Below are 144,179 nucleotides of genomic sequence, written 5' to 3' on the forward strand. Positions count from 1 at the left end.
GCTGCATGTGCAGGGTGTTGCTACCAACACTTGCAAAGGGTGGTTCTTTGTTTGTGGACAGAACAAGGCCTTTGGATACGGAGTGGGTAAGGCACATTGCAGCAGTTGGGAGTGGTTGTGCGTGGCTTTGCATGGTGTTAAGCACTGCTCACCTCTGGTTACAGCTCCTTATACTTGTTTAGACTCCACATTTCTTTAATAGTGCAATACTCGCATACTGGTAGACAAACACGCTTACACCCGCTCGCTCCCTCACGTGCACATGCACCATTGGTGCTTGCATTTGTCACTCACGCTGGGTGGGCGTGATCCCTTGTGATGCCTATTACATCGGACTACATGATTACAGTATCGGGTATGGCTGACCATTATGCTACGGCAGGCGTTCAACTGTATGGAATCGGCGGCCTGTCCAGTGACATAATCATATTCTATGTGTGTTCCTCATACAATCTGCTCCCATCTGGCTGATACATGGGAACCGATACTCTGCAATGCAGACATGTAAATGTGTTTTGGGAAACACATCTTTCTGCCAGGTCATGCTACCCCATACCTATTGTAGGTTTTCCACCTTTTAAATTGGCCAAAGTGAGACTTTAGGAGTAACACCTTTCCCACTTTGCATGGGACAGTCCCTCATTAGGCATATGTGTCATGCGAGAATAATCTAGCCATAGCAAATGTCCTGATTAGAGGACAATGTTATATTCTACGTTTCTCTAATAGTTGCATGTAATGATTATTGTATAAATGACACTTCGATATGTTATGTGAAGTAGCATAAGCAACTTGACTGCTGCTAGACTAAGCTTTGATTTGTGCTAATATGTATATTTCTGTACTATGCATGGCTGTCGGTATGTTCTGACCTGGTACATCTGAAATTTCTACGGAGCAGGTCCCACTTTGGCCATTTGGAAAGGTGGCAGCCCTATAGGACCTATATGTAGAGATGTCAGATTTGGTAAGGCAACACATACCCACAGCCAGTAGAAAATTGACTACTTCACTGGTTTGCATTACTTAAGGTTATTCTTGTAGCATTATAGTTGCTAATACTGTTTCCTATAACAACTAGGTGTTTCAGATACAACAAAATCATTTTATGCAACCACTACAAACAATATATGAACTCTTTTCCAAAAATCACAGGCCATGTGCCATAACATTCATTTTGCAGGACACAACTGACCAGAGTGGAGTGTCCCTCACAAAGGCAAACAGGTGGTAACCCCAAACTATTAGGTGGTAACCCCAAACTATTATGCTATCATCTACCTAACGTGGTCAGCGGAATATGCGCTTTCCGTCACTAGCAGACCTCACATACGAATGGGGGAGAATGAGCACTGTATCAGGGACATTGCATAACACCCTCAGGGACACATTTAGATGATTGGTTCTATTAACCTGACACACTGACAGTCACAGGGCATATGTGTTCATTCACATTTGTTGAGGTACATGCTGTTTATGACTCATACATGTTGTCATTAGTCATTACGTGTATTCCGCCACCTGTCCACCTAATATCAGTAGTTCTGGAAGGGTTTAGTTAGGACTATGTTAGATTCTGATTCGTAATCACGGACGTCCATGATAATCGGGTACTGAGCACTGATATATTCCTTATGTGTTCCCCCAATGGTTTACGGACTATCCAGTAGATATGCTCTTCAGGTTTGGGAGGTATGAGCATCAGCAGTGCCCACATAGGAATATTAATTACTTCCAGTGGGCAGGCCTAATACATCTCTGCCAACCAACACCTGCACACTTAGACCCATTATTGCATACCCATGATTCACCTACCTGACACCCCTCTACAGCACTCATGACAAATACTTACTGTGAGCGCAGCTGGGGTATGAACACACCCCTACACACTGCCCACTCTCCCCCTCTCAGAACACATGTCGTACGTTTTGTCAACCCATGTGTTATTACACTTGCACAACCTACTGTTCCGTGTACAGCTACATCCTGCTCGCATCGATAATCACAGGTTCGCCTGTATGTTGAATTTTTGTTGTCCCGCAAGGGACCCCGTTATCCATGTTTAAAGCGTAGACCTTGCAGATCTCTCCCACTGGTACTTTCCTGCCAGTGGTTTGGAAAGCAGTGGTGTATTTACCTTTATTGCGTGTCTCTATGTCTGACCGGCCTAGCTGGGCGGTGTGGGAGGTAAACGTTTGTTTATTGGATCTCCCAGTAACATATGCCCGGTCTGAACATATGTTACCCGTAACTGCTGTAACGTAACTTAGTTATGTACATGTGTATATCTACAATCACACACACACACACACACACACACACACACACATATATATATATATATATATATATATATATATATATATATATATATATATATATATATATATATATATATATATATATATATATACATCCACAAATCCAAGTACATGAAACACTTTCAACTGTTATTATACTTCCTTACAACGAACAAAAAAGTTCACATTACTTTTAGGAACAGGGACAATTTGAGAAACGCTCTCCCTGTCTTGCGTGCATTGCAGATGCACGCTTGAGTTATAATGGCTGATATCGTCCTGTTGGTTGGGTTCTTAAGTGTGTCTAATATGAGTTCATACGAGTGTCTAATATCACAGTTTGGATGGTGAATTGAATACATTTTCAGATGCTGTTTCTCTCCAGTGTATATGCACCCACTGCAGGAATTTGATTGTTGGGGGAAACGGCTGCATGAAAACTCGAACAAAATTGTTTCCCCAAACAGCAAAGTGAAGATGAACAGGCAATTACTGATATCCTTGTCTAAAAGAAATGCCAACTATGAGTAATGATAGGGCAGACCTGATTACTATTCAAAATGTTATTCTAATTCCTTATAACTGGCCAGAAACTTTACATTACTTTTAGGAACAGGAACAATTTATAATGTAAAGTTATTGGGCAGTTCTAAGGGATTAGAATAACAGTTGTCTATGTTTTTCTTCTCAGAATTCCTTCCTCCCAGTTAAACTACTCTTTTCCTTAGTGAGACAGCAGTGCTGCAAATTGAAGCGTGCATGTGTAATGCAAGCAAAACAGGAAGACTTGCACGATTGTTTCATTTAATGACTGTAAGCCAAACTGATTTCATCAGTAAGGACGTAAAATAGCACTTTACGGTGTTTTCCCAAAATTCTGGTTGCGATAATACGTAAGTACTATATATATATATATATATATATATATATATATATATATATATATATATATATATATATATATATATATATATATATGTATATAAGTTACACCCGCGCAGGCATATGCTTATTGTGAGTTAAATATGTTTACTGCCACTTCTTTGTGCTTACGTGTGCCTTATTCATTATGACAGTACCACTTTGAGTGAAGGAATCCGGTTAATGGCCCCATGCAAAACACACATTCAACTTTACATGTACAACTTTACAAATACAGAGGCATTCATTACACAAGAAAATTATATGTGCTATAGTCGTACTTGAACCGGGAATGCCTTTACGTTAGGTGGATGCTCTACCACTACACTATTGGTGTTCTGCTTCATTTATATGTATACCCATGGTTCATAGCTACCCTAACATACTCCTCATCGCTTCACTTACACAGCAGGCATCCATTCTCCTGCTGGGAAAACCGCAGTACTACACATGCGACATTCCCTATTCCCTACTGCTCTGGACCCCTGCCGCATGTTTACTCACTCCAAGGATATTCAGAACTGCAAAGCTTATAGTTCTGGCACATACATGTGTTTGATTGTCAGGGTGTTCATGTGGTGATCTGGGTTTAGGCTTGCCCGACTGGTGACCAGAACTGCTCTGTACTTGTTCAAATGTTAGAAGTAGCACATGGACAGAGTTTGTCCCAATTTTAACATTCTACCTGTGTTTATAGATGCAGGGGTTTGGGCACCTCTGACCAGATTATTATGTTGGCACTACATAATATAGGGTGGGGGTTGTTTCCAGTGGTGTTTCCCTTCACATTCATTACGAATGCTTTATTGTGACCATGTTCATTCATTATATATATATATATATATATATATATATATATATATATATATATATATATATATATATATATATATATATGTACATACACCTACATACCTATTTACATTTCTCATACAGTTAAATGCACACTGCGTATCCCTGCTGCCGTTATCTCCCTATATCCGAAGGATATTATTCTGGCCATCACTTATGACTTCACTACAGGTATTCAATAGTACTGTTAACAAATATGACAGTTGCTTGGTGTACATATGTGTACGGACCTCTCAAACACTCAGGGACTAATTTCAACAGTGACAGGGTCAAGGCAATGACAAATCAGGGACAATCACGGACACTTCTACAATATTAGTACTATTAACTTGAAACGTGTTGACAGATTTAGAGCATATGTATTAATACTTATTTTCTGAAGTTAAAAGTGTCTATTACTCTTAATTATTGTCATTATTAATTCAAGTGTCATTCAACACCTTTCCTCCAAAGGTCACTGGTTTTATGAGTGATTAAGAGGCTGGCCAGTTATTGTGCGAATGCTCTGATCATTATAGGTTCATAGGTTCATAGGTTCATACTAGGCTATCTGCCCGAGGGCATTTACAAGCCTAGCCCATAGTTTTTCTGTGGCTTCGCCCACCTTTAGTAGAGGATACCCATTATTTTGCTGTGTGTGCCTACTGAGCAGTGACACTGGGGGTAATCCCTGTATATCTGCTATCTCCTCCCCCATTTAGTCGTTTCTTTGAACAAGGCCCAATGCCTGCCTGCCTGCATATACGGGATTTGGTTATTCCACAGCATCTTTGGTCTTTGGGATCCTCAATGGCGATCCTATTAATAGCAGTGTCGAGGTTAATGTCTCCCTTTGCAGAATCTCCGACATTGGTAGGGTTGCCACATTTTCATATGTCCAGGATGGGATATATTCTGGACACACCAGATTGTTTAGTCCAGCACATACCCACAGTCAGTACAGGGTTTATAACATTCATTATTTTCCTAGATGAGAGCCTATTCCTGTAGCACTTTAGTTGCTTATTCTGTTTCTTCTATGATTTATGTATTTTACATCCAGAAATAACTGTTTTAGGCAACTGTTACATGAAATATGGTACATAGTTATTTCCTACAATCACAGGACATTTTCCATTGTATCATTCTTGGTCAGGACACACCTACCCAAACAGGGACTGTCCCTCACAAAGTGGGACTGGAGGTACCCTGCTTACGTCAGCGCCTTATTCACCCTATTTCCAAATGCCACTATGCGACTGTGTACAGTATATTTTCTCGATAATTCATATGGGAAGACGTGCATCACAGGAAGGTGTTTGATCCCGGGTAGTAGGTTCTGCATGACCGGCAGGAGGCTGAGCAGTCTCATGAACCACTACTGCACATACAACTTGTGTCCAGATGTCTACAGGACTGGACATTGTGTCGTGATACCAAGTCTGATGTTTACTCAGGATACTTATCCCATGAGGGATATCCAAAAATTGAACAAGAAAACAACCTTCGATTTTTTGGGGCGTACGAACATGTGATGGGGTTTTACATGCAAGGGATACATAATTTGCAGTCCTGACACTGCCTAGGGTGACACTGCCTACTACATATGAGTAGTGGTCATTATGTGTAGATATGGCTGTGCCAAGCTAGTAGCCTGAGTATGGCTGGATTTGGTGGACGTTCAGGAATGGGGGCGGGTTGTGTGCTGCAGAGGGGATGATGGGTATTCAATTATGCATCCAGGTGTGTTGCAGTTGGATGGCTCAGTTCCATCCAGACCACTCTGTGGGTATGTGTCAGTGACGTTTCTGTACATGCAGAATATTTTAATATTCATATGTTTGTGTGATTGTGTTCTACAGTATGGCCTGTCAGGTTGTATTCCAGATGTGTATGTTTCTTCTTTGTGTTTCTTTCTGATTCACCCGCTGCTCCCTCATACACCTACAGTTCACCTATTGTGCATCCAACACAGTCTCGCCTTTGTGGATTATTGCATTACCCATCCCCCCCACACACATATTCCAAACACTCCATCCCTCCCTTCTTTGGTTGATGGCCTATGGCACGGTCAAGGGTACACATTGCATACACTACATATGTCGGGTACCTGTATGGTTGTGAGGACTACCCTGGCATTTTTCACCTTCCACATGCTGTACATCAAGCACATAGGTACACGCAAATACTTATCTTTCATGACATGGTAGGTACACCCGGGTAATACCCGTTCAGCTTTGACACATCCTGACAAGAACGGCTTGGACCACAGATGGGCAGATTTTGGCCGAATGCTCTGACCATTGGTAGGGTTGCCACCTTTTCATATGGCCAGGATGGGATATATTCTGGACACAGATCAGATTCTACAGGACAACACATACCCATGGTCAGTACAACGGATAATACTTTTGTTTTATGCCTACATGCTAGCTTATTGTTGTAGCAGTTTATATGCTCCTTCTGTTTCGTTTACTTGCTCATTCTATTTCTTGTAACATGTGGTATGTTACATACAGAAATAACTATTGTATGTGACTATTACATGCGATGTGGGACATAATTATGTCATATGGTCGCTGGATATTTTACATTTATAATGGTTTTGGTATGGAAACAACTGCCCAGCTGTGTACTATCCCTCACAATGTGGAACAGGTGGTAACCCTGACCACTGGCATAGACTTAGCTATTGGCGGCACGTTAACATGATGCGTTTCACTTCCACTTGGTATAGCTATCAACACTGCATTAGAATACGGGCACATGGTTTTAAATGTCATTTGTTCGAGGGATGGAGACTCGGTATTCGTTAACATGCATTTGTGTTTGCTTCTTAATTTTGTGTTTGCAAGAACTGTCTTGCATGCTTTGCATACGTTTCAGTATCCACGGACACTGACAGGTGTGATTACTATTGCAGGCAGATTGTAATTAATATTCAAGCATTCTAGGTTGCACGTCAACAGCCAACATTTCCACGCCTCCGTGCGGCACTTCGACACGCCCCATGCACTCGCGCTCATTTCCTATGCACGTGGCTGTGGTGGCAGCGCGCCTTCATTAATATGCATATGGCGCTACTGCACCATCTACACGCCACACGGTCGGTACAAGCCTAACTCTGGCTTCATGAATCACCGGGGATAGTTAGGTAGCTGGGAACCTATATCAGCAATGAACACCTTTGATTATCACGTATCCACTATTATAAGGAAGTCCATTTTCACTGTACAGCTTATATCTAAGGGTATTGCGTCCAGATCCAGGGATATAATTATTCCATTGTACTTAGATCTCATTAGGCTGATCATTGAGTATAATACCCCTTTCAATATTTACCTCTCCAAACACTTGCCACAACTGGAATGACCACAACACTTCTCAATAAAAATTCAATGGCTTAAATCATAAAAACTATGCAGACCATCTGAAAGCCTTGTCCCCTTTTCTTAGTGTCATGCAGGCTACTGAGAGGTAACCTCTTCCTTACATATAAAGCTTCAACAGACTTTGTTGTGTCATAACTGTTACACATTTGCAAGTCCGGTGGTATCACTCAAGGGATCTCAATCTCTTTCAAAAAATAAACAGAGCATGTTGGAGGGATAAGTTTGCATCACAGAGAATACCTCTTCTGTGAAACTGTCTTCCACTGCACATAAAGGAAAGTACTTCTCTTACTCTGTTCAAATGCAGTTTGGATGAATGGTTGGGTAACTGTAAATTCAACCCCAATTTGACACCCCATAGACTAGGGAAAATATATAAATGTCCCAACATATCCTTGTTCGGTCCATCTCTGGGTTATTCATTTGCAAAATTTAAGGGTTAAAAATTACCATGGGAATATAAGGCTAGGCTTCTTATGAGCCTCATAATGTCAATAGACTAGTAAGTACCTATGATCCCCTGAACTGATTCTATCAGTTACTTCTGATACTGTTTCCCCAAAGTAGGAAATACTAAACAAGATCTGAAATTCCTCAAAGTGGGTCTTCCACTTCCCACTGATGTTCCCAAAGATGCCATACTTTTCCCTGTTGAGTTATTATAGCAATAACCCACGCCTGGGTGTGGGTAATGCTGGATTTACCCATGGTTGGTGTGGTTGGTCAGGAGGGTGAAGCCCGAGTGGCCAAACAAAGACAACCGTGGGTAAATCCAGCATTACCCACACCCAGAAGTGGGTTATTGCTATTATACAATGACATTATTTAAGAAAAAAAATTGCTGCCCTTTCGCAGCTGTCTGGTATTCTGCGGCAGTTCTGATGTACTGCGCATGTGTATGCCTACACAGTACATCAGAGCTGTGGGCAAAAGTAATGGAGAAAGCAAGATCTCTGTTGCTTTTTACAAACTGTTTTGCTATGTTAAATGGGTTTAACATAGTGAGACAGCTTTAAAAAAAGCAACGGAAAATCTCCATTGCTTTTTTAAAAGCTGTCTCGCTATGTTAAACCCATTTAACATAGCGAGACAGTTTTGAAAAAAGCAACGGAGAAAGGAAGATCTCCATTGCTTTTTACACACTGTCTCGCTATATTAAAGGAGTTTAACATAGCGAGACAGCTTTAAAAAAGCAACGGAAAATCTCCATTGCTTTTTTAAAAGCTGTCTCGCTATGTTAAACCCATTTAACATAGCGAGACAGTTTTGAAAGCAACGGAGAAAGGAAGATCTCCGTTGCTTTTTACACACTGTCTCGCTATATTAAAGGAGTTTAACATAGCGAGACAGCTTTAAAAAAATCAACGGAGAATCTCTGTTGCTTTTTTTAAAGCTGTCTCGCTATGTTAAACTCCTTTAACATAGTGAGACAGTGTGAAGCAATGGAGATCTTGTGTTCTCCGTTGCTGTAAAAAAAGAGTTATAGCAATGGAAAAAGTCTGGGCGACCGGACATTTTTCCATTACTATAACTCTGATTTACAACGTGCACGCTGAACAATCAGCGTGCACGTTTTTGAATATTAATGGGGGGTCGTTGTATAATATGTCTGTACTAACGCATATTATTTATTCGTGATATGATCCCCAAAATGACACATTTTGAATTATTTATGGCCAACATCAACTACTTGTTCAGTTTTTCTTACAATGTTATCTTCATTAGTAAGATATGGAGATCTTGCAGCTTTGGAAATGTAAAACAACTCAATACTATTGAATCATCATTACATTTACAATTTATAAACATTAACAAATGAAACAATCTTACCAAAGTAGCATTTCAGAACTGCCAAGTCTGTTTCATGTAAGTAAGTGAAAACTTAACATAATTACTTATTTTTTTAAAAACAAACATGCTGTTAAAATCGGTTTAAAAATGCAAGTCATGCCTTCAAGAGGCCACAAAAGAATACAGGATGTGATTCTCAGCATGCCCTGTCTTGAATTATGCATCAAACATTTTAAATCAAATGTCTGGATTTAGGATTCTTAAGGACTATTTGTTTGTATTTATTTTGCAATTCATTAACTGGGTAGGTGAGATGGTTTGCTGACATTCTTTCACTTGTAACCCAGGTCCAAGAATACAGTGACAATAATTAGAAAACAAGTACAGAAGAAATCAGGCAACTAGCAAAGGCACAAGAGTACAAAAACAATAAATAGCAAATGCAGTAGAGAAAGTAATAACACTGATAGTAAAATTAGATAGTACAAGAATGTAAAATGCACAAGCTGAATAATTAAAATGAGTTTAAATGCCCTCAGGATTCTATTTACAAAATATACAGGTAAAATGCTTATATTACGAGCAAGCACCTGCTGTTAAAAGCTGCAAAGATTAGCTAGTGTCTTTAAATAGGTGCACTCAAATTCTTTCTGCAGGTGCAGTCTGAGATGCTTTTTGAATGTCTCTAGAGTTTCCAGAGTTCTTAAGCCTCTAGGTAATTAATTCCATTAGGTAGCTCTTACTCTTGAGGTTTTTTTCTATTATGGAAAATTCAAATATAGCTCTGATCAAAGTGAGAGCACTTTCTTGATTGATTCTAAGGAAATCATTGTGTTCCCTGATTTGGAGTAATTGTTTTAGGGATTGTCAGTAACCTACTTACTTTTGCATTGAGAAGTTCCAGGATAATCCATCTTGTGGCAGAAGGTGTTTGCCTGGTTGCTGTCAGTTGGTGAAGCACTCCACGAAGTTCAAAGTGTAGTTATTTATTGATCAAGAGGCACAGGAGTTAGTTTTCAATTTTTTTCTATCAGTTATAAATTAAGTGCAATTGTACCACTCTGTGCTCACTTCTACAGAGCTCAGCAATACTTTACAAGTGTTTCCACTGAATCCAAAGCCATTCAGGCTAAAATAAGCATATTTTCTGGAATTTTATACTTGCACTTGCCGTATTAATAGCTACTGTTTGCACTTCAAAAGTAGTGTCCTGTACAGCAGCAAATGTTTAGATCATATACTTTACATATAAAGTAAGGTTTAGGAATGAAACCTGCTATATAGTGAGGCATTGCATGAAGTTAAGCTTAGAGCAACTAGTTTGCACATCAAATGTCAGTAATACTATATCTTAACACTATCTAACATCTTGCCCTTATCCCTCTAAACCACCCTAGGAGACCCCTGTGGAAACTCAATCCTTAAACAATAACAGTCCACTCTAATACAGGACAGGACAAAATGTCTCTGTGGCCAGCTTGGTATATATGAGACAATGTATCAATTGTTTTATGTTTTCAGACAACCAGTTAATCCTTAAAGAAACTAACACGGTATGTAAGAGATGTAAATCCACAACTTCCTTGGAGGCAGAAATCTTGCTTACAAATGAGATTGTCAAGAACACACACATTACACCCCTTACATATACTGCTTATCACACACCTAGCTTTTTTATGTTGATGAACTTAAAATAAACCTTCCCAAACTTCAAAGATCTCCTAAGCCATCTAATGGCAACACCTTTCCTCAACAATAACTAAAGCACACACCAAAAGTAACAACAAACTAAAACAAACCTAGCATTAGAAAGAGTAAAACTGAACTATTATCCATTGTCTCTGGAACATATGCATAATCTCCCTAGAAGAGTCAAGGTTCAATCAAAATTAAACAATATTCTAGAGATCAGAAATGAAAAAATTAAAAAAGTACCACTGATAAAGCAGATACAAATATTTATACATCTATTTCTGAATTTAATTCTGACAATCTTAATATTAAGAAAATATCTTCAAAATTAAAAGACAATATAAACAAAAAATCATCACTTATAAGGAAGTAGTAGATAAAATTAAACAATTAAAATCTAATAAAGCTCCAAAATAGATATGACAATCTCAGAAATATATAAACTTTTTCCTTCTCAGACCCTGTACTTCTTTCATAAAACACTTATTGAAATTCAATCCAATGAAAAGATTCCTCCCTCATGGAAACACTCTTTAATAACACCAGTATTACAAGATAACAACAATTCATTAACCTATTCATCTTATAGACTTATTTCACTTTTGAATAACGATTATAAGATTTTCATGACAATCATTACTGCTAGACTAAAACAATTCATAGTACAGATAATTAATTTGGATCAAATGGGTTTAATATATCAAAGACAAACACATGATAATATTAGATGTATTTGAATTCTTATAAATTTTCTAAATATGAAGAATAAAGAAGCCTTATTAATTAGTCTTGATATTGAAAAAGCTTTTCATTCTCTAACTTGGGATTACTTATTTAAAATTCTAGGATTATTTGATTTTCCTTTAAATTTTATTTCACTATTAAAGAATATTTATAAAAACAATCTAGCATATGTAAAAAGAGGTCCTTTTATTTATAAATATATTTCTTTGTCTAAAGGCACCAAACAAGGTTGTCTTCTTTCTCCAATTTTATTTGCATTGGCTATTGAAGTTCTTGCCATTTTAATTTAGCAAAATCAAAATATTAAAGGTATAGAAATACCTATTACCTATTCTCCTAAATCATGCTGTTTGCTGATGATATTTTATTAACTCTTTCCAATACAGAAACAACTCTTCTTGAACTTGAGTCTACAATAGAAACCTTTCAAGTAATTTCTGGACTTAATTTTAATCAAACTAAATCTAAATTTATAATAAATAAAAAGAAGAAATCATCTATTTATATAAATCATATTTTTAGTTCATAGGTTACCTCAATCAAATATCTAGGCATCAATTTATTATCTTTCATAGATGGAATAAGAACTGTTAATAATGATAATATTATAAATATAATAAAAATGTTATTTCTAAATGGAATAAACTTATCATTTCACTTGAGGATAGACTTCAATAAATAAAAATGATTATTTTTCATAAAATATTACACATTATTCAAGTCTTGTCTGTTTTCCCAAATAAACACCGCATTAGAGTAATAAATAATCAACTCAAGTTTTCTTTGGTTCCCCTCAAATCTAGAATTACTTTTTCATATCACATACGACCTTGGAATCTAGGGAGAATTAAATTTCCATATATATATTCTTAGGTAAAATCTTCAGTATTTAAGATTATATTAAATTGGATCGATCCTAATTACATTTCAAACTGGAAAACCTTACATTTAACTATTCTTGATAATATGAATAATATTTTGCGCAAATATATTCCATCTAATTCAAATAATTTATTCTGGCATGATCTTTATAATCTGATACCATATAAAGCATTATATCATATGGATTCAGGATACCTAAATCTTATACTAAAATCTTTTAAAAGTATGATTTTCTCTAATATTCATATAAAAGTGTGGTTTGAGTCTCTTATTCCATTCAGTATTACATTTTTTTCAATAAAATTAATAGTCGTACACTGGAATTTGGGGAAACTAAGAGGTTTGGATATTGGTACCATTGTATGAAAGATTTAAAACCTAAAGATATGCAACAACTTATTTTGGAATTTAATTTAAACTCTCAAGATTGGTTATTTTTACATACTCTGAAAACTCATGCAAATGATTTATGTATAACCATCTCCACTTCACATTTTAAATAAGAACCTAATTTTTTATTTAATATAGGAAACTACACATAAGAACAAAAATGTTATAATTTAACTTAAAAACTTTATAAAATGTTTATTGAATATAAATAAAATTTAAATCTAAAATTGTGGAATCATATTACATTAGGTCATGCATCTCAATTTACTTATCATAATAAATTTCAATTGTTATCATCTATTAGACACACTTTTTGGTCTCATTTCTAGAATTTTAATTGGAAATTTCAGCAGAGTTTTTTTAACCCCAAATAGAGTTGTCAAAATAAATGGAAACACTACCCCATTGCGTTGGAGATGTTTACAAGGATGCAAAGCTGACTGAATTCATATATTTTATGAATGTTCCTCCTTGACATTATTTTAGGCTAAGATAGAAGAATTTCCACAAGCTTTATTTTCAAATATTTTTTATCAGAGTTTATAATATTATTTAATGTAAATGATAAAAATAATGTTATGAATGTTAACTATAATTTTCTTTGGTCCATCCTGGCAGTAATTAGGAAAAGCATTACAAAGAAATGGAAAATATCTACTCCTCCATTATTTGAAGACTTTCTTCTGTTCTTAAAGGAGACAGCACTCAGGGAGACTATAGTCAAAGAACTAAGATTTCATCCTAACTTATTCATCTACAGCTCTTGGATTAAAGAGATTTCACTTATTGATTTGTACTTGAAGAATCATTTCAATAATGACTGAAACTGATAATGAAAAATGGGAAAATTTTGGAGCTTTACTTTCAACATTCTGTTTTCAGGCCTTTGCAAATATTGTACATAGTTTATTTTGTTTGTTTTTTTTATAAGAATTTGTTAATTTATAATTATATTATATTGTATTTATGTTACTTATTTATTGGAAAATAAAAATAAAAAAGGAGAGGTACCTAGTACTCTTGTCACTCTTGTCATAGGGATTCTATTGCATGACACACAGATCCTCCATTTACCAGGTAAGACATGGAGAAGATAATGGTTAATTGCCCATCTGGAGCTAGGATCTGCAATATCATGTATGCACTCATGTTACTGCACCTCATGTACCAATATGACTCTATTATAGTTTATGCATGTGCAAATGAGATCTATATTACATCACTGAATGCTTAAAAAAGTGAACAATGATTAATTGATGCCATATAAGTGAAAGCTTACAATGTCGAAACCTTAGAATACCGATTTTCTTCCAAGGGCAAAAAAATCACTGTTCCAAAAAAAAAACTTTAAAACATTACATAAAGTGGGTGGCTTAGCCCCCCACACCCCCCAATGTGGGTAGCTTAGCCCCCCACACCCCCATACCCCTCTGCTTAAATATACCAACTTTGAGATCGCACTTCAGTGCCAAAAACTGCAAAGTAATGGAAGTGGCCAAGCGGATTCTTTCCCAGAGAAAGAATTCCCTTAAAAGCCACTTTGCTATTTTGCCTTTTTGTTCTTTTACATTCAGTCAAGATGCATTCAAAAGAATGCGTCTTCGATCATGTAATAGAAACCTGTGCAAATGACGTGAGCTGTACCTCTGTGGACTATATGAAAAGAGGCATTATGGATCTCTTTGATATATGTATCACAGACAGGTAAGAGCCTTGCAACACCTTCACCGAGGATGATACCCAGTATGAACATAAAATTATTGATTTTAATAATTGGCTTAGTTTCTAGTGTCAGTCCAGAGGGGATCAAATATCAGTCTGCATGGGAAGACATGATTAACATGCCACTTTACTTTACCAAGGATGATCTGTACCTGTCCCCACTAAGCTTTTGGATACTGACTAAAACTTTTTCCACCCCCTTAGACCCTCTTTTAGGCAATGCCAGAATGACAAAACTGCAAACATAGCAAACAAAGACTCAAAGCAACCTTAAGGTGTTATTGTTCAATGCTCAAAGACTAAACAAAAAACTTTATACCCTACAAACTGTTCTCAGTCTGGAGAATGTAGACATCTGTACCATTACTGACACTTTGTTTAAAGCTGTAGAAAATATTCTGTCATTTCCGTGTTACAATGCCTTCCACACATTTAGACCAACAACAGCACAGACAGGGACTAAAGGTGGAGGTGTCTTTATCTATGTTACCAGCAAATATACCTCCAGGTTGGTTAAACAGGATCATGCCATGTAGTTCTTCCACATGCAGATAGCTGTAGGTCATCATCTATGCCACAAGAGTGTCAGAACTCTTACCTAGACCTATTAGAGGTGCTTGCCATCCAAACTAAATATCCTATTCATGGGTGACTTCATCTAGCCTTCTGTAGACTGGGAAACATACACTGCCTCATTATTAATACAAACAAATTAGACAAGATAATGTGCTCTCCAACCAGTGGATCAAACATATTGGATCTAATACTCATCATCAACACGGGAGACCATTGCGCTGCCCCCTCCTCACCCTGTGTCATGTCCTTACCTGTGAGGTCAATTCACAAAGTTGCCTCCTTCAAAATAAAAATCAGCTTGGTTAACCCAACTAAACCTGTAACAGGAAATATTCTAAGGCAAACTACATCCTATTACATGACATTTGTCAAAATTCAAGGCGCCCCTTAACCCAGAGACCCCAGCTACCTATGCAAAATTATTTAGAAAAAAATGGCAATAAGTGAATACATGCAAATCTCCAAAACGGACAGACCCCTTCACAAACCAGGCACAGTCCAGAAGTAATCCAAAGGAAAAACAAGTTTTCCTTTCACAAAGAAGGCACAGTCCTGAAGTAATCCAATATTATTTTATCTGTTATTTTTTAAGTCCAGCCAACCATTATAATTTATACTACTAACCCGGGTGCAATATTTTTCTTCAGCTCGTACTGTTATGTGCTTGTTCACCCATAATGTTGTACATGGTTCATGCCCAATACTGTTACCTGAACTTTTCTGCTAGATGTGTGTTTTTAGTATCTTAACAAGTGTGTGTTTCTGGGAATATATCTAGCTATATACTTAAGTGTAGAGTTGATTTATAAGACGGTGGTAGTATTATTATTTGTTATGTTAAATTATGTCTTTCTATGTATGTGATTTCTTTTTTATCTGTCCCCATGATGAGCTGATTGCATGGTATCTCATTTAATCTATACTTACGTAGATCTAAATGACAATAAAGTTACTTCTGACTTTGACTTTTGACTTTTGATTTCTGTGAGAGGGTCATCAGTGCAATGGATGACAGTAAAACCATGCATAACATATACATTGACCTGGTCAAGGCATTTGATACAATACTCCACACAGACATTGTCAACAAACACTGTGAACTAGGCATAAACCCTACATTACTATATGGATTGCCAGCTTGCTCATAGGTAGGACCCAAGAAGTCAGGATTGGTGAGAGCACCTCCACCAAGAAACCAGTCATCAGCGGAGTATCTCAGTGCTCCATGCTAAGCTCATTCCTGTTTGGCATCTACTTCTTGGAGGTCAAGGTTAATGTCAAAGGCCTTTGGCTCACCAAGTTCACAGATGACTGTAAACTAGGACCTATCATATATTCCCCCCACAGCACCAACATCTTGCAAGAGGATCTAACAGAAACAAATAACTGGTGCAAAACCATGGCTTAAAACTCAACACCAAAAATGCATTATAATGCCCTTTGGGAAATTGCTAACCCAAGTTAATTACTCCATCAATAAAACACCCCTAAGAGTCGACCTGGTAGTTAGGGATCTAGGAACATATGTAGACAGTAATCTGCTAGCCATTGACCAACACATAGCAAAGATAGTAAGAAAATCTTTTCATGTCACCCAACCTATAGGTAAGGGTATGGCATCCAAGTCCAAAGAAGTCATATTACTTCTCTACTCGGCCCTTATCAGATTCATCATTGAATAAAATGCCCCCTTTGGCATGTACCTAACCAAACATGTTAGAACACCCACAACCTTTCCTCACCAGAAGAATCCAGGGCATGAATACCATGTCCTGCACAGATTGCCTGAAGGCCTTAACCCTATACTCAGCCTCCTACAGGCTGCTAAGAGGTGATCTATGCCTGGCTTATAAGGCATCCTCAGATCCAGCCCTGATGGATGTTTTGCACATCTACAAAACAAACAGCACCAGAAACACTAGATCCAAGGATTTGAACTTCACTTGTGATGTAAACAGAAAATGTTGGAGAGACAGATATGTGTCTCAAAGGGTCCCTGCATTATGGAATAGTCTCCCCACCCATGTGAACCAGAGTTCATCCTTGACCCTATTCAAAAGAAACCTTGACCATTGGATGGGAAATCACAAAAAACTCTTGGTCTGGCACCCATATCTCTGATGGACAGAGGCCATCAGTAAGTAAAAGGTTTTCCAATTAATATTGCCCCTAACAAAACCCTTAGCTGCCTCCTTATTAACATAGCTCCCTCATAATAGATACTCAAGATACTCAGGAACAAATTGGGTTGGTGTGCATGGCTAGGCTTATAAAGGTCCTAATGGTCATTAACCTAGTAGCAACTTATGAACCTATTAAATACCATTGAATTCAGTGGCAAATTATAATAAAAGGTGAAACAGGCAGCAGCATGGGGTTCACAGCTTCAGGTGGGCCCATGACCAGGCAAACAAATAATTTAATTAAAAAAAAACTTTGTTTAACACTGCTAACTATTTTAGTTAGTTTCATAGGTTCATAGGTTCATACTAGGCTATCTGCCCGAGGGCATTTATAAGCCTAGCCATAGTTTTGTGGCTTACGCCACCCCTTAGTTTGGAGAAACTATGCCCATTATTTAGCTGTGCCTCTGTCGAGCAGTGACACTGAGGTAACCCCTGGGGTGTATCTGCGATCTCCCATCCATTGGTCAAGATTCCTCTTGAACAAGGCCAGCGAGGTGCTCTGCCTCACATAAACCGGGATTTTGTTCCACAGCATAGGGAGTCTTTGGGTGATGAATCTATCCCTCCAGCACGTCCTATTAATAACCGTGTCGAGGTTTAACTCACCCGCCTTGTGGCTCTGAGGGATCTAGATTTTTGAGATGAAGCATATTCATCAAATCTGGGTTTGACATGGCCTTGTATGTCAGGCATAGGTCACCTCTGAGTAAGCGATGCAACTGGATACAACTGGAGCACTCTCAGTCGTGCAGCTTAAGACAGATTTTGAGACCCTTTATCCTTTTGGTGAGGAACTTTGTGGCCTCTCCAGCTGCTGCAAGTGTCGGGTCAGATACATTCGAATGGGGCATTGTACTCGATCATTGGTCTGATGAGTGATGAGTATAGGGAGACTATGACTTCCCTTGATCTAGATGTGAATCCCTTCATGATAAGGTGGGCAATGTAGAAGGTCTTCCTAACTACTTTAGCAATATGAGTGTCGAATGAAAGGCTACTGTCAACCTGGGTTCCCAGGTCCCTAATAACTTCTTCTGTGTTCAGGGGATTGCCACCTATATGGTAGCTAGGGGTAACCTTATTTTTCCCGAAGGGTATGACTATGCATTTCTTGGCATTTAACTTGAGGCCATGGCTCTGGCACCAGTTATCTGTTTCTGTGAGACCCTTCTGAAGGATATCTGTGTCGGATGTGTTCTCAACTACGGCACCCAGTTTACAGTCATCTGCGAACTTTGTCAGCCATAACCCTCCTGTGTTTGCTTGTACTTCAGAAAAGTAGATGCCAAACAAGAGTGGGCCCAGGACTGAGCTCTGTGGGACACCACTTGTGACAGGCTTAGAGTCTGACATGGCGCCAGCAACTCTGACCCTGTGGGTTCTATCACTCAGCCAGTTTGCAACCCATCTTGTAATGTATGGGTTTACATTTAAGTTGATGAGTTTTTCAATGATACCCGAGTGGGGTATTGTATCGAAAGCCTTCGCCAGGTCTAGGTAGGCTGTATGGACTGCCTTTCCCTCATCAATGGCCTTGGTGACTGTTTCAAAAAAGTCAACCAAGTTTAAAAGGCATGATCTGCCTTTGACAAAGCCAAACTGGGTCGGATCCATAGTCTGCAAATTCCCTATGTCTTTATTTATGAGATCCATTATGATCCTTTCCATGGCTTTGCAGATCAGGCTTGTCAAGCTAATGGGACGGTAATTTCCAGGGTCGGTGGAGGCACCGCCTTTGTGGAGTGGGACCACAGTCGCTGTGCGCCACTCCCTGGGTACGTATCCGGAGGTGAGACTAAGATTAAACAGCTGTCCTAACTGTGGGTTTAATTCCTCATTGAGTTCATGGAGCACACAGCCGGGGACACCATCAGGTCCCATGGATGCTGTGTTCTTTGCCTTGGAGAGAGCAGTTCTCACCTGAGCGTTGGAGATGTTTGGGGGGCTACAATCATTTGGTATAGATATCTCTTTTTTAGGGGGGAGGGGGGGAGAAGTTTGCACTGAACCTGTCAGCCAGTATGTTGGCAATGTCTGTAGGATCAGTAATCTTCACATCATTTTGAACTAATTCTGAGCATATCTGGGAGTTTCTTCCTAGGTTTCTGACATAGCTAAAGAATGCTTTATGGTTGTCTTTAGAGTCCTTAGCTATTTTTTTCTCAAAATTAGCTTTGGATGATTTTATGAGAGCTCTTAGCTTTTTACTTATAGTGATCAGCGGTTTCTTACTTTTTAAGGATTTTGCTCTATCTTGTAGTAGCTTTCTCCTTTTATTGTAGAGTTTGTTTATGGCTGGGGTCCACCAGACTGGACGCTTGCCTTTGGTACAAAGAGTCTTTGTTTTGCTTGGGATTGCCTGATCCATGCAGCCCTGCAGGTGCTGGTAGAAGGCATTTGTAAGTGATTCAGTGGTTTGAGTAATGTTAACCGCCGGCTCAGGGGCCTTAAAGGAGACCACACTAGTCTTTAGAAGTGTGAAGTCGGCTTTCGAGAAGTTCTTTACTGTGGTCTTTTCATTTCGGTGGGGCGGGATGAGGACCTCCAGCGAGATTAGTTTGTGATCAGATCTCACCAGTGAGGGGTATACTTCTGGCGTTGAACATTGTGCTCCCATGTTCGTGATGATGAGATCAAGTATGTTCTCTCCTCTTGTGGGAATGGTGACTAGTTGTTCCATGGCATTTGAGTTTATGAATTCCAGGAACTTTTGGGCTAGAGTGTTTGGGCTTGAGTAGTGTTCCCAGTCTATATTAGGGTAGTTGAAGTCACCTAGTATGATGGTGTTCGGAGATACATTTATCCCCTCCAGTGTTTTCAGGAAGGCCATGTGAGGTTCCTGAGTGTGCGAGGGTGGCCTGTAACATGCTACAATTTGCATAGCAGTCTTGCCTATGGTTAATTGCACCTGGATGGTTTCCGATGCATCGTGCGATGCCACCAATCTTGAGGTGTGGGTGTCCTTGATGAATATGGATACCCCTCCTCCTTTCTTGGTATTGTCCGGGTTTTGTGGCCGGAACGCATGATATGAGGTAAAACCTGATAGTGCTCTCAGGAGCCTTGAACCAGGTTTCTGTCACAGCACAGACATCGATGTTCTCCATACTGAGAAGGGCCTCGAGTGCGTGCATCTTGAGGTTGAGACTTCTGGCATTGAGCAGCATTACCCTTAGTTTTTTTTCTTTGTTTTGTTCTAGGGTGGTAGGTTTAGAATTTGAGCTTTGCCTAAAAAAGGCACTATGGGGGTGGCAAGAGCCTTTGCCAAAATCCGGAATCCCAGGGGTGACAAGTGCAAGCCGTCCTCATGAGCAGCATGGCTTGTCCAGCATGTCATCCCAGGCAGACAGACATTGGATCCCCTTTGAATGACACCAGAGTTTAAGCCAATTGTTAAAACTGATCATCTTATCTCTGTATTGTGGCATCATTCTTGGTGAAGGTAGGATACTGCTCAAGGTCAGGGTCATACCTGCCTGGGCTACATAATCAAAGAGCTCCTCTATGTCTCTTTTCATGTAGTCCAGGGAGGTACATCTCAGGTCGTTTACACCAGCGTGGACAATGATTGAGTCGTACTTGTACCTGCTGTTGAGAGACCTGAGTGCATGCGTTATGTGGCGGATTCTAGCACCCGACAGGCAGCTTACTGTGACCTTCTCCTTACTCAGTCTGGTGAGCGGGACGTCAGTGTGTCTGACTATGGAGTCACCAATGACTAATGTGTCTGGCATAGTGTTTGGCCTTAAGGGCTGTGACTGCTTGACACTCTGACTGTGTGGTCTATGTGATGCAGGTGTTGTGTTCTGAGGTGGTAGTTGTTTGGGTGTCTGCTTTGGTGGCCTCTGCAGTTTTGGTAGATTTTTGATCAGAGCCTCTGAGTATGTCTTTGTGTGTTTATGTGTATGATTTGAGGTTGTGATGGTATTATGTGAGACTGGGTCTATAGTGTGTGTGGTTACCTTCTCCTCCTGTCTGGTCTTGCCAGTCCTATGTTGAGAGAGCTCAGCCTCCAGTTTGGCCGTATAGTTGCATCTCTCGCATGTATTTGTGTTTTGTGGGAGGAGGAGAGGGTTGTCTGTGTACATGAGGCAATTGTAACATTGCCTCAATAATCCCAGGTTCACCAGCTGAGCAGGAGAGGATATTAGCAACAGATCCCTCGACATGCTAGAAGGAATAGACAGAAAAACTTAAAAAAAGCTTTTGGGGATGTGGGTGACCGAGAAATGGGGTTTGCTTTTTTTGGGGTACTTTCTATAACAAGAGTGCTGTATCGAGGTGATAAGTACTGTAGGAGCAAGTGCTTAGCTATACGGATAGAGAATAGTCTACTTGGGTGTCAAGTAGAGATAATTTATAGTTGGAGGATACACTAAATAGAACAGTAGTACACTTTGAGGAAGGTAGTTTTAAGGGAAAATTTGAAGAGTGAACTTTAGGTAGCCCTAATAGTTTAAATCTGCTTAACCGGCGCTGCCCTAGTGTGCAACGGTAGCAGCTCATTAACAGGCTAAAGACGCTAACGCCTGCTTTATAGCAGGCGCCTGGAAAAACCAGGAAATGACCCAAAATGGCCAACAAATTACAAGTTGCTGCTTCTAACCACTCCTCTGAGGACAAACAAGCAGCTCAGTACTCCCCACTCCCACTGGTGAGTAAAGAAACTACCTCTGGCCACACAAGAAAATGGAGGAACACAGAAACCAAATACAAAGCCCAGGGATCAGCAAAATCTGATCACTGGAACAACTAGCAAGTAAAGTTTAGGAAAGGAGAAATATTTTTTTGTTTTTTTTTGTTTTTTTCAAACAGACAGGAAAAATGCAGTAAATGCTTTGTTTTCGACTAAATTGCTATCAAAGGCTGGTACACTAGAGTGTATTAGCCTGTTAGTTACTTTTAAGCAATACTTTAGCCCACAAGTGCAATCAACAATATAAGCTCACAAACACAGGAAAATAAGGCAATAAAACAGTAATAAAGGCACAAACAGTAGTCGAAAAGCTTAAAAGATCGAAAAATGCAAACAAAAAGTTTTAAAAAATACTTATGATCAAGAAAGTTGCTTTTCTGCTCTCTGCTGGCTTAGGAACTCTGCAGGGGACCACGAGGAGCTATGCCAAGTTCTCTAATGCCAGAAAAGCCCACCAAAGCGTGCTTTATAGCAGGGGGCTGGAAAAACAGGAAATGACCCAAAATGGCCAACAAATTACAAGTTGCTGCTTCTAACCACTCCTCTGAGGACAAACAAGCAGCTCAGTACTCCCCACCCCACTGGTGAGTAAAGAAACTACCTCTGGCCACACAAGAAAATGGAGGAACACAGAAACCAAATACAAAGCCCAGGGATCAGCAAAATCTGATCACTGGAACAACTAGCAAGTAAAGTTTAGGAAAGGAGAAATATTTTTTTTTTTTTGTTTTTTTTTCAAACAGACAGGAAAAAATGCAGTAAATGCTTTGTTTTCGACTAAATTGCTATCAAAGGCTGGTACACTTGAGTGTATTAGCCTGTTAGTTACTTTTAAGCAATACTTTAGCCCACAAGTGCAATCAACAATATAAGCTCACAAACACAGGAAACTAAGGCAATAAAACAGTAATAAAGGCACAAACAGTAGTCGAAAAGCTTAAAAGATCGAAAAATGCAAACATAATAATCACTCACTTTGCTTGCTTATTTTTTGTATTAAAAAGAAGAGTCTGGTGGGGACCTGCTTGACTAAAGACTCATTTCTGCAATTAGCAATTGTACAGTTAAGTCTGGGTGTGGATGTTGGAAGCCATACACAGGACAGCAGTGCTTATTTCCTTTATGACCTTGGGGCCAGGATGCATTTTGTGAATTAATTATTGAAAACTTGTGTGCTCTTTTTTGCTATTACTTGGCAGTGATGGTATTCAAACCTTATCTGTGTCAGTCATTTTGATGTCATAGTGTGAGGCATCCTGCCATCTGGGGGTCTCACTGGTGGCAGTGGTGGCATAACTCCTATAACATTGGTGGCCAGTGTTGAGGACACTGGAAGTGCAGTTATTCAACCTAAAACAATTTTTGATACCAAAGGTGTATACGTTAATCCTTGCAGCCACAAGGAAAATATACAGAGGTTTGGTTGTGTACAGCAGTTATTTTTTCAGTCTATTTAGTTTAGAAACAGGCAAAAATGAGCTCTTCTGACAACTATGATGAAATGTCAGTGGCACAGATAGCATCTGGTAGTCACATTGGTGGCTGAAATGCCACAACTCCATCACAGTGGTGCCACCCCTTCATAACATCACACTCCACTTTGATGCAGGACAGACTAGATATGCGTGGAAGTTATATACCGCGACTTGATCATATGAAGGAGTAGTAAAGTTATGTATCGTTATACATCATTTTTTGGTCCTCAGTCAGTTGAGAGAGTGGACACCAGATGAGGGCCTCATCCCAGGTGCAAACTGCACTAGCAACAACCCTGGCATGTTGAAATAAAACCTGTTGCTTAGTGAACTTTATAAGTGAATTACTATAAAACACAGCTTGCTGTCTGCTCACTTGAAAGTCTTCAGTAGTTTCTGGCTAATGATGGTGTACAAAAAAACTTTTCTGATTTTGCAGACTATCCCTGACTCTGCCTCATGTTGTTGTCTATATCTTTATTTGCAAATCATTGAGAACTGCAGTCACTAAATGAGGGAAAGGTGGCCAAGGATAAAGGCAACTTACCCTCTTGTAATTTCATCTGTTATCCTCTTGACTATAGTCACTAAATTGGGGGGGGGTGTAGTGAAAACAACATACCATCTTGTTGTTTGCATATTTTAAAATATGGATTCAGAAGAGTAGTGTACATTTGTATTAAATAAGCTGGAATATTTTTTTCACAGTGTGAAAGAAAGTTGAAACTGTCTCTGATATCACAGAATGTTCCTGACCTAGCAATATGTTTTGATCTGTGCCTCATAAAATGTGTGGTTTTATGGCAAATCATTGAGGATTACAGTCAGTATATGGAAACTTGATGTGGATGAAAACAAACAATTTACTGTCTTTTTGTTTACTTACTTTAAAATCTTGCTTTATAAGGCTAGTGTGCATTTGTATATAATACATTTGGGTGTTAGTTAACACAGAGAGCAAACGCTCTAAGCTATTAATGAGCTGCTGCCTGTAGTCAGGGTACAGGGTTTGATTCCTTTCACCTTCATTTGCCTAGTATGTGACTCTAAAGTCATTTAAACCAAAAGTGCTCCAAGGTTGCCCCAGAAAAGGTACAACTTATCCAGTGGGCTTATCCAATCAACAAACAGGTAAAAAAGAAAATAAGTATTTATTCGCTGCTATGTCTTTGAAGCAAAGTAGAGACTGTCCCTGATTTTGTAAAATATATTTGATTTTGTCTCATGTTGGTGGTCTGTGCCTCATTAAGATCTTTATTTTTTTCTGGCAAATAATTGAGGACTGCATTCACTAAATGATTCTGGACATTTGACTTTTCAGAGTTCATATCCTACAGAAAATGAAAGATGGCACAAAAAAATGATTCTAGCAGCTTTGTAAGTATATTACTGCAGTATATTAAAGACCATCTCTGATTTGTGGCTTTATCTTTCATTATGCTGTGGTTTTGCCCCTGATTCTTGCACTATGAAATTGAAGATACCATGCTATATCAGCCAGATGAGGTTTAGTCAACAACGTGTCTGTAACTGTGCTGGGTGGGGTTGGGGGCTGTTTGTGGTTGAAAGCAGTTTACCTCCTGGTTATTTGTTCAGTTAACCATCTGACTTTGCACAGCTACTGTGCATTTGTGCAAAATAGGTTGGAATACTTGTGTGGCTATTTATTTATTTTATTTTTTTATATTTGTTTACCAGGGTAGTGCACTGATCTCAATGGACCATTTGCACGCACAGCCTGGGTGAATAAGATCACACAAGAAATTAATAAAACATGTTTACAGATACAAGGATATACTAAAAAACAAATCAATATACATATTTACAGATGCAATAATATGATACATTTAGTTTAAGAAGCAGATAATGTCAAAACATGGATGGAAGAAATGGAATTATGGTTAGCAGAGCTTTATGAATAAGATGTACATACATACAAATGTTTTAAGCACGGGCATTAAAGCCGTTCTAGCTTGCCAATATGCCAAAACACTTGTTCCCATAATAAATGTCCAGGCTGTTCTTAAAAATATCTAAACTAATACTTGCTTTAATGTAATTTGGTAGTCTGTTCCAAGCATCCGCTACTCTGTTAGAGAACCAATTAGTACCCTTCTCATTCCTATAGAATCTTCTACATAGGTTATCTGACGATTCTGTAGTACTTTTTGATAACCCCAAACATTCCCAGAGGTAGTTGTCCCTAAATGCCCTATATACCTGAATAAGATCTCTTCTTAAATATCTGTAAGAGACACTGTACAAGTTCAGATATTTTAGTATTTCAAAATAACTTCGATTTTCACATCCATGGATGCCCTTAGTATATTTCCACTGTACTCTTTCCAGTTTATTCATGTTTGTTTTCCTATAGGGTTTCCATAGTGTTATTCCATACTCAAGTTTGGGTCTAATGTAACTAACAAACAATGACTTAATTATGTTTGATTTCCTAGACAACCTATAGTTCTATAATTATCATTAGCCAATTGGTTGATATAATTAGAAAAACTCATAACAGAATCTACCCATATACCCAGGTCCTTAAATGAGTCTACAGTTTCAATCGCTGTGTGCTGTATTAAATATTCATCTTTCAGTTTATGTCTCTCAAACCTCATATGCTTAGTTTTTGATGTATTTATCAACATGTTATTCTCCTGTGCCCAAATGGTCAATTTAGTCAAATTATTTTGCAGACATAAACAAACAAAATGTGGAGGACACAGACCATAAAACTGCTAACTAGTAATTGAGAAAAATGGTCTGGATGCACCGGAAAGCAATAAATAATTTATTCCACAGATAATTACAAGCACTTTCACCCGGCCGTAGTGCTGGGCTTTTTCAAGTAAAAACAAACACATACAAACACAGACCAATATAAATACTCTTTCCCTTAAAACAAGGTGCCAAAAATCCCTTAAAGGGACATTTACATTCATTGCTCTAAAAATAAAACTGCATAGCAAAGTGCAAAACACAAGAAGAAAGGGAAAGTATAACAGTTGATGAAGACAGAGTAACGTTAACTTATAAGGGCTTTAAGATTTTCAACCTATGTGGGATTGAAATTAAACCAGAACATTTCCATCTGTTCATAAAAGGTTTTAAATTTGTCCCTACTAGGGGCTTAAATATTAGTGATGCTATCCTTGAACTAAAACATTTTGTTAGAAAAATCAACTTTTGCCTTATCTTTGAACAACCATCTACTGCTAAGGATGAGAATTTCAAACAGACAAGTACATATAATCCACCTTTGCACCCAGCCTTACAGGTATTTGAAGCTGCATGTACTTCTGACATTTACCAACTGAGTATGGACAAAAAAAGAAAGAAAAAATTCATCAAATTTTAGATGTATTGTGTCGGGATAAAGGAATTCGAATTATGAAACCAGACAAAGGGGGAGGGGTCGTACTAGTGAATGCCTTAGATTATTCAAGTAAAATACTAGAGATGCTGTACAATAACAGTACCTATGTTCCAGTTTCTATTAACGAGATCAATATTTCCTACGGGAAAATTGACATGATCATTGAAGATCTTTTATTAGATAATAGTTTAGCTCCCAAGGTAGGTGGGATCTTGCAGAACAAAAAACCTAGAATAGAATCTTTTTTCAGCATTCCTAAAATTCACCAAAACACTACAGACCCCCCTTATAGGCCCATAGTAGCTGGTGAGGAATCTATAACTTACCCTATAGCTACTTTCTTGGACTTTTCCTTAAAACATTTAACAAAAGACTATGAACATTTATTGAAAGACTCCTGGGATTTTTTGGATAGTTTGACTTCTACCAGTTAACTGTGAGGATAATTTTTTGACCATTGACGTAGTTGACCTTTTCTCCTGTATCCCAGTGGAAGAAGGGTTAGACATGTTTATGGAACTTTTGGGTGAGAAACGGTCCACCTGTAAGGTTGATGTAGACACTCTGGTGGAACTTATGAGAGTAGTATTGGAACATAATTTTATTTATTTTGAAGGGGAGACATTTAAACAGATCAAGGGTGTAGCTATGGGGGCAGCATGTGCCCCCATCTATGCCAATTTGATACTGTTGAAATGGGAAACTAGTTATGTTTTTAGTTCGGAATTTTGAAAATAAATCAAACTTTACAGACGTTTTCTGGATGACATTTTTGTCATATGGGAAGGTCCTGTGGAACTTGTGGTTCCCTTCATAAATTACTTAAATTCTACCAAAGAATTTCTGAGGTTCACTTACAAAATGGATTCCAATAAAATGGATTATTTGGATGTTAGGATAGAGAAATTTGAGGGCAAGTTAAAATCTAAAATATACCGTAAGGATACCTTTAGTAATTCATATCTTCCATACTCAAGTGCACACCCATGGAAGCAAAAAAGAAATATATTAAAGGGTCAGATGGTCAGAGCGGCCAGAATAACCTCAGAAAGATGTGACTTTTTATCTGAGATTAGATTGATTTCAGATTTTGTTTAGGGACAGAGGTTATCCAGAAGAATTGATTGTTGAAACAGGCTTGGAAATTATTAATGGATGGGGTGATAACTATGTCCCTTTGTTAGGTAAAACCCAACATCTTTCAAAAACAAAAATAAAAACAAAAATAAAAAATGATGCTGAAAACAACTTTGGGAGTGCACTGGTGGTTCAGTACAACAGTTTCTCTGGTGAAGTTAAAAGGATTGTATAATCTAACTGGAATATGTTAAAAGACAATCAAGAAATTGTGGACAGAGTAGGTAGTTCGCCTTGCTTTGTTTACAAAATGGGGGGGGGGGTCAATTTGAAGAAATTGTCTGAAACAAACAAAAAGGTAGTTACTAAAGATTCAGGGGGTAGGGACCAAGAAATGCGGTAGGTGCCCTTATTGTAGATACATCATCGACAAAGAGCAAATTATTTTAGAAAATAGTATGAAGAGTAGAATCACTTTTGTGAGGGGTAATTGTCAGACTAGGGGTATTTTTACTTAACTGTTTACAGGGACTGCCCCAGTTTTTATGTAGGTAAATTTGAGAGCGCACTATGTAAAAGAATATATGAACACACCTACAGTATTAGAAAGAAAAATGTGAACAATGCACTTTACAGGCACCTGCAAGCTGAGCCAACACACAATGGTTTTAGGTTTGGAATTTTGGAACATGTAGTAATTGACCCTAGGGGAGGGGACTGAGAAAACTGGTTGTGTTGCAGGGAGACCTACTGGCAGATTAAATTGAACATAACCAGTTACCCAGGGATCAATGATCATATTTCAATTAAACCTTATCTAATTAAAAAAGCAAAAAGATTTTAGCCACCCATATAAACTTACATTGTTCTTTTTTTGGGCAACCACAATATGGATTTAAACAACCTTGGGTACTCTGTATTAATGTACTTTATGAATGGAAAATAGTGCAATATTTTAAACACATGTATTTATATGTTTTATACACGTTTCACATATATTTTGGGTTTTGCACTTTGCTATGCAGTTTTATTTCTAGAGCAATGAATGTAAATGTCCATTTAAGGGATTTTTGGCGCCTTTTTTTAAGGGAAAGTATATTTATATTGGTCTGTGTTTGTATGTGTTTGTTTTTACTTGAAAAAGCCCAGCACTACGGCCGGGTGAAAGCGCTTGTATTTATCTGTGGAAAAAATTATTTATTGCTTTCCGGTGCATCCAGACCATTTTTTTTCAGTTACTATTTTGCAGACATGCCTTATCTGTAACACTTGTAATCAGTTTACCCGATTTCAGGTCATCAGCATATAGACTGTAGAATACCTCAGGTGAAAAGGTAAGGTTCGAAAGATACAACCTAAACAAGTAAGGGCCTAGTACAGAGCCCTGTGGGACACCTTGACTGTAACCAAGGATTTCACCTGTCCAGTTGGTGTGTGATACTTGCCATGTCCGATTTGTAAGCCATGCAGCTATCCATCTTATCAACAGTACATCAATACCTAGTTGTACTAATTTATTGATCAGTGTTTTGTGCATGACCCTGTCAAATGCTGAAGTTAAATCTATATAAATCACACCACAGCACAATTTTTCATTCATAGCTGTCATTATATTGTTATAGAACATCATGTTACAGGTGGTAATAGATCTATTTTCAACATATGCATGCTGATACATGGTTTCAAGTCCCAACCTATCCAGTTCTGACAATAATTTATCAAGTATTACCTTCTCCATTATTTTTCCACAACATGAAAGTAGATTTAAGGATCTGTTTTATTCTGCATTTGTCCTACTCCCCTTTCCCTTAAAGACAGGTTTAATAAGTGCATGTCTCCAATCTTGAGGAATCTCCCCATATTTATATGACCTAGTGAATAATAGATGTAATGGCAGTGTAAGTTGTAGCCATAATGACTGAGATGGCTTATGCTATGAAGACATTAGAAGAGACAAATAAGAATAGTTGCAAGAAAGGATAACACGGACCAAAGACAGAGAAAAGGTGAGAGAGACATGCAAAAGGAAGAGGAGATAAAGCTTTTGTGTGAAACCAAGTTTTCAGCTACCCTGATTTCTCAGAATGTCCCTGATTTTGCACTTATTTTTGGTCTATCTCTCATAAAATCTGTAATTTCTGTCAAATTGTTGAGCATCGTATTAACTAAATAATGACAGAGATTTTGAGTTTCAAACTTTATATTATTAACAAAATGCATGTTGTTCTTGCCCCCTTGTTTTGTTTATGGCTTTGTCCCTGATTCACATGTTAAGAAGTTGAGAAGGTTCATGTTTTATCAAAGTTAGAAGAAGTGTACAGAAAACAGAAACTATAACTGCTGAGTGGAAACTGGAAATGTCTGTAGGTAAAAGTAACTTATTGACTTGTTTGTACAGCCTGTTTTTGCAGGACCACTGCGCATTTGGTGAAATTAGTTTTATTTTTACCACCATCAGACATCTGATGTATACACAGTGAACAATGGCTTGTATTTCCTGGGCAAAGGGGCTGTCTGTGGGTCAGAATGGTTGACTCTGTGGTTGTCATTAGTCTGGCTTTGCAGGACTAGTGTGCATTTTTATAAAGCAAGTTAAGATACTTTATTGTGGTAGTTTTCTTTATCACAATCAGACATGTAGGATATATACAATCCCAAGCTGCAATTAATCTATCACTGACTGTATTTAGGAGATAGGTGTCTTGTTTTGGTAATATGGAACTAGTGTGCATTGTCATATAAAACAGAAGAGTAGTAGGTCATGTCTCCAAGGAGAGCAAATCTAAAGATTCTTTTCAGCTATTTGTATTTAATGCATGTTATGAGTTAAGTGAAGGTCAATAATTGGTTGTGCATATTCACTCATGGGAACTAGGACATTTTGGCTTGTACCATATGTGATATAAGAGAAAGAAGCTGTGAACTCCAATAGAGCAGTTCAAGATAGTTGTGTTAAACTTTGGCAATTATGTTGTCTGTATGAATACTGAGATTTAGAGAGGTGTCAAGTGTTATACCAAGATATTTTCTTTGTTTGAGACTTGGTTTAATGTTTGTTTGAATGTCTGTTAAGATTATAGGTGGTAGCACTGCTAGTTTCTTTGTGGTGGAGAAGAGTATGGCATTTGCCTTGGTACTGTTAATCTGTAGTTTATTATCATGGCCCCAGTTGCAAACGTCAGTGAACTGAGACTGTATAGCTTGTTGTAGTATTTGCTGGGATTTGTGATCTACAAATAGCAGAATATCATCTGCACAGATAACTATTTGATGGCTTATGGTTTATGGTTACAGAGATATAATGCTTCTTTACCTGAACATTACTTTAAATTATTTGTATAAACTTCTGTTGCACAAAAACTTATATTAAATATTTTTGAATTAATCAATTTCCCCTTTTTAAATTGTGGTGTGTGTGTGTGTGTGTGTGTGTGTGTGTGTGTGTGTGTGTGTGTGTGTGTGTGTGTGTGTGTGTGTGCGTGTGCGTGTGCGTGTGTGTGTGTGTGTGTGTGTGTGTGTGTTGGAGAAGTTCTCACTTTTTTTACACTTTTAGGATACTGTTGCCTTGTAACTACATATGAAGCTGCACAATTAGCTTTTGAGTAAGTTTAAAGAATCACATTAAAAAAGAAGAAAACAGGCACACTGAAAGCTGAGAAATTACTGTTTTTATTTGAATAATAATTGGTTCAGAGCTGTCGAGGCTGTCCATGGCATGTCAGCAATTTCTTTGGCAACTTTATGTTTGGCTGATTAGAACTGAGCCATTTATGACAGTTAATCTTCCAGCTGTGGCCTAACACAAGGCAGATGTTCATTTTGTTTTAAAACATTTTGCTCTTTTCCAGCAGGGTGCGCTGTGGTTACATTTTTAAAGCTCAGCACATAACACACAGGTTACTTACATTTGTAGACAAGCCTATTGATCGTATAAATATTTACAATGACATAGAATTATTTACAAAATTCTAGCTAGCTGGGCTGGCAGCCTTCACATCAATATTCATCGATCATATGCTAAGTTATTCAGTTATGTAATGATAATATACAACTGTTTGTTGTTGTCTGCCATTAAACTCTTAATATTTTTGTCTAATTTCAATCATAACTCTGAAAAACATGTTGAAATGCGTCAACATATTTATACCCAGTATAGCCCTAATACATCTTTCAAAACTGTATCTCTTCCTGGATATATTTTATCAGAAAGCAAAATGTGCCACACTTGCTACTAAATATTTATAGAGGTATTTCTTTTCATGATATCATAGATCTCAGCTGTCCCTGATTTTCCATAATGTTCATGATTTTGCCTCATATTTTTGCTTTGTCCCTTGTAAAAAACTTTCATTTTCTGGTAAATAACTGGCTATTATAATCAGTCAGTAATGCCAGAAATCAGAATCTCATACTTCTTTTTGTTCAGAAAAAAAATGCAGGTTTATGAAAAAATCTGGTGCTCTATTAACTTTCAAGTGAGTTACAGTAATATTTTTAAAAAGTCCCTGATATCAGGTGCAAGAGCAATACAAGCTGCATCTGTGCTGCAGCTGTCCATCTGTGTCTCCCAACCTGATTCATAAAAAGGCAGGTATGAGATTGGTTTGTCTTATTCTTTTCTTCCTGTCTTGGTCTTTTCCCTTCATATCTCTTTATTTCCTAACTCCGTATTCATGTGGCATGTCCAGCCTAATAGATCATACTGTCTTCTTCTCCTGTCACACTACAAGAAGGGTGACAAGTGGTGCAGGGTAGCACAGCAAGTAGTGTTGGTGTTGTTGCCTCACAGTAAGACATTCCCTAGTTCAGTTCTTGGCTTGTATGCTTTCTGTGTGGAATCTACATGTCCTGCCTGTGTTTCTGTTGTTTTTTTCTAGGTGCCCTTGTTTCATCCCATATTACAAAGACATGCAGTAGGTGGACTGGACAATGTAAATAGACCATAGACTTGAGTGTGCTGGTGTATGTATGGTATGGAAGAAAAAGCATGACAGGGCTAGACAACTTGTTGAAGAAACACTCCTACCCCACGTGCAAAATTAGGAAAAAGGGGGTTTTGGATGCATGGATGGACATGAAAACTTCAAGTAAAGAACCACACTGACAGGCAGACAGAGACACACACACACACACACACACACACACACACACACACACACACACACACACACACACATAATTTTTTTTAAAAGTACCTGATTTTTAGGAATGTTCTTGACGTTGCCTATGAATAGTTGCTGGACCTCACAGAATGTACACTTTCTTTTCAGACAAAAATGGTCATTGTCAAAAATATAAAACTAATGATATGTATCTTAATAATAGAGTGTTTTTTCTGAAAATGTTTTTACATGAATATGATAACATTGTTAGTTTTCTAAGTAAACAAAGCACTTGTTTTAGAATTGTTGCTGATGTGGAATGCATTTGATTAATTTAAGTATTGTGTCTGATTTATAATGCAAGATGTTAATAAATATGTTTACTATAATCTTGAAGATCCTCAACATCCATTATTTCTGCATAGCTGTGTAACCCAAGAATTATATTGTGAACACCATTAGTAAAGAATGCAATCGAGATAAATAAAAAAGTGTCCCACATAATGTTAGCAAGGAGATACTCCAGATTTCACTGATCGGTATAGACTGCCCTGGATTTCACCAGAGGTGATAGTCACTGAACTGAATCCCTGGGTATGGATGAGTTTGACAAAGTCATAAAGAATGACTTTTGGATGACCTCTAGAGGTTCTAGTAAAGAGGCTCCAGCAAACCAGCCAACATCTCAGGATGGGTCACATTGCTCTTATCAAATGCTGAAAACAATAACTTGGGCGCTGTAGAGGCATGTTCTTTTTTGAGGCAGCAATAACAAAAGCATCTGGATGGGTTGGGACCATTTCAGTCTGCTCCTCACCTATTATCATGCCCTCACTGGTCAAATCAGATCCCAGTACACGTCAGCATCCAGCCACTTAATTCACTATCTTCAAATCTAACTTAGATAAGTGGATGGAAAATTGAAAATTTACCCCAGGCATTATTCCCTATTCCTTATAAACAATGGAAGTTACTAGTTGGATGCATCAGTAGGATTAAAGTGGCTGGGCTTCAAAAGGCTTAAATGGTCTAATGCCTATTTCCAACTTATGAGCTTATACCATAGTTTAGTAAAAACAATATATGACAGTATGCAAGGTATTATTGAATGTGAAGCCAGTGATTGTTATTGCTGCTAAATGCAGATTATGCCTCCTCATAAATATACTCCTGTTTCCCTAAGGTACAGCAATCTTCACATCAGGTATATGAAGTCTAGAGTAAGGAGCCAAGTTTCCATACATGGGGGGAGAGGCTGAGGTTAGCTTCCATTATGGAGAAGTAAGCATATCTCCTCAGGATTAATTGATCACGTTGCAACTGTTTAGCTTTTCCAGGATATAACATGTAACTTCCTGAAATCCTGAAATCCAGCAAATATGAGCAATTTAAAAACAAATCCCTGTGATACAATACCTGTAGAAATAAGTGATATAATAAGAGGGAGGAATTGCTTAATGCTTGTAAGTGGTCTCATTTTACTACTAAGACCACTCAACTAGTGAAGAGCTTCAGGAAACAATTGTGATGCTCAAAGCTGAGTATGAACTTAAAATTGGCACTAAAGCCAAAAATAACTACAGTTCCTTATTTAACTATGTCAAGAAGATAAAGAACTAATACCCAGCAATGTTCAGAGATAGTCCACAATAATATTGCACTCCTTGACACAAATGAAATTATTAATATATTAGATAATAAATGTATTTATTTTTTTAACCAAGAAACATCCTTATTGAATTATCACTTATGACATGGTCAGTCATACAGTTATATAACTGAAAACAAACCCTCTTGACATATACCCAGTTGCAAACATTATACATCACATATAATTTGTTATACAGTCATTGTCAGTCAAACATTGCAGAGCTGAATCAATTTCTGCCTTCCTTTAAATCTCATTCCGCCTACAAATCATTTCTACATGTAATGTTCCCATAGTTCCCATTTTCCTATGCATTTTGCACCTACCCTTGTCTAGAGATCTCACTTTCAGTTCTTTTATCTCTGTTACTATGTTCACTACTTTTAGTATGGTTGGTTTAGACTATGATTTCCATTTTCAAGTAACTGCTTTTTTCACAGCCACCAGAATTAAATTCAGCAAGGCCTTTTTATATCTAGGCAATTCTGTTTCTGTATCACAGCTCAAAAAATCATTTCCTTAGTTACATCAAATTGCTCACCCTTTATTTCTGACATAGTAGTCTGCAGAGGATTTTTAAAGTCTGGCAATTCATTATACTCACAGACAATATGTTCCCAATTACCTTTTTATTCCTCATCACACCTTCAACATTTGCAATCTACCTGAGGAAAAATTCTTTGGCATCTGCTTGGGTATAAAAATACCTATGCAGACAAGCAAAGAACTAAATCTTCTAGATTTTGATGCTTATTTGGGAGTCATACACACATCATCCCATTGTTTCTTTCTGAATTGCTTTTCCAATCCATGTTCACAATAACTCCTAACCTCTTCTGATTGATTACTATAGTTATAATGCAGTATATTTTATACTCTAATAATTATCCATTTTAACAGCAGCTTCTGTTCTAGATTCTACTAACAAATATTTATCAGTGCTGGTCTTTCACTTAGGTTCCGCCTATTGTTTTCTCTTTGTCTATACTATGTTATCAGTCCCATGACAGTGAAGGCAATCTCTAATCTGCAGTCCAAATCAATTTTGGCCTCTTCCCATTCTATTATATTTCCCTCTCTAATTATTTGCTCCCAATACCTTGGTTCCTTTGCCAGTTTTTTCCACTACATTTCAGCCCCATCTTGCCTATTCTCTGTACCCCTAATTGCAGCCATCCCTATCAGTAGAATCTCCTTTCTCCATTCCTATGTTGGCTTAGTTCTTAGAATACTTTCTGCTACTTTACTGTTATTTTCCTTAAGTATCTGCATCCAAAATCCCAGCATTTCCTTATTTCTTGAGCTTCCCCCAGTTTCATCACCATCTCTTTCCACTTTAAATTATAGCTTTCTGCTTGTGCTATGTATAGGAACCTTAACTGTGTAGCTGTGAAATACCCCTTCAAATCAGGTAATACCAAGCAACCTTGTTCTGTTGAAAGAATGAGCTTATCCCGCTTGACTCTTGTCCTGTTCCCCACCCAGATAAAACCTTTCAGCTCATTATTAATAGCTGTTCACAACTTCTCCTCTGGTTGATAAAAATATGCCCGGCCTATGTATAAGCCTCAAGGGAATAAAAATATTTTAACTGCTTGTATCTTGCTATCAATATCCATATAACAGAGCTTCCAGTTTCTCAGGTTTTGTATTATCTTTTGTTTAGTCTCTTCCCGCATAGCCTTAGCTGCTGTAACAGAATCCTTCATCCAGTTTGTGTGTGGGCATATAGCTTACAGCTACTCTCTTTGCTTTATCTTCATTCATTTTGTATCCCAGAAAGAATCAAAACTGTCTCAGAATGTTCCATAACAATGAAATGCCCTTTTCTGCTTTTATTATAAACAAAATAATATCATCCACAAATAAAGCCAACCTTTCTTGATTACCATTCCAATTATACCCTTGAATTTCTGAGTCCCTTATTTTCTTTGAAAAATACTAGAATAAATGAATGAAATCAAAGTCCAACCAAGAACACAAAATAAAGCTGTCCAAATACCATTAAAACAACCAGTAGTCCATCAATAATCCACTTTATTAAAAAACGAACACAGGAGCAACTACCATAAGCGCTTTCGTCTTAGGCACAAGACTTCATCAGATACTCCTTCCATGTATTACTTGTCTTTTATACAAACACCAATTAATTATCAATCACAATTAACAATTTAAAGCAACATCACCAAAAACAGTAAAATGCCATCCTAAAAACATGTTTTAGGAAATAGTAACTAAGCCATGATACTATATTGAAATTTTAAAACCTCAAAAAATACAGTCACCTACTAAAAATATTCCTAAATTTTTGATCTAACTAAACATTAAATCTAAATTAATCAAAATTTTATGTTAAAATAAATACTTTATCAAATGTGCGACTATGCAACTGTGTGAATAAGTTATAAAGTCACACTATAGAAGATTTTTGTACCAAAACTGGTTTAACAGAAATATATTCATTTAACCCAGGTGGTGCATTAGACCTTAACCTGAGTTGCCATACCAGTTCTTTATTAAGTAACATATTTTTATAATCACCACCCCCTATATAATTTCTAACTACGTCAATAATACCAAATTTGTATCCACTAAAAGTACTGCAGTAAATGGAATGTTTGTATAACACACTAGAATCTTCACACGAGACTTTCATGAAAATACTGAGAGATAACTGGAGTTTATTAAAAACCCACAAGGAATTGTTTGAATCTGTTGGGCCAATACCTTCCTTTTCTTTTAGGACAGGTTTTAGTCTCAAAAAAACTTTTGAGGTAAACATGCCTCGGAATAAATATGATGGTAAGGGCACAGTTCCTTGTGGTGGTTGTAAACAGTGTTCCAATATTTTGAAAGAAGGTAGTATTAAATTAGAAAATGGCCTGGGTAGTGTTGTTAGATTCTGCAGAGGTAACTGCAGTACAAAGATGTTAGTATATTTGGCTGTATGTAATGAATGCCCTGCATACTATGTGGGTAAAACTGAGAGGGCATTCAAGGATAGAATTTATGAACACTGTTATGATGTAAAAAATAAGAAAGATTCTAGTGTGTTATACAAACATTCCATTTACTGCAGTACTTTTAGTGGATACAAATTTGGTATTATTGACGTAGTTAGAAATTATACAGGGGGTGGTGATTATAAAAATATGTTACTTAATAAAGAACTGGTATGGCAACTCAGGTTAAGGTCTAATGCACCACCTGGGTTAAATGAATATATTTCTGTTAAACCAGTTTTGGTACAAAAAGCTTCTATAGTGTGACTTTATAACTTATTTACACAGTTGCATAGTTGCACATTGGATAAAGTATTTATTTTAACATAAAATTTTTATTAATTTAGATTTAATGTTTAGTTAGATCAAAAATTTAGGAATATTTTTAGTAGGTGACTGTATTTTTTGAGGTTTTAAAATTTCAATATAGTATCATGGCTTAGTTACTATTTCCTAAAACATGTTTTTAGGATGGCATTTTACTGTTTTTGGTGATGTTGCTTTAAATTGTTAATTGTGAATGATAATTAATTGGTGTTTATATAAAAGATGAGTAATACATGGAAGGAGTATCTGATGAAGTCTTGTGCCTAAGACAAAAGCGCTTATGGTAGTTGCTCCTGTGTTCCCTTATTTTCTTTGCCATTGGTCCTAAATATAATGCAAATAACAAAAGGGAAAGAGGACACCCCTTCCTGGTTCCTCTTTTCAAACAAAACTTATCAGAGAGGAACTCCCACTTTAATTTTTATCTTTGGTCCCTCACATATCCCCCCAATTAACCTTATTATTTTGTCAGAAAATGCAAATACTTCCATTGCTCTACTCATAAAATCCCAGATGACTTAATGGGATGCTTTCTCTGCATCAAGATCCACCAACAACAATGGTATTTTCTTATACTATGCTTCCCTTTGGATCATCATCATTGTTCTATTAATATTATCAAATGCTTGCCTCCCCTCCACAAAAACCGTATTAATTCATATCTATTAGTTTTGGCACCATCTTTGCCATTTGCTTCACCATTATAGACATAAACACTTTATAATCATGGTTTAGAATTAAAATGCATCTGTATGAAGTTGGATCTGATGGGACTTTCCCATCTTCAGGCATAACAGCCCCAACAGCTTTCTTCTAGGATGATAGTGCTTCTCATCTTATTAAAATACTGTTAAATAAAAACTTCCAGCTCGTCATCACTTTCTTCCCTCCTAGCTTCCAAATGTCCACAGGAATACCATCTATTCCTGGAAACTTTCCTGTGGCTTGGTTATAACTCACCATTTGTATCTCATTTCCTCCTATCCCATTAGTAATTGAGCCTCATCTGCCTCTAACCTTGGCATATTTAATTCTTCCATAAATATTTCAATTTGTTATTTTGTTTAATTTCTACATTTATCTGCTTTATACAGATTTTCATAAAATTTCTGAACTATTTCTAATATCTCAACAGGTTCTCTGGTTATTTTCCTTGTTATAGGCTCCCTAAGTTTGGCAAAAAAACTTTCTAATTTACTACCAAAACAAATTCCCTTTGGTAATTAATTGTTTCTGAAGCATGAACTGTAAAAATTAAACAAAAGTCCCAGAAACAGATACATGGCTTTAAAGGAGACTATATACTGTATAGAACAATGAAAAATATCACAAAACACAGGTTTAATATATCAAAAATTAAGCGCTTTCACAAATTTGCATTTGCTTCATCAGACCTAACAATCTTCTTTCAATTAAATACAACTAAATCTCCCAATTCAATTTAAGACAACCAATAAAAATATTATTCTCATTAACTAATTAACATTTGTCTGAATACACTACATTAACTAGGCTTTAACTAATTACAATACACAACAGTAAAATGTGTCTTTAAAACACGAAGCCCTACATAAAAATCCTGTATAAAAATAAATATAAATATATAGGCATATTTAAAGCTATCTTTGTATATTTATATTTATTATTACTTTCTTAGTTTTCTGTTTTTCAAGGCAGGCCCAATGGGAATATGTTCATTTAACCCTGCTTCCCTGATGGGCTCTCAATTTCATAATCAATTGGAGTTCTACCTCTTCTGTTTTATTTAATATATTTCTAATCCTTATCTCCTCATGTAAAACATCTAGTACTTTAAATTTAAATTCATGTTCTACACCCTGTTCTATAATGTGTTTAGCCAATGCACTATATGTATATAAACTTTATAATTTTTTTTTATTTTTATTTGGCTAGACTTGTAATGGTCTGCAGTCTGTTTTGCCTAGTACTTACCTAGGAACCTATGAAGCTAAAAGGATGTGTTTTCCCACAAACATTTCCACACATGAACTTGTGTGCATGTATTTTTCTATCCTTATTGTTCATATGCACTGTGGCACATTTTTTTTGTTTTGCCCTCTGTCAGTATTTTATTTTTATTTAACATTTATTTACTGGGGAAGTCCAACTTGGAACATAGCCAATTTTCAGCAGAGGCCCAGGAAGAAACATTCTAGACACGTGTCTTTGTAACATGGGAGGAAATCAGAGTACCCAGAAGAAACCCCCATGAATGCAGGGACAACATGTAGACTCCACACAGAAGGCACCCCAGCCGAAAATTGAACCAGAAAACCTTGTACTGTAAGGCAAGAACTCAGTTGCTGTGCTAGTGCGCCATCCAGTATTAATGTGTATGCTGTAATAAGTTTATTAGTTTTTGAGTCTAAATCTCCTTGCTTTCCAGAGTCTGGGTGAGTTTAACTACTAGAGCATTTGCACTTACCAGCTCATAGCTGTAGGCACATTCAACTGAACAACCTGTTAAATAAGCAAAATAAATATTGCTACCATACAGATTCTGCTGAAATTGAATTGGTTTTACATACAAATTTACAATATAAATTCCATTGATAAAAAAGGGAGAGCTCACAACTAATATCACTGCTTCTGCAGATTTCTTCTATAGGAGTCAAATCTTAAAATAGTTTCTCAGTAAAAAAGTGCTTGTTAAATTTCATTTGTTGAACAGGATCACATGTCAGCTCGAAAATGCAAGTTGATGAGAAGTCAGTAAAGGATACTGCCATCAAACATTTGACTGCAAGTGCTTTTTCATTGGATATATATCACCTAACTCCTCCCTCATCTACATCATTTCTACTTCCACCCTCTGTCCTCAACCGATGTTTACCTGACATACTTACAACCCAACTTAATAAGCTTTTGTTTTTCCACTCTAATAACATTTGTTCATTGTTTCAATTATTACTTGTTGGACTTTGTCCTACTGTGATTATTCTGTGTTTTTGAATTAGTTCTGTTTTATTTATTGATTGCTTAATTGATTGATTATATGTGGATTTCTTCACATGGGCTATGTCTGCAAATGGTCTATTGTAATCAGAGCATTACTCTGGTAAACAGTCTTAAATAAATAAAAAGCAACATAATTTGCCACACATGTATCAGTATCAGGATGCCACGAGCAATACTTATGTCTAGTATAGGAATAAAAACCCAAGCAAAATTCCATCCCTTCCCTTCCCCAATGGACAAAAATATGATACTGAAACATCCCATGCTTGTGTTAATATGCACAAAAGAGGGTTCAATCAAATTATAGCAAATAGTAAATCATGCTTGCTAAACTGCAGTAGGATTTTGTTTAAGAATATTAAATGAAATGTGACAAAGATGTACACAGTCAATAAAATGTCTGTAGTTGGTGGGCACATCTGTGTATATTATGAGTGAAAGTGTTCTAATGGACTGCACTGTGTGTGCCTGCCAACAGCAATCTAAAACATATTACTGTGGTTGTATTTATTTATTTATTCATTTAATCACAGACATATGAAGTGCACAGCAGCAACAAAGTGACTGTATTTTTTGGAAGTCTGTTTTTGTGTGTGTGTGTGTGTGTGTGTGTGTGTGTGTGTGTGTGTGTGTGTGTGTGTGTGTGTGTGTGGGTGTGTGTGTGTGTGTGTGTGTGTGTGTGTGTGTGTGTGTGTGTGTGTGTGTGTGTGTGTGAGAGAGAGAGAGAGACAGAGACAGAGACAGAGAGACAGATAGCACAAGGGAGGTTGCAATGAGTTGCATTTTATGTGTCTAAGAGTAACAAGCTGAACTATATTAATGTGGGTATTTATGTATTCATTTGATTACACTGTCAATAAAGTGCCAGTAAATGGTTGGCACATCTGTATGTGTGTCTGTATGTCTGATTGTATGTCTATCTGTTTTCCTGTCTGTGTCTGTAGACATGTGTATGTGCGCAGGGACTTGTAATGGGTTACACTGCACACATCTGACAGCAACCAGATGAAATATATTACTGTGGTTATTATTTATGAATGTATTCATTCATTCAATTACAATCAGGCATATATAAAGTAGCTGTAACTTGGGACATGTCTTTGTGCACACATTTGCATTTGTGTGTTTGTGGGTGTGGGTGTGCCTGAGTGTGTACATACAGGTGTTGGTATGGGTAAAATGGGTTAAATGATATGCGCCTGACAACAATCTGAAATATATTACTGTGATTATTTATTTATTTATCTGATCACAATCAGAAATCTGAGCTGCTCATCGTCATTAACGTAGCTGTAACTGGAGGGCACATCTGTGTGTTATGGGGGTTGCAGTAGGGCTGCACCATATGAGTCTGACCACAATTAGATGAAATACATCACTGTTACTATCATTTTGTAATTATTCATTCAATTGATCAGAATAAGGCATCCGAAGTGTATACAGTCAATCAAATGGTGGGCCAGAGGTTGTTCATAGGTTTGTAGGTGAATACTAGGCTAACTGCCCTTAAGGGTCTTTAAGTATAAAGAATAACTTGAGGTCAGAATCAAACCCTGTACCTTGTGTCTATAAGGTGAAGACCTTAATCATTATGCCAGCCAAACCCAACCCTCTGTGGCTGAAACTGGCTGATCCTTGCTATCGTTTGATCATAGTTAATCAGTCATTAATCTACCATGATAGGGAAAATGGATGGTAGTCATAGTGATTGTGCTTCGGCATCAAGACAATCTGTGCAGGTTGCATGCATGCACAGCCTTGGTATGAATCATAAAGACCAGCTGTGCTTAGCTGCATCCACTTTCAATCAGCTTATGCAAATCTACAGTAAATAAGATGCAAATGAGAACAGTCTAATTACTTCCTATGCCAGCGAGCCATCTTCCTGCCTATTTATGGTTCATAGTAATTTTTAAAGTGTTTCAGCACCAGAGATGTTATAAACAGCAAAGCCATACCTTTTTTATCTGTTTCACAATTGGCAAAGATGCATGCTATAGCTGCTAGCTTAAATATTTCTCAGTATGAGCTGCTTGTCTTGGCCAAGCAAAAGCCACAGGCATGCTGTGGCTCTCACCAACCAAGAAGGCACAGATATAGATAATGATTAACTCTATAACTTTGATAATCAAAAAATTCTTTATATATGTAGAAAGAACAGATGATACTGTAAGGGCTTTAGTGAGTTTATATGGTCCACAGATGGGAACTGGGGGGTAGTATAGTCTTCTATACCTGTGGATACTAAGGTATGTATGGCCCTCACTATACATGCCATAGGGACCTTCCAGATACAGACTGGAGACACACTGGGTATTTGTCAGGCACCTGCCTTGAAAATAGTTTGTCAGTTCCCTGAAATACTATTGGCATGTGCTAATCGGTATATTTATCTGCTAGCATCAATGCAGGTCCAAGCCAGAACCATGAGTGCCTTCTATGAGACGGTGCATTTCCCTGGGGTGCTTGGTGTGATAGATTGCATCAATGCTGCCATTAGGGCCGCATTAGTACCATAAGAGGAGAGGTACTGAAATACGAAGGGCTACCATTCCATCAACTGCCAGGCAGTGCGTGATGATGTGGGTGCATCACCAATGTGTTTACCCAGCATTCTGGCACTGCCCCTGGTTCTCTTATCTGGCACACAACCTCACTCTACCATCTGTTTATGCATGGCAGGATACCCCATGGTCATATTGTTGGTGAATACAAATTTTAACTACATTTATGTATTTAGCTATAGTTTGGAAAATGTCCTGCTTAGTGCCAAACCACCCTTCCATTGTTGTGTCTCCCTCCCTTCCTTTTTTCTTGTCTTTTTCAGGTGATGCAGGCTATCCACTTGAACCATGGCTGATGACTCTAGTCTATAACCCTAGGGGTGCTGATGAGGAAAGACATAAAACTGACATGTTCCAGACAATGATTGTCATTGAGCAAGTGTATGGCCTGCTGAAAGCCTGCTTCTATTGTATGGATGAGTCTGGGGTATGCCCTTCAGTATGATCCTACTACTGCATGCAGCATGCTTACCACATGTCACATTCTGTTCAACAAGATCATGCACCAGTCTGCAAGTGAAGCAGCCTATTATGGCAGTGAGCCTTCCCCAGTGATGATAGTGCTGGTGGCCAGCTAGCAGCAGTAGTACAGGATCGCTTTCAGCAGACTTGTGCACAGTGCACTCAAATTAATGTTACTTTTAAGATAAAAACACATAAAGTATAATTGATGCATTTAGTGCTATGTGTGAACTATATCATGTGGTGCAAGGCTTACAGTTTTTGTAAATCAGATAGCCCTTCTTATCTTAGATTTATTTTTAGGTACAGTTGTATGCTTTACATATCTATTTTGTTTAATGCTAGCATACATTCGGAGTTATGCCTGACTGTTCACTGGTATCTGTGCAATTATTTGCATTGTCAGAAATGTTGAATATGACAATTTCTTCTGTTTTGTTGCATGTGGTTAGCTTAGTGGCCTGCAGTGGAATATTCGGGTAGCATGTCTAGCAGTAGTACTGCTGAAAGTTCATTACTTAAGAATTGCTCAGGGAGGACTTGAGAAAATAACTGGAAGAAATGTGTGCATGTAGGCATGTATTGGTACAGTATTCCACCTTGAAGTTTACAGGAGGTGTTCACTTCCACCTAGAAGGAAAATTATATTACATTTCTTATGGTATCTTCTACTATGTCTGGAGACCATTTGACATAATAGTTAAGGTTGTCTCTTCCTATGCACAAGGTACAAGGTTTGACCCTGACCTCCAGCCAATGCTCGCATGGAGTTTTCATGCTTTCCTTGTGTTTCCTTGAGGTTCCTCCCAAAATAATGCTGTGTGTTTCCACCTCAGGCCAATCACCTTGGGTATCAACTGTTGTGCATAGTATCCCCAAGATAAGAGAACTGTGGTGCATAATATCCTCGATATAGGAGAACGCAGATGATGGACATGTGCTCTGTGTCAGGGCTAGGCACAAAATGGTGTAGGTGATTTGAATCTGTTAATTAACACTGCCAAATTGTCAATGGTATTTTCCAGTGATAAGTGGATTGAGAACCTGGCCTACTCCAACTTACACTAGGGACCGATGCTAACAGTGGGAGGAGTGTATGCACCCCTACTGACCAGTGTGGGACTACCGTAAAGTCCATCCCTTGGTCTATAAGGTACTGGCCATCCAGTGTCCATTTGGCCAGCTTGGGTTACTCTGGTGAGCGAACGTTGGACATAAAATCAATCAACCAGCCAAATGAGAACTAAGAATTTCTAGGCTCAGTGTAAATTCACTGACAGGATGCAGCTTGGAAGTGGATGACATAATGTTAAGGAAGAAGCTGGACATACTATATACCCAGGAGACAAGACAGAAGGGCAGTTTAACAAAACCACTTGCTTGGAATCCAGAGTCTACTGCTCAGGAGGAAGACAGACTACAAATGGTGTGGGAATTGTGGTTTGGGAGAGGCTGTAGGTGACAGTGAGGGATATCATCAGAATTAGTGACAGACTCATGGCAATCAGGACTCCATTGAAAGGATAGGGCAGTATTCATAATCTCAGACTACTCCCCACAGCAGGGCTGTAATAGTGAACCTATGAATGCATTCAGAAAGCAATTGCAGGACCTACTAGATAAAGCAGGGCAATATGAATATGTATTCTTGTTATGGGTGACCTGAATGCACATATCACAACAGACAGAACAGGATATGAGGACTGCCGTGGTCCACATGGGTGGGCAACAGGAGTAAAAAATAGGAGGCCATTTTAGACTTCTGTCTGGCAAATGGCTTGATGGCAGCCAACACATGGTTGAGCAAGAGAAACAGTCACAAGATCACATGTAACAGTGGCCAACATGCAACTCAGGTAAACTTCCTCCTAGAAAGGAAAGGGTACTGAGGTAGAATCAATGATTGCAAAGTCATCCCTAGTGAAACAGTTAGCCCACAGCATAAACCACTAGTTGCCACAATTGTCTGCAAGCAGTGGTCAGAGAAGGCTCTGAGGTCAACAGAGACTAGGCTGGAAACCTGGAAATTTACTGGAGAGAAAGTACAGAAGTTCAAGGAATTACTCAAGACGCGAGTGCCTCAAGAAGAAGAGAAAATAGGTGGAGCTGCAGAAGTATGGCAGTGTTTCAAAACAGCATGTGTGAGGATTATACATTAGATATGTGGCCAAGTCAGGTATGGAAATAAGGTATATAAGGAAAGCTGTCAGTGAAATGCAGAAGTCCAGGAAGCCATCAAAACAATGAAGGACTGCAGAAAAAAGTAGGAGACAGAAAAGATGGACAAGGCAAGGAAGCAATACTGGTTGGCTAACAAAGAGGCTAAGAGAAGAGTTGCAGTAGTAAAGAACAGGATGTCAGAGGCAATATACCAGCTTCCGGAAAGTGTCTTAGTAGATGGCATAAGGAGACTCTATAAGGTCACAAAGCAAAGACAGAATGATTAAGAAGATAGCCAGAGACCCTTCATAAGGGATGTCAGTAACAACCTGCTCACCAGTCCAAAGGACATCAAAGGCAGATGGAAGTAGTACTTCCAGCAACTTCTGAATGAAGAAATCCCTGCCGAAGCTGTACTGCCCCAGATACAGCCTACTATGAATGAAGAGGAGGAGCCCACATTAAAAGAAGTAAGAACAGCATTAAGGAAAATGAAGTAAGGGAAAGCAGCAGGATCAGATGAGGTCACAGCAGATAGGCTGAAGATGTTGGGAAAAATGGCTCCTGAGGGTACTAATAACAGTATGGAGAGAAAGGTGTATCCCAGGTGACTGAATAAATGAGCATACTAGTTCCAGTGTTGAGGAACAAATGAGACATTCACATCTGTGGACAGTACAGAGGTATCAAACTCCTGTCACAGTGCATGAAAGTTCTAGAGACGATGACTGATAAACAAATAAGCACAGTAGTTGAAAGTAAGATGAGAGATGAGTAGTTTAAATTCAAATCAGGATGCAGCACAACTGACCCAATGTTTGCAATGAGAAAGATAGTTGAGAAGAAGCTAGAGATGAAGAAAGAGGCCAACTGAGTATTCTTAGACTTGGAGAAAGCATATGACAAGGTCCCATAAAGCTGATTTGAGCAGACCTGTGGTGGTTCAAAGTCCAGAAACATTGGTAGAATTTGTGCAGGTTATATATACAGATCTGAAGACTCATGTAAAAACAGGGTTTGGTCTCACAGAGTGGTTCCTAGGGAGAGTGGGTATGCATCAGGGTTCAGCTCTGAACCCACTGCTGTTCATACTGGTGATGGACTACATTAGCAAACAGGTCGGAGGGGATAGATCAATAAAGTTGCTGTATGCAGATGATGTGACATTAAAGGCAGACTCTGAGCAAGAACGTCAGCAAAGGATAGGGAAAAGGAATGCAAAACCTGAAGGTACATGGGATGAAACTAAATACAGATAAGACAGTTGTAATGACAGCAAATGGGGAAAATGAGAATTGAGATAGAAGGGAAAATAGTGGAACATGTTAACAGCTTCAAGAGCAAGAAGGAATGGTTGAGGAAAAGGGAAGTCTAAATAAGGAGGTCAAAGCTAGAATCAGAGGGGCTGCAGCCAACTGGCAGAGAATATCAGAGGAAGTGTATGACAGACAAATTGTCAGGGGAAGTGTATGACGGATGAATATCAATGAAGCTGGAAAAGTAAGGTGTACAAAACAGTGATGTGATCAGTACTATGGAATGGTACAGAAAGCTGCCCAGGAAAAGCAGAGCAGTTGAGGAAGCTAGAGGTGATAGGCAGGAAGTGCCTGAGACAGGTGGTATGATGCAACTGTGGGGCAGACAAATAAATGAGGACAGCAGAGCAGAAGCTAAAGATTCTCCAATTGCAGAGAAGGTCAAAGAGAACAGATTACTGAGTTTTGGGCACATGTGCAAAAAAGTAGAAGACAATCTGTTGAAAAAGATTTCCAAATAACAAGAAGAAGTCAAAAGAAAACAAGGGTCTCCAGCAAAGAGGTGGATAGATTGTTTGAGAGAAGACCTGCACCAGTCAGGCATGACTGACAAAAAAGGTAGGAGAGTGGCTTGAACTAAGAGAGATGGCGACAGTTGATATGACACCCCGACCCTTTGTAGAAAAATGGGGAAAAAGGGTTGATGATGATGATGTTTTACTGTTTTTATACTTTTTTGATATATAATAAATCACTTTTTTCTCCATTAAGATACTGCACATCAGATTGATTCCATCTGTCACAGACAGCACCCCTTGTGTCATCACAAGTACTAGCAATCATCATTTGTGCAGTGTTGAGGGTGAAGTGGCAATGCTGCTGGTGTTGCTATCAGGATTTATTATACTACTGCAACCAAACATCCAAGTATGTAGTAGGCCTTCAATATTGTTCTCCATGGTAGTTTGCAGATTCACCCACCACATTTTTAACGTATTTTAACCATTTTTCTCATTTAAACAGTGACATGCTCATGTCAAGCACAGGCTGCTGAATTGTACCTTTTTATATTTTCAGCAATAGTAATGTGCACCCTGATGTATAATAGCTCAGATGTGTCATGCACAATGCCCCCTATGGATAGTGTTGGTTATGGTGCCCATGTTCATCAGGAAGTGCTAGCAAGTGAGCTTGATGCTGACTTGCAACAATGATGTGACTAGCTGGATGTGGGTGAGCCTACAGATACTGATCTGACTGTGATACATGACTGAAATGTCAACTGAGAGATTCCTATGGATGTAGATGAAGGTTGATGAGACCAGCCTGCCTTCTTGTGGGTTACATTCCCCTCCCCACTTTTTCCAGGATTTTCCTTAGAGTCACAAGGTGTCCAGCCTACACTGCCCTCGTGTGTCCAGATAGTGCCCTGGGCTCATCCCCATCCACCAGTGTTTCCTACTTGAGTCTAGTAGGTCTTGACTAGTGTGCACCTGGAGGTGGAAATGGCTGCTGTGTGTGCCATCATACTGTGCAGTAATGTCATCATGGCATTATTCCTGCTCTCTACCATTCCTTTGTAGTGGTAGAAATCCTCACATACATCCTACAATACTCTAACCATGTCAATCTGACTCTCTGTAGCAGTGGACTGCATCACAACAGTGTCCTGACACATTTGCTGCTGGGCAGGCAGTGCTTTCCCAGTAACTGGAGCTAGCTGTGAAATGTGCTTTTGCCTATCACCCCTTTACAGTGGACTCTGCTACCTCTAAGATTGTACCATCTTCCTGAAGAAGTTCCTGGGGTTTAGCAAATACTGGTGTTGAGCTTCATTGGGTCCCACAATGTACCACCTGCAATATAATGTGCCCATCCACCTGACACTGTGAGCAAGTGTCACTGGTACAGACTTATGTACCTACTGTGGGGTGGTTGATCCTGCCAGTATACTTGCTGATTTGGTGCCACTGTCCTCAGGCTGTGACATAAATATGACAGTTATGACATAATCAACTGCCATTCTCCTGCCAACATCTGTCTGCTGTGCTGGCACAGTGGAACTGCTCACTTCGTCTGCTGAACTTGTGTAGAGTTAAGTAATTAATGACACGGTTACTAAAACCCTGGATCACAGTAATGACTTTTGTATAAGTAAGGTGATGAGCACACTTACCTTGCAAACTCTGGCAACTTTCCTGCATGACAGAAATGGGGGGAGCACCTGTTCATAAGAAATACTATGTATTATATCTACCCACCTATCCTCCACAGTATTTCCAGTATGTGATTTTGCCATCAGGGATGCAGTAAAAATTCCTGACTGGATGAGTGCAGCTGCTGTTGAGGTTGCTAATTGCTGATGTCAGCACCACCTATGATTGTGCCTGTGGGTGTCCTCATTGGTGTCATAGTCATCTCCCCATATGGAGAGATGATACTCAGATGTAAAACGGGCCATTGTTGGTGGTCCCCCCCCCACTGGTACTGCTATAGACAAGTGTGTTCTGCCTAGCCTTTGCTCTGGCATGTTCCACCATGCCATTGGCCGTCTTTATGCACTGTGTCACTGTGCTGTTCCTCCTCCCAAAACCATTTATATCCAAAACCACTTGGTTCCATGTCTTAGCTCTCTCTCAGCTTATTTTGGCCCAGTTTTACCAAAGTGGCACTTGCTATATGCCCTGAGTGCCTCTGTGATGATATGAGGTATTGCCAGCCATGCTAGGAGAAGTAGGGCAGTGGATGTGCAACATAAGCCAGTATAGCTACCTCGAGTTTTGTAAAGAATTATATGTCATTTGTATATCAAACTGATTTGTACAGACGCTTGTGTTGAAAAATGTATTTGTAAAGCTGCTTGTGTTAAAAACGTATCAACATTGTGTCCTGCTGGACAGAAAAAGAAATACACTTGTATGTCAGACTGTATTAGAACTATTGAAATTAATACTGTAACAGAGGATACTGGAAGAGTAGAGGTTAAGCTCAGCTCCAGCTAACTTTGAAAAATAGTATGAAATTAAATTACTTAATTTAGACCATAAAGATTGTATCTTACGGTTCTGATTGCACCCAGAAAATTGTGCCAGAGAATTGTTTATTACCTCCTGTAGAAAGAGTGGAAGTGTTTTATTGTCTTATGTTCCAGAAGCTGCAACAGATCTTAGCAAATCTCTATGTGTGTGTGTATTATTGACACATATGTGCTAAATCCTGGCAGCTTCTAGCCAAGGGGGTAGTATGGGAACCAGAAGTCATATGACCAGATGTGTATGATGTAATTCTGTAATCCAGGACAAAAATGATGCTTTAATACTAGATGAGATTGAAGTCTCAGAACAGTCTGTTTTGTAGCCTGACAAAGAAGGATTTCTCACCCACTTTATCTTGCCTTGCTCTAGTAAGTAAACCAGGAAATAGTAATTCTTTAGATCAGTCAGGAAAATATAGAGAGATTAGTTAGGTACTATTTTCTGTATCTGTGTGAATCTATTTATCTGTGTTATTTTAAGATTTCATGTGACTGAAACTCTGGTGTTTATTGTAAATAGACATTCTATATTTTCATGGTTTTTTTTATTATTTATTATTAAATATATTTAAATGTTTCATTGTGGCTGGTCCTTTACAGAATAGTTTAACCTTTGAAAGCATTTATATCTATTTGGTGACTCTGTGGCCATGCCTGAGATCCTTACTGCATTAGTCAAACACTGTCATTTGTATTAATTTCACTCAGTATGATTGAGTACCCTTGTAAGAGCCTTAGAGTAGTTAGTTTGTAGTGTCTGTTGGCACTGTAACTACCTTATAGTATGGGCAGAAGGGGACATAGCTAGTAAACCTGTACCAGTCTTTCCAGTGTGTGTGTGTGTGTGTGTGTGTGTGTGTGTGTGTGTGTGTGTGTGTGTGTGTGTGTGTGTGTGTGTGTGTGTGTGTGTGAAAATCAAATCTCAAAGAGTGTGTGTGTCAGCTGCTTGGAACAGAGATACAAAGCACTGGTTTCAGAGAGAGGGTGCTGGAGGACTTGGCTTGGACACTCAGCTGAGGACTCAACTCTACAGCTGTGACAGAGAAGAGTCTTAATGGGGACCTGGAGACAGAGAGAGAAATCCAGACCGCAGACTGGATGTGTTCCCTGTGTGCTCTTAAGGGAAATTGTACCTAATGCAGAGAGCTGCATCTGGAAATACTGTGTGTATCTATTTTTTCCAAGTGAACGTCCCTCTTCAGTGTCACTGGTGAGGATTCAGGTTCCTTGGTTACTGACCTGGACAGAGGATGTCAACAGCCTCCTTGTGGATGTGGCTCATTTTAGGGCTGAACTTATTTCTCCTCTGTCTGGACCCTTAATGCTTCATCATGCATTCACTTGAAAAAACATGTATAACTACCTCTAGCGAAACAGCAGTTACACATATGAAACCTACTAATCAACCTAGCAACACAGCAGTTAAAGAATCATCCTAACTGAATGTATGAGTACAGATTGCCAGTCCTGACACCTAAGTTCTGTGCAAAAGCATGCCAGCAGTAATGTAATGAAAGAGTCCAGAGACCTAAGTTCTGTGCAAAAGCATGCCAGCAGTAACATAATGAAAGAGTCCTGAGACCTAAGTTCTGTGCAAAAGCATAAAAGCATTAACATGAGGAATGAAGAGAAAATTTTCAATTGTGATACCTAATTTTAGTCAATGTTATAAAAGCCAATAAACATCAAGTCAATAAAGTAAAGCAGACTTCTATACATATTTCAATTAAATGCAGTAACCCATTTCTACTACTAGAATCAGTCACACTGAATGATTGAAGAAAAGATGTAAAGCATGAGCTACAAGCATCTATCATTTATAGTTTATCATGTATTTATCAGAACCTGACTAGCACACAGTCAAAACATACAGTGTTGTCTCCCCTAAAGTTTTCTGCAAATATTACCAATGATAAGTCTTCAGCAACCATCCATACAAAAAATGACATGTAAGACTTTTCCACTCCAATCATTCACATCAATATACAGTAACTACAGTTTTACTGCACCTTTCCCTAAAACTAATATCATTCTATGACTAATATTCTTAACCAAACTGGATTTGCCTAATTTTCTATTAACTTTCAATTGTATTTGTTACCTTACTTTTATATATTTTGCCCTTTCCTAAATCAATTGTTGACAAGCTTGGCTAAGCACTGATAAAACTGGAGACTCTATGGATATTGGCATGAATTATTGCCCATTTACACACTTCATATGCAAATGACGCTCAGCCCAGCTAAGATCTAACAATTGCAGTATTACACAATGGTGTATCTGCTCTCAGATATAAAATGCATTTGACTTCTCATTGATGGACTGCAATGACGGGTGCTGGCATACATCTCAACCTCCCAGCAAAAAAGAAATCTGAACAAGACCAAAAATAATGGGAGGATGCCCCCTAAATAGGGACAAACTTAAAAAGTTGGAATAACAGATATTATGTTATCATGAATCATTTTTGAAGGATACACTGTGATACACTGTGAATGGCTTACCAGCAAATCAAACTTTAATGAGGGACAGAACAAAAATTCTGAGACAAAATCAGGGGCATTCTGTGAAATCAAGAACAGTGGTAGATATGCATTACTCCTGAATGAAATAAATAAAAGTGTCTTACCCCTGCTGTTGTGACGATTGTAAACAGCAGTCACTGATCTGTTGGGACAGTACAAGTGTTGCACAATGTATTGCTATTTGCAGAAATAATTGCAAATCTGTGGTTTATGCACACGTGTGTGTGTTGTAGTGTAAGAGCAATAAACTGACTATAATTTATTTCCCTTTCTTGCACAGACATCATCAGCATTACCATTACCCTTGTGTGGGGGGTTGTGGTGCAATGTATTTAAAAGTAACAAGTTGGCAATATTTTCTTCCACTTGTAATCACAAACGTAAACCTTACACATGATAGGTACCTATCTTTGGTGATATGGCAAGAAGAGGATGTGTGGGAAAGCAGTTGTTCATTACCAATGTTGCACACTGAGTAGCACTGCCATTTCACAGTGCTTTGCTCAAGTTGAGTTCTCTATATTTTTTCCTGTATGAAGTCTATGTGCTCTTCATGTCTGTGCATGCATCTATCAATGAGCTCTGGTAAACCCCAGCACCTCGAAAACATGCTGCATATGTGCATTTTTGTCTGTGTGTATGTATACAGTATCACTGAATTGTATCTGTGCGCACTCGCAATAATGCAGGCACTTACATAACTCATCTACATAGCAGTTAAAAATATGCAGTTAACATGTAATTCTTTTTCCAATATATATAGAAAATCAAGGCAAAATGTCAAAAAAGGGAGAAAAAGTAATATAAATGGTGTAGTGCAATGAAGAAGTGTGTGGGGGGCATTGAGGATGTGTGTGTTGGGGCAAAAGGGTAAGCAGTGTTTAGGGCAGCATTTCACCTATGTTCAGCCCTGTACATAGAGTTGTTATAATGCATCATTGTTGCAACAAATTTCCAGTACTTGTGAATGTCCCTCTGTGAGAAGGACCATCATAATGTAAGAGTATTGTGGTTGCAGTTTAGTCTGTGCATACTGCCTCTATAACTCTCTGCAGTATGAACTAAAAGCTTGCTTAGGAGCACTGGCATTGAAAAGATGATAGACTGGAAATATCCCAAGGCCCCAAGTTTGGCAATTGCTAGTGGCCCCCAAAATGCTAACTGTAACAATCAAGTTATGTAATAGCATTTATTTTAAAAGACATCAGTTTAGGAACTCTTGCAGGATGTGCTGCTTCCATCTCTTTTCTTAGTTAAGCAATGATGATTTTTTTCCTTAAAATTCACTACAAAGGTTAAATTATTTAATAAGTCAGTTGTAGGTCACAGCTTCTGTGACGCCCGTGCCCTGGTCCAGCAACCAAGGAGCCCCAATCCTCACCACTAACACCAGTGAGGGGTGTCTCATATAGGAGGAAAGGATAACAAATACACCCAATAAAGTGCAATTTCCCTTAAGAGCACACAGAGATCACATTCAGTCCAGGGCTGGTTGCTTCCTTGCTCTCCAGGTCCCTTATACGACTCCCCATTGGCACAGCACAGCTATAGGGTCCAGATCTCAGCCTAGTGGGCAAACTAAAACCTCCAGCACCCTCTCTGTCCAACCAGTGCTTTGTGTCCCTGCCCAAGTAGCTGAAACACACACACACACACACACACACACACACACACACATACACACACACACACACGTTGAGAAGAGTTTATACAACCACACAGACACTCCTAGGGAAGGCTGGTACAGGTTCTCTAGCTGTGCCCCTTTTTCCCAGACTATAGGGTAATACCAGCTGCCACCACCCACTAATATTATTACTGTGCAATATTATTATCCAATTGGTAAGTGTGATTAAATAGTCAAGTCTTATTAGAGGGACTTGGTACAGGATCACTATATACATGCAATGTACTCTAGAGCTTAAATTATCTGTACACAAAACAGCCACAGTTGAAAGGGTTTAAAAATAATTTAATAATAAATAATAAAAACACAAGACAATACTTCTTACTACACAATGTTAGTCAAGAGTTCAGAGACACAGAGAAAAACTTAAAATAATTCAGTTCTACAGTTCTGACATCACAGAAAAACACTTAGTCTAATCTTTCTAGTTTCTAGCCATTTCTAAGAGAAAACACAAGTCTAAAATAAACTTACATATGGAGAAAAACAGAGTGCTGATGAGTTGGATGGTCAAGACAAAAATGCGTAATGCTTTCTGATTTTCACTGTTTTTAAAATCACATTCCTGGTTCACATTACATCATTCTTCACACTTCCCTGGGTTCCCAGGCTAACAGGCTACATTCTTTAGAAAGCTCACACCAGGTAGGACATTTATGCATGCAAATTCTGGCCATTAAATCTGGCCTTAAAACAATAGCAAGAATTCCTTCACCTAGACAGGCCGGAGCCAACTTTAAAGATCAAAGACAGTCATAAAATGCTTAACTTAGCTTCCTTACAGCAGACTGCACTGATGCTACATTATTTTCCAGTTCCACAGGTAACACTATTTTTACCATTTAAGACAACAATAACATTTACAGATGACAGAATTATCTATAAAATTCTGTCTGGCTAGGCTGGCAGCCTTCACATTTCTTTACCCACTCTTCACAGCTTCAATCTCACCAATAAAATTTGTGAAGGTGTCCGCTGTGTTCCATCGTATAATTATAGATGAGCCAATCATTAGTGGACCGGAGTTCCGCTGTGGTGACCCCTAACTGGGAAAAGCTGAAAGAACAACAACATTGAGCATAGCCAGTGTGTCTTGGTGAATAACTTGACAAAAAAGAAAGACACCAGAAAATTTTTTGAAAATATTTTATTACAAATGTTAGCCACTTGGCAACTGGTTTAGCTATATAGTTTATTTGCATTTGGTTTACAAGTTAAATTCCACAGCCATAGGGTTGCCACCTTTTCAAATGGCCAAAGTGGGACATTTTCAGTACAAACATCAGATTTTACAGGCTGACACATACCCACAGTCAGTACAATGGATAGAACTTAACTTTTGGCCTAAATAAAAGCTTATTCTTGTAGCATTGCAGTAGCTTATTCTGTTTCTTATAACGTTTAGGTATTGTAGATACAGAATAACTGTTTTATGCAACTATTACATAAAATATAGGAAATAATTATGTCCTACAATCTCAGGACATTTGCCATTTTTTATATTTTTTGTCAGGACACAATTGCCCAAAGAGGGACTGTCTCTCGCAAAGTGGGACAGGTGGTAACCCCACACAGCCATCGTTCTACTAAAAGGCGCGAGTCACAAGCGCAAGAAGTCCATTGTCTCCAAGCCAAGGGCACGAGCGTCACGCGCAGCAGCATGCACTGTACTGATGATGCTGTGAAAAAGTGCGCTGAATACCAGGTGCATGACGCATCATGTAATTTGACATAATTGAAGCTACATGCTAAAACTACCTACTTCAAACTATAGGGCGATGACATTTCCACATCGAACATACCTCTCGACTGTTCAGATTTTCGCATAATGCCCTGAATTTGCCTCATATTTTTTTGGTTTGTTCCTTCTAAAACTTGTGTTTTTTTCTGGGGAATGTTTGATTATTGAAGCCACTGAATAATGGAATACATGTGAATTTCAAGATTGATATTTTTCCAAAAATACACGGTAACACAAATTGTTTATTTTAGCAACCTTTTAAGTTTATAAGAGCAATGTTTAAAATATATCTCTATTTGGGGGCTTTTATACCCCCATTGTTTTAGGCTCTGTCCAGATTTCTTGCCTTAGGAGGTTGAGAGGCATCGAGTTTATATAATCTTTAAGAAGAGTACAATATTAAGTGAGCAGTAGTGTCCCTCGCGTTTTGGTAACACATACGCCGTTTATAAATTGCATCTGTTAACGACACTGAAAAAATACACGCACTGTTTATGTGTCTTTGTGTTTACTGCTTTTATTAATTGTGTTTACTGCTTTTATTCATAATATGTTAAGTTGTGTAGAAGTGGTCCCTTCCTACTGAATTAGATTTGCAAATAATTAAGAGTGAAATTTATGAAAGAAAACACCCCGTATTTAGTTGGCTATTATTTATATGTGACTGAAATTTTACATTGCTTTCCCTCCTGGCAACGTTCTCCACTTTTCTTTACCACGATGTTGGCATTCCTAACAAATCAGAGCCATATCAAGTTAGTTTTAACAATGTTCCTTAGCTTCCTCATCCAGAATGCATTATTTTTTCCTCTCCTGGAATGCATCTTCCCTTTGCAATAGATGACATGACAGACTTATGTTGGAGCTAACAAACAAGATGTTAGGAGTTGAAGCAGTTAGTTTTTCACTATTTAAGTAAAGGAGAAGTCGGTGTAGGGGTAGTACATGCCTGTAATCAGTTCAGGTCCTCCCTCCGCTGAGCCGTATCTCAGAGCTACTTACGTCAGCTGCTGCAATCCCACTGAGTCCCATTACCCTCTGAAGCGCTCCAACACTGCTCCCATGGGAATCTTACTGCCTGCCTTCAAACCTAAGGAAAGTAAATAATGCAATCTCCGAGGGAAAATAACGACACGTGTTTGTGCAACATTTTTCATTTGGTGGGCAATCTATTAACCGTAATGGATTTAGTAATGGGAAAACCCATGACAAACAAAAGGCAAAGCTGTCAGACTGAGGGTAAGTGAACTGCATCTGTAGATACTATCATGTTGGTCCTTTGAAGGAAAACATATCGGCAGCAGGACATTAGTAGTAAGTAATTTGCAATGCGTTTTAGGGATATCTTGCAAATATTATGTTATCCTTGCCATTGTGGTAAAAAGGATAATTAAAAAGTAATAGAAGCAAACGCAAAAACAGTGATGGTATTAAATAAGCCATTGCTTTAACATAGTTTGCCAACAGGAGATTTAAGAAAAATATTTTACAAAACCCAAGTTCCGGTGAATAGGCACATACCCTTAAAAGCTAAATTTGATTTCGCGGTGTGTGTGTGTGTGTGTGTGTGTGTGTGTGTGCGCGCGCGCGCATTTCAGGATTCCCAAGATTACCCAATCAGAGCAGTGTGGCCCTATTTCCTAATTCCAATGTTGGCACCGATGTTGGAATGCCCCGTATATGTGATTTACAGCAGCGGCTATATGAATGTATATTGTAGGGACTTGGTCTGAACAGTCCAATATGGTAACAATGCCCTTCAAACACTCTGACAGTACTTGTTAGTAGTTTGATTTGGTGGATGAAAGCACCTCTGATAACATCCAAGCACTTGGTGAGGCGGTCCGCAATTTTCTTTGGGGCTGTCTCAAATATGACAACAGGCATATCTGGTGTGCAGAACAGAGGGGTATGGAATGTTTATGTTTAACTTATTTTTAGTCTGGGCTACTCTACACTTTGGTTAATATTATCAAGTGATGAGTAGGAATAGCTTCAGTCCTATCTGAAAAATAGTTCAGGACCAATTAATTCACTTAATTTGTTCATAAACAATAAATCAATGTATAGTTAAAAAGGCAATTTTTCAAAATAATTATTTATGGCATCTTTGTAAGCAGAAGTGTTCGTGTTCAGGAAAATATTTTTTATGACTTGCCAGATGTACAGTTATGTAAATTAAATCCTAATAAGGATTTTTTTCCACAGTAAGTTAAACAGACATCCAGAAGGAAGTAAAGAACTATGAAGATAAGCTAACACTGCAGTCTGCTAAACTGTGTAGTGAAAATATGCTGCAAAGGCTGACATATATGTAGATGTATGTAATGTCCCTCAGTATTGAAGTGGTCGTTCCATATTTATGTACTATGCAAACTTGTAACAATAATATTTGTATTTAAATACATTGATGTAGCAGTAATTAATCATGAGGTACGTTAGGCTTTACTCAGGTCAAGTTATTTCTGCATTGTGCATGGAAATGTGAAAAGTGTAATTTTTTTACAGGATTACGCTAGTAATCTCTGTTGTTTGTACAAGCCACAAAAAGTATTGCCTTTCAGCCATACATGTTTCCTTATCTATGGAAGTGACCTTTTCAAGTATGTTCTTATTTGTGCTGTGTGTCTCTTTTGGAGGTTAGGCATTTCTAGCATTCTAGCATTTCCTTCCTAGAAAGGAATTGTGTTGCAGATATGCAGAGACTGATGCAAAGCTATGTGTGTGTGTGTGTGTGTGTGTGTGTGTGTGTGTGTGTGTGTGTGTAATATAGAAAAAGACCCATTCTATTTATACTTCTGCCTTTTCTGACGTCCACCATCACCCTGCTGTTTTATATTAGTATTTACTGCATTGCCATTTAAACAAAGATATAACTAAAGGTTACAAGGAGATATATTTTGTATACTTATTCTGTTATTAACCATGACTTAATGCCACGGTGGTGCAGCGGTAGCGTTGTCGCCTCACAGTAAGAGGTTCTCCCATTCGATTCTCGGCTGGAGCACCTTCTGTGTGTAGTCTGCTTGTCCTCCCCGTGGTTGAGTGGCATTTGAAAGACATACGTGAATGGGTGTGCCTTCATTGAAGGTTGGGCATCGAGTTGGCACCTCAGCACCATAAAAATCTACTGCCAATCATTAGACCCCTAACCGGGAAAAGCAGAAAGAAGAACAACATTCTGTTATTAACCATGTGTAACAATTATTTCCTGTATATATAGGTCTTATGTCTTTTGCTGTATACTGTATTTTAACATATTGTTTGAAAATTCTCTGTATACTGTATTTTAACATATTGTGTAAAATTTTACTTACTGTGGAGCTTTTCTCCCCGGGCCTCTGCTGAAAAATGGACCTGTGTCCAGTCGGACCATCCCGGTTAACAAATGTAAAATAAAATAAAAATAAAAAATAAATATATTTGAGGCCATATGACTTTTTAGCCACAGCTATTGCTAGAATATGTTTTTTGTGGTGGTATGTTGTGTAAAGCAGTAGCAAATAACCAGGAATATTGTTATAGTTATTGTATGTCTGTTTTGTAAGTCCTACTGTACTATTGATTGAAATAATACTGATGCACACTCCATGTAAGTCACTCACCAAGTCTATTTAATGTCATTTTACATGCCTTAAATGTACAGCTGCAGGTAATATTTCTCATAATTATTTATTTATTTTTGTTAATTACAAAATTTGTCTAATTAGATCAAGTCCATTTATGCTTAAGACTTGGGGTGAAAAGCTTAAAGATGAAATAAATACATGTGCATATAAATAAAGAGTTTATCTGTGATGCTTAGTTCTTCCTTCATTGCCACCAGGTACAACACCCTAAACCCATCAACTAGTATCAGACACATTAAAGTCATGTAATGTTTTGGCATGTTTATTCCTCAGGTGAGCATTGCAATCTTGCAGTTTCTGCTGAAGCCAGGTTTGCATGTGTCATGTACAGCTGGACTCAAGAAGAAAGACAGCACAGAAATACATTTGGGGTAAATTAATGAATATGGAAGTGTGATGTCGGGTAACAGTAAGATATATATATATATATATATATATATATATATATATATATATATACACGGGTCAACTTTAGAACACCGACACGCCAAAACACCGATGACGAGAACACCGAGACCAGAAGATTGACAGTTCAAAAGCACGAAATTTCACATGCCCAACAAACCACAATCCCGACAATCAACAAAACAAAACAAATACCTTGTCTAAAAAACACACACACAACACAAGCACACCAAAAACCTTACAAACCTACACTAAACCTTACATACACAACTATCTATGCACTACCCTTAACCCAAACCCTAACCCTAAGGTCCGTCACTATCGCACACTCACCTAACCTATGCCCTAACCCTAACTCACTTAACCCGCCCCTAACCCTAAAGTCTGTCAATATCGCACACTTACCTTGCCCACACCGTAACCCTAACTCACTTAACCTGCCCCTAACCCTAACCTTAAAGTCTGTCACTATCCCACACTTACCTGAACATGTCGGTGTTCTCAGCGTCGGACTTTTAAACTGTCGGTCATCTCAGTTGTTGATCTTCCGGTCTTGGTGTTCTCATCATCGGTGTTTTGGCATGTCGGTGTTCTAAAGTAGACCCATATATATATATATATATAGATATATATATATATATATATATATATATATATATATATATATATTAGATTGATGATTTACAAAACAGGCAAATAAGGTAGAATAAACATGAAGAAACAGTAAGCATAATGCAACTGTCTACCTAAGGACATGATACTTAGGTTACTTTTGTGTGTAGAAATTGTTAGGTTTAACTAAAAAAAACTTCGGATATGAAGACAGTATATCTGAATCCATTGTTTCAAAATATATCAGCAGGAGTGAATATTAAAGGTAGGATGGCATGCAAGGAGAATTATGGTATCTTTTGTAAGAGAAGAAGGTTCAGCTTTTTTCTCCTGAATGCATTGGACTCTGCGCAGAAGGCACCTCAGCCGAGAATTGAACCATAGAACCTCTTCCTGTGAGGCAATAATGTTAACCACTGCACCACTGTGCCCTCCAAAACTATGACCTACCAGGACCACTTGAGTCACTTTTCAACTACAGCCTGAAAACAGGCTTTGTACCAAAAGAATATAGGAATGCAATGGTTATTCTGCTTCACAAGGATGGACCATCAACTGACCCTAGAAACTACAGACCTATTAGTCTGACTAGTCTAATATGCAAAGCAATTGAATGCATTATCATGGAAATGATCATTAAAGACATAGGCAGCCTTCAGACACTGGACCCAACTCAGTTTTGCTTTGTTAAGGGAAGGTCATGCCTACTAAACTTGTTGTACTTCTTTGAGAAGGTCACCAAGACAATAGATGAGGGGGAAAACAATGCATATTGCCTACACGGTCCAGGCTAAGGCATTCCATACAATACCATGTTTGGGTATAGTTGAAAAACTCACCAAACTGGGCATAAAACCCTATATAATTCACTAGATTCCCATCTAGCTCAGACATAGGGCCCTGGATGAATGAAAGACCCTTATATGTTAAGTTTTTGACTTACTTCCTGACACAATGGGTCGGAAAGGTCGGTGCAAGTAATCCTTGTTGCACCCACCTTTCCAACCCATTGTGTCAGGAAGTAAGTCAAAAAGACAATGTGATAGACAATTGGTTAAAACATGTATATAAAAATATCCTCCATTTACTCATAGATTCATGGGACTTTTTGAGTAGATTGAAGCATGATCTTTGGGATAGTGAGTTAATTTTTTTTGAGTATAGATGTGGTAGACCTCTTTAATTCCATATCTAAGGAAGAGGGTTTAGATTTATTTCACAAATCTATGGTTAGATATTCCATCCTTGACAATGATAAGATTCTTTTAGTATTAGAATTGATGAGTATAGTTTTAGAAAATATTTTTATTTACCTTGGGGGGGACTATTTTAGACAAATTAAGGGTGTAGCCATAGGGGCATCTTGTGCCCCCATTTTTGCTAATTTTGTGCTTACAGAATGGGAGAATAGATATGTATTCGACAGTGATTTTAAGAAGTATTTTAAATTATACATGTGCTTCCTGGACGATATTTTTATTTTATGGAAAGGAGATAAAGATGTTATACATCAATTTGTAGATTACTTAAATAATATTTGTCCATATTTTAAGTTTACGTATACATCTAAAATTTGGTTTGCCTTTTTCGGATGCTTATGTTTCACACACACCCCTAGGTTTTAAATCTAATATATATCGTAAGCCCACATTCAGCAATTCATATTTGGAATTTAACAGCTGCCATCCTTTCTTACAGAAAAAAAGTATCTTGAAAGGACAGTGTATACTGGCAGCTAAAATGACATCTCATCAAGAAGATGTTGTTGATGAACTTAGGCTAATAGGGAGTATGTTTTTGGAAAGAGGATACCCCGCCCCACTAATTGATGAAACAGTGGACTATGTATTATCTCAATGGGGGTATTATATAAACCATTGTTGGGAGAAGAATTTGTTTATAAAGAAGACAACAATAACAATAAAACAATTCTAATTACTCCAGAGCTATGGTTTTAAAATACAGCCCTAAGGAAATTATATGTATGAACTGGAATATCCTAAGAGGGGACACTGATGTTTATAATTATTTAGGACATCAACCAAGTTTTGTGTACAAGACTAGGAGGAATATGAAACACCAGTTGGAAAATAACTGGAAGGAAAGGAAAAGTAATGTAGTCAAAGGAACTATAAAATGCAGAGCTTGCAATTAGTGTACATATATATAGCAAGTGTATATAAAAATGGAATTAAATAATGTTTATTTGAATCTGAAGAAGTCCAGTTAAGCTGGAAGAAAGCACTCATTCGTTATTTTAATAAAGGTCATTTTGGGAGTCTTCATGGTCTGGAATCCTTGCTTGACTGCCTGTTATTTAGTGGAGTAGTGGTTTGATAGTGTGGATTTCATTTAGTTTTGAGACAGTAAAAGAATAAAGTATCTGACCAGCTGAGAGAATTGGATTTTCAACTTTGATCAGTAGTTTGTTTTCAGATCTAGGAGGTCTATTTGGGTGGTACAAGGTAAGCAGAGAAGAAAGAACAGGGCAATTTGATGGTTTATATATAAATTTATGTGCAGGTGTTAATTGTAAATATGTGAGATAATGTGGAAGTTCAAGCCAGTTTAGTTGACATAGTGATGAACAGTGGTGGGATGAGAATTTTGCATTTGTTACGAATTTATCAGTCTTGTTGTAGCATGTATCTAGTTTGTATTTCAAAGAGAACTGGATGTTGGTAAGGATAGGGGCACCATATAATAGAGATGGTAGCAGAAAGTATGAGGACAGAGATATTTTTGCTGTGTGGTTAAGTAAGTAGTTGTGTCTGTAGAGGATGCCCAATTTTTTATGTGTTTTTTTGATATTGCTGTGAATATGGAGGTCAAATGTTAGGTTTTTATCTATGAAGACACCTAGCAGTTTAATACTTGGAACAACTTCAATGATAGTGTTGTTTTGAGAATAAACTGTGAATTCATTCTTGTTGGTGGGGGGGGGGGTTGGGGTGAATATCAGGAGTTTAGTTTTGTTGCGATTTAGAGCGAGATGATTATTGGACATCCAAGTTTCAGTTGATGTGAAGGCATTTTGGGTAAGTAGTCATAGCATTACTGAATAAAGGTCTTATCTTTATTCCTGTAAGTTTAACAGACATTTCTGATGTGTTAACTGATGCCAAACTGTCCCTAAGGCATTTGAATCTTAAGCTATTAGATGGTGTATGCATTCAGTTTTCTTCATCTGAGGAAGTCACTTGAAACGAAAACGCAGGATATATTTCTGTACAGCGTTAATGTGTTTGAAGGAATAGGAGTCTCTGTGGAATAAAGTGTATTACGTATTACCAAGGATTCGAGCTTTCTTTTTCAATTGCTCCTTTGTATTTGTGTTGGCTGGACTGTTTAGAGCAATTGTTTTCCATTTGTTGACTTTATTTAAGTAGTCGTAGTTCAAATGTGGACTTGGCACTGCAAATGATTGTAGAATCATCTGCATATTGGATGATGGTGCCTTGAGTAAGGGTGATATGAAAGTTGCTAATGAATATGCTAAACAAAAGGGGGCCCAGTATGGATCCTTGGGGAACACCTGCGGTTGTTGTAAGAAAAGGTAAGAAAGAATGTTGCCATTTGGTAGATTTATGCCTGTTGATGACATAGTTTGAGAACCAGTTTAGAGTTGGGGGTGAGATGTCTAAGTTGGAGAGTTTGGTCAGATGAAGAGGATGGAATACCGTATCAAAGGCCTTAGAGAGGTCAAGAAAGAGCAAGGAGACAATGTTATCAGCATCACAGACCCGGTTAACAGTGTCCATAAAGGAAATGAGAGCTGTGGTAGTACTGTGACCCAGCCTGAAGCCATGCTGAGTAGGAGAAAAGATTTGGTTTGGAACCAGATAATTAAGAAGCTGAGTATGAACACATCTTTCTACAATTTTAGAGATGGGAGAAAGAATAGCAATGGGTCAGAAACAAGACAGCAGAGTTTTTGCCGCCTTTATGAGGAGGTATAATGTATACTTTTTCCAGATATGCAGTACATGGGACTACTGAATAGATCTATTAAGTAGTATGCTAATGGGTTAGGCGATATAACTCACTGACAGTTGTAGGAATGCTGCAGGTAGGGTGTCAGGCGAGTTAGTGGCAGTTTTGAGTTTAAGAGGGAGTTTTTTATTGTGGAGGTTGGTATGAGTGAGAGAGAAAAGCTAGGTGGAGAGAAAGTAGAAGAGTATGGTGAACATGGACATCCTGGGATGAGGTTAGTTTGTGGAAAGGTATTGGTGAGGTTAACTATGGTATCAATAAAATATGAGTTAAATAGTGAGGCTATCTCAGTGGGTGTTTTATCTGGATTAGGACAAGGATTATTATTTGAGCCTGGGAAAAGTAAGGAAATGATTTTTGAGTTTTGTCTATATTGGTTTTGAAGAGTAAGGTAGTGTTCTTTTTTATATTTAATGACTAGGTGTTGTACTTGATTGCATAGCTGTTTATATTGAATGAGGTCAGAGGGATTTCTATTTTTTTGCCATGCTTTCCACACTTTGTCCCTGGCGGTCATGATTTGCTTCGTGGGTTTGGTAAACCAGCTGGCATGATTAGTTTTTACTCTCTTATGAAGGAGTGGGGCTAAGTTGTTTAAGATCCTAAGGAATGTATTAGGAATTATGTAATGCTGTATCTGCTTACCCTTGGAGCTTTTCTCCCCGAGCCTCTGCTGAAAATGGACATGCATCCAGTCAGACTATCCCGGTCAACAAATGTAAAATAAAACTAAATTAAATAAATAAATAAATGTTGAATTGAAGAATTTGACAGCATCATCAAAGGGAAGAGATTTTAATACTTCCCATTTGATACTTTGTAAGATTTCATTAAAGGTGATTGGGTAGAAGTGGGAAAAGTCTATAGTTTGCTTATATTGGTGTTTACTTAGTGATGAGATAGTTTTACATATTATAAAGGCAGGTAAGTGGTCACTAATACTATATGGTAGTGTGTCTAAAGAGGAGATTCTATTGGGCTCAGAGATCATGATCCAAGTCAGGACTGAGCCTTTGTTTTAATTATTGCTGGGTCTAGTTATGCTGGTAATTAGCTGGGTGTAGTTACATAGGTTAATGTTGGTGGAAAGATGCTGATGGGAGATATCAAGCTAACTAATGACACCTTCCCCTAAGATGATTGTTTTATTTTTAATGTTATTAGTCATCCAGATAAGGATGTCTTCGAATATAGGAATGTTATTGCCTGGGGGATGTATAGGACCACAATGCAAAGGCTTTTACAGTTATGAACTTTTAGGCCTGGCTGTGGAGAACTGTAGGACAGACTTTGTGTATGCAAGTACAGTGAAGGCATTTGGGTAAATAAAGTTGACACCTCCACATTTTTTCTGTAGTCTGCCTAATCTAAGGCAAGCATAGCCAGGAGAAAGGAATTCAGCATATTAGATATATGGTTTAAGCCAAGTCTCAGTAGCAACAGTGAAATTAGGTTTGTTTTGAGCGGTCCAGGCTTGTAGGTGTGGGATTTTGTTTCTTATACTTTGAAGGTTAAGGGCTGTGAAGTTTAGGGATGTATAGGAGTTAAGTGAATCATAAGTGGTAGGGGAAGGACCTGGGTTTGGATGTATATCTCTCCACGGAGTTAAGTTGGAGTAAGTAGGGAGAATTACAGTTTGTTGTTTCCTTTTAATTTTGCAGTGAAAGTCTAGAGCAAAGTTTGTATTGTTGTTGTGTTGAAGGGGTATTGTAGAGACACTCTCCCATTTGGGAGTTAACCCCTACATCACCAGATGGGTAACCAACTGGCTCACCAAAAGGACAGATACTATCAAAGTGGGTGACTTCACCTCTAGCAAAAGAACAGTCTCCAGTGGTGTACCACGGGGTGGTGTTCTGGGCCCTTTACTGTTCAGAATTTATTTCTCAGAAGTCTAGGAAAACTTGGATGGCCCGTGGCTGACCAAGTTTGATGATGATTGCAAATTGAGAGCAATCACTGAGTCTAGGAACGATGCTAATATACTGCTGAAAGGATTAACACAGACAAATGTCTGGTGTCAAAGCCATGGACTAAAGCTAAATGCAAACAAATGTATTATTATTCTGCTTGAGAAAGCTAACATCCCTGCAAATTATATTATAGACAGCCCTTCCAAAGTGTAGTCCCAATGGTACGTGATCTGGGTACTCAGGCTGATTGCAATCTGAACTTCAACCACCATGTATCCACAGTGGTAAGAAAATTCTTCTATGTGGTGCATCTCATAAGTAAAGGCAACACATCTAGATCTACGGATGTTATAATTCCACTATACTCAGCCCTCATCAGTCCAATAATTGAGTACAATGCTCCCTTTTGCATGAATCTCACCAGACACCTGCAACAGCTGGAGAGACCACAGAGGTTTCTCATCAAGAAAATACAGGCTACACAAAACAAGTCCTCTGTGGAAAGACTGAAAGCCATGTCACTGTATTCTATCCCCTACAGGCTGCTAAGAGGAGGCCTTTGCCTGGCTTACATAGCAGTTTCTGACCTGGCCTTGAGGGAAGTAATATGCATTCATAAATCAAACTGCACAAGGATCACTCATTCCAGGGATCTTAACTTATCCTCTGACATAAACAAATAATACTGGAAAGATAGATACAGCTCCCAGAGAATACCCCTTATTTGGAACAAACTTCCCATTCATGTGAAGCAGAGGTCTTCTCTGACCCTCTTCAAACACAACCTAGATCAATGGATTGGTGACCATAAATTCACACCTGGGGTGGTACCCAGGTTCCTCATGGACAGAGACAATCAATATTAATTACCATAGACTCATACCTCTGCAAACTTTGCTCACCTAATGACTGACAATTGGGGCAACTCAGGATAAATATGGTAGGTTGTAAGGGCTCTAGGGCCATTACTTAGTAACCTCTTATGAAACTATGAACCTATATGTAGATAGTAATCTGGCGTTTGAACAACATGTGGCCAAGATAGTAAGAAAATCATTCTTTGTCACCCAACCTATAAGTAAGAATATGGCTTCCAGATAACAAGGAAGTCATAGTGCCATTTTATTTGGCCCTTATCGCACCCATCATTGAGTATAATGCTACCAGGGTTTATACCTAATCCAACATATGCAACAGTTGGAACATCCACAAAGGTTCCCTATCAGGAGAATCCAGGGTATAAACACATTGCCCTGTATGAATTGTCTTAGGGCCCTGTCTCTATGCTAAGTCTCCTACTGGTTGGTGAGAGATGTTCTATGCCTGGCATACATGGCATCCTTGGACCCATCTCTGATGGGGGTCTATATTATAATCTCGATTGTTTAATGGATCAAATGTATGAAGATCAAACGTTATGCATCGAACCATTAAACAGTCGAAATACAATTAAAAAAAATGTAAAAAAAAACAAAAAAAAACTAACTGGTGTAGGCAGGAGGGCAAGCCCCCCTGCACCCCCTACACCCCCTGCTACTTAAATATACCAACTCCGAGATCACGCTACAGTGCAGGAAAGGGAAGTCTTCCCTTTTCCGCACCATTCTACATTAAAGTGCGACCTCAGAGTTGGTATATTTAAGTAACGTGGGGGGTGCAGGGGGGCTTGCCCCCCTGCTTAAACCTTAAACCTTTTAAGGTAAGTATTTAAAGTTTAAATTTTTTTTTTTTAATTTCAAAGTTACGGAACTTCAACAATATGGTGTCGACCATATTGTATTCGATGTTCCGTAACTTCGAGATTTTAATATAGACCCCTCTGATGGACCTTTTGAACATCAGCAAAACAAACAGAATCAGAACTGCTACATCCAAGGATTTACATTTTGCTTGTGCCGTAAATAAGACATGTTGGCAAGACAGATATGTGCCTCAGCAGAGTCAGTCCTTAACCCTGTTAAAGTGTAATCTTGACCAATAAATAGAAAATCAGAAATTCACCCTGGGTGTAGCCCTCATGTCTTTGATAGACAGAGGCAGAGAGTAACGCCCAAGCTAACATACCCAATCACATAACCTCTAGAAACATCCTAACTAACATATCCCTCAACAATTGCCTATGAAACATAAGGACACATTGGGTTGGGCTGCATGGCTAGGCTTATAAAGGCCATGGTTGTTGTTAGCCTTGTATATACCTATTGTAGAACAGAGCATGTGTTGTAACTTTAAGAAGCATTTCCAAGTCTAGGCACATGCATATAAATAGTGAGCATGTGCAGGCAGTAGTGCCATTTTGAAAGAACAGCCATAGTGTTAACATGTATGAGTGTAGTAGTCAGTCTGTTTATAAGTTTATTTTAGTTTAAGTTAATAAGCCTCAATCCTGATGTGTTTATGTGTAATAAAGCTGCTTGAACTGAACCCACAACTTTTCATCTGTTTTATCCTGACCAGATGAGTGCAGTACTGGGATTAAGAGTACAACTTCTTCAAGCCATGAGGTGCAGAGTTGATGGTGAAGGTATATTCAGCAGGTTGATTAAAATGGACGAGAGACAAACTTCAGGTAACCAAAACATGCACAGGTGATTTATTTTGCAAGGAAAATGATATGAAGCATTTGTAAAGCACAACATGCATTATTAATCAAACGAGTAGCACAAAAAGCATTATTAATCAAAGAAAAGGCACAAAATGCATTATTAATTAAACAAAGTGTTTAAAACCGTGATATATGACAAAACTATCAGAAATACTTATATGAGGTTCGGAACTACCTCCAGTTTGCATAATGAGCATGTTTAAAGTAAAATGAGCACAAGAAAAGTATAATGAGCATGATAAGAGGTTAAATGGACATAATGAGTAGAATAAAAGGGCAAAATAAGCATAGAAAAGCAAGGCAACTGCATGTTTTTTATAGTAAACAACTAACTAAGTTGTTCAAAGTATTTCAGAGTGTGCAAAGTGTTTGCAGAGTGTGTGCTTTATTACGGTGCAATTATTTCAAAGAGTTTGCTGTGTGCAAAGTACAGTTATTTTGCAAAGTGCAGTCAAAGTGCAGCCATTTCAAAAAGTTTCTTGTACTGTGTGCATTTATTCGCAGAGTGCTGCCATTTCAAAGTGTTTCTTACACTGTACAGGGTTATTTCGCAAAGTACGGCCATTTTGAAAAGTTCTTTTACTGTATACAGTCCGTTTGCAAAGTGCATTCATTTTGAAGTGTTTCTTACTCTGAGCTGCTTATGCTGTGTACAGTCCATTCACAAAGTACAGTCATTTTGAAGTATTTCGTACACTGATAAAGGGTGGTTTCATAAAGTACAGTGATTTTAAAGTGTTCTTGTGCTATGGAAACTTATTTGGCAGAGTGCAATTATTTCAAAGAGTCTGTTGTGCTATTGGTCATAATTACAAGTAATGGCATTAAGTTCTGACGTATATATATATATATATATATATATATATATATATATATATATATATATATATATATATATATATATATATATATATATATATATATATATATATATATATATATATATGTGTGTGTGTGTGTGTATGTTCGTACATAATTTCAAGCACCATTACTACTGTGTATTGATATGGCAGAGGTATTTCACAGACCCAAGCCACTTGTGTTTGATCATAATATTGCAGAGAATTGGAGAGTATTTGAGGAGGAATATGATATTTTCATACAAGCAGCTTTTTCTGATGCACATATAAGGGTATTTATTTTGCTTAACTTAGCAGGGTCAGAAGCCATTGAAAGAGAACATTCATTTGTGCATGCACCAGTAGTATATGCAGGAGAGGGGGAAAAACCACCATATTGTTGTACCGGCTGAATCAAGAAAGGACCTTGGGTCCATGAAATGTAAATTTAGAGAAATGTGCAACCCCCCCCCCCCAACAAATGTTACATTAGAGAGGCACTTATTTTATAAAAGAGACCAAAAGCCAGGATAAAATTTTGTAGCTTATATAACTGACTTGAGAAATAAAGCTAAAATGTGCAGATTTTGTGATTTGAAAGATGAGTTAATAAAGGACAGGCTTGTGTGTGGTGTTAATAATGCTGCAGTGAGAAAGATTTTGCTTCATGACAGTGATTTAACGTTGAGCAAAGCTAAAGAGATTTGTCAAATCCATGAGCTCACAGAAAGACACACAAGTATGCTTGCAAGTGATAAGAGCATGGTTTCCGCAACCTCTAGAGCAAGCATAGACAGCATGCAGTACGTGGCTAGCAGAATTAGGCTTTAGCACATGGCAGCTGCAGCCCCTGCAGGTTTTCCAGGGAGGACCTGTAACTTTCTACCAAGTTCCATGACTAGCTCAGCAAAAAGGACATGCTTAGTGCAGTATAAGGGAGAGTCAGTAAAACCCAAGTCAAGTCTTATTGTTAACTGCCATAATTGTGGTGCCAATCAACAGTTTAAAAGAGAGAAGTGTTTAACATTTGGGCAACAATGCCACAAGTGTAAAAAATGGAACAACTTTCAAAAGTTTTGTAAATCAAGCAAGCCTCATTCAATTATCAAGAAAGGTCACTCAAAAAAGCAAGCTGATCATGTAGAAGGCTGCAACCCTACTTTTGATGTGGATGGTGTATCAGTGGTTGGTGAAAGGGTTAATGCAGTAGATTTGTTGGCAAAGAACAAAGTGTTTTGTACTGTCCGGATCAATGGTAAACCCATGGAGCTCAAAGTAGACACTGGTTCAAAGTGTAATGTAATGTCAGCAGAAACATTTTCTAGAATAAGAGCTGGTGAACAACTTAATATGACTAATTGTGTGAAGCATGTTGCTTATGGAGCTGAGGAGATTCAAACCAAAGGCTCAGTAGTGCTTTCATGCTATTTGGCTGGGAACAGTTACAACTTGCAATTTTCTGTAGTCAGAAGACCTGTGCAGTCATTATTAGGTTTCAAAGACAGTTTAGGAATGAAACTTTCTTTTACCAAAGATGTCCATCATGTAAGCACATGTCCCAGTTCCAGCTTCACTGATGTTATTTTCTCAGAGTATGCTGATGTTTTCGATAACAAGATAGGCAAACTTCCAGTTGTGTACTCCATGAAAGTAGACCCAGAGTTCAGTCTAGGTCCAGTGGTCAGACCAGCAAAGAGAGTTCCAATAGCTATGCAGGACAAAGTCAAAGTCCAGTTAGATAAGATGGTGCAGCAAGGTGTGATTTGTCCAGTCACAGAACCAACACAGTGAGTATTCCATGCTAGTTGCTCATAAGAAAAGCTCAGATGAAATCAGAATATGCTTTGACCCAAGAGACCTGAACAAGGCATTAAAGAGACCTCATCATCCTATGTGTACAGTCGAGGATGTTTTCACCATGACAAGTGCCACTGTTTTTTCTGTCTTGGATGCAAAGGGTTCATTCTGGCAAGTAATGCTTGATCGCAAATCTTCATGATTGACTACATTCAACACACCATTTGAAAGATACAGATTTCTCAGAATGTCTTTTGGAAAAAATTCTGCCAGTGAAGTCTTTCAGCATGCAATGGAGCAATTTTTTTCAGGTTATCCATGTGCTATAGTAGTGGATGATTTACTGGCTGGAAGCAATGGGGAAGCAGATCATGACAGAAATCTCAGGAAAGTTCTGGACAGAGTGTGTGAAGTGAACTTGAAGCTCAATCCTCTGAAATGTAAATTCAGACTACAAGAAGTTACTTATTTAGGTTATTTATTTACCAGTACAGGGTACGACCAGACCCTTCCAAACAAGCAGCCATTCTTGAGATGCCAGCTCCAGACAATACCCAAGCCCACAACTCCTTCACTTTAATCAACTCACCTTCGCTCATAAACTTATTAACCATCCCCTTAACATTCCTTCCCTTCAAACTCTTTTCCAACCCTATCACCCCACTAAGCTCCTAAGATCAAGCAACAAAAATCAACTCGCTATTATCAAACTCAAAAACTCAGCAGGAGAAGCCATATTTTCATGTACCATATCTAAACTTTGGAACAATCTTCCACCCTCTATAACTACTCTACCTTCCAGCAGCCTTTTCAAGACTGCACTCAAATTCCACTTAAATATGCACTGGCTTTGTCCTTGTTCTAATCCAGACTAACACCCCCCTTACTCCCCCCCACCTAGACTCTTAATGCAACTCTACAGGTCTATATTAGAACATCGAAGTTGCAAACCTTCGAATATTCTAATATCAAACCCTATGCAGTGAAAGCTTAAAATATCGAATAAAGAATTTGGTTGTCCGTTTCTGTTGCTTCGGTATTTTCAGCACTGTGGTGGAAAGTTACGGGTCGGGTTCAGGAAAGTATGCGATTATGTGGATGTGAGGGTTAGAGTGGGTTAGGTGAGTTAGGGTTAGGGCGCGGTTTAGGTATGTGTGTGATTGTGTGGACGTGAGGGTTAGGGCGGGTTAGGTGAGTTAAGGTTAGGGAGCAGGTGAGGTGAGTGTGCGATAGTGACGGACCTTAGGGTTAGGGTTTGGGTTAAGGTAAGTGGATAGTTAGTGGTTTATGTATAGTTTAGTGTAGGGTCAGGTGTAAGATTTTAGATGTATGTGTGTGGATTGCTGTTTGTTTGGTGTGCATGTGTTGTGTGTATGTGTTTTGGAACAGCAATTTTCTTCTGACAGTTCGAGATTGTAAGCTTTCGCTTACATAGGGTCGATTAATCACTGTTCACTTTTTTAAGTGGTCGGTGATCTAATATAGACCCAACTCTACTACCACCACTACTAACCACAGCCAGAAATAGCTAGTTGTCTTTACATACTTTAACATCTTGTCTGACAACTTTGTTACTAATATTATAAACGACAAGAAACTATCTTAACTTGCAAAATTTTCTGTATATACCGTTGATAAACAATATCTTGTTATTGTATTAAAGCCGACAACCTGTAATGTTGTTTACTATTGCTGCAACTTTGTATCTCTATTTATCATGTACATGATGTGGAGCTTTTCTCCCCGGTCATCCGCTGAAAAAGGACCTGCGTCCAGTCAGAATTTCCCAGTAAACAAATATAAATAAATAAATAAGCCCTACAGTGTTTCCTGGGTATGGTAAATTTATCCGTGACTTTAGTGAGTTATCAGTGCCTTTAAGAGAGCTGGCATGCAAAAATGTTGCCTGGTCATGGTTGGAACAGCACCAGAGAGCATTTCATAACCTCAAACAGCAAATTGCCAACCTGCCTACATTGAGATACTATGATGTCCACAAACCTGTTCATAGGTTCATAGGTTCATACTAGGCTATCTGCCCAAGGGCATTTATAAGCCTAGCTCATAGTTATGTGGCTTTCGCCACCCCTTTAGTTTGAATAAAAACTATGCCTATCATTTTTCTGTGCCTCTGTCAAGCAGTGACACTGAAGTAATCCCTGGGGTATATCTGCGATCTCCCATCCATTGGTCAAGATTCCTCTTGAACAAGGCCAGCGAGGTGCTCTGCCTCACATGTACCGGGATTTTGTTCCACAGCATAGGGAGTCTCTGGGTGATGAATCTGTCCCTCCAGCACGTTCTATTTATAACCGTGTCAAGGTTTAAGTCTCCGCCCTTGTGGTTCTGAGGGATCTAGATTTTTGAGGTGAAGCATATTCATCAAATCTGGGTTTGACATGGCCTTATATGTCAGGCACAGGTCACCTCTGAGCAAGCGGTATGAGACTGAATAGAGCTGGAGTTCTTTCAGTCGGGCAGCATAAGACATATTTTGAGACCCTTTATCCTTTTGGTGTGGAACTTTTGGGGCCTTTCAAGCTGCAGCAGGTGTCTGGTCAGATACATTCTGAACGGGCATTGTACTCAATCATAGGTCTAATGAGTGATGAGTACAGGGGACGATGACCTCCCTTGATCTAGATGTGAATCCCTTCATGATCAGGTGGGCGATATAGAAGGTTTTCCTAACTACTTTAGCAACATGAGTGTCAAACGAAGGCTACTGTCAACTTGGGTCCCCAGATCCCTGATGACTTTTTCTGTGCTCAGTGGATTGCCACCTATATGGTAGCTAGGGGTAACCTTGTTTTTCCCAAGGGTATGACTATGCATTTTTGGCGTTTAACTTCAGGCCATGGCTCTGGCACCAGTTATCCGTTTCTGTGAGGCCCTTCTGGAGGATATCTGTGTCAGATGTGTTTTCGACTATGGCGCCCAATTTGCAGTCATCTGCAAACTTTGTCAGCCATAACCCTCCTGTGTTTGCTTATACTTCAGAAAAGTAGATGCCGAACAAGAGTGGGCCCAGGACTGAGCCCTGTGGGACACCACTTGTGACAGGCTTTGAGTCTGACATGGCTCCAGCAACTCTGACCCTGTGGGTTCTGTTACTTAGCCAGTTTGCAACCCATCTTGTGATGTATGGGTTTACGTTCAAGCTGATGAGTTTTTCGATGATACCTGAGTGGGGTATTGTGTCGAAGGCCTTTGCCAGGTCGAGGTAGGCTGTATGGACTGCCTTTCCCTCATCAATGGCCTTGGTGACTGTCTCGAAAAGTCAACCAAGTTTAAGAGGCAGGATCTGCCTTTGACAAAGCCAAACTGGGTTGGATCCAAAGTCTGCAAGTTCCCTATGTCTTTATTTATGAGTTCCATTATGATCCTCTCCATGGCTTTGCAGATAAGGCTTGTCAAGCTAATGGGGCGGTAATTTCCAGGGTCTGTGGAGGCACCGCCTTATGAAGTGGGACCACAGTCGCCGTGCGCCACTCCTTGGGTACGTATCCTGAGGTGAGGCTAAGATTAAACAGCTGTCCTAACTGTGGGTTTAATTCCTCATTGAGTTCATGAAGCACACAGCCGGGGACACCATCCGTCCCATGGATGCTGTGTTTTTGCCTTAGTGAGGGCAGTTCTCACCTGGGCGTTGGAGATGTTTGGGGGCTACAATCCTCTGGAATAGATATCTCTCCTTTTTGGGGGAGAAGTTTGCACTGAACCTGTCAGCCAGTATGTTAGCAATGTGTGTAGGTTCAGTAATTTTCACATAATTTTGAACTAATTCTGAGCATATCTGGGAGTTTCCTCCTAGGTTTCTAACATAGCTAAAGAAGGCCTTATGATTGTCTTTAGAGTCCTTGGCGATTTTTCTCTCAAAATTTGCCTTGGATGATTTTATGAGAGCTCTTAGTTTTTACTTATAATGATCAAAGGTGTCTTACCTTTCAAGGATTTTGCTCTATCTTGTAGTAGCTTCCTCCTTTGTTGTAGAGCTTGTTTATGGCTGGGGTCCACCAGACTGGATGCTTGCCTTTGGTACAGAGAGTCTTAGTTTTGTTTGGGATTGCCTGATCCATGCAGTCCTGTAGGTGCTGGTAGAAGGCATTTGTAAGTGATTCAGCGGTTTGAGTAATGTTTACCACTGGCTCAGGGGCCTTAAAGGAGACCACACTAGTTTTTAGAAGTGTGAAATTGGCTTTTGAAAAGTTTTTCACTGTTGTCTTTTTTGTTTCAGGTGGGGCGGGATGAGGACCTCCAGCGAGATTAGTTTATGATCTGATCTCACCAGTGAGGGGTATACTTCCGGTGTTGAACATTTTGATCCCATGTTCATGATGATGAAATCAAGTATGTTTTCTCCTCTTGTGGGATGGTGACTAGTTGTTCCATGGCATTTGAGTTTATGAACTCTAGGAATCTTTGGGTTAGAGTGTTCGGGCTTGAGTAGTGTTCCCAGTCTATATTAGGGTAGTTGAAGTCACCTAGTATGATGGTGTTTGGAGATACATTTATCCTCCAATGTTTTCAGGAAGGCCATGTGAGGTTCCTGAGTTTGAGAGGGTGGCCTGTAACATGCTACAAATTGCAGAGCAGTCTTGCCTATGGTTAATTGCACCTGGATGGTCTCCGATGCATTGTGCATTGCCACCAACCTTGAGGTGTGGGTGTCCTTTATGAATATGGACACCCCCCTCCTTTCTTGGTGTTGTCTGGATTTTGGGGGCGGAACGCATGATATGAGGTGAAACCTGTTAGTGCTGGGGTGCTCTCAGGAGCCTTGAACCAGGTTTCTGTCACAGCACAGACATCGATGTTCTCCATATTGAGAAGGGCCTCGAAAAGTGCATCTTGAGAGTGAGACTTCTGGCATTGAGTAGCATTACCCTTAGTTTTTTTCCTTTTTGGTGTTCTAGGGTGGTAGGTTTAGAATTTGAGCCTTGCCTAAAAGGCACTATGGGGTGGCAAGAGCCTTTGCCAATATCCGGAAGCCCAGGGTGACAGGTGCAAGCCGTCCCTTGTGAAGCAGCGTGGCTTGTCCAGCATGTCATCCCAGGCAGACAGACATTGATCCCCTTTGAATGACACCAGAATTTAAGCCAATTATTAAAGCTGATCATCTTATCACTGTATTGTAGCATCATTCTAGGTGAAGGTAGGATACTGCTCAAGGTCAGGGTCATACCTGCCTGGGCTACATAATCAGAGAGCTCCTCGATGTCCCTTTTCATGTAGTCCAAGGAGGTACGTCTCAGGTCGTTGACACCAGCGTGGACAATGACTGAGTCGTACTTGTACCTGCTGTTGAGAGACCTGAGTGCTTGCGTTATGTGGCGGATTCTAGCGCCCGACAGGCAGCTTACTGTGACCTTCTCCTTACTCAGTCTGGTGAGCGGGACGTCAGTGTGTCTGACTATGGAATCGCCAATGACAAGTGTGTCTGGCATTTTGTTTGGCCTTAAGGGCTGTGACTGTTTGACACTCTGACTGTGTGGTCTATGTGTTGCATGTGTTGGGTCGTGAGGTGGTAGTTGTGATGCTTCAAAGTTCAGTCTTGATGCAGTCATTCTTCAAGAGGGCAGACCTGTTGCCTATTCATCTAGAACTCTTACCCAAACTGAGATGCAGTATGATAAAAATGAAAAGGAACTTTTGGCAATTGTGTTGGCATGTTCGAAGTTCCATGATTATATTTATGGCTGAGCTATCCAAGTTGAAACTGATCATCAACCTCTAGTCACTATTTTTAAGAAGCCTATGCATACAGCTTTATTTTATTTATTTATTTATTTATTAAAGTTTGATGACTGGGGAAGCACACTGGGCCAAGATGAGCCAGTTTTCAGTGGAGGCCCGGGGAGAAAAGCTCCACAATAATTGCAAGTTACATTTCACATGTTACAAAAGGACATAGTTCATACAGCTAATTAAACATTTACAGATAAGCTCCATGATATTTGCAAATTGGCTTGCCACAATTTTACAAAAATGAAAGACATAATTCAATACAGCAATTTCAACATTTACATAAAGTGACTATTTTTGTTATAAACTCAGTTGTAGGTTTAACATTTCAAAATATATAGCTACTAGCCATTAGTAGGTTAGAAAAGTATGCATAGAGAGGGTAATGGTATATTTGAGATTGGACAGTATAGTACAATAGATATTAGAGAGAAAATTAGTTTTTGGTAAGGGAGGGATTGTTTTGGGTGTGATGAAGTAATATTGGAGGTAGTTGGATGAGTCGGCTCCAGCAAGACTGCAAAGAATGATGCTCAGATTACAAAAATACAACTTCAAAATGGTCTATACAAAAGGCAGACTTCTTTATCTGGCTGATACCTTATCCAAATTGCCCAGAAATGCCACAGAACAGCTTGATGCAGAGAATTTTGACTTTTATGTTATGAAAGTACATCATTTTTCTACCATGAGACTTGAGCTGAAAGATCATACAAAGACTGATATAATTTTGCAGAAGCTTAACCATTTCATCAATGTTGCATGGCCATCAAAGCAATCTTGTGTACCGCCAGAAGTACAACCTTATTTTCCATACAGAGATGAGATGTTGAGGAAAGGTGGTATCATTTTCAAAGGTCCCAAAGTTATTGTTCCTACTTCCTTACAACATGGATACATTCAGATTTTGAATTGTGGCCACCCGGGTTCCGAAGCTACCAAAAGAAGGGCCAGAGGACTAGTATTTTGGCCTTCTCTGTCAAAAGACATTGATAAAGTGCTTTCATCTTGTTCAGTATGCAATAGTACTAAACCACATCTGCAAAAAGAACCACTTCATCTAAGTCAGATTCCTGAACTACCTTGGTCAACAGTAGCTACTGACATATTTGAGTGGAACAATCAGCATTACTTAGTGTTGGTAGACTCTTATTCAAACTGGTTTGAGATTGATTTGCTACCTAACCTAACATCCAGTGCTGTTATTCTTAAGTTGAAACATCATTTCTCAGTCCATGGTATTCCACACAAATTTATTTCTGACAACAGTATCCAATTTACCAGTGAATTATTTCAGGAATTTGCAAAAGAGTGGGATTTTATTCATGCTACTAGTAGTGCAGAATACCCACAGTCAAACGTTCTGGCTGAATGTGCAGTACAGAGTGCAAAGCAATTACTAGAGAGGTCAAAATGTGACAATACTGATAACTTCTTGAAGTTATTTTATCGCAGAAGTATACCCCGTGACAACCTACTTGGCTCATCTGCTCAGAGACTTCTATCTAGGCAAAGCAGAACTACCTTGTCTATAAGTTCTAGTTTGTTGGTGCCTAATGCTAAAAACACCAGAGCAATCAAAGCCCAACTCTTTAAGAACCATTCCTTTCAGAAGTCCAGCTATGATAAAACGAGCAGATTTCTTCATCCATTGAGAGAAGTTGAGACAGTGAGGATGCAAACAGCAAAAGGGTTTGATCGAATTGGTCAAGTGAGAGGTATATGTGCCAAGCTGAAATCCTATTTAGTGGAATCTGAGGTTGTAGAGTACAGAAGAAACCACAGGCATCTTCTTCCAGTGTCTGAATCGATATTCCAGCATCATACCTGTGATACAGACTCTAGATCTCAAAGCAACCCAGACGATGTTCATACTAAAGAACATGTCTCAGTATCTATTCCCATTCCTGATGATGTCCCAGATGTCCCCAAAGTTGAACATTCCTTGCAAACAGTTCCCATTGCTAGATCCAATTTTGATTTTTATGTTACATGATCAGGCTGTATTTCTAGACCTAGTGTAAAATACACAGCAACCTGAACAGGATTGTTTTATATAGGATGTAGAACAGAGCATGTGTATGTAACTTTAAGAAGCATTTCCAGATGTAGGCACGTGCATATAAATAGTGAGCACATACAAGCAACAGTGCCATTTTGAGAGAACAGCCAGAATGCTAACATGTATGAGTGTAGTAGTCAGTCTGTTTATAAGTTTATTTTAGTTTAAGTTACTAAGCCTCAATCCTGATGTGTTTGTGTTTAATAAAGCTGCTTGAACTGAACACACAGCTCTTCTTTTGTTTTATCCTGACTGGATGAGTGACATCTATGAACCCATGAAACTATGAATAAGTGTCTTTTATACTGTAATAGCTGCCTTAATTTTATATGAATGTAGTCTAATTAGGAAATGTATGTATAATTGTTAATATATTTTCCTTAATGTCTGTTCATGTATATTACTGAATGTCTGTTTAAAAATGTTTGTAATATGTTGAATCTTTTCTCAGTGGGTCTCTGCTGAAAAGGGTTTTTTGACTAAACCCAGATGGAAAACCTGGGAAATAAAACCAAAGTAAAATAAATGAAATAAAAGTATGGATTAGATTACCTGTCTTCATCTTAAACTTTCTGTGACATGAATAATAGATACCCTACTTAATTACAACTTACTTTCAACAAACTACAGCTGAATCTAAATTAGTTTAAGTACTCAGTATAACTTAGTGATCTTAAAATCATGTCCCATGGGCTACTTGTAGAGTCAGTTTCATAAGTTAAACATGTATGAACCTACACTTCAGGAAACCAGCTATTGCCAAGCCATCCAATGTCCATTATCCCATTTGTTGATGTTTGATTCCATTGCTGCTGTTACTGGTGGGATGGAGCATGATTTCTTCTTATATCTCTACCTTTCTTCATCTATTAGCTGGAAATGTTACTTCAGAAGGCTGTTAAAATTATTTCTGGTTAACAGTAGAGCAGATATCACTGCAGAGTTTTCATGGCTTTAGAATGACTTTCATCTTGTACATAGCTTGCATGAATAATTAACCTAAAGCACATGTATATCTACATTCAATGTACTTGGATTAATATTCACTCATATGTTGAGTTTTGCAATGCAAAATAAGATATAGAGGTACATGGTACAAGAAGTACAGTTCAGAGATGCTGAGGTCATTCCCTATTGTACAGGTTATCAATGTTTCTTAATCTGGAGTACTATGCACATTTCTGAAGGTCTTAGAAACAAATAAAAATTAGGCTGGCAAGGCAGAATGTGTGTGGTAAAAAAATTATTAAAATGGATAAGAATATAAATTGAATGTCTGGTCCTCATGTCTCTATGGGGGCAATCTGATAATGAGAAATTAGCTGTCTGGTTCTCATGTCCCCATGGAGATAATCTGATAAAGAGAAACTGGTTATAGTCTGGTGGAGAGTGATTGGCTGGGAAAAAAAAGAAAAGACAAACTGGTAGGAGATAATGTTTTCTGAAAGCATTCAGGGTTTTCCACACTGGGACAACTATAAAGATTAGAAAAAAACAGTTAGCACTTAGTTGAAGCACAGGCTATACCATGCATCTTAACATGGATAACCTTTCTTTTAGGTTAACTCAAGTTTGTGAGAGTGGCTGTCAGTTTGGATATTTTTTCCTATTAAGAGGGTAAAACTTCAATATTTAAAGATGTACATAGTTTTTGTGTTAATAGGTTTTTGGGCGGTATTGGGGGATTTTTTTTGTTTCAACGCTTTCAATAAAACAAAACATTTTGTAAGATGTGACACAGGCTCAAATGGATATGACAAGAAACAACTATATAAAAGTTCAACCTGCCAAAAAGTGTATGCATGTAACACAAACGCTGGAAGTAGAGATTTAACAAAAAAGGTGTTATACATAAAAGTTGGGAATAATAACTTTTTAATACAATCATGCTTTCTGTAATATCATTAAATGTCAATGGTCTCACAGATAAATACAAATAAGAAAGAAAGAAAAGTGAACTATATTAAAAATTAGTGCAAATAACCATGCTACAGGAGACACGTGGAAATAACTGAACATGAGAATTTGATAAAGAAAGGTTTTCAGGATGGTTATTGAGTGGAATATCTGGGACAAAGGAAAATAGGAGTACTTATATTAATTGCAAGAGGAGCTCCAATAGTGATAGAAGAGGATAACAAAGATAATAATGGCAGATTTGTAGTGCTAAGGGGCTACTGTTAAGGGAGGAAGATTACACTGGCATGTATTTATATTCCATCTAAAACTGCTGTAATGGAGCTTAAGAAAATTCTGGGAGAAATAATCAGTTTTCAGCAAGGAATATTACTTATAGATGAGGACTAAAATTTGATTTGCAGCAGTGAACATGTGTCTGGAGGGCCCAGAAGGGAAAGTATAACAAAGGAGGGTAATAAATAAAGAAAAACAGTCACAACACTTCACTAGAAACTGAAAACTGTTTTAATACAGAGTAGCAAATCGGCCAACAACTAAGCGCTTTCACCTTGGATTCCACTGGTAACATCAGAGTTGTAAAAAAAAGCCAAGCATAACAGCTTAAGTACCCTCCTGGGTGAAATAAACAACCAATCACATTCTTCCATACAATTAATGCAAGACACTAACTAGTTTAACTAGTTAAAGACATATCACTAAAAAGTCAAGATTTTAAAACAATAACTATCATAGAAATAGTAAAAATATGGTGAATACAGTTTAAAATACATTTTAACACAATAAAAGCCTAAGCCCAAATATAAATACAATTACCTATCAAAATTTATAATTCCAGAAGTAGAACATAAAAGACACCAATATTAGTTCAAATTAAACAAGCCCTTTGTTTCAAAATAGGGGCCAGTGATATACTGTCATTAAGTCCTGGTGAAACATTGGCATTTAACCTCATCTGCCATTTACTTTCCCTTGCTGCTACTTCTAATTTAATGCCACTACCCCTCTCATTTTGTTGAACCTTATCAATCACAAAAAAGATGAACCTTTTAAAGTTCACACACTTATTACTGTGAACAGAAAGAGCATTATGTCAATCCCTATTCTTTATTGCCCTTAAATGTTCACTGATTCTATCCCTTAACCTGCATGCAGTTTTTCCAACATAAAAATATGTACAAGACACACAGGTAGCCAGACAGACTAACATGGTTGTGTTGCAGTTACATTTCCTTGGGCATCTACTAGAGAAATCATAATTCCCTACTGTGACATATAGCCTGTCATTAATAAACTTACAAAATTTACAGGCACCACATTTCATCATAAGGGAATGATGCCCAGGTTTTGAGTTGGTTTTAAAATTCCCATCTAAAATGTTCTTAATATTTCTGCCCCTACTATAAACTCTTCGGGGTTTATTGCCAAGAAGTTCCTTGGTCACTTCACAGAAACAAGTGTCTCAACATCTATTGACAATAGAATATATATTATGGGAATCTGTGTTGTAACGCAAAACCATCACATCTGTAGTGGTATCTCTAGGTCTAGTTTGTGTCTGGGCAACTGTGGTGTTCAATATAGGGATCAAAGATGTGTTTCCTTTTACCAAAATGTCTTTCTTAATTTTAATCAACATTTTCAATTGATATCCTGTCTCAATGAACATCCCTATTAAAACATACAGTTCATTGGTAAAGTTCACATCATTGCTTATTAAGCATGATAATCTCACCATTTGGCCCTTTATTATGCTTTTCAACTGGTGTGGTGGGTGGCAACTGTTGAAGTGCAACAAGCTATTGGAATAGGTCTTTTTTCTGAAGCTAGTGCTGCATAATTCTTGACTTATTTCATTCTTGAACAGTTTAATGTCCAAGTAATCAATCTCATCAGGTTTCCATATACTAGTAAACCTAAAAAAATCAGTTGTAGAATTTAAATATTCTACAAATTCATCAGCTTCATCTTCAGTCCCTTGCCTTAGGATGTGTAAATCATCCAAAAAAACGATTGTATAAAAAGTTTTGTTATAAAAGTGTGACCTAAACACAAATTTCCTCTCCCATTCTAGGAGTACAAGGTTGGTAAATATGAGGGCACACATAACAAAGGAGGGTAGATCTTTGAAGAAATGTATGCAAATATCTGGCAGGGGAGATGTGAATTCAGTAATAGTTCAGAGTGAATTTACATATTATTTTACAAGGGGTTTATATCATAACCTCGAATGCACATAATTCCGAATCGCAGTACATCAAGCATGGAACATCGAAAGCAGAAAAAAACAAACGCACATAATTCCAAAAATGAAAACCCCAAGCATACATGGTTGGCCTTCACAGAGCGACACATCCTGAGGTCGGTGAGAAATATGCAATAATTTGAATAATGCCCCCTATGGATTACTGAGGCTTCCATGGCTATGGTGCAATCTTGGAGTTGGTATATATAAGTAGGGGGGTGGGGGGCACAGCCCCCCACGTCGGGGGTGTGGGGGGTGAAGCCCCCCACATAAGGAATAGTTTGTAGTGTTTGTGTGCTTTGTGTTGTGTATTGGGAGAATGGTTGTGTGCTGCTTTACTGGCTTGTGTTGGAATGACTGAAGAGGTGTGGTTTTGTTTGCTACGGCAAAGTGTCAGGTTGCATGGGTTCGTAGATGATCAAGTGTTGCTGTTTGTAAACTTCATTTTTGGAATTATGGGCTTTCAGTGTTTTTTGCATTCAATGTTCTGTGTTCGATGTAATGCGATCCGGGATTTTGTGCATTCGATGTTCAGATATAGACCCTTTTCCAAGATATAAAAACTGGGCTAGGCTAGACAGAATTTACATTTCAGAGGAACAAGTACATTTAATTGAAGGTCTTAATATATACCCAATAACTATTTCAGAACATGCACCAGTAATAGCTAAAATAAAAACACAGGGTAATAAAATAAAAATTAGACACTGGAGCTTTCCCACCCATCTGTTGAAAAGATAGGAATTTAAGGAATGGGTAGTGGAGATTATTTAGGAGTTGTTCAAGAGGATAGAAATTACTTCTAAAAATATAGCTAGGGAGTGGGATAAAACTGAGGTAGAGTTTAAAAATAGAGTGGAAATAAAAGAAAGGGAGCTATGGTTAAGAAGTGACAAGAATTATTTAGAGGGACTGACAAATGTTAAAGTATTGCAGAAGAGGAAATCTCAAGAAGAGGATCAACTGCAGAGTGCTAAGCAGAAAATGAAGGATTACCTCTATATATACTCTATAATATACACAAGTTTTAGAAAGAATGCTGTTAATCATCTGTTTTTTGATAATAGCACTAGAACACAAAAACGTTTAGCTCAACGACTCAGGCAATAGAAAGTAGAAAGGACTGTCGCCAAACTTAGGGAGCCTATAACAAAGAAGATAACAAGAGATCCTGTAGAAAGTCTGTATAAAGCTGAGAAATATGGAAATCAAGAAAAGATACAAATGGAAATATTTATGGAAGAATTAAATATGCCAAGGTTAGAGGTAGATGAGGCTCAATTACTAATGGTTAGGATAGGAGGCAATGAAATAAAAATGGTGATGTATAACCAATCAACAGGAAAATCCCCAGGAATTGATGATATTCCAGTGGAAATTTGGAAACTCAAAGGGAAAACTGATAAAGATCTGGAAGGTTTTGTTTAACAGTATTTTAAGAAGAGGAGAAGTACCAACATCCTGGAAGAAAGCAGTGGTAGCTGTAATACCTAAAAAGGGTAATGATCCATCAGATCCAGCTTCATACAGGCCCTTTTCAACACTAAATCATGATTATTAAGTGTTCATACCTATAATGTCTAAAAGAATGGCAAAAGTAATGCCAAAATTGATAGATAGGAATCAATGTGGTTTTGTGGAGGGGAGGCAAACATTTGACAGCATTAACAGAACATTGATGATCCAGAGAGAAACAGAATGTAAGAAAATACCATTGTTGTTGGTGGGTACTGATGGAGAGAAAGCAATTGACAGAGTAAGCTGGGACTTTATGAGTAGGGCAATGGAAGCATTTGTGTTTCCTGAAAAAAATTATAAGGTTGATTAGGAGGATATATGAGGGATCAGAGGTGAAAATTAAAGTGGGTGGGGTCTTCTATGATCATTTCTGCTTGAACAGAGGAACCAGGCAGGGGTGTCCTCTTTCCCCTTTGTTATTTGAATTATATTTAGAACTGTTGCAAAAAAAAATAAGGGACTCAGAAATTCAAGGATATAATTGGTATGGCAGTCAAGAAAAGCTGTCTCTATTTGCAGGTGATATTATTTTATACCTGATAAAACCAGAAAGAGACATTATAGTGTTGTGGAACATTTTGAGACACTTTCAAATTTTTTAGGGATACAAAATTAATGAAGCAAAAACAAAGGCAATAGTGGTAAATTATGTACCCACATACGAATTGGTTCAGCAATATTTATATTTATGGGGACATGATAAAATGAAGTATTTATGAGTATGGATTCAAAATGTTTCTGATGTGGCAACTAAGGATATGTGGGAAGAGACTAAACAAAAGATAATACAAAAACTGAGAAAATGGAAACATTGTTATATGGCTATGGATAGTAAGATACAAATAGTTAAAATATTTTAGTCCCATTTGTCTTATACACAGGTCAGGCATATTTTTATCTACCAGAGAAGAAGCTGTGGATAGCTGAAAGGACTTTATTTGGGAGGGGAAGATGGCAAGTGTCAAGTGGGATAAGCTGATTCTTGCAGTAGAACAGGGTGGATTGGGATTGCCCGATTTGAAGGGGTATTTCAGAGCTACACAGTTAAGGCTCCTATAATAGCACAAGAAGAAAACTATAATTCAAGGTGGAAAAAGATGATGATGAAAAAGAGGGAAAGTTTAAGAAACAAAGAGAGACTCAGATTTTAGATGAAGACCTTTAAGGAGAATAACAATAATCATACATACTATTATATCTATGTAGTAGCAGAAGGTATTCTAAGAACTAAGCCAATATGGGAATGGAGAAAAAGAGATTCTGCTGATAGGGATGACTGCAATTAGAGATACAGACAACAGGCAAGAGTGGTCTGGAATTTATTGGAGAAAACTGACAAAGGAACCAAGGTATTAGGAGCAAATAACTAGAAAGGGAAAGATGATAGAATGGGAAGACACCAAGAATTTATTTGGACTGCAGGTTAGAGATTGCCTTCCCTATCCAGGATTGATATCAGAGTATAGACAGAGAAAAAAATAGGTGGGAGTTCCTAAATGAAAAAACAGCACTGGCAGAGTTTTTAGTAGAATCTAGAACAGAAGCTGCCATTAAAAAAGGCTGCAGTGGTGGTGATGCGGTAGCGTTGTTGCCTCACAGTAAGACATTCTGTTCGATTCTCAGTTAGAGCGTCTTCTGTGTGGAGACATGCATGAATGGGTGTACCTTCATTGACAGTTGTGCGTCAGGGCCGGCAACTCAGCACGTTAAAATCTACTGCCAATCATTAGAGGACCAGAGTTCTGCTGTAGCGACCCCTAACCGGGAAAAGCCGAAAGACACAAACAAACAATACAATATTGCATGATAAATGTAAGAATCAGAGGAGGTTAGAAAGGATTGGGAAGAGAGAGTGGATAAGCAATTCACAACAAAACATAGGAAGGATATATGTATGTCTCCCAAATATGCAACAAAATCTAGAAGATTTAGCATTTTGGCTTGGAAATGTTTACATAGATATTTTTATACCCCAAGTAGACTCCAGAGATTTTTTCCTCAGGTAGACAACAAATGTTGAAGGTGTGACAGGGAAGAAAGAGGTAACTGGGAACATATTTTCCAGGAGAGCAGTCAGATGGCAGACTTTAAGGATTCCCTGCAGGATACACTGTCAGAGATGCTGAGTGGGCAGATTGGTGTGATGAGGGAGATGATTTTTCTGAGCTATGATACAGAATTAAAATTGCCTAGACATGGTAAGGCCTTGCTGTGTCTAATTACTGTGGCTGTCAAAAAAGCAATTACTAGAAAATGGAAATCAAAATCTAAACCAGTTATACTAGAAGGAGAGAATATAATAACAGAGATAAAACAACTGGAACTGAGATCTTTAGAAAAATGTAGGAGCAAACTACATAGAAAAAATGGGAATTGTGGGAACAATACATACAGGGAAGAAATGAAGTTTAAAACAAGACAGGACTTAAATGAGCTATGCAATGTTTGACTGAAAATGATTGAGTAGATTATAAGGGTCCTTATTAGTTCATTGAAAATTCAGTTCAGCAAACGGCATTTTCAGTGCACACTGAACATGCCGTTCGGTGAACTGTTCATACTGAGATTGCGGTATAGTGAACATAGGAATATTTGCCCTTTCCTCACTGTAGCGTGATCTCGGAGTTGGTATACATAATTAGTGGGTGGCAGTGGGGGCATAGCCCACCCCCACAAGATTGGAATTCAATAAAAGGTATTTCCAATGAAATGCTGTTCGTTGAAGTGAGTTTTTGCTGATTTAATACAGACCCAATTATAAATGATGTATAATATTTGCAACTGGGAGTGTGTCAGTATGGCTTGTGATGTAAAATGCTTGCAACTAAGGCTGTGTCGGTGTGGCTTGTTTTCATTTATATAAATTTATGCTTGCCTTTGTCGTATGTGATGGTGTAATAAAGATGTTTCTTGTTTAAAAAAGGGCAGGAATTGAATAATGTATGTAATGTTGCTTAGGTTATATGATATATAGCAATATATGTGAAGTATAATGTTTCTAAATCTGAACTTGTTAATACAGTTTGATTACTTTTATATAAATGTAAATTTATCTATGTCACAAGTGAAAAATGCAACAAAGGTGTTTAAAATGGATAAGGATATAGAAGAACTGAGATCTGAGTAAAGACTTAGAAAGTTATCCACAAATACTATATGAGAGGAAAAAGGAGGAAATAAGTTGAGCCTACCTCAATTATTTGGGGCAGGTGTAAGTGATGTAGTTGAGAAGGAAAGACAGACAGATGGGGGAGCATGTGGTCTGTTGTATGGCAGTTGTTTCAAGACAAACGTGAGAAATACTTCACAAAGGGGATGTTAAGTGCATTTAATGTAATGCACGTGGTATTGGAACAGTGTATGTCATCAGAGAGTTTCAGAGTTTTTTAGAACCGAAAAATAAAGGATAAGACAAGATAAGGGTATGTAATCAGACCTAATTACCACTCTTGGATGGCCTTATTAGAACATGGGTCTTCTTCTGTCAGCACCCTCAAATAATGTTATGGCAGAGGTGAAGAAGTTGCTGTGTGAATCATGATGCATGCAACATTGACTGCTGTGTGAATCATGATGCATGCAACATTGTGCTGCTCTGTGAATCATGATGCCTGCAACATTGGCTGCTTTGTGAATCATGATGTATGCAACATTGGTTGCTGTGTGAGTCATGATGCATACAACATTGCGCTGCTGTGTAAATCATGATGCATGCAACATTGGCTGCTGTGTGAATCATGATGCATGCAACATTGGCTGCTGTGTGGATCATGATGCATGTAACAGTGGCTGCGATGTCAATCATGATGCATGCAACATTGCTGAGATATGAAGCAAAAAATACTTCTGGGCCTACATGAAGGGACTGTAGCTGTTATTCCCTTAAGAGACACACTAAAGAAAAGCATGGAAACGTAGCAATTTCTAATAGTTGTTGCCTGTCTGCTATGCTAAAGATGAAAGTATTATTGTCCTCATATCCTTGTGATTGCTTAGCCTAACCAACTCCATCCTTTCTTTAAAACTTTTCTGGTCCTCAGCAGGTGCTGAACTCCATCATCCTCCGATCGAATTCCCCAAAAATAGTGTTGGATAAAATAATGCACAGTAAAAATATTAGAATATCATAATCTGTGCCACATGCATCTTTCTATACAGTTTTGTCTGTCTTTTGTTCATTTTAAACTCTGATGATGGACAGACGCCGCTTTCAACATCCCTCATAGCTCAGTCTTAGAAAAGCACAGAATAATTCATCTTGAATTCTTCCAATTTGTCACATTCTTGTCATCATCAAATCTGGACAGATAGCTAGGAAGTTAAAATAACACTGTAGTGTGCTGCAAAAAACATGGCACAAAATGGCAATGTCTAAAAAATGAAGAAAATGCATTCACCACAAAGAATTAAGTGCTTTCGTTCCCATAATTCAGGACTTCATCAGAATTCTAAAAAAAGTTATTACATCGCTTTATTTTGTAATGCAGGTCATTGAATAATTTAATATTTAAAGGAGCCATATATATATACAACTACAAATAACACCTTCATAAACCTTATCATAATAATTTTAAAAAATAACTTTATCAAAAAAATTCAGTTCCTTTATCCTTTATATACCTCTCACAATAAGCATTCGGTATCCATTAAATGTAAAAAATACATACCCATCAAAACATACAAGTCATTCTATACACATGCAAATGTATCTGTAATAATAATGTATATTAACATTTTTAGATATAATAAAATCCACTGTAAAAAAATTTTTGGTACTCATATTAAAATAATTCATCTATATATGTATGATGAATGCTTGTCTTGAGTCATATAAGTACATTAAATAAATATTTGTGATAAAAGCATCATGTAGCCTATATCAAATGTTTCATAACTTGGCCAAAAGATAGAAAGTTCACTGACCTCCTTTTTCCCAGTTGTGTTAACAAAGCAAAAAAAAAAAATCTGTTTATACTTAAACTCCATTGCTCTAGCAATTAGATAGTCATGCGCGCGTGTGTGTGTGTGTGTGTGTGTGTGTGTGTGTGTGTGTGTGTGTGTGTGTGTGTGTGTGTGTGTGTGTGTGTGTGTGTTGGGGACTGCTTGTTTTCAGTTTGTTCATGGGCTTTGTATCTGTATTTAATTTGCCAGTGTTGCTATATTTTGCTTCATGTCTCTTCATGTACATGACCTTGTTTTCACTTTTGTTTTTACTTTTTCTGCAGATAGAGAACTGTGCACTTTGTAGCAAGAATGGTCATAGTTTTTCATATATCAGGGATGCATTCCTGGAGAGTTATGAGTGAACAGACACTGCCCAAGAGTCCATTTGTGCAAGTACAGTTTGCTAATTTGCTAAGACTGCCTCCAACCGCCCCCCCCCAAAAAAAAAAAAAAAACATGGCTGAAATATGTACCTTGATTGCACAGTAGGTCAGGCAGGCCTGCAAGTTCACCATCTAAGGAGAATAATTTTACCTGGCAGAGAGTTTACAAGTATACTACAACACCTCAGAAATGTTGCTGGAAAAGTTGTTAGAATGCACAGTGTAATGCAGCAACCAGGCCCTAAGGTTAAGGCAGTTGTCCCACTGATTACACCCGGTAATTGTGAAATACATCATGTAAGATAGACTTACAAGAATTTTGCATAGTTTGACTTACGTAAAGCTTTTAGAGTGCTGGCAATCAGTAAGTCTAATCAAATTGTAAAAAACACAAACAACAGATTCCCTGGAGTCTGACTTTAATAACACAAAATAAAATTTAAAAAAAATGACTAAGTGCAGTCGCCATAAATCTTGTTGGCTTCCTCAGAGTCGTAAAATACATAATCAGTAAAACCTCTTAAATAGCCTCATAATTACACAGCAACCAATCTGATCACATATCCTTAGTTCAATAGTGTTGTCAGCTCACAATAAACTTAAAAGGCAATTGTCCCAAATGAACAGCAAAACCATTTAAAGTAACAGTGATGAACCTCTTTTTGACAATGCTATTATTCCATTCAAAAAAGTAACAATGGAATAAAAATGAAACTAAACAATAATAGTGAAGATAAAAATAAAATAAAAATATATAAATAAATAAATAAAACAAATTAAACTTAAACCGTTAGACTACAGTAGCTCTCTGTTGAGAATAGGGGCCACTGATACAAAATCATTCAACCCAGGTTTGTGGGTAGCATTTAATCTCAATTGCCATTTAGTCTCTCTAATTTCTAGTTCTAATTTAACATTGCCTCCTCTCTCGTTGGCATAAACCCTGTCAATAATAAAGAATATGAATCTTTTGTTGTTCACACATTCTAGAGTATGTGTATATAAAGTATTGTGTACATTTTTGTTCTTAATATCTCTAAGATGTTCAGCAATATTGTCACGTAGTTTCCATATAGTTTTTCCTACGTAATATCCAGGGCATGCTGTACACATTGCTAAATATACCACCATACTGGTGTTGCAATTACAACGCCGTGGGCAACTCAAAGTACGATCCTAACTGCTAATTGAAACACAGGGTCCATCATTTATATTTTTACACATATTGCATGAGCCACATTTATACATCAAAGATTTATGAGGATTATTGGGCTTTAATTGTCCCTCCACAATATTCTTTATGTTTTTGCCCCTCCTGTGAACCACCTGTGGCTTAATTCCCAGCTTGTCCTTCATCTTATTGTCAAAGTTCAATTCTCATAAGATAGTAAGACTAGCCACCAAAAAAGGCGTTTCTTGATTATATTGTAAAACTCATGCATGGTTGTTTGGACCTTGCTGTCAATATTAGTAGCAATAGGTGTTTTCAGGATAGGGTGAAACAAAGATCTCCTCTTCTTTAATATAGTAACTTTAACAGGTACCCCCTATTCCTAAACATGCCTATCAAAGTGTAAGTGTCTTTATGGAAAAGCTTGTTGTCACTAATAAGATGTGATAACCTAACCATCTTTCCCTTAATAATACTTCTTTGGTGTGCCAAATGAAGCAGCATGTTAGAATATGTTTCCTTCCTGTAGATAGTGCTTATCAACATCCCGTTGTTACCCTCCTTCATTAGATGGATGTCCAAAAATGTCAATTTCTCTATTATGCCATTTATGTGTGAATTTTAGGAAGGTGGTTGTATCATTGAGGTAGTCAAGAAACTTAAGTGCTTCACTTTCCTGCACTCGCCATAAGATGAGAATATCGTCGAAAAATCTGATGTAAAGCAAAATATTGGCCATAAAGGCAGAGGAAAAAAATATGACCTTTCTCCCATTCAAGGAGCATCAAATTCGCAAATACTGGGGCACATCTGGCCCCCATCGCTACCCCTGCAACTTGGATTTAAAAATTCACCTTCAAACATTAAAAAATTGTTTGTTAGTACCACCTCCATAAATTCCACCAACAAATTTGTCTTATTGTTGTCAATCCTATTACATCTCAACAAGCTTTCACGAAAGAGGTCCAATCCTTACTTATGTGGTATCACCGAGAATAAGTTTATAACATCTACAGTCAGGAAAGAATATTCACCTTTCCACTTGCTTGCCTCAATATTTCTAAGCAGTGCCAAGAATCTTATAGAATATGTGTGGCTTCACCCACAGCCATACTGGCCCATTTATCAATGTAGGCAGCTATGTGTTCAGTCTTACACCCCATAGCAGCTACAGCAGGTCTAAAGGTTGGGTTATATAGATTCTTGTGAATCTTAGGAATACCAAATAATATGACTGGGCTGATCGGTGTCTCAACTGTTAAGAATTTTAATTCACTAGGATCAATACTATTTTGAAATAAACCAGGAAGTGAATGCACTTCTTTACTATTTTGAAATAAGCATTTAATAGAAAACTGTCAATGCTGGCGTAAGCTCTATTCACCTCATTTTTTGAAACCCTACTATAGGTTGAGGGGTTTTGCTGATTATTTGGGGCAATTGTCCTTTAGGTTTATTGTGAGCTGACAACACTGTTGAAGTTAAGGATATGTGATCCGACTGGTTGCTTTGTAATTTTTAAGCTATTTAAGAGATTTTACTGATTATGTATTTTATGACTCTGAGGAAGCCAACAAGATTTATGGCAAAAGCACTTAGTTGTTTTTTAAATTTTATTTTGTGTTATCAAAGTCGGACTCCAGGGAATCCGTTGTTTGTGATTTTTATTTTTTATTTTCAGTTCTGAGTTTATTGCTGTTTTTTTCAGCGTGGGTGTGTACTCTAATCAAATTGACACCAACCTCTCTCCCTCTTCCCTCCCATTATGTCTTGAACTGGCTGCGATATTAATAATTTCTGAAGGTTTTTGATTTAAATAAGTGTTCATCTACACCCTTCATAATCATGGCTGCAAATTATAAATTTAGAGATAAAATAGTTGCATGTCTTTCCCTAGCTTCTGAATGTGTAATTCACGTAATTCTTCTGGCTGGTTCCATAAACTGCAGGACCCTTGTTTCGTGAGGTTGCCTTAAACTTTTAATATTGGCTTGATGTTTTGTTACTATTTGGTTTTAAAGCCTGCGGTTTCATGCCTGTGGTATATGCAACTCAAAGGCAACAAGGAGACAGTATAATCATTTCAGCTACTACATTGAAAGTAATGAGCAGGGGGAGTGCAGACAGAGTGGGGAGTTCCCAACCAGCTGTTTGGCAAGCAACGTTACTTTCATTGTCTTTCTTTATGGCAGTTTATTCTCATTATTTGCAAGAGGGTTGAATACACTTAGTGCCCTTAAAAGGAGCAGTACAAACCACAGTTTGGTGAATATACGATTAACTGAAGTCAGTAATGGCCACTCTATACCTTAATTTCCTCTAGTCTCTTCCTGGATTTTTCTTATTTCCTATGAGAACTAATATTTTCTGACTGTGGAGTTTCTTGCACTTTTTTGTTTTGTTTTGCTTTAGATTTATTGGTCTTATCAAATGGTTCATTTAGTTCGAAATGTAATGAATATGTTGTTACAGAAGAGGTTAGCTGTTTAATGATTATAAACATCTGTGTACTAAATTTTAGTTGAGATAAAATACTTATGATGATTGCATTCTACTAATCAAGTATGATTTATACTCTCAGCACTAAGAACTAAAAGCCAGATCCCTGAGAGTAGAACAGAAATCAGTGGAAATGGAGGAAGAGTACAATGGAGCAAGAACTCTCCAAACAAAGTAGAACATGCCCATTGCCCAACCCCTACACTTCTTGTTCAGGACCTGGTCAAGTCAGTGTTTTCATTTGTGGTGAACAGACTGATCTACAGGTATGCCAGTCCTGGAACATCCCCTGCACATACAAATCTCTGTGCCTCAGACCAGGAGAGGAATTGTGCTGCATCTCAGTGACCTATTCTCAGACCCACATTGATTCCTCAAAGAGGGATAGTAATTGTTCATGTACCAAGTACCTTCTGGATTCCTAAAATCAGTAAGAGGGGCTGTGGCTTCAACAATACTGCACCAGTAACTTTCATACAAACAAACAGCCCTGCAGAGGAGCTCCTGTTGAGGAAACATCAATGAGCTTTCAGATCTGACCTGTTATGACCATGTAAGACTCAAGTGTCCTGCACAGTGTTTTTTCAGGCTGGATAAACTAAGGGAACTAGCCTTCAATGGGCAATTTTGAGAAGGAATCATGATTAATATGGCACTCCGTACAAGGTCTGCCTCTGGGATGACTTAACAGGGATACTGAAAAAGGCATGAATGGCTGAGACTTTTACAGTCTCCTTCTCTGGAGTTCTTCAATAATTTCTCAGAAGAGTTCATCTAAGAAGACTTTCCCTAGAGGGAAGCATGTGTGCTGGCCTGCTGAACTGTATTTTAAAAGTAGAATAGCATCAGCTATGACTGCTTATGCATTCACACACAGCAGCCATGGCCCTGGCCACTGCACTATCGCAGACAAAGGTACCCAAATGAAAAAGATGAAGGTGGGGTCTTTTAGAGAAACTTAGTGATCTTAAAATCATGTATCTGTGCCAATGTTTCCACTACCTGATCCACCAATGTAGGCTGGGATTGACTCGTGTAAGAAGATAACTTAAGTACTCTTAGAGCTAGTAAGCAGAGGAGAAACCCCAACTGCCAAACCTGTCTAAAGCATTTGATTTCTTATGGGGTGATTGTTAGCACATGCTTAGATCTCTGAGATCTATACTGTACCAAAGACACAACACAACAGCTTGCCTTAAGGTGCTCAAAAAGCATGCATAGTTGTCAGTCGATGGCTTAAAACTGCCTATTTTCTTAAGAAGTAAAAGACTAATGTATGTGTGCTTTCTGGTTTCACAAGTGATATCCCTAAAACTGACCGAAGATTCATCTGCTTTCTTTATAATCTTCTGGTTGAGCATCTTTTAGGGAGAAGGAAGAAGAACTGTGGCCAGTTCATGGAGAATCTTATAAGCTGGTGAGTCTTCTCAAAGGAATAATACCATGATGGGATGCTAGTGAAAGGGGAAGGGTCACTATCTGTCTCAGAACAGAGTCTTGTCAGATTCCTTTACCCTGGAGGACTCTGAAGCAGAGGGAGAATGTTTATTGGTTTACCTTTACAAAGCCCTATCACAGTGGTGTGAATGGTCATATGAGCGACTCATAACCACGAAAGTGAAAACTGTGATGGTTCCTAATGTTCGAAAATCAGCAAATCGAAAAGCAGATTCGCTGATTTTTGAACATTAATGTAAAAAAAAATGTAATAAGGTTTAAAGAAGGGGCGAGGCCCCCTCCCGCGCCCCCATGTGGGGTGGCTGCACCCTACACCCCACACTTTAATATTCTAACTCCGCGATCACACTACAGAGGGGAAAGGGACATTTCCCGACCCCCACTGTAGGGCAAGCCACTCCAAAATGCCGAATGTGCAGTGAGCGAATGTCAATGTTCATTCACTCATTCCACATTCTAACCTTTTTCCGTTCGGCATTTGCAAACTTCGCAAACTGTCGTTCGGACAATTGGTGTTTGCCCTTGTGCAATAGGCACAAATGACGGTAAACCATGTTTTTTAGTACTAACCCCCTACTGGGCCAATCTTCAACCCTATCATGTGATTAACACTAAGGGAGCAACAGACATGCACATAGCCATGGGTGAAAGAACCTTAAATAAAAGGGAAATCCTGTGACAGTAGAGGGGCAAGGGGCTTGCATAGGTCATCTGTACCAGCAGCATGACCTAGCAGTGGGTATATAACTCAAACAAATCCAAAGCAAGGTCCCTGCAAGTATGAGAGGACCTGCAGGAGCCTGCAGGAGCCTGCAGAATCCCTGTCATTGAGTTTTGAGCTCAAGAGAGAGATAATGTAGTAGTATTACAAAATCCAAACTCAAATTCAAAGTCATAGTCCAAGGGCTGAAGGGCTCACTGTGTATGAACAAACCAGCCAGCCAGCCAGCCATGTTCCCATGTACAGGATGGGCTGTGCTCAACCTCCATGTCTCGCTTCCAATAGCAAATGGCATGGCACCTTTCTGATGTCATTCATGGCCATCAGATGACAATGGTAGGGGTCCCTCTTTAGACAGGGAGCTTACTATCATTTAGGGTATAACTGCATTGAAAAAAGCTTTTAGATGAAACTGTTCTGTGGACTGTAATTTGACTTTTATTAAAGTCATTTTTTCCTCTCACATATGTGCTGGCCTTTTTTGTTTTTTTGGTCAGTAGATGGTCCCCCTTTATGCAGAGGGATAATGGTTGCTGTTCTCCTCTCTATTGGGGCAAAGCCATTCCAGAGGCTTTGGTCAAATAAAGATCTTAATGGCTCTGATAAGTCCTGATTTAAGCTGTTTAAGAGACAACCTGGTGTATTGTCAGGCCCCATTGAAGCTGTGTTTTTAGCTTTAGAGAGCACAGTGGCAACTGGTTCTTTGGTGATAATTGGCAGTGGAGTGGTGGAGGCTATTTCTTGGAGAACTGAGTATGGGAGATGAAATTTGAGCTGAATCTGTCAAACAGTATATTTGCTATATCTTCCAGCTGAGTATAGGTGATGCCATATACAACTAATTCAGTACATTGTTGGGTGTTGCCCTTAAGACTGCAGACATAAATAAAAATGCCTTATGGTTATCCTTAGTTTTAGAGGCTATTCTTACCTCAAAGTCTGCTTTCGAGACAATATTTATTCCCCAAGTGGGAATGCAGCCTAGCTGCTCCAGGGAATTTGAATTTACAAAGTCAAGTAATCTTTTGGCCTCCATGTTAGTGGTCACATATGCCTCTCAATTAATGGCAGGGTAGTTAAAATCACTCATGAGTATGGTACTGGGCTAGATAGTGAGTGATTCTAGTAACTTTAGGTATGATGTATGGATTTCCTGGTTCATGGTGGGAGACCTGTAGCTAACAAGAATATGGTAATGGAGTAAGAGTTTGTGCCTTCATTTTCAATAACTTAATAGTGCTTACCTTCCAAATGAATTAGGGCTGTATATTTCAGTTCTGGTGTAAATTTGTATGTGTCCAACCAATCAAGACTAGTCCTAAAGGTAGTTAAAGTAGTATTTTATTTTGACCTGTAGTGGTAAATTAACTTAATCCATAGGCTAGGAATACGTTGTTAGGAACATATTTCTCCAGTGAGTCTTGTTTTGTTGATGGTTTAGATTTAGATCACTAATTTAGTTGCCTAATGCAGGTTTTTGCAGAACCACTAGTTTTGCAAAGAAAGAGAAGGTCAAAGTGGCTTGAAAAGCAAGGCACAGGTCATGTCATAGAAGCCTACTGAATATAATGAGATTTGAGTTTAAGATCTAAGCCCTCTGGCCTTCTTTTTGTTATCCTTCTGCTTTATTCTTTACAGCTGTACCAATGTCCTTGTCCATTGCTGGGTTTCCAAGCCTCTCCTTCTACCCCCACACTGTCTCCATTCTAAGGCTGGTACCAACGTGGATGCTAAGGACTAGGGGAGATGTCAAGCTGTTGACTGCTTCTACTAGGGTGTTTTTCATTTATGGCCTACCCCATGGTAAAGGCCTCTGATTTTCTTGGTAAAGTATTTTTGGGACTATTCTAGTTTTACAGTATGCTTCAAGTTATACATATCAAAGGAGGCATTGTATTCAGTGATGGGGCTGGTAAGAGTACAGTGGCAGGATGACTTCTTTGAATCTTGAAGACATTCTTTTGGAAATTAACTGAGACATATAGAAGGACTTCTTGATTATGATGGAAAGATGATGACTGAATGAGACAGAATGTTTTTTTCAAATTTCTTTTTATTAGTTTTGATATCATATTATCACATAATAAAACATTTCAAACATGAAAAAAAATTACATTATCATACAGAAAAACATGAACACGTGCTAAAAAACTACATACAACTCTATTACAAATTTAAAGAAAACTATATACAAAATTTGTAAGTGCCTAGTAGTTTAGAACAGAGTAATGAGTGTTAAAATGTAGAAGATGTCCAAAAAAGGTGATGCGAGGTAGAATAGAGAGTAGTAAAAGTAAACAATTTAAACATTAGGAGAGAGAATGAGCACTGAATTAGGTAAATGAAAGATATTATTTATAGAATAATGTCAACAAATTTAAACATATTGTCTGATATCTCTTGAAATTTTTTTTTTTATGACACGTGGTTATGGAATAAGCTCTAATGTATTTGTAAGTCTTTCCTTTAAAGTTAGTTCAGGTCATATTTTGGCCATCATTCCAAATTTTTATGTAAAATTTGAATAACATAAAAATATCAATTGCAAAGCACATAAGTACCCTGGTCTCTTATGACCGTGTCTTTCTGAAGTGGGGTACCATTTATAACATATGAGGTGAGAAGAGCATTTTTACTGAATGCCACCATGGTGCACATTTTTGCATTTAACCTGAGACTATTTTCAATACACCAGATATGTGCACATTCCAACCCTTGCTAGAACTGTTTAGTATCAGTGGATGAGCAGATAACAGTATCCAGCTTGCAGTCATCAGTAAACCTGGTCAACCACAATTCTGGGATAATGAACTGGATGCATGTCTACAATATAAGTGCCAAACAGGTGAGGGCCCAACAGTGATCCCTGTGGTATCCCGATAGTTACAGTTTTACTTTCAGAGAGGGTGTCAGCAACTTTCACAACCTGAGATCTGTTGGATAGCCATTTTGCAATGCACTGGATAATATAGGTGTTTGCATTACGTTTGTCTAATTTTTAACAATACGAACATGGGAGACAATGTAAAAAAATCTTGGCCAGATCAAAATAAGCAGTGTGTACTGAATGGTCATTATCTACAACCTCTGTACCCTTTTCAAAGAATCTTACTAGGTTCAGGGGTCAGGACCTGCCCTTCACAAAATCAAACTGATTGAGATATGGATCACTTAAGCTGCATATATCTGTAGAAATGAATCCTGTTATGATAAGCTCAATAGCTTTGCATATAAAGCTGCTGAGGCTGATTGGCCTATAATTGCCTGGTTCTGTACAGGGACCATGTGGCTGCTCTCTAGGCATGAGGCACAAGCCCTGTGGATAGGCCAAGAGTTTAAGTAGAGGCTCAGATAGTGCATACTTGGCACCAATGAGAATGTAGCGTGGTATGTCGTCTGGTCCCATGGAAGTATTACTTTTAGTCTTTGATGGGGATTTTAAATCTTTCTTCAAGGTGTTTTCGGGTAAAGATACATTTTAAGGGATACTGCAGGAGGAGGGACCAACAATGTGGGTCTGTGTGGTCAAGTTAGCACTAAATTTGCCTGTGACATATTATCATTATCTATGGGATTGGAATCTTTGATATAATCATAGATGTGATCAATGCATTGCTGGACATTCTTCCTTCATTTACTGACATAATTGAAGAAGGAGGTTTAGTTTCCTTTGGTATCTGTGGTAACCTTAAGCTTGTGCTCTGCTTTACATTTTCTAATAGTACTTTTACGTTTCATACTGGAATGTTTCATTGAGGACATGAGTTAAAGGGATGGGGTGCTCTTACAACTTTTTATCATTTCTTTATTTTGTTACAGAGTGTATTAAAATAGGAGTTCCACCAGAGAGGTTTATTCCTGAATTTACTATTATATTTAGTGCAGGCAGGTACTGACTTTTGTATGAAGCTATTGATGTGTTGGTAAAAGTCACAGGTGAATGTAGCAGCCCTGAAAGCTGGATCCCTTTATTAATTACAAGACAAATTCTTGATCTTCGTCGTAACATCTTGGAAGGTACATCACTAACTCGTAATGATGTAAAAACCTGCAAAACTATATGGAATTCACTTTCATTAAAAAGAAAATGATCTGTAACTCATATAAACTTATTCTTTCTATTAGAACTCAAAATAATATAAATTTTTCATACTATTGGAAAGACCTAGATCCCTCAATTTCTCCTAATCAAATTTCCCAAGCCATCCAACTAACCTCGAAATTTATCCCCCTTAAAAAACTTTACACCCAAATTATGATACTAAATAATGCGTGTCTTACTCCATCTATACTGACCAAAATCTATACCTCATCCTCTCCTCTCTGTCCACACTGTTTCAACCACAAAGCTGACCTGCTCCATATTTTTTGGAGCTGTAAATGCTCCTATAGACTTTGGTGTTCACTTAGAGTTCAACTGGAAAAGATGGGATATATTTGCCCTATTACATATCGCTCCCACAGGACTGTCCAAATTACAGACACATATTTTAATATCACTCTTTGCCCTAATCAAATTTTATATCATACTTAATTGGAAAGACAGATCTCTACGCTCATGGGATGGATTTAAACACATAGCTATCAAACACTTACTTGCTCATAAATATTTAATTAATACTCAAAAACTTCACACACCCCACTGAATATTGGGACACATTATTTGACCACATTCTAGCTTAACTCTATCATCCTTTCCTCTCCTTTGGACATAAGGCGTATTTCTAAATACTTACTTGTTATATGCATTTTATTTGTATCATTGACTTATTGTATGTTTATTATCTTTTTCGTACTATATTAAAAATTTGTTAATAAAGAGATTTTTCACAAGAAAAAGAATTCCTGATAGATAAAACTTATAAAACATTAAAAACTGCAAAGCTATAAATCTCAAAGTAATTAGATTCCTAAAAACACTAGTGTTACAGGAGTTAAAAACAAAGACCCACACGTTAATTAAAATTAAAACATAAATAAAAGTCTCTACTGCAAAATGGACTTAAGATGACCAAAGTGGAGGTGGATGAAGTACCTTCCAAGGCCTGGCATTAGCCTGAGCTTTTGCAGCACCACCATTTCTGAGACAGTTTCTTGTACATAGGGTCAGCAACTATTCAGGACATTTGACAATCCAGGGCAGATGGCAATCAATGTAATTACGCATCCCACCTACTCTGTAATAGAGACAGAGAACCAGTATCCACCAAAAGCACATTAACAATATTCCAGTTACAAAGATTCACATCTCCACTGGAAAGCACAAAATATCCACCATACAAAGGACTAGTAAGACTGACCAACCACCAAGTGACCCAGCAGAGATGGCAGAATAACAAAATAAGGAATAGAAAGCAGTAGTAACACTAGAAACTGCAAGTGACTGGGAATGCCAGCAACAAAAATGTTATATATGTCAGAACTCTTTAGGTTACATAAATGAAATTAAAATAAAATTAAAGCTGTTGAAGTCACTCAGGCAGCACTAGTTATACAACTCTCAAAAAAGTCATAAAGCACTAAACTGATCCCATAGTTTAACATTACCCCTTCCATCTACCCTATTCTGGTCAAGGATGGTATCAGTTAAATTCGATAACAATTGTTATGAACCATTCAGTCTGATGAGGCCCATAGTCAGTGTCTGACATTCAACTAAAATGAATTGAAATAAGTTACAACCAGGTCTGAGAGTCTGTTGTGTAAACGGATAGCATTATGGTTCTGAATGGTATTTTCTACGATGATAATTCAGGCCATTTTAAATGCTGATACAAGGTTAGTACATAATAATGTAATATATAAAGTAATACATGGACAGTTCTGATTTGCTCCAAAGACAATATAAAAATAACTTTGTTATAGCTTGCTTCATATGTAAGAATGTAAATATAATAAGCTTGTAGTACATGGTGCATGCGGATTACAATTCTGAAATTTGCAGAAAAGTAACACAGGTGCACACTGACTTTTAGCACCTTTTAAAACTGTTATGATCAGTTGTCCCACTGCAATAAACATGACAGCCACCACAAAACAGCATATGAATCAGTTTAACAAGCTGTAATGCACTGTGTACTGCCACACGCATAAACGTGTGGCAGAGTGAAGTGTCTAGCAGCTTTTAAAGCTGTTGGTTCAGTAGAAGTGCACTTCTTCTGACCATTGCCTGTGAGGCAGAACTTTGTTCTCTCTATAGCTAATAGTACATTAAGGCATCTGAAGCTCCATCTTATGCAGGTAATTATGATCTTGTTTCTCTAACCATAACTTCTTGTTATATGTTCTCAATATAGCTGTCAGGATTTGCCTCTTTTGCAGTACATTTCTTCTCCCCCATAACTTGAATATATAAGTTGATTATGATCAGAAGTATAATCATAATCTTCTATGTTATAGCAAAGTTGTTATTTATGAAACTGACTTTATAAAAGAAACTGAACTTTGCATTACTATAGAGATGGACAGTCATCAAAGAGCCATGTTGGAAACCAGCTAATAGCTTTGATGGCTCTTAGACATTTCAGGCTGCCACTCATAAGACAGTCAGATGTGAAGTGCATTGCCATCTGCAACCAACTTTATAAGGTGTTATTCACAGCGCACTATTTTCCTGAAGCTATCAGGCAGTGTCAGCTAAAACTCCTTGTATACTACAAAGGAGTATGACTGAGTCTCCAGTAACATCTCTTTTCTATGTGTTCCCAAACTGGATATGAAATTTCACAACTCTTTACGTTAATTTCATGGCATCTGTTATTTTTTTCCAACATGTAATAATGCAGCTATGACTGAGGACCCAATCATAATCCTGTACTTATGCAATAACCTTGTTACGCAGAAACTGTTCTCAAACCAAAATGATGCCATGGTTATATTAGAACGACTGATAATAATACATATAGATGTACCCCATCGCAGTTGTGTAGTATAAATAAGTCTAGCCCTAATCCATTTGGTGGCTAGAGAAAATCCCCTGTACCTTGGTGTCTGAGGGACAAAAGTTACATAATCATATTCACTTGCCTTATTGGGTGGGTGGAATCCCACCTTGTACAGCCTTGTGGTGGAGAGATATTCGGAGGGGGGATCTTCCTTTGTGGGGAGTGCCTCCTTCTTTTGTGGCTCTCACTGATCTTGGGTACCTGCAGTGAGGTATCTGGTCATTATTTTAAAGAAAAAAGACGTACCCAGTTCTTTCCAAAGGTATAATCTTTGTTTGGCAGATGAGCTTTTCTTAGCTGACTAAATAAACTGAGCACTGACATGGCTTTTTATTACAGAATTAGTGGGTGGAACCTAGGGCCAGATCCCCTCATGACATCATAGGGGGTGTGTGTGGGAGGAATGATTTTATTGTTAGGAAAGTGATGTCATGGGGGGGCGTAGCCCTGAGTCCTGTTACATTTTTACAGTTTTATTATTATTATTATTCTAATTATACAGCGCCATCTGGTCAATTTAATAACAAAATACTTTCAGTTTCAAAAATCATATATATTAATATTTATACAAAAACCAAAGATCATTGTTTTAATGGTGATAAGCATCAGCTGTGATAGTGTATGGATCCATTTGAGTCACTGTTTTTCCTGGTTATCCGTCCATTTGTAAGCATAATTTATCAAGAATGGAAGCAGTCGTATATATTTTTTCTAATATTTTAATGTTTAATGTTTAATAGTGGCAGTCACCCAAGTTCTGAAGTGGTTTAGGGTAATCTTCTTCAGATCTGCCAACTCTTGAGGAATGGTGCATGTGTGCTCGAGTGTATTTATGTTATTGTTTTTTAGGTTTTCAAGTTGGTAATTTATATAAGTAGTATGACAAGTAGAAGTTTTTGTATGGTCATGTTCTTGCTAGTATGTCCAGGTTATGGTTCAGGAGTGGGGTTATGCTGTAAATTATTGTGTGATTGGGGGAAATCTTCTAATTTCTTAAAATGTAGAAAAAGAAGGGTATTTTCCTTATTTCGTTTGGCTATTGTCATTAGTGTATCCATGTGTTTCGAACATTACAGGGGAGACATTAGAGACCCTTCATAAATATGTAAAAATGACTTTCAAGAAAATCTATCTTTTTATTATGGGAGCATGGGATGTAACCAAGGATGCTTAAGTCGGCCACTTGGTCCAATTTTAATGGCTTGCCTAGTGAGGAAATAGTTATGAGATTTTACTTTTTTTCCTCTTTTTACCTATTTTCTTTTTTTTTTCCTTTTGGTGGATGTTGGTCCCTTAGAATAATGTAAAATTGACAAGGATCATTATATTACATTTACAGTAAGAAACAAGGGGGATTAACTCATTGGTGAAACTCACGGGGACAAAGCAGTAAGAGGTGTCAGTCTCTCCCATTTAAAATGAAGTGCTTGCCTTGCCTTGACCATGCAGGCAACCAATCACTTAATATTCCTGGTAGTGTCTCAGGACTATTGTATGGGCTAGGTGGTGGCAGCTAACCCCAGGCATTGTACTGCCATTATAGCTAGGGAGCCCAAGCTGTCTCCTAAATCCTAGCTGTAGAGGGACACCATAAATATCTGTGTAGGAGAAATGGGAAGCTAGGTCTAGTAAAGCATGGGGGAAAGGCCACTAGATGGAATATGTAGAGCGAGCCACTTGTTCCAACATAATGTTTTTTTTTGGGTATTAGAGGCTCAGATAGTATATTATATGCCATGATGTGAGATGGATCATACAGTCTCAATTTAGCATATGAGTACATTGTAGACCATTCTTTTCATTAAGGGAGCCCAGGGAGAAAAGTTTTGCTTGAGCTGATCATGTGGTGAGTCTACGTTGGCTTTCCTGTATGGGGAATGAAGTGTTTGGAAGTGTTGGCGGGAAAAACTATGAGTATATCAGGCTCAAGAGGGGATACTTTAATGGGATCTACAAGTACTGACGGGGATTTAATTTTTGATTGTGAATTTGTAGGGGGTAGTGAAGCGCTCTCCCTTCTGCTTGCAAGTGAGACTAATAATGGGTAACCACATGTCTCCAATGTTTGAACAAGGCTGGATGGTGGTGGCTGCTTAACAGCCTTGTACTGCTGTCTAGGTCAGTGAGACCCAGCTGTTGCATTGATTTAAGTAAATGAAGGATGACAGGACTGTAGGTTCAACAAAAACTTTGTAAAAGTATAATGTGGTGGGGGTAATAAGATTTATATTTCCATAAAGTGTGGGGGTAATGCCCATGGGTAGGTAATAAAGAGCAAACTTCTTATTTAAATGAGTTCTACTTGGGCATAAATGGCAGGGATCGTACAAATGACACTGGTGTGGGATGGAATTCTGGGTCTTGATTTTGTGTCTGGTACCCTTTGGAACCTTTCCTTGATAATTCAAGAGCAGGGGAGAAAATCCAGTCACAGCTGGTCTTGTGGTTTGTTTAAAAAGTAAATCAGGATGGGGAAATGGAATGATCAAATGGAAGGACAGAGTTTCCTTTGTAAGAGTGAAATACTTGCCCTCCTGCTACCGTACGTGAGTGATTTTGAGGAATTCCTGTCCCAAGTCACACATTTCCAACTCAGGCTGGGGAGTCTAAACTGTCTCTATGGTTTGAGCCAAAGATAGACATTTGGGGAATGGGAGATCCACTGAGAAGTGAGAAAGTAGATTGAACACAAAACATATTTTAAGTAACATGATAGTGTGATAGCGTGATAACTGGCACAAGTGGTGGGATAAGTGCTGGATTGTAGTTAATGTGAAATAATGTGTGTGTGTGTGTGTGTGTGTGTGTGTGTGTGTGTGTGTGTGTGTGTGTGTGTGTGTGTGTGTGTGTGTGTCTGTGTGTTTGTGTGTGAGCTGTGGGAGAGCTTGGGGAAGGGGTGAACGGAGGCTGCCTAAGGAAGGAGGATGGGGTGAGCGCAGAAATACTTGTAGGGGTGAATATTCTCAAGAAGGAAAACAGTGCAGGACCTTATGCTTCACATAAATTACTGCAGTACTGTTATTAGAAAAGAGAAAGGAAATAGGAAAAAAACTGTGCTTAAATAACAGCTTTTTGAATGAAGTAAACATCAGCCTTCCACATTAAAAAGAAATCAGGTTAAACCAGAATAATAAACACAACATAAACAAAAAATAATCACAAACTGAATCAGCAGAAAACAGGTTTCCATTTTAAATAGGTATCAAAAAATAGATTTATAAATTAAAAATGAACTAAAAGTGAATTCCACAATAAAGTTTACTGTTCTTTACAAACCTTAATTTCAATATCAAATGACTGTACGTACGACTGGTGAACAATAATCCATTGTGTTGGGGTGGTACCATTGGTGGAATTTCCTGTGGTCCAGTTTACATAGATTTAATATGCCATTAATGGATTCAGTAGACTTAAGTCCTGATTTTTTTCTTGCTTTCAGTCTAATTTGCCATTCAAGTTCCTTCTTTTCAAGCTGGTCATTTGGGTTCCCATTAGGTGGTGTGTCCTCGATTTTCTCAAGTATGAGGAATGTAAAGGTGTTGTGTCCTGGTTTTTCCTTCATTTGTGTGGTCAATGGGTTGGTGGGGACTTTGTAGTGGATGTCTGAGTTCTGTCTCACTATACTGGTTTTGAATTTGTTTATTGTTTTGCTTATGTAGAATGCTCAGCATTTGTTGCATTGGGCTCTGTAGACTACTTTCTCCATATTGTAGTTCCTGCGTGTCTGGGCTTTGTAGTTCTTCTGGTTGTTGACACAGTAAAAGCTGTTATGGTTGCTCGTGAATCTGCAGTAAGTGCTGGGGGGGGTCACAGCAGGCATAGGTAACTCCATTATTTTCAATAGAGGGATTCTAGTTTTCAACATAATTCCTTATACTCTGCCCCCTTTTGGCTGTAAATTTGGGTTGTTGTGGTAGTTTCTGGTTAAGAATCTTATTTTCCATTAGTATGACCCAGTTGTTCCTTATGATCTCTTGTATACTGTTGTAATCCATTGAGTAAGTCAGTGTTAAGCTCAGTCCACAGTTGTTGTCCATCCTGTGGTTGGAGATGCCCCTTAGGTTTCTGTGAGGGTTGTGATCAGGTTAATATGCCATTGGGTCAGAATTCCTTTTTTGAATGAGGAGGCTTAATATCTCATAGAGAAGTTTTTTGCTGTATTCCCTCACTAAAGTGTCTCTTTCAAGGTCATGAATGTTTTTGGTGAAGTTATTTAGAGACCCTAGCTATCCTTAGTCCTTGTGATTTAACTATGTTTCATTTGAGGTGGTGGGGTGCATGCTCTTGAAGTGCAGGAGGAGGTTTACACTTGTGGGCTCATGATATAGATCATTAGTAAGAGATCCCTTGTTGAGGTGCTTGCTAATGATAAGTTCCAGGAAATCCACTTTGTCATAGCTGTGATTAGTGCTGAATCTCAGGAAGTTTGTTGAACTATTGATGTGGTTGAAGAAGTGGTTGAGTTCTTTGAGACCACTGTTCCAAATGATGAATAATGTCATCAATAAATCAATAGTATCAATCCATGTGTAGAAAGAATGGAGAGTTGTTTGCATTCTCATTTTTCCATTTACCTGTAGCTGTGTTGGCCAGGCTAGGGGCCATTGCTGCTTCCATAGCTATCCCGGTAGTTTGTTTGAAGATTTTTTTTCTTCAAATCTGAAGATGTTCTTAAGGACTACCCTTAGTATCTCTGTAGTGCTTCTGTTCCACCAGGGAGGGCAGAATATTCCTGATTGTATATTTTCACTGCAGCTTGTATATAGTAGTTGTGGGGTCGGATGGTGTATAAGGCCTCCACATCTATGGTATAAGTATGGAGTCTTTATGGATGGGTAGATCTGTTATCTTTTTCAAAACGTCCATTAAGTCTAGGTTTTATTTGGGACATCAAGGTAAATGGCAGTTGGTTCCATTATGGATCTGACAATGGCTACTATTGGTCTGTAAGGTAGATCATTGATGTCCTTGTGTGGTTTGGGAATCCAAAACAAATTAGGTAGTTTTGGGTGGGTGACTGCCAAAAATTCAGATAGGTTTTGGCTTATTAATTCATCGTCATGGAGGTTGTTGAGCTCAGTGAGTAGTTCTTCATATGCCAGTTTTCTTTTTCCAAGATCTATGGGGGTCATAGAATGAGTAATTGTTAAGCAGGTTCAGGATCTTGTTGTTGTAGGTGGATGTGTCACTTACAAGTATACCTCCTCATTTGTCTGCTTTCGTGATCAAATGGGATCTGTCACTGCTGAGTCCTTTCAGTGCTTGCAGCTCTTCCTTGTTGATGTTGTAAAGTTTTTTTCTCGGGTTGTCCCTGTAAAGGTTTTTGTAAGTCTGCTTCATATTTGTCCTGAAAGGCTGTGACAACTAGATGAGGAGTTGGGCAAAAATTGTTTGTTTGTTTTTTTTTTCCATTTTCTTATCCTAGACATCAGGGTTTCCATTTTTGTGAAAAAGATTTTTAGATGAAGGTTCCAGGTGAAGAGTCTAAGGTCTATAATGGTTCTGACAAAGTTTTCATGTTGCTGAATACAAAGGTTAGGCCTTTCTTCAATACTTTGTCTTCAGTCTCCATCAGTGGTTTTGTTGAGTGTTTCTAGACTCCAGTGGTAGTTGTGGAGTCTCTCAATTTCTCCTTCCTTGAATCCCTGTTGTTTCTGATGGGGGTGCCACAGGTGTTTCAACCCCCCCTGCCATGTCCTGTCTTTCTGCTGGTAGTTCACTTGGAGGAAGGTTTCCAGTCTTTGTTGGTAGTGGTCTATTGTATGATGGATCCTGGGGTAGGTTTGAGTTCCTGAGGTGGGTGAAGGTTCTCTGTTGAGTCTGGGTGTGGTGTTCCAATGGTTCGTTCCTGTTGTGCTTTGATGGTTATTTCCTGAGGGTCTGTCTGTTGTTGTGGGGTCTTGTGTTGATGTGTTGAATTTCAGGTCTGGTACTGGGTTAACTTGGTCCAGATGAAAAACTGGTTGGTGTGCTGGGTTGTCTTGGTACAGATAAAAAAAAACAGTAGGGGTGACCTGTATCAATTGGACTGTTCTCTAGGTCTTGTGTTGTGGTGTTGTCTTGGGTTGTTTTGTGTTCTTGGGGTTAGCCCATCTTGTATGTTTCTTTGTATCATCTTGTTGTAATCTTGTCTTTTATTTCATGATATTTGTTGAGTTTGTTATTCTCTCAGTTGCATGTTTCTTCTGCTGTTTTGAATAATTCTGTGGTTCTGGTCTGCTGGCTTTGGTTTTGTCTGAGTAGGATTTCTATCAATTTCAGACCTGTCACTTTTAGAGTGTTGTTCCATTCATCAATTAGGAGTGTTTGCATGTTTTTCCAGAAAGGTCTGTTTCTTAGTTGTAGTCCCTTTGGGACTCTCTTGTTTTCTAAGCTTATCTTCAAATATGTCTCTTCCCATTAGAGACTTTTCGTGTGTTTAGGAGGTATTCTAGTTGTTTGAATGGGCCCTGATGCAGGTGTGAATCTTCTGCTGTATTTCTTTTTGGCTGAGGGTTTCTCTGTGTTTATCTTCTGCATCCAGTATGGGAGTAGGCAGGAGTTCTTTAAACCATAATGTCTCCATAGTGTCTGATGAACTAGGGAGGCAAGATCCAGATCCCTTCCTGGTTACCCGGGTGAACAACTGAAGTAGAAATAAGTCTAGCCCTAGTCCAATTGGTGACTAGTGAAAATCCCCAGTACCTTGGTATCTGAGGGACAAAACATAAATAGTCATATTCACTTACCTTATTGGGTGAGTGGAATCCCACCTTGTACAACTTTCTGGTGGAGAGATACTTGGGGGAGAATCTTCCTTTGTGGTAGGTGCTTCCTTCTGTTGTGGTTCTGGAGTCCTTCTTACCTCAGCTCTTGTTGGTCTTGAGTACCTGTAGTGAGGTATCTGGTCATTATTTAGTTGAAAGACAAGTACTCGGTTCTTTACAAAGGTGTATCATATCTATCCTTTTTTGATAATAATTTATTAACATTTTTAACAAAATAATGCCAGAAAATAAAATCAACACATTAACCAAAAAATAACAAAAAATACGTACAAATGTGTCTATATCAGTGTATGATGTTTTCAATTACAAACTGTTTAATCTATATATATATAATACACCATCAGTATTTCTGCAATACAATACTTAATTTCAATCAGAAAATTATACTTATAAATAATTCTAGTAATTTTCATCTTAATAGTTCTTCTTTCATTTCGACAAACAAATTTACCAATATTAATACATTCCACAACTGAAGGTGTAGTTTCACTCTTCTAGTTTTTAGTTACCACTTTTCTAGGTATTGTTGATATACCCCAAAGAAGAGGTTTTTGTAATTCTGGAATGTTACCAGAAATTGCAGCATTAAATAAAACTAAAGATTTAGTAAGATTGAAATTATCAGACCATAATGCTTGTATGAAAATATTAATTTCTTTCTAAAACGTTGTACAACAATATATGTTGCCAATCAGCTTTTATTTACATTCCCAACACCTACTATCTTGAATTTTATACATACATTCTATTTTATGTGGAGTTATAAAAGCTCTGTGTAAATATTGCTGTGAATATAATTTCAAATATAAGGAAGTGGTATACACTAACAACTGTAAAACCAGTTTCCTTATCTGTTAAGACTGAAATATTTATTGTCTTCAACATTCCAATTTCCAATTGTGGTATATGATGGATTAATTCATAGTATTACTATTTTAACAACTGACACTATAGCATATAATTAAAAATCAGAGAATCTAATACCACCAGATTCCTAACTTCTTATATGTTGTTTAAATGTTATTCTCATTTTGTTAGGGTAATAAAAATGTTCAAGTATATAATCAAATTTCTTTATAATCTCTCTTGAGGGAAACATACAATAGTTGAACAATATATAAAACCTTAGGCAAAATGATCATTTTAATCGAGTAAATATTTTTTTCTTTAGTAAAAAAGTTTATTCAATTTATAATTTTATCCAAAATATGTCTGTAACTAATTGTAAGTACATGTCTAAAAGTATGGGTTAATATTATACCTAAATATTTAATTTTCTCATTCCAATTAAATCCACTGCTGTTTCTTAGTAGCATTTGATTCTTTATTAATTATCAAAGTATGTGTTTTATTTTGATTAAAAGATAAACCCAAAATTAATTCAAAATAGTTTAAATAATTTATTAGAGAAGGTAAAGATGAATTTATATTACCTAGAGTTATCAGAATATCATCAGTAAAGAGCTGTATTTGAAAATGTATATTTTGTATTAAAACCAATGATATCTGATTTTCATCTTATAATTAGAAAATGGTTCAATAACCAGAGCAAAAAGTAAAGGTGGCAATGGCCAGCTTTGCTTAGTACCTTTACTAATTTTAATTGATCGTGAACACAATTTAACAAAAACAAATAGTTTATTTATAATTGATTAATAAGCTCAATAAAATATTTGGAAAATTATATATTTTAAGTATATAGGTATGGCAATTCAACAGAATCACATATCTTGTTTATATCCCAAACTAATTATTGAAATTTCTTTTCTCATGAAGTTAGTATTATCAATCAGTGTGATTTTTCTTTTAGCATTTTCTTGTTTATTATAAATCCAGCCTGATCATCATCAATTAATAATGAAAGAAAATGTTTAATTCTATTAGCTAGGACAGATATAAACATTTTATAATCTTCACCTAGAAGAGATATAAGTCTGTAAGAGGAACATAAAAATGAATATTTGTCTTGTTTTAATATGGCAGAGATTGAAGTACATTTCCAAGAAGAGATTACATTAATCATAGATTTATCTTCAGTAAAACCTTTTAATAAAATAATTGAAACATCTTGGAGTAATACCTTATATAGCTCATGAATAAAACCATTATTACCAGGAGCTTTGTCATCTTTCAGTTTCTTAATTTGCTCTTTTATTTCCAAAATTCTAATAGGTTTTCCCATTTTCATTATTTGTCCTGATGTTAAATTCAAATGAATGGACAACCAGGAGCACACTACCACTTCTTTATTGAGACAAGAACCAAATTGCTCAAAACTGAGCATACAATTGACAATATTAAAAAATTAAGCACTTTCATCCCTGGATAAATGGGACTTCGTCAGAATACACAGCTATGTAACATCATTCCTTAAACAGTTTAAACTCCTTCCAAATAATCAAAATGTAACCAGTGCTAATGGCTAATACATAAAGGTTTTAACCCTTTCATTTCAATATGTTAAAAATATCAGAATGAGTGACCATTGCAAAAGGTTAAAATACTGGAAGTGAAATATAAATATGGTAAAAGGATTAATTATTTTTTTAAATTATAAATAACTTATTTTTTATATATATATATATATGAAGTATATCATTAAATAACACCACTAAATTTAATGGAATGACCTCACTTTCAGTAAACTACTAATAGATGTCACTTCATTTAAACCAAATTTAGCCAAAACATTTGTTTTTAACTGCCATTTAAGCTCCTTAATTTCTAACTAATCCTTCCATGGACCATGGACCCACCTCATATCTTGTTTGATATTGTCAACAATAAAAAAATTTAAACAGTGACCATTTATATGTTTAAACAAAGCATTACCATGATTTCCTCTGAAACATCATGCATGTATGTTCTCTCTTTTAATATTCTTTCAGTTTTTCCAACATAAAAGCTGGGACATTCAACACACTGTGCAATGTACACCACTCTACTACTTTAGCAACTGTATCTTTATTTGAATTTCTTATATCTTCCACATACTGTAATTCCTGGATGCTGGCAGGGAACATAACATTTTTCCAACAGATTTTTAAAACAGACTTCTTTTTTGTATACCACCTTGGGAAATGGGACCAAGTTTTTTTAATTGCTTGTTGTTACAGCTAAAAATGTTCCAGTTTTTATATAAAACTTATTTTATTACATAAAAACCTGTGTTAACAGGGAGAATCATATCTCTACCAAACTGCCTTATTCTTCCCGAAACATTGTTGTTGTTGAATGAAAGATCATTTTTGCTAATAATGGAAATATTTTTTCCTGTTCTCTCTTGGAGCTGACCTCATCTTTGATGGTATTTATAACCCTAATGAGATACCATCTCCTCAATAACATAGCACTCAACTTATTACATTCTTCATTAAATGTCTGGTCCTGTGATATCATTCTGGCCAGTCTCACCATTTCTCCTCTGACTAAAGCCTTCTTCTGAAAATACGGATGCCAACTGTGTAATGTAACAGTGAGTTGGAATATGTAGACTTCCTAAAAATATTGGAATCAAAGGGTTTGCTGTGCTTGTTCCAAGTAATGAATCTCATTTTAAAGTAACACATAGTAAATTTTTAAAAATTCAGTAGCGGAATTAATGCAGCTAAAAAAGTCATTACATTTCTCTTGACTATCGACCCAGAAAATAATAATACCATCTAAAAATTGACCATACATGTTCCATGATGTATTGAAACTTGAATTAAATATGAACTTGGTTTCCCAGTATGCTATAAGCATGCTGCCAAACAAGGGGGGCACAAGCTACCCCCATTGCCACACTGGTTTGTTGACAGAACAATTGTCCTTCAAAAAATATATAATTGTTACTTAAAATTATCTTCATCAGTTTTCTATGTAAAATAATCTGTGTTGCAAACCACTATACTGGCATAGATATTCATAAAACCATTCAATGCCAAATTGATGTGGAATCACTGGGAACAAATCCTGTATGCCGATGGTTACATAAATAAGGCCTTCATTGTACATAATATCTGAAACTTCAGTTAAAAAAATCTATAAATCCTTAAAAAGATATGTGACACTACTCACAACTTTTTTAAAGTTCAAAATCAATTAATTTTGGGCATGAAATTTGTTTTTGAGGCTTTCGCAACCACTATAGGGTGTATTGGTAGAGCTTCCACATATTTGTGTATTTTGGGGATTCCAAATATTGTAGGAGTCCTTGGGTTTTGTACTCTTAGTTAATCATATTCCTGTTTATAGATCTGTCCTTGTGTCCAAAAATCATATAGTAAAGTACCTATTTTGCTATAGGCTATATTCTGCTGGTTAATGGAGACCTCACCATATGTATCACTGTGCAATATTATTAACCTTTTGTCTACATAATCATTAAAGTTCATAACCAACAATACTCCAACCTTACCTGTCTTCATTAATCTGATGTGTCTGTTATTAACAATATATTGAAGTACTTCATGTTCTTGAATGTTCAAATTCCTTGTGGAAGTTCTATTTTTGCCTTTTAAAACCTTTCTAATATCTTGTTCACAAATCTTTTCAAATAAATTAATCATGGGATGGAGTAGGGAATTAAAAACACTTGGTTTGCAACAGTTAACAGAAAAAGAAGTGTTGCCACACTTGTTCTTGGAAAAATATAAGCAAAAATGGTGTTTTCTAGTATATTGTTTTAAGTCAATTAAACCATATTCAAGTTTAGGAGGGCCCTGGCTGGAACAAATGTAAAGTCCTTTTCAAATAGGTTGGCCCAATCATAACAAATGTCAGCACCGCTGTAATTGTATATCTTGAAATCGCCCCGCTTGTTGCTAATAATGGGTATTAAACCAGTATTTGCCTCCTGTAATTCCCTACTCTGTTCCTCTTGTTGTTGGTCCATTTGTGACCCTGGTTCTGTATATTCCTCAGTCCATGACTCGCCCTATAATTGGTCCCCCTCTGGTCTTCATACCTGTTCCTTAAGCTCTCTGACCTTCTGAGGGGTGGAGGATCTAAAGGGAAATCATCATTAGGTACCACATCATCAGTAATATAGATATCATTGTCAACATTTATATCACTAGGGAATTATAATTTACTAGCTCTATTGCTGTTGTTGTTGTTGTTGTTGGGGGGAGGCGGGTAAGCAAGCCCCTTATTATAGTCAGTATTGTCTCTTAAAGGAGTACAACAGGTTTCTCTAAAGTATTCCTCAACTTCACTGCCCTTTTCCTCCCTATTTACATTGTCCTCTGTAAAGCAACAACAATAAAGCATTTACAATTTTAATAATTCCCCTTACTTCTGTAACAGAAGCCTACCTTCTCATACTGTGATGGTTTCACTTACAAAATGATTCTCTCACGTTTGTATAAAGCTTGCTGGAGTCGCCCAATTACTGACACCATCGGGGCTAGGCAGTGCAGGTACTTTTTTTTTTTTAATTAGTCCCCCCCCCAAAGTGACATCACCACAGCCGTCATCTGATTCTAACTAAAATAATAAGACCCACCCATTCTGTGATGTCATGGCTCCCTTGTCTTTCCCCCAGCCTGAGTGCTGTTCATTTTATTCAGTAGTAATGTAGTAACACCTATGTTTGGAAACACAGAAATTTAGTATGCATACTTGTACATTCTGCACAGCAAATGATGCTTAGGTGGTGTATCGCTTGCATACTTCTCTGTTGTATTTGCACCAGATACTGCTAGTGTGCAGTGTAGGAATAGAAAGATTAAAACATTACCCTGGTATCAGAGGTGGCAGTGCAACATATTCATAGTGGCTTAACATGAGAGTAGCTCTAAGCAAGCACCATGTGAAACCTGAACAAGCACCTAGAATTATTCAGTGCAGCTTCCACACCTTAAGTCTGAAAATGAATTCACATACTCACATGAACAGGAGTAGCTGCATATTGATGGCTAAAGGTGTATGGGCATGTCGGGTGGTTACTACACTGCAAAACTGGTATGTAATGGTGGAGATATTTGGAAGGCATGAGCAAACACACCAGTATATTAAAGCCATAGAACCAATTGAACTGGAGGCTGGCAAATAGACTTAGTAAGGGATTTTGTCCATGCACAAATATTTCAACAGTGATTCTTTGCAGTGGCATCCATTATCTGATTCAAGGTAAGTTAACCTTGATGTCCTTTATTTAAAAAAAAAATCAATAAAAATTTTACTTTGTTATAAGTGACTTCTGGACACAAGAAAAAGGAAGGGGAAATATAGCAATGTGGTTTGTATGTACAAAGACAAATCCAGGGACACTGCAAAAGGTTTTTTTTGCAAACCAACCAGTGGAGTAAAAACATATGAAGGCAAACACTGCATACCAACACACTTTGCACATGTAAATCTCAATTTTTAACAAGGTGGAACCATGAAGTGATATCTTAATACTTAAATTAATAAAGATCTAAACTGGTTAATAGTATAAATGTTTTATTCTTTAGCTCCTTGGTGCAAGACCTTACTGGCTGTGATTGCAGTCAAGTAAGGTCATAGCTATAGTGCAGCAAAAAAATGTCTCCTCTAACAAAGGAAATGCTAGAGCAAAGATTAAATTACATGAGTCAAGCACCCTGCTGAGATCTGCCAATCAATGGAATTAGCAGGTCAAATTACCCTCAGGACTTTGACAGCTAGGGAAGCTAAGTGTTATGGGGGAGGGGAGAAGTAAATGGACTGGAATTCATTGTCTCACAAATTAGTGCCATTTAAACTAAATTTGAAAAAAGGCAACAGTAAACAGCACTTTTGAGTGTGTTCTGTGGCATTTGCACTGTTTCTGTTTTAAGTAGTCATTCAGCAGCAGGGAATGTGACTTACACTGTTCCGTTTTACGCAGTACTTTGTACGCATGCAACATCTATGAAATGACAGGAACTTTAGGCAAACGGAGGCCTGCATGATGTAACATTTTTGAACCAAACAATGATTTCTGGGATACTGGATGGCAACCTGATTTATCCAAACCACGTCAATATGCCAGCCTCCAGGTAGTCAGAGTCTGGAATTACATATAAAAATATTTAAAATCCTGTAAATAATCCCAGAGTGCTGTTAAAGTGTAGGAAACATCATGCCATGATGTTTTAAACATGTTTTTTGAGTCTGTGGGTGCGGTACTCCTTTAATACCTTTTTTCTTTTCTGTTCTAAACCTCCATTGCTCTATTCTCAACCCTATCAAATATACAATAATATCCCCTTTGTTTATCACTAAATAATAACTAATTATTGATTTTATTGTCCAAGTCAGTGCGCTCATACATTAAAATGTCCATTTCCTTGATGTTGCAGTTACATGTACTAACAGCTCTGATGGTGAAATAGATTAATTATATCAGTGTGTAACAGGAAACCTGCCACAAGCATTGTTTTTATGTAATATAACTTTCTGAATGGAAGATGGGAGGAGTTATATGAAAGGTCATGTGCGAGGCATCTAGGTGAGGTGGTTATTAATGTAATTATTTATGGAATATATGAAGGGATAAACTTAAGCTGGAGTGTGTTATCTGATCCTTGTGTTGTTAATATGTATAATATTTGACTATTTACATGTTTTATGGTTTATACCACAGATATTGGAGAATAAAAAAATTATATGAAAATATTATACAGTTAAAATCTACAAACAAAAGCTGCTGTACAAAAAGAAGTCAGCAAAAATAGTTAATTGGAGTTAATGCTTTAATGAGTTAAGAGAAAGCCTAGAATATTATAAAAAGAATGGGAATATACAAAAATGTTTCTTTCCTACCTACTTGCAAGAGCTTTATATTTTGTTGTTCCCTTTTTCTGTTGATTTGTAAGCAGTGTTGTTGTTGTTGTCTTTCGGCTTTTCCTGGTTAGGGGTTGCCACAGCAGAACTCCGGTCCGCTAATGATTGGCAGTAAATTTTCATGAACGCCAAGGTGCCAGCTCGACGTTCAACCTTCAACGAAGGCATGCCCATTTATGCATGTCTTTTGAACACCCACCCAACCGCGGGGAGGACATGCAGACTCCACATAGAAGGCACTCCCCGCACTCCAGCCGAGAATCAAACAGGAGAACCTCTTGCTGTGAGGCAACAACGCTACCGCTGCACCACCGTGGAGTCAGTATTCATTCTAAAACCAGTCTTTAGTAAGGTACCATTCTGTTTTTTGCAAGTAATGCCTAGAGTTTACTTTTACTGGGATGCTCATCAGGAATGTACCAGCACCAAGTCTGTTGAAGAGACTTCATTTTAGGGAACATTAGAGCAGAGCAACCAATGCCAGGCAGACCATCAGAAGAGCCATAAGATGTCTAATCATATACATCTTTAAGTAGGCTTACTTAAATGATGTGCCTCTCTTTTCAAATACTCAGTAGTTCTCACTTACACTTTCCATCCATCCTCTACCCCTTTTCCCGTTTTGCACATGGGGTCAGGGTGTCACTGCCACCGTGGCAATCATCTTGAGTTAAGGTTTACACCATCGGGTGGCTATCCCTGCAGCAGTAATTCACTCTCACCACTCACTCATGCACACACTCTCACCTATGGCTAATATAGAGAGTGTCCAATCCACCTACTGCATGTCTTTGGGATGTGATAGAAAACTGGAGCACCTGGAGGCAACAGGGAGGACATGCAGACTGCACACAGAAGGCTCCCCAGCTGAGAATCGAACCGGAGAACCTCTTGCTGTGAGGTGACAATGCTAACTGCTCTACCACCACGGACACCCTATTACAATGTAAAGCAGCATGTCTAGGAACACTGAAGCAGGAAGGGCACAAGTTTCCTGTAGTTGACATTTCAGTGCATCTGGATTGCCTTGGTCATATGTTGGCTGATTTATGGAGTTGGAAAAGAGGTAGAATATAATTTTATCGTTGGATTTCCACTTTATGTGACCTCAATGTAGAGATATTTAGAGATTAGAGGTAGGGTGTGAGGGCTTGCTCCACACTAGAAGTGTAGAAAGACCTACCTGCTTGCAAAATAAAAGAGTGTTTTTTATGCAGTGCAACCTTGAGAATGTCACTGTTTTGAGACTGTGACTTCCCAAGGATTTAGTTAGGATTAAGCATATGTCAACTAAGTGTCATACAGTTAATCATAGTAAATATTTGTTGTTTTTCTTTAATATCTCACCTGAAAACCAGATAAACAAATAAATATTTTAGATTTTGTACAATGCATTCATATTGAATAAGACAGTTAAGTTAAATTCAGACACATTCCAGAACTTATCATCTTGCATGTTCAATTAGGGTTCCAAATTTAACAATCAATATGATAATAAACAAATTGTCCATTCCAGCCAAATGCCATAAATGAGAAGGAATCACTTCTGAAAGTGCCTTGTCTTTCTTACTTGCCAAGTTCATCCTGGTACTTGTCACCTTTGTCTTGTTTATTAGTCCAGTTGTAAATTTATGTGCACATTATTTATGTTATGAGCTGTGGTCCAGTGTACTTAAGTTCCAAATGAAAATTACTTCTGTTTCAAAGGCTAGCTGATCTTACACTTAGCTGCCTATAACAAAAAAGTCTGATGCCACTAGAAATAGTCTATGCCAGAGTCTATGTCAGGATTACAGGGTATCCCCAAGTGACATCACAATTATGTTCTTACTATTTCAATATTACCTAAACGTAATGTGTGCTGCTACATCTCTAAACCTGCCTTTATCACGGCATCATAGCAGATATACAAACTAACCTTGGAAAATAATGTTTCCAAAGCACACTAGTTTATGAATGTGGAATGTCACATGAGATTTTACTTATGCACTCAAGCTGCCACAGTATGCTTCACTAGGTAAAGACATATTGTAGCTTTAACCTAGACTCATCACTAAGTGGCATAAGCGGGAAGCCTGTGTATGCTCTGGACTGTTCCACTTAACAAAAAGCATCTGATATAGTTACAATTAAGAGTAAATACCAGTAAGACAGAGGCAAAAGAATAAACTCATACAGTACCTTCGTATAAGTTCCATCCAGAAAAGACCCTGACAGTACACAAAAAGATGTACAAAGATATTTGCAGACTTCACTTTATCAAAACATTTTAGAAAATATGCAGTTTTCCCCTAAAAATAATAATCATTCACCACATTGGATCATGAATGTTCAATAACATGCAGTTTTTTAATAATATTGTCAGGCCGATATGCATAAAGGACCCAACTAGAAAGACCCCAAGAAAATGCAAAAATGAATGCACAAAAGTTTCTGTATTCCTTCTATTTTTTTCCATGAGCCCTTTGTAAGGCTTCACAAAGGCAGCTAGTAAAGTCATCTGTAACCTCATCAGAAAATGAGGACTAACTTAAAAATAAGTTTTACTGGGGATAAATAAGCTAATTAGATTGCTGCATATCAGACTTATTGCAAGAGACAATAAGGGTGATGCACTGCATTGACTGTGGAACAGCATTATTCAGGAAGATATTTTTGATGCTGTAGTGTTGCTCTGTCTACAGTCCATTCACTGGAGTAAAACAATAGACACCTTACCTCAAGGTTAAAGTTGTTCATTATCTGAAGGTGTGCAATGTGCCCTTCTCCAAGACTTGAAATGTTAAAACCATTAAAAGAGAGAGTGTTAAAAAGGAGGCATACCTGTGCCACAGTGGGTTCTTGGAGAGTAAGGTTGGTAGAAAAGAGGTATATCCTGTCAAATGTAATTCAACAGAGCTTTTATACTGTCCAGGTCTCACAAACAGAAACTAAAGGATGATTGAGAAATAATTAAAATGAATCACATTAAGAATGACAGCAGTCCCCAGAGAAAAAGAAGGTATCTTCAACCTATTGATTCATCTGTTAGAAAAAATACGTAACATTGTCTAATATAATGGTAGATACATACAGTGAGAATTTTAACAGCATTTACACAGAGGGGAAGCCTTTATGTCATTGTCTATTTAGGAGCAAATGGCATGCATGTGGAAAGGATTGTAGCAGTACAACATGAGTGTGATGAACTAGAGTGGCCATTTGCAAGTAGCAAATATAATAACATCCTCTGTTGTCAAGGGAATGGATGGTGTCTGCCAAAAGAGCAGTTACTGGAAAATGGAAAATGGAAATCAAAATCTAAACCAACTATACTATAAGTAGTGTATAAAGTAACAGAGATAAAACAACTGGAACTGGAACTCGGATCTTTAGAAAAGGGTAGGAGCAAACTACATAGGAGAACATGGGACTTGTGGGGACACTACACACAAGGGAGGAATGAGGTTTAAAAGAAGGCAGGACTTAAATGAGCTATGTAATGTTTGAGTGAAAATTATTGTGTAGATTATAAGTGATGAATAATGTTTGCAGCTGGGAGTGTGTCAGTATGGCTTGCGATATAAAATGCTTGCAACTATGATTGTGTCCATGTGGTTTGTTTTCTTTTGTATAAATTTAGGATTCCTTATTTAGTAGTGATATATAGCAATATATATGGAAGTAAAACGTTTATGTTAATTATAGTGTGATTACTTTTATATGAATGTAAATTTTCCTATGTCACATGTGATAATTCAATAAAGGTGTTTGGGAAAAAAAAAGTAAAACAAGGACCTAAACCTGTTGAACGCTTTCTTGGTTTTATTGCTACTTAGATTTATGCCTGTTAGAAGCCATGGTGGTGCAGCGGTAGTGTTGTTGCCTCACAGCAAGAGGTTCTCAGGTTCAGTTCTCAGCTGGAGCACCTTCTGTGTGAAGTCTGCATGTCTTCCATGTGGTTGAGCATTGTTCAAAAGACATGCGTGAATGGGTGTGCCTTCATTGAAGGTTGGGTGTCAAGCTGGCACCTTGGCACTGTAAAAATCTACTGCCAATCATTAGCAGACCGGAGTTCTGCTGTGGTGACCCCTAACTAGGAAAAGCTAGAAGAATAACAACAAGAGTGATTTATGCCTGTCTTAGTTTAGTGGTCTAAATCTAAATAAACTGTAAAAACATTAAATTGGAAGAAAACTACAGTGAATACTGGGCTGGCAATTCAGCAACAAGAAGTCTTTAAAGGAAAGCTTTTTTGAGAAGCACTTGACAATAAAATCACTAATGATCATAATCTATATGGGAGTTTTGGTCAATTGTGGAGTCAAATACTGAAGGTTTCAAAGTGCAGAGTTCAATGTAATATGCATCAATGTTTCTATATGTCTTCATATATGTATATGCGTGTGTGTGTGTGTGTGTGTGTGTGTGTGTGTGTGTGTGTGTGTGTGTGTGTGTGTGTGTGTGTGTGTGTGCGTGTGTGTGTGTATTGGGTGTCCACTGTGCAGTGGTTAGTGTTGTCGCCTCACAACTAGAGGTTTTCCGGTTCGATTCTCAGCTGGAGTACCTTCTGTGCAGAGCCTGCATGTCCTCCCTGTGGTCATGTGGGTTTCCTCACATATTCCAAAGATATCCAGTAGGTGGACTGGACACTCTAAATTGGCTGTAAATGAGAGTGTGTGTGTGCAACTGAGTGTTATCAATAAACTACCATGGCAGGGCTAGCCACCTGGTGGTGTAAACCTTGGCATGAGATGATTGTTACTGCTGAAGTAACACCCTGGCCCCATATGGAAAAGGGGTGATGGATGGATGGATGGATGGATTGTATATATATATATATATATATATATATATATATATATATATATATATATATATATATAGATAGATATATATATATATATATATATATATATATGTATAGATAGATAGATAAATATCTATATTTGTGTATAAGGATTGATAAAAGCAAATGGAGGAATAATAGCTCTAAGTAATTTTAGAGAGTTTGCAGGCAGAAAGGGATGGTGCAAAATTAGGACTATTAGATTAATACAGTTGCTTAGTATTTGAAAGTGAAAATGAGGGAGATTCTTCAGACCCAACCAGAAGAAGTGCAATCACTGAGACATGGTTTAAAACCATGAAGAGCACACCAACAATGCAAGGTTTTAATGCCTTCCACACATTTGGACCAGCTACTTCACAGACAAAGACTAAAGGTGGAGGTGTCTGTATTTACATAAAAAATAAATATACTTCAAGGCTGGTCAAACAGGACAATGCACTTGAGCTGCTCCATGTTCAAATCACCATATGTAAAATCCAATACCACTTCCTTGCCAGCAATAGGTCCACCTCTAAGACCCAGGAAACCCATACCATGTATTTAAACTTATTAGAAGCACTAACCATCCAACCCAACGCCATATTGATGGGTGACTTACCCCACTATTAAATAGGAATCCTGTATGACACAAACAGAGATTCCTGGATTTTGTAAACACAAACTCCCTGGACCAGATAGTCAATACACCAACCAGGGGTGCAACCATACTGGATCTGATCCTCACTAAAGTAGGACAGTACTGCACACCCCCTACTGTAGTGTCTTACCTGGTAAGGTCTGACAACAAAATGGTCTCTGTTGAAGTAAAAATAAAACCTGGACCCCCAGCTAAACTTGGAATATTCAGGAAGTACTCCAAGGCTAGCCTCCTGCTATTAAATAATAACCTGGCAACATTTCAAGCCCCCATAAACCATGAGAGCACTGCTGCCTATAAACAACGGTTCACAGAAACCCTGTGCAAGCATGTTAATAGCTACAGAGGGGCAGCTATACCCACCAGGAAGAAGTACAGAACTCATAAAACATGCCACTCTGGTGAAATCACAATAGCCAGTATAACAGAAGGAAGAAAATCATGGCAAAAATTAGGAGGTGCAACACCCAGCAGGATAAAACCACTCTCATTAAACTAAACAAACAACTCAGAGGACAAATAGACTCTACCAAAGCCATATTTGAAGCAAGCTTGGCCTCCCATGCCAAGGACAACCACAAAGCATTCTTTAGCTACGTCTGCAACCTCAAAGGCAATACACAAGCGTGTGCAGAGCTCAATGAAAATGGAGCCACCTATACCGAGCCAGAAGATAAAGCAAACCTCCTGGATGATCAGTTCAGTTCCAACTTTACCCCTCTCTTCCCCTCAACCTTCCCTCAAGAAATACCATCAAATATAACTCCCCTACTATCACTAGTGAACAGGTCCTTAATGCTCTCTATAAGACCAAGATCACTGCATCAATGCGCCCAGACAGTATCCCAGGATGCCTTCTAAATAGCATGAAACATGACCTATTAGGGCCTCTGTAGTGTGGAAATCATTCTATGTTGAGCAACATATAAACAAAGTTATGGCATCTAAGTCCAAGGAAGTCATTGTTCCACTGTATTCAGAATTCATCAGACCTATCATTGAGTACAATGCTCCCTTTGGTATGCACCTAACTAGGCATAGCCAACAATTGGAATGTCCATAGAGGTTGCTCACTAAAAAAAGTAAAGGGCATAAGTAAAATGTCATGTGCAGCCTGCCTCGAGCCCTATCCCTGTATTCTGTCTCCTACAGGCATTTGAGACAATTGGGATTGACAACAGGAAGTTCACAGCCTGTAAATGGAGTTCTTTGACAGGGTGATCTAAGTAGTAGATTTAAAAGAGGTTCTGAAAGTGTGAGCTAAGACACAGTGAATGACATGCTATTACCCACTGGTGGCTGGTGACTTCAAATCAAAGAGGGGCTGCAGGAGACAGTTGAATGGGTGGGGCCAATGGGAAGAGGTGTGATCAACTAGAAAGGGGTGGAGTTATGCTCAGAATCACAAAAAACGGGACTTTAATTAAATACACTGCCCTGGGTGCCAGACCGTCATTATGAGAGTCCAAGACAAAATGAAGTGTAGAAGAAAAAAAATATTTCAGTGTATTGGCTACATGACAGCTTACTTAATATCTCGATGGAAACAAAAAGGTTGTGAGACATGAAAAAATAAATCACTTTTTAAATACATTACTGGAATGCCAGTCAAAATCAAGTATAATAAAACAAGCAGCACTCAACTCAAACCACTTCTCCTTGCACTGCAGTTCTAATTATAATTTTATTCCACTACATAAAGGTGGAGACTCTTATGAATACTCAAATTATCGCCCCATTGCCATTCTATCCCCCCTTATCTAAAATACTAGAGAAATGTATACATTCTCAGGTAACACAGTTCCTAAACTCATAGCATTTCCTCTCCCCCTCACAGCATGGCTTCCGACAACACCATAGCACAACCACCACTCTGCTCTCTTTCACCAGTCTGATCAACCAACATAGAAATAATAATAACTTTGTATCTGAAATATTTCTAGACCTCTCCAAAGCATTTGACATGGTTTCACATTCCTTACTACTAGACACCCTGACATCCCTATCCTTTGCCCCTTCTGCTATAGCCTGGTTTAAAAGCTATCTGACAAATAGGCAACAATCTGTCTAATGGCAAAATGTACTATCCCCCTTACTCCCAACTACCATAGGTGTACCACAAGGCTCCATATTAGGCCCACTTCTTTTCTCCATATTTACCAGTAATCTCCATACCACCACACAGCATGCTTCACTTATACAATACACTGACAATTCAACTCTTATATGTTCAGCTCCAGCACTTCTCACCCTACAACAAGTCACACAGGAATCGTTTAGCTCTGTGGAAGGTTGGATCACTCAGATCCAACTTATCCTAAACCCTAATAAAATCAAATTACTACTTTTCACCCCCAACAAAACCATTTCCACCCCTCTATCCTTCACTATCTCCTCCAAAAATGGCACTATTATCTCTCCCTCTGACCATACCAAACTCCTAGGCATTGAAATTGGTAAAAATATACACTTCGATGTCCACATTTCATAAACTATCAAAAAAGTCCATAAAAAATGGGAATACTATATAGGCACAGGAAATCCATCTTGAAACAAGCATGGATTACCCTAGCCCAAACTCACCTCTTGTCTACCCTAATGTATCTTCTTTTTCATCTGCTCCTGTTAGGGGTTGCCACAGCAGATCAACTGTTTCCATTTCTTCCTGTCCACTGCATCTTGCTCTGTCACACCAACCACCTGCATGTCCTCTCCCACCACATCCATAAACCTTATCTTAGGCCTCCCTCTTTTCCTGTTACCTAGCAACATCATCCTTAGCATCTTTTTCCCAATATACTCTGCAGCCCTCCTCAGCACATGTCCAAACCAATGCAATCTTGCCTATCTGGCTTTGTCTCCAAAACTTCCAACCTGGGCTGAGCCTCTAATATACTTATTCCTAATCCTGTCCATCCTCGTCACACCCAGTGCAAACCTTAACATCTTCAACTCTGCCACGTCAAGCTCTGACTCCTGCCTTTTTGTCAATGCCACTGTCTCCAATCCATATAACATAGCTGGTCTCACTACCCTCTTGTAGACCTTTCCTTTCACTCTTACTGGTACTCGTCTGTCACAAATCACTCCTGACACTCTTCTGCACCCACTCCATCCTGCCTGTACTCTCTTCTTCACCTCTCTTCCACACTCACCATTACTCTGAACTGTTGATCCCAAGTACTTAAACTCATCCACCTTTGCCACCTCTACTCCCTGCATCCTCACCATTCCTCTATCCTTCCTCTCATTCACACACATATATTCTGTCTTAGTCCTGCTGAATTTCATTCCTCTTCTCTCTAGAGCATATCTCCATCTCTCCAGGGTCTCCTCCACCTGTTCCCTACTCTCACTACAGATCAGAATGTCATCTGCAAACATCATAGTCCATGGGGACTCCTGTCTGATCTCATCTGTCAATCTGTCCATCACCATTGCAAATAAGAAAGGGCTCAGAGCTGATCCTTGATGTAATCCCACCTCCACCTTAAACGCATCCATCACTCACACCGCAGACATCACAGCTGTCACACTACCCTCGTACATATCCTATACCACTCTTGCATACTTCTCTGACACTCCCGACTTCCTCATACAATACCACAACTCCTCTCTAGGCAGCCTGTCATATGCTTTCTCTAAATCCACAAAGACACAATGCAGCTCCTTCTGACCTTCTCTGTACTTCTCCATCAACACTCTCAGAGCAAACATTGCATCTGTAGTGCTCTTTTCTGGCAGGAAACCATACTGCTGATCACTAATCATTACATCCCTTCTTAACCTAGCTTCCACTACTCTTTCCCATAACTTCATGCTGTGACTGATCAATTTAATCCCTCTGTAGTTACTACAGCTCTGCACATCACCTTATTCTTAAAAATCAGTACCAAAACACTTTTTCTCCATTCCTCAGGCATCCTCTCACTTTCCAAGATTTTGTTAAACAATCTAGTTAAAAACTCCACTGCCATTTCACCTAACACCTCCATGCTTCCACAGGTATGTCATCTGGACCAACAGCCTTTCCGTTCTTCATCCTCTTCATAGCTATCCTTACTTCCTCCTTGCTAATCTACTGCACTTCATGATTCACTATCCGCACATCATCCAACCTTCTCTCCCTCTCATTCTCTTCATTCATCAACCCCTCAAAGTAGTCTTTGCATCTGCTCAACACGCTCTCCTCACTTGTGAGTACATTTCCCCTCATTATCCTTTATCACCCTTACCTGCTGCACATCTTTACTGTCTCGGTCCCTCTGCCTAGCCAATCGGTACAGGTCCTTTTCTCCCTCCTTAGTGTCCAGCCTTTTATACAACTCTTCATACACCTTATCCTTAGCCTTTGCCACCTGTCTCTTTGCCATGCACCTCATCTCCTTATACTCTTGTCTACTTTCTTCATCTCTTTGCAATCCCACTTCTTCTTCACCAACCTCTTTCTCTGTATACTCTCCTGTACTTCTTCATTCCACCACCATGTCTCCTTGTCCTCCTTCCTCTTCTGCAAGTCTCCAACAAATGTAGTGGGCTTCTTAAAATACTGTAATCCTGTCCTTTATTACAAATACTGTCATATGCATTTCAATACCTAAGGCTTATACGTTATTTAGTTATGTAAATATTCTCTGCATGGCAACAACAAAAAGGCTTTCAATGTTGATAATTCTTTAACAGTATGCTTATTAAAGCTTACTTGCATCTTACAATCTCAGACAAGCTTACCTGATGGTCATTAAAGCAATGCTACTTAAACACAGAGCAACAGGCAGTGCAACAACATGCATTTTCTGAACAATGATAAGCATAAATCAACAGTATAAAAATATGACAGAAAACCAGAATATTCTGCAAAATCAAGGACAGATGAAAAGCCACTGTAGTACTTGTGTCTACCTTGGATGGGGGGATACTCTGCACACTTATACTGCATAACGGCTCCTTGCCTTGTTTGGACACATCGAGAGTCACTACATGGGGGAGTGGGTTGCAACAAGCATGTCACAATTTGAAATGTCTCTGGCTGATGGTGATGGCCCTGACACAGTTGTCATACCTCTCAACCTCAGAGCTAGAAATCTGGACAAAGCCATAAGTAGAAGTGGGACAAAGGCCCAAAAATAAGGACAATTTTTAAATATTGCTGTTATAAACTTAGAAATAAAACAGTAGGTCTTGCATTAGTATGAATTTTCTGAAGTGTATGAAATCTGAAACTCACATGCCTGTCATTATTTTCTAACTTCAGTCTTTGATGATTTGCCTCAAATTTGCCAGAAAAACACAATTTTATGAAAAACGGACTGAAAATGTGATGCAGAAATATAAAATAGCCATACAATTCAGTTGGGAACCTGTCAAATAAGGGACACTTTTAATATTAGTACTGTTAAGTTGAGCAGCTGACAAAATAAGATAATCTACATCCATTTCTGAAATAAAAGTAATCTATAACTCTGATCATTACAATTATTTCTTAATTGTAAACCCTCCACATTTTCTTCCAAAATTACCATTTTCTAGAGGAATTATTAGGGTGTGAGCAACATTTTGAGCCAAAGTTGGGGACTGTTGAAAGGTTTGGATATACTTAATTCTATAAAGTTATTTATTTGCACATACCTCTCAACCTCTTAACGCAGGAAATCTGGACAAGGCCAAATATATTAGGGGAACATACAGACAGTACTAAAAATTACTGCTGTATAAACTTAGACAGCTGATAGAATAACAGGTCTTGCTTTAGCATGCATTTTTCTGAAGGGTATGACGTCTGAAACTTAATGTCTATCATTATTTAGTGACTTCATTCTAAATGATTTGCCAGAAAACCACAAATTTTATGAGGAACAAACCAAAAATAAAAGAAAAAATCTATTCATTCTGCATAAATTTGGACAGTTAAGAGATATAGTTCAGTTGGGGATGTCTGAGTTTGCCACCTCCCCCCCCACAAAAATCATGGTCGAATGGGGTCTCCCCCCTGCAGCTATTCCAATGTCTCATTACTTGGCTATTTCACTCTATTTACCATAAACACTGTAATGTGCATACTACTTTACTTCTACGATGATTTGGATTTCATTTAAAAGTTGTATTTTACATTTTACAGCACAAATACTAATAGGCATCTGCTAAACAAAGCAATGCAGTTTCACAATGAAAATAAACTTAGCATTAAAACCTCTCTGCCCTTGAACCTCACATCCATTGAAACAGCAATGAAACCCACATTGAAAGAAAATTCACCTGGCCAGTGGCAGATAAAGATTAACCTTAAGCTATTTTCAAATCATAGGCTCCTTGCATATGAAACATATGTGTGTTCTTTTATACACCTTCCTGATTGTATTAAACTATATTCCTTGTATAATGCAGTACAGTTGTTAGAGGGCATTTTAGATGTATTGTTTTGAACATTTTTTCCAGCAAACAATGGAACAAAATGTCTGCACCAATAATGACAAAACTACCCAATTCAGAACATTTCCATCATAAAAGTCTACTCAGACTTCTACAGTCCACCAGCATCAGTAAATGTGCACAATCTCTGCAGAAGTAAAAGTCATCTACATAATTCCACATTAAAGAGATCTGTAACTAATGAAGAGGTTGCTGATAGCAAACACCTTTATATTTCATTGTTTCATCTACAAATAAAGTGCCTGTTGCCCTTGAGGAATAAATTGCCCATATTACATTAAAAAATGATAAGCTGGTAATATTGCAATAGGGAATGGATGGAAAACTGATAACAGGGTGATAGTTACTAGGTATTTCCACCAAAGAGGACATTCTCAGGACTGCAGCATCCAACCCCTTTAAAAGTACAACACAGTACAGTAATGCATCTACATACTATGGGAGTAGAACCCACAGCCTTCTGCATTGAAAGAAAGTACACTACCTTTTGTGCTACTAACACTGCAAACAAACTCAGCATAAGCAGCACTAAACTTCTCTTCCCCTGAAGCTCTTAGCTCTTTGTAAAATCCACTCAACACTAAACTGTATCTCTCAACTTTGCAGCATATGAGCACAAGAAATCTGGAAAAAGAAAACATTTATTGGGGTGGGGACAAAAGCCCAAAAACCAGGAACACATTTAAACATTGCTTGTATAACCTTGGAAAATTGCTAGAATAAAATGCTGTGGTACCGCCATGCATTTCACTGCCAAGTCTTGAATCCAGACTGTGTGCACTACTGTCAGAGCAACTTACCACTATGCCAAATCAGCTGTTTCTCGAAAGACAGGAAGACTGAAACTTAAATGGCTATCATTTAGTGAATTCAGTTCTCACCATATTTCTCAACCTCTTAGCACAAAAAAACCTGCACAAAGCCAATAATGGGGGAATACAGTCCCAAAAATATGAACAAATTTCAAATATTGATCTTATAAACTTAGAAAATTGCTAGAATAAAATGTTTTGTGTTACCATGTACTTTCTGAAGAATATGAAGTCTGAAATTCAAATGTCTGAAAATCCAGAAAACCACAGATTTTATGAGGAACAGAACAGAACAACAATAGGAGGCAAAAATCTGAAGACTTTTCACAAGTAGTGGTGGGTAGGGAATTGGGTTTTTGCTACTATGGTTAAGGGTTTGATGCTGAGTTACTCTCTCTCGGCACCAGTTATAGTTAACTGGGGCATTTCACACACACACACACACGCACACACACACACACACACACACACACACACACACACACACACACACACACACACACACACACACACAGACATACAGTGCCAGAATGCTGACCTGGAGATCACTCTCTGGTGCTCCCAAGCTGTGTTAAAAGTAGCCAGCCTTTCCTTCCTCCAGTAGTAGCAGTCCTGCGATTTCAGTAGCCAGTAGTTCCATTTCCTGCTAGTTCTCTGCACTGGAATGCTGAGCACGCATGCATGATGCGAGCATGCACAGACTGCAGACCTTGCAGTCCGATCCCTTTCCAGTCTATGTGGCTGTAACCACATAGACATCTGGGGCATCTGTAAGACTGCTGCCGTCTTCCGAATCTGGTCTGTTTAAACAGCAGTCCGGATTCAAGTTTCTATGCATGCACGCATGAGTAGCTCTGGGATTTTTTTATTTTGGTTTTCAGCTGGAAGGGCTGCAGTCCCGCAGTCCAGTAGCATAGGCTGCCACTGCTTATTACCAGTACAGATATTGTGAGAGTCTGAGTAAGTTGTATTGTAGTAGCACGGGTGAACCATTTACTAGACAGCAAGATGTTGAAAGTCATGGTAAATGTAGTATGCACAAATGAAATACAGTGACAAGTGGAATATTGCAGAGGTCAGAACTGGCTACCAAACCTTCAATCAAACCAAAATGAACTCTTGCTGTTTACAGGGAAAGGGGTTTCACTACTAACGTAGTATTTTATATAAAGTAGTGAGACACCTTTCCTAAGTACACCACCTAGGGAGGCTGGCAACAGGCAAATCTGAAGTTTTTGTAGAATATCTGCCTTCAGTCGCTGTAGGGTTAGGTATGTAAAACCTAGACTTGTAGATTAAATGTGTATGAGAGCAGTTTTGAGGGAACTAGTGTACTAGTTCAACAAACCTGCATCTTTTTCATGATCTTGAAGTGGTTCAGTCCATATACATCCTGCCCTGATTTGCCTGACATACCTCATCACAGATGAATCAATGACTGCATTATAAAACAAGAGTTTCTTGTGAACTGTTATTTATGCATTGTATCCACTTAGAATGATAAATGAAATAGACTTTACCTCCAGGTAAATATTTCTTTTTTTACTTTACATGCTTCACAAAATTCTTTCTCTTGACAATTTTCTCATCATTTTTACATTAAAATCTGGAAAAAAACTAGTCAATGTGGATCTCAGTGTTCATGACATCAGCATTTTATTAGAGACAAACCTGTCATGTGAGAAATAAGTTTTCTGTCCACAGTTTCACTTTTCATTTTTTTCATACCTTCCTTCAGTGTTTGTAAAACCCCACTGACAGGACATACGATGAATTATTTGGCGCAGTAGTTACATGATGAATTCCATTCTTCAGCATACAGTTTGCAAATTTTCCACAGGTGAGACAACATTCATTATCAAAAGAATATCCAAAAAACAGAATCTCTACAAAATTGTCGGACTGCCAGGAATGTTTTCTTTAACTACAGTTTTTCTTTAATAAGCACGTTTGTCTAGAATGTCAGTTTCAGAGCTTACGTGTTTTAGCTCTGTCCATTTACTTTTCTGTAAATTTAAGCTGTGCATGGAATGAAAATGACACCATTTTGCTTTACTGGTGAGCAAATATGATCAAGACTCATGTCATATTGCAACCTCAGTGAAGTGTGTATTCAAACTGAAAATGAGATTCAAACTGAGAGAGGAAGTATATCAAGACATGCAGTTCCTTATGATACCAGCTCATTAGCATTAATGCTATGTGCTATATGGCATATAACATTAATCCGATATGCCACATATATAACACCAACATGTAACCTATATTTTCTCTTCTGTTGTTTACTGTTTAGTAGTGTCAGATGTTATGTAAATATTTCCCAATGACATTTGGCTTCTCATCTGACTGGGAACTATACGTTTTTAGCTTTGAACATTGTCTTGAATGCAACTTATTTCTTCTCTAAAAGAAAGATAAGACTAAATTTCTTTCTATAATGATTACTATTTTATCAACCATTAACTGTAGCATCTATAGAGGCTATAGATAATTATTTTACTGACATTACAGATTCACTAATTTAGAAAGGAATAAAACAGGTCTCTCTTTATATGTAGAATTGTAACTAGTGGGGAAACAAAGGATTCAGTGCTGGATACTATTCTATGAAGGCACCCAAGCCAAGATCCCTGAAATGTGGTTGAGTTGTTAGCAGTTCTGGTGGATGTAAAATATCCCATAGCACACATCAAAGAAACGTGTGGGAGTTTCATTAAATTCATCAAACATAGCAATAAAATAAAATGATTGAAGATAATAACCATAACAATTTACAAAGGCATGTATTTCTAAATCCATGGCAATTTGATCTGAAATCAATTTTGTTTTATACAAAAGAAGACCACATCCATTCACCCACAATTTCCATATAATATGCTTGGCAGCATTCTTGCATTTTTCAGTTAAAACATGTTCCTCTCCATAAAGCCCAAAGCAAAGCATTTCAATAGATATAGAATACAAAGGCAGGTTTAGTACGTGGTAAACCTAGCCATATCTCATGTGTTTTTGGCAGTCAAAAAAATGCTCTAAGGATTCCTTAACTTAAAACAGAAAACTCACACTAGTATCCATATAAAGTATTATAATTCATATTTCCTTTAAGATGAAGTTGTTTGTAAATCGGTTTCTAAAAAATGTCATATCTTTCACTGCCCGACTTGATTTTCCCCAGTCTCCATCTTATAGTTTTGTTTTATAGACAGTCCATATGTAGTCCAACCATCTTCCTTATAAAACATATTAATATTCTGTGTTTACCACTGTTTCTTATTCAAGTAACTATCAACAAACTCCAGTTTTCATTTTGAACCTTTTTATCAAAAAATAGCCCTCTCACCATGTAACTCTTCCTCTCGCCATCATTTCTGTTTTTCCCCAAATATCTCTATATTTCCACAACAAAATAACAGAAAAGCAGCCCATTCTGCAAATGGTGCATTAAATAAAAATAAATAAATAAACTAAATGTAATATTGTTAATCTAACAACAATATATTTTCTTTTAAAATAATCTTTCTAAATGGGTTCAGACAAGAACGCTATGCCTTCTGCTTCAAAATAGTTAGGAAGTAAACTAAAGCAAAATAAATTGGTAATCATATTTAAATAATTTTAAAACCTATAGACCTTTTTTAGTAGAGACGTCAAATATCATGTTTCTATTAAAGAGTAGACACTGCACACAAGGACCTCCACTATTCTCCAATAAAAACCAAGAACATACAACTCACCTGAATAATTCACTACACCATCTACATTATATTTCTTCCTTTATCCAAGTCTCTTAAAAATATTCAGAAAAGTTCAAACTCCTTATCTTCATGTTTTAACTACTTAAATAAAACCAGTAAGACATTCAAATGCTTAATCATTAGACTCATGTCATCATTATAACTATTTATACGCCTGCTAGAAATACAGTTAGCTAAAACTCAAAGTTTCTGTTTGAAACACAACCTTTAAATCATTAATAAAATAATTAGTACAACATCCAAATAATAAGGGACTTAAAGAAAAATACTGTTGTACCCCTTTGTTTAACTTGCACAACTAATTAAATGACATTCATAATGGGTATCATGTATGTATGGTCATATTCTTTAATAAAACCAATATAAACAGAAAGTATCCTTAAAGGAAATAAGGCCTATAACATTCTAGAATGACTGATATTGTAATGCACTTTTGTAATCTCTGTGAATTATATACCTATTCTCTTGTTTATTATTTAAGTCAACAAACTTTCTAACACACTGTAAAATAATATGCATATTCTTTATTTTACCAATACCCCCATTTCACCATCATATCATGTAGCAGATCTCTTTTCAGTCCTATTCAGAATAATTCTTATCATGGTCTTAGCAACAGCAATTAAAGCAAAAAGTGAGTGACGATTAGACAAAAACCTGAACTCCTCATTTTTTTAAGAAATGTCAGTATTCCAACATACACTTGGTATCTATGATTCAGTGTGTGAAATAGCCATTCATGAAATATGTGCAATGACATTTACCTTTGTGCTTTACATTAGCAAAAATATATTCATTACCATCAAGGCCTTGAGTACAATTTCTTAGTGTATTGTACAGCATTGTAAAGGACAGATGTATTCCGATATACTGCTTACAGACCTTGTGGTTGCCTGTCCATTAATCTACTAGTGGGGAGTGATGCCTTCATCCCATCATTCTATTAGTCTGGCATCATCTTTCCCAGACTGAAGCTGTCAGTGTTCCATGGCAGACCTTAACAGTCCCCTGGCCAGGGGATGACATGTTGCCACAATGCCTATCAGCCAGTACGATGCAGGGTATCAACTATGAAGGCATCTCTAATAAAGCTATAATCTTTTCTCCTGGTGGTAAAATCATGCCCAGCCTATGCCCTCCACAGGCACATGGATACTTAACAGCATGGGAGCACCCAGTGGTATCTTCGAAGAAGTGACCCTTGTTGTTATACAACCCTCTGATTGCACAAGAGTAAGTGACTATCAGGTTACAAATGCTCCCTTCCCTCCAGGAAAGTTGAAGGGCTACTGTACTTATTTCTCCTCCTCCCTCACGAAGTTCTAGCATATGAGCTGATAATTGAACTTGGATTGACTGGGTTGCAGTCAGGGCTTTATCCCTCTGTGCCATAGAGCCAGGTCCTGTACTGTAGAATTCTTGAGTTCTCTTTAATATTTTTATGTCTAAAACATTTGCCCTAGGAGCTCCACTAATAATGGAACTGACTTCCCAGGTTGGCATTCCCAATTAATAAAAATAGTATATGAATACCATTCATAATGTCAATAGTTCATAACATTGATACTAAGAAGAGCACTAACAGAATGTATGTAGTTCATTTTAGAATGTTGACACATTGGTAAGTGAGTTGGTGTCAGGGTGTAAATGTGTTGTAGGAGTGTTCACAGGTTACATTTAGATAAATATTACATAAGGGGATAGCCTAAGTGTTGTGCTTATGTGTTTATTGTTATGTGTGTGCACATATAAGCATGTCTTGTGTAGTGGTAGTGTTATAGAAAGTGTTCTTTTAGGGTTAGGCACAGGATTAGGGTTAGAATTAGCATGAATTAGTACTGTTATCAGGGCTATAAGTTGGTATAATAAAGAAATGATTGGTTAATGAGTCAAATTTGGAATGGATTAATAGTGGACATCTAACTCATCAGGAAGTGAGTGAATTTCCTACCCTTGCAGACTACTTGGATTCCATCCTTGGAAGGAGTAATTTCATTTATTCATATATCTGTTTAAGACTAAAACATTGATTGATCATACTGCCATATGGTCTTCAGTGACTCCATACCTTCCTTCCCTGATAAATTATATGAGAACAAGTTACAGTCTGTCCAGGATGTGAGATGGAGGAGTGTCCTTTGACCAATTTACTATCTGTTAAGGGCCATATAATAACCAGTGCTAAGTTTTCATATTTCCCTTCTTAGAAATCGAACTAGCTGATATTTCCGGATCTGGCAAAAGATAGTGAATGAGCCACTCTCTTCTCACATAGGTTATTGCACAGGTCTCCACCACAGACTGCTTAATACTGACCTTAACAACTTTTGGTATATTCACAACTCCGCATTCAGGGTATAGAGGTTTTGCTAGTATTTGACTTTCTAACCACACTGCCCTTGTGCTGCACAGACTGTACAGGCTGTCTGTAGTAGGGAGGTCAGTGATCAAAACTTTGATATGTATTTACTGGGCCACAGACAGTACAGGTCATGCAGGTTTAAAAGAGCATTTGTTAACCTACACTCTGTCATGCTCCCTGCAATCAGTCATCGAGGGACTACAGATGGATTACATGATGCACTTGAAAACAGGACTTGCTTGCAACTCAAGGACCTGTTTTGTGAAATCACTGTTTTCCTGGACTTGGCCATGTGATTCCCATGCCTTATTTTATAGGTTCATAAAATGGATCTACTTAGGAAGGTATGTTTAAACCTCTGGCAGTAGTTTCAGTAGCTGTAGTTTTATTAGTTTATATGCATTTATTTATTTATTCATTCATTCGTTATTCTTTTAAGCTGTTTAATTTGTGCATTGGTGTTATGAGCAGCAAAGTGATGTAGTGGTTTGTGTTGCTACCTTACAGTGTTTGGTTTCAGTCATTCTGATCTTAGCTAGAGTACCGTGGATGTAGTATTTGTTTGTCCTCTATGTGTCTGTATGTGTCTTTGCTGGTGTCGAATCATAGGGTATGTGTGCATGCGTGTGTGTGTGTGTGTGTGTGTGTGTGTGTGTGTGTGTGTGTGTGTGTGTGTGTGTGTGTGTGTGCGTGTGTGTATGTGTGTGTGTGTGTGTGTGTGTGTGTGTGTGTGTGTGTGTGTGTGTGTGTGTGTGTGTGTGTGTGTGTGTGTGTGTGTGTGTGTGTGTCTGTGTGTGTGCGCCTATTTATCTGTAAGTGTGATCAAAGAGGACTGACATCCTATTCAGGACTCATTCCATGCCTTACACCTGCTACTTGCTTGAATAGGCTCCAGTTTTCCTGTAACACTGTGTAGGATTAAAACGGTATCAGTAAATAAATGGAATTTTCATAGTTACTTTGTAAAGTATTTGGACTCAGACACAGAATTAATTAGAGCATAAAGTATATAATCAATAAGATACTATAATGGAAATAGGCTTAGCTTGCAGGATAGGTCTACTTCATTTGCTCATGTATATACTGCTCATGGATCACACATTTTCATCTAAATGCTTGAATCCTCAGAGTGAATTTTCATTTGAAAAAAGAAAACAAAGACGCTTCCAATTTTGCAGCTGAGCAGTTTAATTTCTGCATTCATTGCTAATCAGCTGCTTGCCCTGAGTTAAAAAAAGGAAGAAGAACTAATAACTTCTACATTTGAAGTTGAGACAGAGTAGCTGCTTGCTTGCCCTGTGTTTTCTGCCTGACCATTAAAGCTTGGAGGGGAATTTAAACAAACTGTTCTGTTCCATCCACATTTTATTTGGCTGGTCACAGGGGCATGCGCCTGTCCCTAGCATAGCAAAGCTGGTACTGCAGAGATGATCCTGAAGATCTTGTTCCAGCAATTCATGAGCGAGAACAGAACACCGTGTTCAAAGACCTTGAAGGTACTTTTTAATTTTTTTCTTAAGCAAGGCTTGAATAAATTCCACCAAAGCAGATTTTCGCAGAATGTCCAGATTTTTGCCTCATAATTTTACTCTGTTATTCTAGCAAATTTCTAAGTTTGTAAGAGCAATATTTAAAATGTGTCCCTAGTTTTAGGCCTTTGCCCCCCCCCCCCCCATTATGACAGGCTTTGTCCAGATTTCTTGTGCTAAGAGGTTGAGAGGTATGGTGTTTGTGTGTGTGTGTGTGTGTGTGTGTGTGTGTGTGTGTGTGTGTGTGTGTGTGTGTGTGTGTGTGTGTGTGTGTGTGTGTGTGTGTGTGTGTGTGTGTTTGTGTGTGTGTGTGAGTGTGTGTGTGTGTAAGAGGTGGGAAACATACCACTCAACTGTCCTGGTTTTTGTCCCATATTTTTGCCTGTTCCTGATAAAAAAGTTGTCAGTAGTACACAGGCTGCACCCATCACAAACAATTCAAAGCAGACATTGACCCACATATGCTGAGGCACTTCCATGTAACTTTCCTAAACCACAAAGATCTCCTAGATGAAGTCGACATAACAAATAGCCTCCGCAGCCCCAAATGCATTCTTTCAAAACAACACTCACATTAACACATAGAGCTACATCTCATGGAGTCTCTACCTCTAAGCCCATAAGGCAAGCCACCACACAAACCAACATTCTAGTCATTGGAGACTACATTGCGAGACATAATGATGTCCCTCACCAGGCTGAGTAAGCTGAGAGTTACACTCAGTTCCTTAACAGGGGCTAGAATCCACCACATTATGCACACACTCAGGTCATTGGACCACAATTACCAATATGACTCAGTCATAGTTCATGTGGGAGTAAATGACGTGAGACGTACCTCTCTAGACTATATGAAAAGAGACATCATGGAGCTCTTGGAATATGTGTCTCAGGCTGGTATGAGCCTAGCATTGAGCAGCATTTTACCTTCTCCAAGGATGATGCCACAATATGAGCAAAAGATGATTGACTTTAATAATTGGCTTAGTTTCTGGTATCATTCTAAGGGGTTGCAATATATGTCAGCATGGAAGGAGATGGTCAATAGACCATGCTGCTTTCCCAGGGATGGTCTGTACCTATCCCCTCTATGCTTTTGAATATTAGCTAAAACGTTGTCTTCCCCCATACTGCCTTTTTTAGGCAATGCCAAACTGAAAGTACTTCTGACATAGCAAATCAAAACCAAGAAAATCTAAAGCTATTACTGCTCAATGCTACGAGTCTAAACAAAAAACTCCACTCCCTAGAAGCTCTCTTTACCCTAGAGAATGCTGGCGTCTGTATAGTCACCAAGATATGGTTTAAAGCAGCTGAGAGCCCACCAACAGTGCATGATTATAATGCCTTCCGCACAGTTAGGCCAGCTACTTCACAGGAAGTGACTAAAGGTGGAGGTATCTCTATTTACATCAAAAATAAATATACTTCAAGGCTGGTTAAACAGGACAATGCACTTTAGCTGCTCCATGTTCAAATCACCATAGGTAAAATCCAGTACCACTTCCTTGCAAGCTATAGGTTACCCTCTATGACCCAGGAAACCCATACAATGTACCTAAACTTATTAGAAACACTAACTATACAACCCAATACCATATTTATAGGTGACATTAATTACCCCACTATTAAATGGAAATTCTATATGACACCAAAAGTACATGGGGTCTATATCACGGCATCGTAAAGGCCATTAATCGAACATCTTTAATATCGAAAATACCATTCATAGAAGTTGCTCTTGTGAGGGGCTACACCTCCCCAACCCCATCCCCACCCCACCCCCGCTAGTTATATATACCAACTCCAAGATCACACTACAGTGAGGAAAGGGCAAATTTTCCAATCTTCACTGTACCGAGATCTCACAAAACACACCTCAATGAATGGCATTTTCAATATTAAAGCCATTCAATTAACGGCCTTTTTGATGCCATGCTATAGACCCATGTACATGCACAGAAATTCCTAGATTTTGTAAACACAAACTCCCTGGACCAGATAGTCAGTACACCAAACAGGGGTGTAACCATACTGGATCTGGTTCTCACTAATATGGGAGACTGCTGCACACCCTGTACTGTAATGCCTTCCCTGGTAAGGTCAGACCACAAAATGGTCTCCTTTGAAGTAAAAATAAAACCTGGACCACCAGCTAAACCTGTAATATTCAGAAATTATTCTAAGGCTAACCTTCTGCTATTAAGTGAGAACCTGGCAACATTTCAAGCCCCCATAAACCCTGAGAGCACTGCTGCCTACACAGTAACGTTCCCAGAAACCCTATACAAACATGTTAATAGCTGTATACAGGCACCTGTACCCACCACAAAGAAGTACAGAACTAACTCAAAAAACAAGCCACCCTGGTGGAATCACAAAATCAATAGGCTGTATAACAGGAGGAAGAAAATCACTGCAAGAATTAGGAGGTGCAGCAGGATAAAAGCACTCTCATCCAACTAAACAAACAACTCAGAGAACGAATAAAGTCTACCAAAGCCAGAATTGAGGTAAGTTTGGCCTCCCATGCCAAGGGTAACCACAAAGCATTCCGTAGCTAAGTCCACAACCTCAAAGGCAATACACAATGGTGTGCAGAGCTCATTGTAAATGGAGCCACCTATACTGAGCCAGAAGATATAACAAACCTCCTGGGTGATAAATTCAGCTCCAACGTTACCCCCTTTCCCCCTCAATCTTCCCTCAGGAAATATCATCAAATATAACTCCCCCTACTATCACTAGTGAACAGGTCTTTAATGCTCTCTCTAAGACCAAGAACACTGTATCAATGGGCCCAGAAAATATCCCAGGATACCTTCTAAATAGCATGAAACATGCTCTATCAGGGCCTCTGGAATTATTATTTAACTGTAGCCTACAAATAGGCTTTGTGCCTCGTGAAAGGAGAAAGGCAACAGTCATCCCTCTGCACAAAGGTGGGCCATCTACAGACCCTGGAAGCTACAGTCCCATAAGTCTCACTAGTCTTATATGTAAAGCCATAGAAAGAATTATCATGGAGATGATCAACAGAGAATTAATAAACCTCCAGACAATGGACCCAACCCAGTTTGGTTTCGTCAAGAGTAGATCATGCCTACTTAACCTGGTGGACTTCTTTGAGAAGGTCACCAAAGCAATGGATGAGAGCAACATCGTTCACACTGCCTACCTTGACCGGGCCAAGGCATTTGACACAATACACCACTCAGGCATTGTTGACAAACTAAATAAGTTAGGTATAAACCAGTATGTCACCTAGCAGATAGCCAACTGGCTCACAGACAGGACCCAGGAAGTTAGAATTGGGGAGTCCACTTCTACAAAGAGGCCAGTCACAAGTGGAGTCCCTCAGGGATCAGTCCTTGGACCGCTCCTTTTTGGCATTTACTTCTCAGAAGTCAAGGCCAATGGCAGTGGTCTCTGGCTGACTACATTTGCAGACAATTGCAAATTAGGAGCTGTCATTGAATCTCACACTGACACAAATGTTCTCCAGGAAGGGCTGACACAGACAAACAACTGGTGTCAGAGCAAGGGACTAAAACTAAATGCCAAGAAATGCATATTAGTATCCATCGGGAAGTCATCCATCCCTGGTAACTATCATATTGACAACACACCCCTTAGAGTTGACCCAGTAGTCAGGGACTTAGGGACATACATAGAGTAATCTAGCCTTTGACCATCACATGTCTACAGTGGTGAGAAAATCATTCTGTGTTGCGCAACTTATAAAGAAAGGTATGACATCTAAGTCCAAGGAAGTCATTGTTCCACTATATTCAGCATTCATCAGACCTGTCACTGATTACAATGCCCCCTTTGGTATGCACCTAACCAGGCATATCCAACAATTGGAATGTCCACAGAGGTTCCTCACTAAAAGAATACAGGGCGTAAGTAAAATGCTCTATACAGACTCCCTCAAGACCCTAGCCATGTATTCTGTCTCCTACAGGCTTTTGAGAGGAGATCTATGCCTGGTATACAGGGCATTGTCAGACCCCAGTCTGATGGATGTACAGCATACCCACAAAACAAAGAACACCAGAATTACCCATTATAAAGACTTAAACCTTGCCTGTGATATAAATAGGACCTGCTGGGGAGATAGGTATGTATCCCAGAGACTACCCCATCTATAGAACAGGCTCCCCATCCATGTGTAGCAGAGCTCCTCCCTAACCAAATTCAAGTGCAGTTTGGACAACTGGATGGGAAACCAGAAATTCATCCCTGGTTTGGTACCTGTATCTCTAATGGACATAGGTAACTTGTAAATGGTTAATCTTTCAGGCCCATGCTTACATTTATCAAGGGTATCAGAACTTGTCAGAGATTTGGGATGCATGGCTAGGCTTAAAAAGGCCCTTGTGGTCATTAGGCTAGTAAAAACCTATGAAAAGGATGGAAGTTGCTAAATAATGACATAAATTTGAGTTTTAGACTTCATATCCTCAGAAAAATGCATACTAACATAAATCCTGTTATTCTAGCAATTATCTAAGTTCATGACAGCAATAGTTATAATCTGTCCCCATTTATTTTAGGCTTTGTCTAGATTTCTTGCACTAAGAGGTTGATGTGTATGTGTGAGAGACTGAAATGCCCTAGTTGGGGTTAGGAGATCATTAGTAATTTGCTAAGGCTCAAACCCTGTACCTTAGATACAGAAAACAAGAGCCTGAATCCTACCCCAACTACCAAGCTGCATTTTTCAAGGAACAAATTTTCAGGTGCATTTTTCAAGGAATTTAGGTTCAAGTGCATTTTCAAGGAATTGTGAGCTCCGAGGGAAGAGAAGTTTACTGCTGCTCATGCCAAGTCTGTTGACAATGTGCAACTACTTTGTTTAGAAAATGGTATCACTATTATGGTACAGAATCTGAAAGCAGCGTTAGTACCACAACTGATAGCCTATTTGCATTTTGTTGTAGAAGGCTGTGGGTTCTACTCCCATAGCATCTAGATAGCTTACTGATACTGTGTTGTATTTTAAGGGGAGGGGTACTGCAGTTCTGAGTATGTCCTCCTTTGCATGAGATGTCTAGTACCTATGAACCTGTTTTCAGTTTGTCATCCATTTACAGGCCTATTGCAATATTACCAGCTTACCATTTTTAATGTAACATAGCCAATTTATTCTTCAAGGGCACACTGAATTTGTAAGTGAAACACTCAAATATAAAGTTGCATGCTAGCAGCAACCTTTTCATTATTTACAGATCTCTTTAATGTGGAATTATTCAGATGACTTTTGCTTCTGCAAAGATTGTGCATATTGGCTGATATTTGTGGAGTGTAATGACAGAAGCTTGAGTGGTATTTTATGGT

Source organism: Protopterus annectens, chromosome 12.part0, assembly GCF_019279795.1.
Source record: "Protopterus annectens isolate FY-2018-M chromosome 12.part0, PAN1.0, whole genome shotgun sequence".
In the NCBI taxonomy this organism is placed as follows: domain Eukaryota; kingdom Metazoa; phylum Chordata; order Ceratodontiformes; family Protopteridae; genus Protopterus; species Protopterus annectens.